This window comes from Camellia sinensis, chromosome 1 (assembly GCF_055761805.1).
Source record: "Camellia sinensis isolate YWXY chromosome 1, ASM5576180v1, whole genome shotgun sequence".
NCBI lineage: Eukaryota > Viridiplantae > Streptophyta > Magnoliopsida > Ericales > Theaceae > Camellia > Camellia sinensis.
Genome location: NC_138961.1, coordinates 103,622,464 through 103,766,642, shown reverse-complemented (window position 1 = coordinate 103,766,642; position 144,179 = coordinate 103,622,464). Strand labels below are relative to the sequence as shown.

At 35.6% G+C, this 144,179-nt stretch overlaps 5 protein-coding genes, 1 long non-coding RNA gene and 1 other non-coding gene across 13 annotated transcripts; 4 read left to right on the top strand and 3 right to left on the bottom strand.

Annotated features, from left to right (window-relative positions):
• Nucleotides 1-7,749: 7,749 nt before the first annotated feature.
• LOC114265972 (F-box/LRR-repeat protein At3g48880) lies at nt 7,750-18,500 on the bottom strand. Of its 4 annotated transcripts, none has more exons than XM_028206851.2 (5): nt 18,202-18,500; nt 17,188-17,245; nt 12,522-12,565; nt 9,597-10,004; nt 7,750-8,776 (listed from the first exon to the last, which is right to left on the bottom strand). In XM_028206851.2, the coding sequence occupies exons 4-5, from the start codon at nt 9,953-9,955 to the stop codon at nt 8,218-8,220; spliced, it is 918 nt and encodes a 305-aa protein (XP_028062652.2). In that variant the 5' UTR covers nt 9,956-10,004; nt 12,522-12,565; nt 17,188-17,245; nt 18,202-18,500; the 3' UTR covers nt 7,750-8,217. The 4 variants fall into 4 exon arrangements, with proteins under 4 accessions (XP_028062652.2, XP_082737586.1, XP_028062650.2 ...); XM_082881460.1 differs by having other exon boundaries at nt 9,597-11,473; nt 11,826-12,603; nt 18,202-18,489; XM_028206849.2 differs by having other exon boundaries at nt 12,522-12,603; nt 18,202-18,489.
• A 13,247-nt stretch (nt 18,501-31,747) lies between these two features.
• Nucleotides 31,748-40,546, top strand: LOC114323980 (uncharacterized). 3 transcript variants are annotated; one of them, XR_014336850.1, is made up of 6 exons: nt 31,748-32,020; nt 35,773-35,817; nt 36,275-36,384; nt 37,156-37,193; nt 38,777-38,904; nt 40,278-40,546. It is a non-coding gene; the product is annotated as an uncharacterized LOC114323980 (long non-coding RNA). The 3 variants fall into 3 exon arrangements; XR_014336851.1 differs by lacking the exon at nt 37,156-37,193 and having other exon boundaries at nt 31,749-32,020; XR_014336848.1 differs by lacking the exons at nt 37,156-37,193; nt 38,777-38,904; nt 40,278-40,546 and having other exon boundaries at nt 31,757-32,020; nt 36,275-36,546.
• Nucleotides 40,547-56,518: 15,972 nt separating this feature from the next.
• LOC114323982 (single-stranded DNA endonuclease family protein) lies at nt 56,519-85,913 on the top strand. The gene is made up of 14 exons (XM_082881445.1): nt 56,519-56,730; nt 56,958-57,115; nt 72,633-72,694; nt 72,804-72,931; nt 79,409-79,460; nt 79,572-79,644; nt 79,757-79,830; nt 81,065-81,124; nt 81,218-81,386; nt 82,112-82,211; nt 82,458-82,540; nt 83,119-83,219; nt 83,983-84,113; nt 85,288-85,913. The coding sequence occupies exons 1-14, from the start codon at nt 56,663-56,665 to the stop codon at nt 85,799-85,801; spliced, it is 1,773 nt and encodes a 590-aa protein (XP_082737571.1). The 5' UTR covers nt 56,519-56,662; the 3' UTR covers nt 85,802-85,913.
• LOC145796363 (putative WRKY transcription factor 7) lies at nt 67,316-68,356 on the top strand. Its single transcript, XM_082881451.1, has one exon. The coding sequence runs from the start codon at nt 67,449-67,451 to the stop codon at nt 68,217-68,219; it is 771 nt and encodes a 256-aa protein (XP_082737577.1). The 5' UTR covers nt 67,316-67,448; the 3' UTR covers nt 68,220-68,356.
• Nucleotides 70,227-70,332, top strand: LOC114323997 (small nucleolar RNA R71). The gene has a single exon (XR_003651451.1). It is a non-coding gene; the product is annotated as a small nucleolar RNA R71 (small nucleolar RNA).
• Nucleotides 85,914-86,397: 484 nt separating the features above from the next.
• LOC114323981 (uncharacterized) lies at nt 86,398-91,675 on the bottom strand. Of its 2 annotated transcripts, none has more exons than XM_028271690.2 (2): nt 91,455-91,675; nt 86,398-89,071 (listed from the first exon to the last, which is right to left on the bottom strand). In XM_028271690.2, exon 2 carries the CDS (start codon nt 89,001-89,003, stop codon nt 86,781-86,783), a length of 2,223 nt encoding a protein of 740 aa, XP_028127491.2. In that variant the 5' UTR covers nt 89,004-89,071; nt 91,455-91,675; the 3' UTR covers nt 86,398-86,780. The 2 variants fall into 2 exon arrangements, with proteins under 2 accessions (XP_028127491.2, XP_028127490.2); XM_028271689.2 differs by having other exon boundaries at nt 91,446-91,670.
• Nucleotides 91,676-140,170: 48,495 nt separating this feature from the next.
• LOC145812931 (uncharacterized) lies at nt 140,171-140,727 on the bottom strand. The gene is made up of 2 exons (XM_082908187.1): nt 140,448-140,727; nt 140,171-140,355 (listed from the first exon to the last, which is right to left on the bottom strand). The coding sequence occupies exons 1-2, from the start codon at nt 140,725-140,727 to the stop codon at nt 140,171-140,173; spliced, it is 465 nt and encodes a 154-aa protein (XP_082764313.1).
• Nucleotides 140,728-144,179: the final 3,452 nt, after the last annotated feature.

The following is a 144,179-nucleotide window of genomic DNA, read 5'->3' as shown; positions in this document are numbered from 1 at the left end:
CATTTTCGGGAGGGCCAACTAATCCATCAATCCTTAAAGTTTTAGAAGTCATGTTGTGTAGCTATTTAGAATGGTGCTGATGAAAAGGGGCCCTTGAAGTGTTATAATCACTTGTCTAAGATTCGTTCGTGGCCGTGGTGGGAACAAGGCAACAACGCTACATTTGTAAAAATTGTGGAGTTAAGTTGTCAGGACTTGCACACTTAGCTCGTTACACATACCGCTTTGTCAACAAAATTGTTGTATCCAGTTTTGTTGAGAGATGGCAACTGGAGATAAACAACTCCATTTGACTGTTAGAGAGATGACTATCACAGTGGACGATACAGCCACTATCCTAGGACTTCCCATTGTAGACCAATCTATTAGCGTGCGTAAGTTGTCAAAAAGGCGAGCCATTTCATTAGTAGTTAATACCTTGAAAATTGATAAGCAAGAGGTCAGATATAAGATGTCTAGTACTGGAGGCAATTCAGTGAGGGTTGAGTGGTTGAGGGCATACTTTCATAATGTTACAGACGATGATTCAATGAAAAGAATTGCATGTGCAGGTAGAGCATACTTGTTATTTTTGTTGGGTTGTACACTTTTCAGTGACAAGACTGGTACTAGGGTCCCCGTTGTTTATTTGAGTTTGTTGTCCGATTTGAAGACCGTACCTTTGTATGCTTGGGGTGCTGCTGCATTGGCATACTTATACAGACAGTTGGGTACACTAGCAGGTCTGGTGTGAAATAAATAGTCCGTTACATCACACCCCTTGAAGGATGGATTTATGAGCACTTTCGTGAATTCCGACCACACCTAAATATGAATTACACTCAAGACATGCCACAAGTTTACCATTGGACTTCTCAAAGAGAGTCTGGTGAAGAGACACAATTGCAGGCTTTTCAAGAGGAGCTTGATAGGTTGGTTGTACATGATATAAGTTAAAAAGTCCTTCAAAAATTGAAACTCTATTTCATACAAATTTTACAGTTTGTTATATCTTAGAGTTGTTATTGTTTGTAGATTATTTGGGACGCATATCAGAGTTGCAAAGATGTCCATCTATGTCACCCAGTTACGTTCTACCACAGTTGCTTGAAGTGTTTGGAAGTAGTTGAAAGATATCACCCTGATAGAGTTTTGAAACAGTTTGGCAGAGTGCAGACAATCCCTAATCTACCACTTGGCCCTATGCATACTTCTCGAGGAGCCACAACTCTCCACTAAAATGTTATGTATGCATACTTGGACATCATTTGGAAGGAATGGGACAACCACATGTTATCTGAACGGAGGAGGAGTACACCGGTACGGTAGCCTTGGGATTGTGTTCTTAGTTACATGGATTGGTACCAAACTATTACCCATATGTATGTTCAAAACCCAGCACATCGTTCTCAAGTGTACCCAAATATTCATCATTATCAGTATCATATTTAAGACGCACATGTATCATCTTTTTCATTTACATTACAAATTATGTATGCAAATTATTCAAACAATGTATATAATGTTGTACTTGTTCTCATAATATAGCATATGCCACAGATATATCAGATTACATATCCTTTTATTGAACCTGGCTATGAGGACAATGTTCAAATCCTGATAGGCTTTACTATGCAATTGAACACCTTCTTCAAAATCAGCATATTGGTGAAGTTGCGCTCAATACATCCACTCAGGGTTGGTCTGCACCAAGGTCTTATATTGCACATCGTTTTGGAGCACATTACACTCGCCAGTGGCGTAGTTGATAGTAGTTCATAATGTTATATTAGGTATTTTGTGACGGTGTTGGTGGATGTACAAGAAGACAAATATTATTATTATCTTTGGATTATGTACTTTTTGGATGCTTTGGTGGATTTAGTAGTAGGCATTTATCAGTAGTACTCTTTAATATTATTATTAATCTTTGCATTATGTACAAGGAGACATGTATTTTGTGATGTGGACGGATTGAACTACTAGTTAATATTATTTTTTTTATTGGATACTTGTTGGTTAATATTATTACTCTTTAACAGTAGTTGCACTTGACTAATATTATTTTCATTATGTTTTGTGTTCAGATAATGTAAATAATATGATATCCATTCCATAAATAAGACAATTATAACTCATGATATTCCATCAAAAAATGGCCATTACAAAATCCAATGGTAAAATGATATTCATTTCATAACTCCGTGCTAGTATAAATCATAAAAACTAATGTCTTAAACCTTTTATTTTTACCGAATGACCGGTCTCCAAAAATACCTGCACGAACATCCAATGAGAATTCAACCAAATTATATTTACCAAATACATCAAATTTGCAATTACACAATTATTAAACAACAATGGTAGGTAAGTTTCATAGGTTACACCTGCACAAAATGATTTCTAATAACAAATCCAATGGCAATCTCGCGACAATCAACAGGGGTTACTGGCGGTGATCTCAAAGGTAAGAAAGTGAGACATTGTTACAATGACAAGTGGTACAAGACGACATTATAAAATAATGCAATAAGATGTCCCATGTCAGACATAGTCATCCAACGACCAAAGCTTGGGCTATCTTCAAAGTATAACAGGATGTTTGTTAGCTCTTCAACCCTCTCATGTGACCCGTATAGTACGACATATTCATCTTTGTGATCATTCAACTCATGTAGCAGATCACGCCTAACTTGCACCTAATCATTCTCTAAGACCAAATAAACCTGCAATAACTCTAAAACCACAATTCCCATCACCATCTACATCCTTCATCAACTTTATGAATGGTTTTAACATAGACGGGAAGTCACCAGCATATGCACTCGATAAACTTGTTCTAGTACAACATGTCTTTGTCTTCACATTCCATTTCTTCTCATGCACTTTCGAAGCTCTTTTTCCTTGGATTGACTGGAAGCTAATGTGCTCTGGCTATCATGGTCATCGTCAACCAACTCAAATGCACACGGGTCACGACGGCAAGATATATCAACTTTCTTATGTCCTCGACATGGATTAGGCTTTACATCAGGCTCAATAAGGAAAGTGCTCGCTGGGTTTGCAATTTCCCTCAACTTCTTCAACATATCCAATTGCATGGCAATATCAAACTCATTGAACCGCTTTAAAATCATTCAAGTTCTGGGATACAAGTCACTACCAATTTGTCGACCATCAGATTGTGCACACATATATTAAGTCGCATCCAATGTACATGTATACTACCGAGTGAAATATGGCGGACTTGTCTCATGTAATCTGCAATCTCGTGAGCATAAGGTAAACCATGCATGCACCTAAGAACACACCTACATGTTGCAACATCAATTCCAACTGAATTTGCTCTCTTATTCCCTGCCAACACGTACTCCAACGTATAGATAGACACATTACTCCGAAGCTCTCTGAATTGAGAAGGTTTGAAATAGTTAAACTCTTCTCGGATGATACTTTTACTTGAACATGTTGCAACTCAAGTAGACAATGTATTTTTTTCAAATGATATCTCAAGTGTCGTTTGACTTGAACCTAATTGCCTCTTCAATCTAGCATGAGCACTCTCAACCCTGTTCATATGGATGTAAATAAAAAATAGTCAAGTATAATAATTAAAAACAACAATATTATTTATAAGAAAATGAAAAACAAATATTACCAATTGGTTGTAACATTGCCAAAATGCACCACGTGTCTGTATGTACCGCAACGAATTTTTCTATATACGCATTCAACCAACTCACAATAACATACTTGACTGCCTCATAACAGTTACTGAAATCCTTATGCAGTATAGCAAGGTGATTGTTGTATTTCTTTTCAGTCGATGACAATGCTAAATAGTTTCATGCATTGTTAAACTTTTTCCATTTTTCTTTTGTCTCAAACATTTTTTTGCATTTCGCCAATACATTCTTATTAATATGCCAACGACATAACAAATGTTGGGCATTCAGAAAGATGTTGTCAATGGCATTCAAGGCAAGTTCTCTGTTTGTGACAATGACTTCAATTAAAATATTGTTATCCATAAGATCAAGCAATATTTGTAACGCCCATGCATAATTATCAACCCACTCAGCTTGCAAGTATGTAAAAGCCATAGAGAATGTCATTTGAGTTGATGTCACTCGCACAATTTCAAGAAGAGAAAATTGATATCTATTTGTTTTATATGTGTAGTCCACAATCAACACACAAGAGAATGTACAAAGCAAATCCAAGCTCACTAGATATGCCCAAAACAAGTCTGTGACAGTCATAGAGCCTTCCTCACATCAATGACACTCAATGTACTTATGTTTTGTTAATTCACCCAGTAGTTGTTACATCTGGGATCTACCAGTTTTTTATAGAACCCTACATCGATGTCATACATTGTAAATTGTCTTCATTGTGCTCATATTAAGGGCATCCCTCTGTTTGAGTGTAATGAGTATCTCTTTTGGTCTTACCAGGCTCTTTGACATGTCTACTAATAGTGACTTCTCATTAGCTGACAATCTCCCTACATATGAATGTCCTTACAGATGCTCCGCAACTGGATGATTATGCAATCCACAAACTACATTCAATGTCCATTCATCATTTGTTTTCAACTTGTATGCCCTTAAATCAAATGGACATTTGCGCTTCTTTGTACCAGTTTGTCTCAAAAAAAATTTCGAGCCATCTTTCAACTTGTTACGCGATCTATACTTGCCACTCCACTCACAAGTAAAATAAATTCTTGGTCTCTTGCGATCGCCACCATAATCCGACGACTTTATAATAATAACAAAACCATTGGTCCTTCCAGTATCACGTACCCAAATAAGCAATTCATTTTTATTGTCGAAACCTTGTATATAATGTCATACAACTTTTATAAGAATAAACTAAACAAACTAACTAATAAAAATTATCAACTTACGAAATTCATGTTAAACATTTCCTGATTTGCTGTGAAATGATTAGTACAATCTATCATAATATCAAATCGAACCTCAATTTGTTCAATGCATGCAATCTGAGAATGGGGAAAAAAATTTAAGTTGGCCATACAGAGCCGAATATAACAATACAATTCGGCACTTGATAACCGAAATAAATTAATAAATTCAATTTCCAAATATCGAAAAAAATAATAAAATTGGGTGTTCAAAAAATCGAATTAATATATTATTTTCAGACTTAAAGTGTCGAAATAAATTAAATAATTCAGCAATTGATAACTGAATATAATGAAATAATTCGGCACTAGTTGTCCAAGTGAAAACCGTAAAAAGAAAAAAAAAATCTACACGAAAAATTGATCTTTTCATCACTGATTTTGCTGTCAGCAGACATATTTTTGCTTAAGTTTGAACTTCCATTGGTTTGCAACTCTTCCATAACAAAATCAAGCAAAAATTATGGAACTAATAAGAAAACGATATAAATAATAGAGTATAAATGTAAAGATTAAAGCAATATAAGAGTTGTTATGAGACTATTGCTTTGCAAACAATAGAGGAGTATAGAGTGTGTAACAAGCAAAGTGACAATAATGGAAAAACTAGAGTTTAGTTTTGTTTTGTTTTACTCAAAAGGTGTACATTGAGATTTTTTTTTTTTTTTTTTTTGAAGATGTGTACATAAAATATTTTTATATAACATCATGGGTGTTGGTGGATGTCCATTATAGTTATTTTAGTTTAAGGTATAATTGTCATTAAAATAATATTTCATTAATTGTATGTACTGAAATAATTAGATATGTAAAAATAAAATTTCCCATAAATGTGTTGTGTAAGTACAATTTCATGTGACATTTAAATGTTTATAAAGTATTATCATACTATGTTGGTTTTAGATTTAGTAAGGTAAGAAAATAAAAAAATGAAAAATTCTTTACTTTCATTCGATTAAATTGAAAAGTCAAAAATGAATTGCTATTAATCAAAAAATCAATTCCTAACCAAAAAAAAAAAATAGAAGTGATTTTGAAGACGAGGATGGAGTAATATGATTGAAGGGATGACATGGAGATTTTAGTGTTAATGGGGTAGGTACGCGGTTGGTGCAAAAACCAGACAGACGAGGCGAAGGCAAACAAGGCATATATTACAATTACAGTGCAGTTTGGATCCATAAGTTTGGCTCCATTGTTATGGATATATGATGATCAGCCACTGGGAGTGTTTGGGGAGAAGTTTTTTTAATTTTTTGAACTAAAATAGTATTAAAAGATAAAATAAATTAAAATAGTTAATAAGATAAAATGTTATATCAAACTCATAATTATTTCATTTTTTCTCTCACATCAGCATCCAACTATAAAAAACAGTAATGGTTGAGGGCCACAATTTTGGCAATTTCGAGCCATTTGAGCCACAAAAATTGTAGCCCTCAAACATTTTTCTATAAAAAATTCAACATTTTTTCCAAACACAGTTGTTTTAGCCTACTAAAATAGTCAAAAACTAAAATAATCAACTTTTCAATTGCATTGCTTAGACAATTTCTAGATTTGGAGTACATGTAAAAAAATTATGAAAATTTATGTCTCACATGTACATGTGAATCGATTCGGGTATTAGTATTAGATATAGGTACTTGTTCAAGTCATAAATTTTTATAAATTTAAATCTTAAAATATTAAGATTAGGATACGTATTTAAAATATGACATATATATATATATATATATATATTCATTAGACACACACATAATGTTATAAATCATGTAAAAATATACTTAAATTTGAATAAGATTTATATATATAGTGGGTGTTTGAGAAACGAATTTTTATGTAGGTTTTTTTTGTTGTAAGATATTATTGGAGAAAAAAAAATTTGTGTTTGGAAAGATAGATTTTTTTGTGATTGGATGCGATGTTTGTAAAAGAGAAAGTGAAATGATCATGGACTTAGATGTGATATTTTATTTGGATGTGTTTTTTTTTGTTTTGCCAAAAGTATATCTTTTTGTAAAAAAAAATCAAAAAAAACCCAAGTTCCAAACTTCCCAACCACCACCTACTCTTTCATCTATGTTAGAAGTTACAAGTATTCTTTTTTTAGTAAAAGTGAGTTTTCTTATTCTTTAAACATTGCAAAAAATCAAAAGATCAAGTGATTAAATTGAGTATGTGTCGAAAACGTTGTCCATACCCTTATATCACTGTATACCTGGTAAACAAGATTACTTTGGAGAAATAGTTCATGCCTAACATGTAGTATGTACTAACAGTAGAACCATGCACATTAAAAATTAGGAGTAGAAGTTGCCAGTCTCTCTTCCTTTTCTTACTTCTTACCCACCAAACAAATATAAACTTGAAATTTATTCAAAATTCCCCGGATAACTATGGCAACCATTGTTGTGTGTTAAGTTAGACTACAGTACAGAAAAGCTAAAAGTACTTCTCAAAAGATCAGGGCAATGAAAAACATTTGTTAGAGATTCCAATCAATCATCAGACCTAAACAAATTAGCCAATGTATGTCATTAATTGATCCTTGAAGAGTCAGCCATTCAATGGTTTGTCTTACAAAATCCTCATCCCAGCACGATGAGTTTAAATCTTACCAATTGCCGGAAGAACATAACTTTTTTGGCTCAAATACGGTACAATATTACAGAGTCAAGTGTCATTTTCTTTGTTCACAATTTCTGGTTTACAGCAAACAATGCATAACAAAAACTAACCTAACCTCACTACTATTTAATGTTTAAGTAATAAAAGCAACACAATTAAATAAATAAATAAATAAAACAAAACAAAACAAAATTTTAAAAGAAAAATTATGAAAAGAAAGTACTTCTAAAGCTTATTATAGAAAACAGAGGCAAAACCAATGGCAATGGCAATGGCAATGGCTTGCAATAACAGAAAAGGGACAATTTTATACTATATGTACAGTGTAGACATAAAAACCTCACACTTTAAAAAAGCAACTGGTCGCCCACCCAAACCAACACCCCCCCACCCCGCTCACTCATAAGTAGGATATGTTTAATGACAAGTTGATGAACAGAGAAACAAGTACTACTATTCGGCTACATCCAACCCCCCCCCCCCCCCCAAAACCCACTCACTCATAAGTAGGATATGTTTAATGCCAAGTTGATGAACAGAGAAACAAGCACTACTATTCAGCTACATCCACTCAACCAAAGTTTTATTCTGTTGCTTATGCCTTTGCACATAAGAAGTTACTTGCTAGAAAAGAAAAGGAGGGTCATCTAACCCGCTAAGATGAGGATGCTCCGATATCAAAGGGCAAGTGATCTGACCTCATCTGCTTTCCAGAGCCCTTCTTCGTACTTGTACCACCTCATAAGCCCTTCATCATTTCTAGCCCGCTGACACATAATGCACGAGTCATCCATGCACGTGTAAAACTCACGTAACCTAGAAGCCTTCTCAAGAATTGATTCATCAAGCTCCCTAACAATTCTTCTCGCTGCAGGAGGTGGAGGGACTTCGATAAGGAGGCAATGCGAGATATTTAGCACCTCTAAGTTTGGTAAGCCATCCAAGATAGTGATCAGAGCATCCCTCCAGATTGTTGAGCACCGGAGGCTTAAAACCTTTAAGGTTGGAAGAAAAGTAACTAATGTAGACGCAAAGAAAATGTCACAAGGACCCATGATCTTGAGTTCGGAAAAGTTCTTGCAGTTCTGCGCAATTTCTTCCATCAGGTATGGGGGATTTGCTATGCTCGGCATAGTCAGCGACTCCAAATCTTTCCACATGCGGATCGCCCTGCATATTCCAGTCTTTTTTATTCGGTTCCAAGCTGGCATAACAAGTCGTTTTAGCCTTGGGCACCTGCAACAAAGGGATTTATTTTTAAGGAAAAAGTCACATACAAGGAGTTATTCCTTTGCCATTCCTTATTTTTATTTTTTATTTTCAGCAGATGGTGGGAGCTAAGATCCTCATACACGTCTACTTGTATTAATGCATGCCACTATATTTTGGTAATGACAAAAAGAACCCAATGCTAACTGCAGTCATCCCTATAATGTCATTACAATGGATAACATGTCAAAGCAACCAGGTAGTACATAATAAGATTTACTGTTTATTTAGGATGGATAGAAAAAAAAGTTCAAGGCAATGCTTATGTTGTGTGATTCCATTATATAACAACAAAAGCCATGTTATCCTGCATTTGAGCAGATTATGGCAACTTCAATTTTGACTAAAAATAATGCACGGAATCAATCAAAAGTTGTTCTTATGTTGTACAAATTCTTGGTAATTATTGCCTATACAAAATTTGGAAAACCTTATCAACTACAGCCACATGTATTCCCACTCAAACAAATGACAAATTGAACCCCATCCCAATTTTGAGTATCCATTCCAAAATGCTATTCCTCTAAAATTAATCAATACTCACTACTACTTTAATATGCATATCAAAGACACATTTTATCAAAATGATTTCCAGGTTGCAGGGGACATCATGTTCTCCTGTGGGATATAAACAACATTAATCTCAGCCTCAGAAAAAGGTAGAGATATTTTGGGACCTAAAGTGAAGCAGTTACGTAGTCCAAGATCTAGTATATATATACATATGATGCCATGGAATATAAAATTTGTTATAAAGCCAGACAAGCTACTGATTTCTTTGACATACCTTTCTGCGGTATAAGTCAACTGATCATCGCTGACATAGAGATTGAAATGGAAAATTAGCGTTAGTATGCTTCCCCTGCTTAGATTCAAAGCAATCTTCAAGACTCGCGTTAAAGTTTTATCAGACCGACCGTCCACATAAACATATGGCTCTAACGGGATTTTAATGAAGTTAGACTTCAACATTGATAAGTCAAGAGTTCTCCACAGCAGGGGATCGCAAGCAGCCAAACGCCACGTGCTACAAACTTGACCAATGCCAGCAGTTAACTCAAAGATATCGAAAGACTGGAATATCTTCACGAGTATATCAATGTCCATGTCCTCCCATTTTCTCACAATTAATGCACCGTCTTCCATTTAACAACCTTGCCAAATATTTCTAAAGAGGTCTATTGCATCATATTGCCTACATAAATAAGAAAAAGTAATCAATAAGAAAAGTAATCACTTATTCTTGCAGTCTTAATTATCAATTACTTTTAGTGACATAGAATCTAGGATCCATAATTAACTCATGATTGCATATTTTTAGATGCAGATAATAAACCTTTCAATGCTTTCATATACATCATCTGACAAATCTAAGACCATAGTTTGTGAAATTGGGTATATCGTAGAAAGTTTGTTCTACAGAAAGACCCTGATGGGTAAACAAACATCTAAACAACACATTCTCAGATATTAGGTTCCAACAAGTAGCAGGTCCAACAAGAATGTAACCCGCACTGAAGGAATTTCTGAAATTAGTATCTATAATTTACATGGCCAAAGCTTTTAAAGGCGGAAGCACAAGGCGAAGCATTTTACTCCTGATTAGGTGAGGCGTTGGGGCATAAGCCTTTTGAATTTTTTTTTTTTTATAAAATTTAAAATTAAATATATATAGAATAAAAAGAAAATAAAAAACAATGAATAACCAAACCAAACCAAATCGAACAAAGCCTTGAGTCCATCAAATGGGGTCAGCTACATGAATCTTTCTTCTCCACTCGACTTTATCAAAAGTTAGTCAAATTAAGGAGATTTATATCTCTATTTACTAAACTAGCTCACATCAATCTAGGTCTACCCCTTCTCCTAACATTTCCCTCTACCGTCACACTATCGCATCTCTTCACTACTGTCTATGTTGGTTTCTATTATATATGATCAAACCATCTCAATCTATTCTCTCTCAGCTTATCTTCTATCGGTGCTACTCTTACCCATTCACGAATATAATAATTCCTAACTCTGTCTTTTCTAGTCTTGCCACACATTCACCTTAACATTCTTATCTCAACAACACTCATTTTATCTACATATTATTTCTTATTTGCCCAACATTCCGTCCCATACAACATCGCTGGTTTAATAGTATAGAACTATTCTTTTAATCTAGTGGGTACTTGTTTATCGCACGGTACCCCAAACGCACTCCTCCACTTAAGCCACCCGAACTTAAATCTATGGATTACATCTACTCCAATCTTCCTAGCCGTTATGATAATCGATCCTAAATAACCAAAATGTTCACTCTTAAGTAGCTCTTGGTTCTCAGTCTTCACTTCTCCTCTGTTTTCATTGTGACTATTGCTAAAATTACACTCCATGTACTCTATCTTAGTTCTGCTTATCCTAAATCCTTTATATTCACGTGTGTCTCTTCAAGTCTCCAACTTAGTGTTAACTCATTCTCTATTCTCATCCACTAACACGATGTCACCTGCAAAAAGCATACACCATGGCACGTCATCCTGAACATTTTTCAACTCATCCATAGCTAAAGCAAAAAGATAAGAACTTAAGGTTGATCCTTGGTGCAACTCCACAACAATTAAAAATTCACTTGTCTCTCTAGTCAGCTATCTAATAGTGGTCACTACACCTTCATACCTATCCCCTATGTTACATGGACTCGGGTACGGGTGTCGGGTGCGGGTATGTATCTAGAGGTCGGACTCATCAAATCATAAATTTAAGGATACGCGGACTCGGCAAAAAAATGTCATATTTTTATATTTTTAATCTAATGTGTGAGATAAAATGGTATTATATTTAACTTATAGTGTCAAAATGACATTTATAGCAATTATACAACAATATGTACATATAATAATAGTGTTATATACAATTATATAAGAAATATCCGTTGAAAAGTATCCGACACATATCTCATACCCTTGTCCGAGTGTCAGGTGTCCGACACGGGTATTTGATTTATTTTGAAGAGTCCATGTAACATAGCCTATCCCTAATCACATCAATGTAGCCTTTTGTCACCCCTGTCTTTTCTAACACCCACCAAATTATATCCTGAGGCACTTTATCACATACTTTCTCAAGATCGATAAAAACCATATGAATGTATTTTTTTCTATCTATACTTTCCTATTACTCTCCTCAAAAGATAGATCGCTTCCATTATTGACCTACCAGACATAAATCCAAATTAATTCTCTGACACCTCTGTTATATCTCGCAATCGACGTTCTATCACTTTCTCCTACACTTTCATTATATGACGCATCAGCTTGATTCCTCTATAGTTATTGCAATTTTAGACATCTCCTTTATTTTTATAGATTGACACTTAATTACTCTTCCTCCACTCCTTTGGTATTTCCTAGTCAACAAAATCTTATTACATAACCTAGTCAAACAAAAAACAATGAATAACAAATAAAATTCATAAAAACCATTTCATACATAAAAACGAAAATTAAAAATTAAAAAAATAAAAACATAATGATGACAAGACAATAACACTCAAAAAGAAGAAGAAGGAAGAGTCCTATTACACAACCAATACAAGAGTCCAACACCAAGGTCATTCAAGCAAAACAAATACTCCAACAGATATAAGAACGTAACGTCACAAAAATAGTACAAAGACTATTCAACCAAAACATAGGCACAAAAACATAGAAGAGAAAAAGCTAACCTCTAGAGAAAGTGATTTCCAGATTGCTTCAAATCAATTTAGCACTGAGCACATAGAGATCTTAAATAAGCTTTCACTAACACTGTACACAAAGATTGTCAGGCTCTACATATACAAGCAACTAAGTCTAAAGCAATACCAATATTACTTACACATATACATGTATATATATATTCATATTTTAACAAAAATTATCACAAATGTTCAAAAATTAGAGATAAAGAAATTGAAAATCACTCACGAATTTCATTTTCAGCTTATATTGTGAGCTTGATTGAAAAGCCCTAAATCTCTATTATTAGAATCATACAATTCGCAATTCGAATAGTACAATTCGATTCGACTAAGTAGGTAATCGATTCGAACAAGTTATGTCAATCACAAATAGCTATGAATCGTAGGTGAATCAAATCGGCGAATTGTGAATGATTCGATTCGCTAAAATTGATGTTTGGCTTTCTTTTTTGATTTTTTATTGTTGGAAAATGGTTCACACAACCTTTTTAAGGTCTCTAGGGTTACTATATGTCAACTTTCTCTCTCCCTATTTACTCTCAAATACTCAAACCTTAGCCCAAAAAAAATGAACTTTGTCTCTCTACAATATTCTAAGCTTACATATTCAATTTTATATAAGTACTTGTATTTACAAAATGAATTTTTTGAAGGTATCAAGTAAGATTTTTGAAAAGTTTGAAGATTTTGATTTTTTAACCTTGTAAAAAGTTAAAAACATTGTTATTGAGTTATTGTTACTTGAAAATTGAAAGTCTGTTGTTTGCTTTTTTTTTTTTTATTAAGAACGATTGATCAGAAATAGTATCTAAAAGTGAAAAAGTGAAGTGGTAAACATGGGAGCCAGTGTTAACTTCTTACCTAGACCATATGATCATCATTTAAAATAATATTTTTATTGATTTAAGTTCAAATATTTCATATTTATTAAATATATTTAATATCTAAATGTGTAGAAATATTTTCTATGTAATTAAAAAAATGTGACTAAATCTTTACGATTCACGATTCGATTCGATTTGCAATTCGGTACAATACCATTTTCGATTCAAGATTCAAATTCCGATTTGACAACTATGCCCTAAATCACAAACAATCAAACATGAGATGTTTCACATGGAGCAGTGTTTTGAAAAGTGCGCCTAAGCGCACACCTAAGCTCGAGGCGAGGTAAGGCACAGCTCTGCGCCTCATGCATAGCGAGGCGAGGCGAGGCGGCGCGAGGCGAAGTAGAGGAGGTTCAGTCGAGGCAATGAGGTGAGCGCTTTATGTTGAGGCTCGAGGCGAGCGCCTTATGCGCTTTGCGTTTCTTCCACTCCAATAGCCCATCTGGTTTTCTGTGTGGATACCCACATAGAATAAAATCTCATTTACAGTATAAAATGATCAAAATGTGGGTCAAAAGAGCAAAAACATAAAAAAAAAAACCCTATTGGAGAAGAAGAAGAAGATGCGTCAATGCGATAGGAAGAATACACAACAACTAGGAAGGTTCTTCTCCTCTGGTTCGACTCTTCTTCTCTTCTCTCTCTTCTCTGCCTCTGTTTTACTCTTTTCTTTTTTTTTTGCTTTATTCTTCTCTTTTCTCCTCTTTTTCTCTTCTCTCTCTTCTCTAGTTTTCTTCTCTGCCTCTGTTCTACTCTGTTTTTTTTTTTTTCGCTTTACTTTTCTGGTCGTCGTCTCCTCTCTTCTCCTCTTCTTCTCTTCTCTCTCATTTTTGGTCTTTTTCTCTCTTTTTTTCTACGTTTTTTCTGCCTCTATTTGTTTTCTCCTTTGTTCTGCTTCTCTTCTTCTCTTCTCTAGTGTTCTTCTCTTGCTTTGTTTTTTTCTCCTTTGTTCTACTTAGTTTTCATGTCCTCTTGTTCATGTACTAAGAATGGTTGATGGTGAAGAAAAGCCTCCAATGGGATATATTTACAAGGCTACGGATGGGGCTAAAGAAGCTATTGCAAAGACATTTGATGGAAAGGAAGAGAAGTATAAACAGATCTTTGAAATCATTGATCAAAGGTGGGACATTCAATTGCATCGCCCTTTGAATGCTGTTGGGTTTTATTTAAATCCAAGTTTATTTTACAAAGATCCAAATGCTCCAAAGGACAAAGAAATCATGGCAGGCCTATATCAATGTATATCAAGGTTGATCCCAACGCTAGAGGTCCAAGATAAAGTTTGTGCAAAATTGGCTAAGCATGAGAAGGGCTGACGGACTTTTCAAATTCCTATGGCCATGAAGCACGGGTACTCAAAAAATGGTGCCATACGAGTACCACGTAGTAGGTACGAGTACACGTACAGGTACGGCTGCACGCGTATCGGGTACGGCCAAAGGGGGTCCAGTACGTTTGGTACATTTGGGTACGGCATGGGTACGCCGTGGGTACGAAGGGGTACGCCGTAGGGTACGTTTTGGGTACGCCGGGCAAAAAATCAAATTGCAAAGAGATTCAGGGTACCGAAGCAATTTTTTTATGTTCTTTATTTAAAAAAAAAAAAATAGAGGGTTATTTTGTAATATTAAAAATATATACAAACCTGGTTTATCGGGGCATCATAATCTTCAATCTTAGTTCTTCCTTCGAATTCTCATCCCTGCCAGCGAGTTTCTTGAGAGCAAGACGGAGAGAGCCGACTAAGGGCTTAGGGGTCTCGGAGGGTTTGGAGTGAAAGATTTTGAGGGTGAGGAGGGAGTCGTGGAAAGGGAGAGAAAGGGGGAGGACGAAGTGCTTATTCCAGACGGGGGCGGGTGGAGCCAAAGTCGTCAGACTTGGTGGCGAGACGGCGATCTGAATCCACCTAGAAGATCACGTAGGGCTTCAAATCGTCGGACTTGTTGCCATTTCTGCTGGTGGGTTGGGTTGATTTGCTGTGAGAGAGAGAGAGAGAGAGAGAGAGAGAATGGTCCGGTGCTGCAATTGTCTTCGTTGGAAGGGGAAACTGGTATGGGAATTGGTAAAGGTCTCTTTCTTTTATTTACACCCTCTCTCTCTCTCTCTCTACAATATGATATAATTATACACTGACTTATCCTTTTGAATACACTGACTTATCCTTCTCTCCATACAATATAATATAATTATACACTGACTTATCCTTTTGAATACACTGACTTATCCTTTTGAAGGGAAAAAAAAATTATAAAAAAATAATAATAATTTAGAATTTCATTTTAATGATAAATCAAACTTTTAACTTTTAATTATTTTAATTTTAATTTTTAATTTTTAAAATGATATTAGTTATGACCATTTTTGTAGTTCTCTTTTTAGTTTTGATATTAAATTTTAATTTGTAGGTTAGATCTTTAACCACAATTATAAAAATAAAAATAAAAATTATCGACGTACCGCAACTGTACCCTTATCATACTTTTTTTGAGTTTTGACGTATCGACGTACCCGTACTCGTACCCGCACCCGTGCTCCATAGCCTATGGCAATTAGACAAAGAAGTACAAGGGTACCAAGTAATCATTTAAAATGTTCTATTCTAGTATCCTTCTACTTCAAAATGTTTGCTAAGTGCTAACTAATTATCATGATCAGCTGATTGGTGCTGTTCTTTTGGTCATGAAACTCCTAATATGCAAAAATTTACCATCAAAGTTCTTAGTCTTACTTGTAGTTCATCTGGCTGTGAGAGAAATGGGAGTGTGTTTGAACATGTGAGTACCCGTTGTCAAATCTATTAGTGAATTCCAAAAACAAATTCAGTTATATATGAATTTAAATGCCTTTTTATTTATTGTTGGAGCTTCACAACAAAAAAAGAAATAGGTTGGCTCAAAAACATCTCAATGATTTGGGGTTTGTGAAGTATAACAGAGAATTGAAGCATCGATACATGAAACGTGCCAATATTGATCCCATCTCTTTGAAAGATATTGATGAGAGCAATGAATGGTTGACTAGGAGGATGGAGAATTTGATGATGATTCTTTGGGCTGGGATGATGTTGTTGTAGCTGCTGGAGTTGAGGAGAGTAACCAAAGAACTAGATCAAGCACAACTAGGACAACACACCAACAACTTGCAGATGAAGAAGATGAATGGGAAGATGAAGATGAGGCTGAAGAGGATGATGTGGATGGATACAAATCCAACGAAAATGATGATGATGGAGGAGATGAAGTTCTTCATGATGATGATGATGTCTATTAAGTTTTGAGTATAATTATGCAACTATAAGACTTATATTTTTTAATTTCCTTTTTGAACCACAAGTTAGAAGCTTAGTTGTTTTGAAGTTATGTGGATGTGAATGTAATACTTTATACTTTTTGTTGGATATCATATTTTTAATATACTACATATATTTGTTATTTAAAAAGTTTGCCTACTTTATAATTTTGCTTTGCTTTTACTACGCGTGCCTCGCGCTTAGGCTATAGGTGACCTTGTCGTCTCAGTGCGCTTGGAGCCTTTTAAAACATTGACATGGAGGAAAGCTCAAATAGAAGAGATTAAAATCAACATAATATCGCATTAGGGCATGAACAATTAATAGCCTATATAGATATTTAAAGAATTGGACATTATAAATCACATCACCATTTAATTTCTAATATTTTATCATGTTTTAACTACATGACTTTCTTGAATGAAAAAATGCAAAAACCAAACATGAAAAGAGAGGCAACGGAAACACTTACCTTGACAACTGCAGTAGCAACACCCCAACTGAATCAAAAGAATTGTTTACTCACTTGTCTGTTTTAACAAGAAACAGAGTTAATTATTCTCAAAACTCGAAAGAAAATGAAGAACAATAGAAAAGAAACAATAATAATATCACCAAAGCACCAGTAATTGAAGAATGCAAATTCATTTCCATGTGTTTGGTTAACAAGAAAACAAAAAAAAAATAGCCTAGTTTAGGCTAAAATTCACAAAAAGACAAAAATAGGCTAAAATAGCTAATAAGACAAAATATCACATCAAACCCATAATCATTTCACTTTTTCTCTCACAAACATCACATCCAACCACAAAAAAATCCAATCATCTTCCCAAACACAAAAATTTTAGCCTACTAAAATAGCCAAAAACTAAAATAGCCTACTAAAATAGCCAAAAACTAAAATAGCCTACTAAAATAGCAACTTTCTAAACGAAGCCATAGAACAACAGAAGAATGTGAAGCTATGAGCCTCTCTCACTTTCCCTTGAAAACATAAGTCTCCAAAACAACTAGGCCCAGTACTAAACACAAGATTCAAAACTTTGTTCCTTCACTTTTTTTTTTTTTTTTTTTTATGACCAAACAGAGAGAATAACATAACAGAAAGCAAAAGAAACCAAAAACCTTAGGTGTTCAGGCATGCTAAAATCACATTAATTTCTTGATTAGTTAATATTGATTATCTGTAATCTTGATCAGCCATCAAGATCCAATTTTTCATAATCTTTCATATACTTTTCTTGCATGCTGCAACTGTTGACTCAGATCTATATTCTCCTTCAATATATTAGTGTGTCTATATATCAAACAGAAGTAAGAACGAACAGATCGGAGTTCGTATATACAGATCTAAAAGTTACAGATCTGAACAAAAAACTTGCAAATTTGGCAATCAATTCAATATTTTTTAACTTCGTATACACACATAATCATATCTTTTCAATAAATTAAAAAAAAAAATAGAATCAGAGAGAGTGAGACTCACGAAATCAGCCTTCAAACTCGGCCTGAAGGAGAAACCTAGAGACTTCAAAATAATCTGATGAAAGAGAGCAAAGCCAGAGAGAATTCGATCGAGCGAGAGAGTTGTGAAGGAGGTGAGACCGTGAAATGATCGCTTCGAGATGGGTGAGAGATGGTAGAGTGAGACAGAAACGGAGCTTTGTACAGATGAAGCGTTACCAATTCAACTTCAAAACCGCGCCGTTTTACCTTTTTTTTAGGAGCTTAATTCCCTCTTTGGACAAACCTTGTCATCTTACACTTTGATTTGGATATAGTGATTTTGTAAAAATGGTAAGAAGTAATTAGCAAATATATTTTGTTCTTTTTATGTTCTTTTGTAAAAATGGTAAGAAATAATAAGAAAATATATTTTATTCTTTTTATGTTCTGTAGGTAAGTTGGGTGAAAAAATAATGATAAATGAGAAAAATTATGAGAAATGAAACTCTTTTATTTTATTGATTTTATTTCTGACAAAAAATAATGAGATCAGGTGAGAAATAATTTCAATGGTTGTGTCATTTTCATAATACTAAATCAATATTATCTAAATATGAATAAATAAAAATGAAATTTTGTTGGACAATCTTCACTGTATTTAAAAAGATTAAATTCTGTTGTGTACAAAACAACAACAAGAATAAAAGAAATAAAAAAAATGAGAGAATTTGTTTGATTACAAAAATCAAACTCGAAATAAAAAATAAATAAATAAAACCACAGATTTTATTTTGTTACAAAAACAAAAATAAAATCTGATTAATTAAACAAATAAAAAGCAGAATAAAATTAAACAACTTACTTGGTTAATTTATTTGTATAACTTTTCTGATCAAGTCCAGTGTTTAACACTGTGTCCTTAAGACAGATTCGTCCTCTCTACGGTACTTTCAGAATTTGGACGTCTATCTCCCAGGATGAAATGATCTTACCACGAACAATAGCAGCACTACAAATTGTTTGCCTTACGAACACACTAAGTGTTTACACTCTTTTTTTCGGAAATAAAATGCAGCAAGATGAAGAATATAATTTGCAGATGATGGAATACGAAAATTCTGAATGAATAACATCAAATGAGGGTGGTCCTATTTATAGATGTAAAGGTGACTCTTGGTTTTGAATTGAACAGGTATGATATCTGTTGGTTTTGAATTCAAACAGATTTGAATCTGTTAACAATTTAAACAGATAGCAAAACGGGAAAGGCCCTGTTTGGGTGTGCACTAATTCCAAACTAATTTATTTCTGTTTAAAAACGAGAAGGGCCCTGTTTGGATGTACAGAAAATCCAAATCAGTTTAATTTGAATTCTGGATTTTATTTTACCAAAAAATAAAATTAAATTCAAATGTTTTTTGCCCAAAAAGATTAGAAGCCCAACCCAACCACGCACCCGCGCCCAAGCCCAGGCCCAGGCCCAGCCCAGGCCGCCCGACCGACCGGACGAACGGCGGCGGCGGTGCGCGCATGTGGTGATTTTTGGGTCCAATGGGTCTAGCCCATTTTGTCCATAACCTCTCCCTCTAAAACACTTGGGTACCCCTTGGGGCACACCCCAAGTATCTCACCCTAAGCCTTATAAACCATTTCAAAACTTCCCACCAAAACAATGTGGGACAAGCCAATTTACCACCTTAAAGAATTTCCACCAAAACTCCATTTCCATGGAGCACACTTTGGCTTCAATTTCCCATTCAGTAGGTAATGGTTTTAAGCAACCAAATATACCACGTGAATCACAATGCGGCATAGAACGCGTTACCACTTTGACCCGAGTAAATCGACACTCGGGGCCCACCTAAAAAATAGACCGAACTTAAGAAAAAATTATGGTTTTTACCCAGAATTTATAACCATTTCCAACAATCCCCCACATGAATGAAATTTGATGACAACGGAAATGCAACAATATGCAGATTTATCGAAAGAGTATAAGTCGAAAATATCTTGCATCAGGATAGGTAGTTTTCGGCCTTGAACCTTCCCTAGTGATAACCTATCGGACTTACTGGCTAACCAATGGACGCGATGCCTTGAATTGTTCAGTCGTTTGTGTAAGCCAAGACAATAGATTTCACACAAAATATCTTCTAACACATCGTGGTTCTCACTGTTGTGTTCATTTTGGCCTTGAACGCACCTGGTTTCATGAGTATTTCTAGAGAATGTAGCCTTTTTCATTCTCATAGAACCGGCCCCAGTTCAACACTCATATAGGTGATTCTTATTGTGAGTATCTCCTTATATTCGTCTTGATTTTATACTTTAATCAAGATATAAGTAATCATTAAAAGCAAAGCTTATCCTTATACCCCTGCATACAACATATGTTGCAGATATCACTCTCACCATAGGAATGGGTAGGGAATTTTTAATCCCTTGGTGATTTCTGGTGAGCCATACATAACTTAGTTGTCCCTTTGAACTTAGTTCTTGGGATCTCCAGTCATATAAGTAGGGTTACCATTATGACGACTCTTATGTAATAGGCTTTAATCTCATCCCCTTCGATGAACTATACACTAGCTCTTTTGTCAAACCTTTTGTTAACGGATCCGCAATATTCTCTTTAGATTTTATATAATCTATTGAGATTATTCCGTTTGACAACAATTGCCTTACGGTATTATGTCGACGACGAATATGTCGTGACTTACCATTATACATGTGATTCTGTGCCCTGCCTATTGCAGATTGACTATCACAATGAATGCAAATAGCTGGCACAGGTTTTGGCCACATTGGAATATCTTCTAAGAAGTGACGAAGCCATTCTGCTTCTTCTCCTGCTTTGTCCAAAGCAATGAACTCGGATTCCATTGTGGATCGTGCAATGCATGTTTGTTTGGTGGATTTCCAAGAAACAGCAGTGCCTCCTAAAGTAAAGACATATCCACTAGTGGATTTTGAATCTTTAGTATCCGATATCCAATTTGCATCACAATAACCTTCAAGTACTGCTGGATATCGAGTAAAGTTCAAACCATAATCACGGGTGAATCTTAGATACTAAGAACCCGAATGATCGCTTTCCAATGGTCTTCTCCGGGATTACTAGTGTACCTACTCAATTTATTGATAGCATAAGCTATATCAGGACGAGTACAATTCATTAGGTACATTAGGCTTCCAATGATTTGGGAGTATTTTAACTGAGACACTGCATCACCTTTATTTTTCGATAAATAAAGACTGATGTCTACAGGTGTTCTAGCTAAATTCAAATCATCCTTGATAAATTTATCAAGAATTTTCTCAATATAATGAGATTGAGATAATGCATATCCGTCAGATGTTTTAGTAATTTTCATTCCTAATATAACATCCGCGACCCCCATATCTTTCATATCAAATCTTTTGTTAAGCATCTGCTTAGTTGATTTGATCATGTTTTGATTGCTTCCAATGATAAGCATGTCATCCACATAAAGACAAACTATGACATATCCTTGGTCAGTGTTTTTAACATAGACGCATTTGTCACATTCGTTTATCTTAAACCCATTAGTAAGCATTGCATGATCAAATTTTTCATGCCATTGCTTAGGTGTTTGTTTTAATCCATAAAGGGATTTTACAAGTCAACAAACTTTCTTTTCTTGCCCTGATACTACAAACCCTTGGGGTTGTTCCATATAGATCTCTTCATTTAGATCACCGTTTAAGAAAGCTGTCTTAACATCCATTTGATGTATTTCTAAATTAAACAACGCTGCTATAGCAATAAGCATGCGGATGGATGTTATTCTTGTCACAGGGGAATATGTGTCAAAATAATCCAGACCTTCCTTTTGTCTGTAACCTTTAACTACAAGTCTTGCTTTACACTTATCAATTGAACCATCTGCTTTCATTTTTCTCTTGAATATCCATTTATATCCAAGAGGTTTAGAACCTGGTGGAAGATCCACCAATTCCCAAGTATGATTCTGCATAATGGATTCAATTTCATTATTAACAGCCTCTTTCCACAAAGGTGCTTCAGGACCTATCATTGTTGCCTTAAAGCTTTGAGGTTCATTTTCTAACAAGTATGTCAGAAAATCTAGACCAAAGGATTTTGATGTTCTCGCTCTCTTACTTCGTCTTGGTTCATCATTAGTTAAATCCTGTTGGTCGAGACTATTATTAGTCTCTTTTGTTTGATTGTCATTAGTTTCTTGACTTTGTGTACAATCATAAGTTCTTTCCTGTGAACTTAATTCCTGTCCTTTCTTGTAAGGAAAGACATGTTCAAAAAACACAGCATTCCTTGACTCTATAATAGTGTTCACATTTATATCAGGTATTTCTGATTTATAAGTCAGAAACCGATATGCACTACTATTCTGAGCATAACCAATAAACACACAGTCTATTGTTTTTGGTCTAATCTTAGTCTTTTTAGGAACAGGAACTTCAACTTTTGCCAAACACCCCCACACTTTTAAGTATTTGTAGGAAGGCGATCGACCTTTCCACAATTCATAAGGAGTGCTGTTGGTTTTCTTGTGGGGTATTCTATTAAGAACAAAATTAGCAGACAATATTGCTTCCCCCCACAAGTTCTGTGGTAAGCCTGAACTTAGTAACATGGCATTCATCATTTCTTTTAGGGTTCTATTCTTCCTTTCAGCAATTCCATTTTGCTGTGGAGAATAAGGGGCTGTAGTTTGGTGAATAATGCCATGTTGTGCACAAAATTCATTTAATGGTGCATCATATTCACCACCCCTATCACTTCTAACCATTTTAATGGTTTTACCAAGTTGATTTTCAACTTCTGTTTTGTAGAGTTTAAACATTTCTAAGGCTTCATCTTTACTTCTAAGTAAATAAACATAACAATATCGTGTGCAATCATCGATAAATGTTATGAAATACTTTTTGCCACCTCTAGTTTGAATAAATTTTAAATCACATACATCAGTGTGAATTAATTCTAGAGGTTCGGTTTTTCTTTCAACCGATTTAAATGGAGCCTTAGTTAGTTTTGCTTCTACACAAATTTCACATTTATGATTAGGATTAATTTCAAACTTTGGTATATGATCTAAACCAATTAATCTACGCAAAACATCAAAATTCACATGTCCTAATCTACCATGCCATAAATTTGACTCAAGAATATAAACAAAAGATGTGTTATTCTTATTCATAGCAACTTTCGGTACAACTGTCATTACATTCAACTTAAAGAGACCATCACTCATGTATCCCTTACCAACATACATACCACTCTTTGTTAATACAAATTTATCAGACTCAAAAACAAGCCTAAAACCATTTTTACTTAACAAAGACCCAGAAACTAAATTCTTCCGGATGTTAGGTACATGCAGTACGTTGTTGAGGGTCAGTTCTTTCCCTGATGTCATCTTCAAGATCACTTCCCCTTGTCCAGCCACAGTAGAAGTAGAAGAATTTTCCATGAAAAGTTGTTCACCATTTGCAGCCTCATTGTAGGTAGTGAACATCTTCTTGTCCACACAAATGTGACGAGTTGCTCCAGTGTCAACCCACCACTCTTTGGGATTTCCAACCAAGTTAGCCTCAGACACCACAGCAGAAAGGTTGATGTCATTCACTCCGTCAGAGATGTAATCCAATTCTGTTACATTGGCCTGATTGGTGGTTTTCTTACTTGTACTTCCATGATCCTTTTTAGGGCGGTGGCAGTCAGAAGCTCGATGTCCAGTTTTGCCACAGTTATAGCATTTTCCTTTGAACTTCTTGCTAATATTGCCTTGTTTAGGACCATCTCCAGTAAACTTCCTCTTTTTGTTATGTGGTTTATGAACTTGTTCAACCACATTAGCCTTGGACTCAATGGGATTTTTCTCATTCCTCTTTTAAGCCTTTCGGTTATCTTCCTCAATTCTTAATCTTACAATCAATTCATCCATAGTCATCTCTTTGCGTTTGTGTTTTAAATAATTTTTGAAATCTTTCCAAGCCAGTGGTAACTTTTCCACTAAAGCAGCGACTTGGAATGACTCGCTAAGAGACATACCTTCTGAATGAATATCATGCAAAATTATTTGAAAACTTTGAACTTGAGATATTACCGTTTGGGAGTCTACCATAACAAAGTCCAGAAATTTACCGACGACAAATTTCTTCGTGCCGGCATCTTCTGTCTTGTATTTCTTCTCCAAAGAATCCCACAATTCTTTTGCTGTTTTCAGAGGACTGTATACATTATACAACATATTGTCAAGACCATTTAGGATGTAGTTTCTGCACAGGAAATCTGAATGTTTCCAAGCATCTACAGCGGCAACAATTTGCCGATCACTTTCACCCTCTTTAAGTGCTGGAGCCTCTTCATGGAGAAACCGGGCCAAATTAAGAGTTGTAAGATAGAACAGCATCTTCTGCTGTCATCTCTTAAACTCGGTACCGTTAAATTTTTCCGGTTTTTCTCCATGATTGATTGGTACATGAATATGGTTCTGGATAGGGACCAATGTAGGTGTAACAATAGGAGTACCACTGCCAGATGCAGTTTCAGTTGTAGTAGCCATAATCTCTGGTTACAAAAATCAGAAAAAAATAAAACACAAATTAATTTTCTAGTTACTAAAACCAGGAAATAAATTATAACAACAAAATAATTTTATTTTCCTTGTTACTAAAACTAGAAAAATAAAATATCATAAGAATTTTCTGTAATACCAAATAATATTCTGAATTGTTAATGACACCAGTATCGTATTACTAGTTGTTGTCAAAGAAAAGAGACAGTATATTACTACTATCTGTCAAATAGCATAAATCACTATTTGTTTTTCCAACCAGAATATTAATTTGAAAACACAAAAAATTAAATACAATGAAGATACCCAAAAAAGGAATCTGTCTTAAGATTGTTGGACAATCTTCACTGTATTTAAAAAGATTAAATTCTGTTGTGTACAAAACAACAACAAGAATAAAAGAAATAAAGAAAATGAGAGAATTTGTTTGATTACAAAAATCAAACTCGAAATAAAAAATAAATAAATAAAACCACAGATTTTATTTTGTTACAAAAACAAAAATAAAATCTGATTAATTAAACAAATAAAAATCAGAATAAAATTAAACAACTTAGGCCTCGTTTGGCAACCGAACTTTTTAGTCAAAAAGTCAAAAAGTTACTAAATTAGCCAAAAAGCCAACAACTCATACCAAAAAGTCAAAGATTCTCTTTTCTCTCTACTTTTTGCACATCTTTTCGTAAAAAGCCAAAAAGTCATCCCAAACATACTAGTTTTTTTTAGCTCATATTTTAGCCAAATAGCCAAAAAGTTACTAAATTAGCCTGTTCCCAAACGAGGCCTTACTTGGTTAATTTATTTGTATAACTTTTCTGATCAAGTCCAGTGTTTAACACTGTGTCCTTAAGACAGATTCGTCCTCTCCACGGTGCTTTCAGAATTTGGACGTCTATCTCCCAGGATGAAATGATCTTACCACGAACAATAGCAGCACTACAAATTGTTTGCCTTACGAACACACTAAGTGTTTACACTCTTTCTTTCGGAAATAAAATGCAGCAAGATGAAGAATATAATTTGCAGAGGATGGAATACGAAAATTCTGAATGAATAACATCAAATGAGGGTGGTCCTATTTATAGATGTAAAGGTGACTCTTGGTTTTGAATTGAACAGGTATGATACCTATTGGTTTTGAATTCAAACAGATTTGAATCTGTTAACAATTCAAACAGATAGCAAAACGGGAAGGGCCCTGTTTGGGTGTGCACTAATTCCAAACTAGTTTATTTCTGTTTAAAAACGAAAAGGGCCCTGTTTGGATGTACAGAAAATCCAAATCAGTTTAATTTGAATTCTGGATTTTATTTTACTAAAAAATAAAATTAAATTCAAATGTTTTTTGCCCAAAAAGATTAGAAGCCCAACCCAACCACGCACCCGCGCGACCGATCGAACGGACGGCGGCGCGCGTGTGTGGTGATTTTTGGGTCCAATGGGTCTAGCCCATTTTGTCCATAACCTCTCCCTCTAAAACACTTGGGTACCCCTTGGGGCACACCCCAAGTATCTCACCCTAAGCCTTATAAACCCTTTCAAAACTTCCCACCAAAACAATGTGGGACAAGCCAATTTACCACCTTAAGGAATTTCCACCAAAACTCCATTTCCATGAGCACACTTTGGCTTCAATTTCCCATTCACTCGGTAATGGTTTTAAGCAACCAAATATACCACGTGAATCACAACGCGGCATAGAACGCGTTACCACTTTGACCCGAGTAAATCGACACTCGGGGCCCACCTAAAAAATAGACCGAACTTAAGAAAAAATTCTGGTTTTTACCCAGAATTTATAACCATTTCCAACAAATTTTACTCAGATCTGTATTATATTTTTACTTATCCAAATATAATAATGAAAAAGACAATTTTTTTTTTTATTTTAGATTTATGAACTTAAAATGAAAATATTTAACTACTAACCATTTAAAAGAAAATAACTAAATTTTAGATATGACAGTTTAGATATAAACTTCAAAATTAAATTTGAAAACTTTATTTTGATAGATTAAAAATAATAATATAAAAATAAATGAGATAAAAGGAGATAAGTTATAAGAGATATATTGAGGTGTTGTTTAATAAAACTGAATACTGAAAATTAAGTATTGAAAACTAAATGTTGAATTTTTTAAGATGAAAAGTTGTTTAACAAAAATTTAAGTGTTGAACTAAAAATAAATTATTTGATATGCATAAGATCAAATTTAAAATTTATTATTTTAAAATATATTGTATATTTTAATTTTTTATATTGTGATGGCGGTGATAGTGGTGGTAACGATATAATGGTGGTGGTGGTAGTGGTAACGGCTGCATAATGGTGGTGGTAGCGATAGCGGTAGCGATGGTAATTATAATAAAATGATGATAGTACTTATGGCAACAATGACAATTGTGATAAAAGTAGTAGTAGTAATGGTGGTGGTGGCATGATGGTGGCGACGGCATAATGGTAGTGGTTGTGGTGATAATAATGGTAGTAGTAGTAGCAACAATAGCGGTGGTGGTGGTGGTAGCGATAGTGGTTGTAGTAGTGGTGGTAGCGGTTGTGATGGTGGTGGTTATAGCGATCCTGGTACTTTCTTTTTTGATTGTTGTACCCAGACTTAGGATCCGTGGGGTTGGTTGTTGTATATGTCTTGTTGTCATCATTTAATTCCATAAATTTGAGTTTTGGGATGTATTGGGCGTGTTTCGAACAGGTTGGTTGAGCTTTAATCCCATTCCTTGTTGTCCAGATTTTTAGTGGTCCACTCGAGCCAGTCCTTTTGCGCTTGAGCGGAGTTTACACACTTTCAGCATTTGTGCCTCTGCAAAACTTCTGCAGGTGCGTTTTTCACACTCGAGCGGATTTCTGTATGCTCGAGCGGGCCTCTTGGTGCTCAAGCGGGTGTTCAACGTCTGTGAAAATATTGGAAGAGGGTAATCTATGCTCGAGCGGGTGTTTTTTGATTTTGTGTCTTGGCGCTCGAGCGGGTCTTTTTGCGCTCGAGCGGGTCCAATTTTTGTGTTTGATGCTCGAGCATCCTATTCTCTGCTCGAGCGAGATAGTCGTTTATCAGATGGCAGCTGGGTGATTTTGAATCACTTTTCACATTTCCTTTCTCTCTCTTACTTTTCTAAACCCTCTTTTGAGAGCTCCTCTCTCTAGAATATACCTTCTCTCTAGGGATTGATCTAGCTTGAGTAATCTACTCCCTTAGTGTCTTTGCAAAGAGTGTAGAGCTTGGCTTGGGCTTCCTATCAATCCAAAAATCTTGGGTTTTGGAGCATTTCGAGATTTCTTCATCATCTCCTTTGAGTTTCATCTCTTGAGGGAGGGATAACTACTCATTTTTATGAGCTTTAATCTAAATAACGAGTTTTTGTATAAATGGTTTGATTTGGGAAGTTAAGGTTTGAGATGTATTATATTGGAAAGAGGGGTTTTGTTAATTTGATTCAAACATATGCGTTTTGGGTCTAAAAAAGAGGTTATTTATGTTGTTGATAATATTTGGACCTTTGGGTCAATATTGAGAAAAATGGGGAAAGTGCCATGTTTGGGTATATTTTGGTCATTAGTGTAATTAATGACATTTTGTTATGGGAAAATGAAATTGAGTGGAAATAATGAAATTAGCTCATTATAAGGTAGAATGGTGGAGTTGGATTCAATAATCACTCACCTTTGAAAATGTTGATAAATTATCTGTTGATATAATTATTGTCAGTTTAGAAATAATTGCTTTGGACTATCGGTGGAGGATAGTCTTGATTGTTGTAGACATTGCATGATGATTAGGCGAATTAAAACTAATCGGTTGTATGTCATTGATTATGATGAATGGAATAATACATCAAATTCGTGTATTGATTTGAACACGTGTATGATAGATGCTTATATACATTGTGTTGTGTGGAAGGAGATAGGGGATGTACTCCACAGTTTAGGGGAAGATAAGGGATGGACTCCTAAACCGGATATTATTTGGGAGGAGATAAGGGATGGACTCCATTGATACAGCAAATATGTGTATCTATTGAAGTGTTGATACAACGAATATGTGTATCTATTGTGAAGTACAGAAGTGTTTTACGTGATATTGATACAGCAAATATGTGTATCTATTGAAGTGATGATACAACAAATATGTGTATCTATTGTGTCGTATGGAAGTATTGTTGATATGAGTTATAGTCTCATTAAATTATTGGCCAGGTTCTGAGCCTTATTCATAAATTGAGAACTGGATAAGAAATGGAAAATGGAATGAAAAATGGACATATTTGTCATGTAATTGAAATGAATTATGAATCGATTTATGTGAGTCAAACATTTACCAAATGCTCATGTTTTAGTTATTGCTCATATTATATTTAGCATATCTCTACTGGACGTTGGCTCATCCTATATGGGACATCATTTTCAGGTGCAGGTGCTATGCCACCTCCAATGACGTAGTTTGGGAGGTTTGAGGCTGTTAGACACTTTTTATTGTTTTTGTTGTATTACATGTATATCAAGCCAAGGGCTTACTTTGTGTAGAGTTAGTACTCCCCTTTTGTAACCAAGTGTTGACTTGGAAGGTTGTAAGTCTATAGGGCATTTACTTTTATTGTCAACATGTAATACCTTTTGTAAGACTACTCTGATGATTGTAATATGAAATCCCTTTTCTTTATCGTGAATGTATGATGTTATAGGTTTATTTTGAGGGCGTTACAGTGGTAATGGTAGCAGCGGTGGTGGTAGCAGTAGTGATGGCGAGTTTATAATAGTATATATTGATACTTATGTTTAGCATTTATAAATTCAGTCATAATTAAATAAGTTTCATATAACTTAATTTTTTTAAAAAAATTTAGCATACATTTTAAGAGCTACTTAAATTTTTAAATGATATCAATTATGATTATCAAACGGACTTAATTGATTATCACTTAATACATTCAATTTTAAGTGATAAATCATATTATCAAACACTTCCTATAAGAGGACTTATTAGGTTAAGAAGGACTAATTAGGTTAAAATCTCTTAAGAAAGACCAAATCTCAAATAATTCTATAAAATAGGATTTGATATGCTTCTAGTGATATGATAGTTATAAAAATTAATTTTTTTTATTTTAATGATGTATTGCAACATTATGATGGTTAAGAGTAAGATTTTAAAAAACAACCGCAATTATTACATAACGCCGTTATATAATGGTTGTGTTAGTTACCGCTACCCGTTACGGCTGTTATATCGGTGTGACGAAAATTCGCATGTATAACGGTAGTTTTGGTATTATGTAATGGTCGTAACGGTCCGTTACACACCATTATACACTTTTACAATATTCTAAATGGCTTCCTTTCCAAAAACAAAAAATAAAAACAAAAACAAAAACAAAAGCTTATATAAAAATTAAAAAAAAATGCTCAAGTGATCCAAATCTAAAGAAAAAATCTTATATAGATTTTTTTTCTTTATAATTTATTTTTAAATTTTTATTTCATTACATTAGCATATAAAATAAAAATATATATAAACAGTGGCTGTATTTATTTTTATAAACAGTAGTTATATTTATTTTTATAATCATTTTAATTAATATTTAATTATAAATATTTTTTATTTTGTTACTGTAATATGTTGTCTAAACAATGTCTTTAAAAAAATAAAATAAAATCAGTAGCTCGAAAATAATTTTTGTATATGGCACTATTTTTATTTTTATAATCATTTCATTTAATACTTAATTGTAAATAATTTTATTTAGTTAACTATAAAGTGTTGTCTAAAAAAATGCCTAAAAAATATTTTTGTTTATAGCGTAATTTTATTTTTATAATAATGTCATTTAATAATTGTAAATCTTTTTATTCAGTTAGTTCAAGTATTGGTCAAGAATAATTCGTAAACATTCAAAATCAAATATTCTTAAACTCATTAACTATTGAAATAAAATATTAAAAAACTCATTTTATAGTGATTTAAATATATGAAATATATTGGATCATACTTAAAAATTATCAAAAATTGATCAAAATCAATTTTAAACCCCAATAAATGTGATTCTAAAAAATATTTATATGCGTATTGATAAGTTTTTTTTTCAAATTGTGCGAAAAATTTAAAAAAAAAATTACACTACGGTCTTTACATCCCGCAACCGCAACTGCATCACCACAAGTGTTATGCTACAGTCTTTACATCTCACAACTGCAAACTGCATCACCGCAAGTATTACGGCAACCGCAACCGCAACCACTTTTAGAAACCTTGTTTAAGGGGAAAGCTTGGAGCTTTGAGAACTAGCACACCATTTTCTTCTTCCTCTTCTTTTTGTATTAGAGAACACTAAGTAGAGATTTATTTCTCAATACATGTAAAAACATTTTATTGCGTGGTTAAATGCATGAGAATCTTCTCACTAATGTTGTATTGCTGATAATTATTTGCCCTTAAGGCCATAAATATGTATTGTTGTACGTTTGGTGAGTATCAATGAAAAATAAAAAAATCCTTTACGATTTGAGAATTGCACTTATGACCTAAACAGAGTCAACCAGCCTAATGGTCCAAATGTGAAAAATGTAGCATTTTGGCCTTAATAGATCAATGATTGACCGTGAATCATCTGCCCAACAATCGCTTGGTAAAAGGACTAGTCGACCAGTTTGCACTCAGTTTAACAAGATATTGGTATTGCTAGGTTGATTTGAGCTGGTTTTTAGGCTCTTTTATTCGTACATTGTGATATAATGTTAAAATACATGGTGTATTTGGTAGTATAACAAAATCTCGTTTTGTTCCAAATATGGTTAATGAAAGTGAGAACTAAGTAGGAAATGATGAATTTAATTATCTAACAAGGCGGGTTCGCTAATTTAGTGTGTGGTAGGGGTGTGCAACGGACCAGTCAGCCCGCTACACCCGACCCAACCTGAGGTACAACGGATGGATGCGTGACACCTGGCGGGCGGTTGCGGGTCCAGAAATAGCATTTTCGTGGGTGCGGGTTGGAGGTGATCTGCCATTTCTATTGATGTACTCGACCTGCCCGCCCCACACAAATTTCCCCTCCTTTTCACCCAGTATTTTCCTCCTTTTTTTTCATTTCAGGTTTGAGCCCTAAGTTTTGAGTTCGTCTCTTTCTCAACTCTCTCTCTCTCTCTCTCACTGAATGGAGGAGATGAGAAACGATCGGCGTCGACGACGATTGGCGACTGTGGTCTGTGTCGGCGATGTCGACTGTGTTCTGTGTCTTCTTTTCTTGTCGATGATCGGCTAGCAACAGGTAATCTTCTCTTCTTCTATTCTTTTCTCTTCTCTGCTCTTCTTCTCTTCTATTCTCTTCTTCTCTTCTCTTCTCTTCTCTTCTTGTCTTTGATCGGCGACTGTGTGTTAGGGCTTCGGCTTCTTGTCTTCTCTTCTTGTCTTTGTACAGATCTGCTTATTTTTTTTAGGGCTTCAATTAATTAATTAGGGCTTTGTTTGTGAACTGTGATGATCTCTGGTATTGAACTGTGAAGATTGATTTTAATTTCCTAATGTGATGATTTTTTGTTTATTTGTTTTTGAACTGTGATGATTTCTGGTATTGAAGGAACTTGATTTTGTAACTGTGTGTTGTGTATTAGTGTTTAAATTTTTGATCAACTTCCTCTAAATTAGTCCAAAAATTAATCTGATTTCTTTGCTATGTATGTGTGTATATGTATAAATATGCTTATATAATTTGTGGATTTCGATTGCAGATATTTGGGTTTGAGAATACAGATATTCAAATTCCTCTAAATTAGTCCAAAACAATCTGATTTCTCTGATATGTATGGATATATGTATATATGTACAAATAGGCTTATATAATTTGTGGGTTTGGGGTATAGATTTTTGGGTTTGAGCATATAGAGCCCCAAGCTTGAATTCAATGTGATATCTTCAGCTTCTTCTAAATTCATTACCCTCTTCAATGTGATATGTTGAAAATGTTATTTTTTTTAGAAAGTGTACAATTGAATTATGTTGAAAATTCGTAAAATTTTCAACCGCCAAACCGAATCATATCCATCTGCCAATCCGCCAATCCGCTCAATCTGCATCCGCCGAATTGGCGGACAGATGCGGATTGATTTTCTCCAATCCGCCAATTTGGCAGACGGATGGCGGATTGGGGGTTTCGTAGCCGCAACCGATCCGCGCCCACCCCTCGTGTGTGGTAATCACGTAGTTGATTGGTAGACAACATAGGTCCGTGTGACCACCCCAACATGCATATCATTATTGCATTTATCTAATTATGAGAGATTTAAAGTTTTAAATGTATGTTATGTGTTTAATTTATATGTATCTGTCTGAATCATAGAATATATGTTAGAATGCACGTTTTGAATCATAAATTAAAAAATTAGATGAATTCAGAAACCAGAATTGCTGACTTTAATTAGTTTCATTTAATATTTAGAGCCTTTTGGGAAATTTAATTAAAAGTTGGTTCAAATTAAAAGTAATTAGAAATAATCAATTAAATGTAAGTTAGATTAAGAGTAAACTACCAATAGGTCCTAATAATTAGATTTAATTCCCATCAAGTCCTATTGAAAATAAGTCTTGGTAAAATTGTCGCTAAAAATAATTTTTTGTGACAATTTTTTATACATGTCGCTAAAAATTGACAATTAGTGACTTTTTTTTGTCATCATTTTTATAAATTGTCACTAAAACTTACAATTAGTGACTTTTTTTATGAACAAATTTTCTCATAGGACCTATTAGACAATAAGTCCACTTATTAGGACCTACACGTAAGTACCCCTTAGATTAATTTGCTTTAACTATACTTAATTTACCTAAGCTAATCTTACCTATTTACAAATGACTTAAGAAGAGATTAAGCTCATTTTTTTCTTCTTTTGAGCTGAGATTTTAGAGAGAAAGAGAGAACAACTCTAGAGAGGGAGAGAGAAGAAGAATTTTGGAGAGAAAAGGAAGAATTGAAGGGAATTGTTTTGTATATCATCAAATTTAAGCTTAAGGTAAGAAATTGACCTCTGATTCTTGTACTTCACCTAACTAAGAAGTGTACTCATGATGAGAATTAAGATTAAATGGGGAAATTTGTAGAATTAACTTGAAGATGATGAAAATTGACTTAGAATGAACATACATGCATAATTCCATCATATTTCACTGTCTTCAGCACGAATTCTATCATCTTTGTTGGATTTGAAGTTAAATTGCATCTATATCTTTGATTTTGAGAATTTGAAGGTTTGAGTTTGTGAATTCTAAGAACCAAGCGCATAGTTTGAGAATTATGAAGAAATGAGTTTAAAACTCCTCATGCATGGAGGTTTTGTTTTTCATATTGTCAAATTTATGGAGTTTTGAATCTATGGTTTCAAATTAGTTATATTCCTGTAACGACCCCAAAATACGTATCAGAAATTATCTTTATTTAATTATGGGTTAATGTACTTTAATTTAATGATATATGTTTGAATTGAGGAATTATCTGTTGAGTTACGACTTTAAAATTGAAATTTCCGACCTTCATGGGTTCAGAAACCGAAATTGAATACATGGATATGCTAATGGAAATTTTTAGAACCATTTGGGAAAGTTACTTCAAAATTTATTTTGTCTGATTCGTTAAGGTATGTTCTGGTGGTTAACTTTGCACTGCAAATTGAAGGTCTTAAAGGCTTCAGAAACCAGAATAGAATACATAATTATGATCAGCATAATTTTTAGAGTCATCTATGAAGTTTAATTGAAATTTGATTTTAGCTAATTCGTTAAGTCATGTTTGGCTCTTATCATTGAGATACGCTTTTGGCTATAGGTTTTATGAGACAAAGTAAAGATATAATAGTATATGGGCCTTGTGGAGATAGACTCAACAAAGAAAGGAAAAGAAAAAAATCTGGAGAGAAAGAGAAAGGGAGAGAGGGAGAAAGCTTTTAGAGAGAGAGAGCTAAACGTCCATGAAATTTGAAGATGAAATTGAAGAAGAAGCATGGGAAATTGAGAGACTTGGAGTTGAATTCAAGAAATTGACTCAAGGTAAGTAGAAATCAACTTAACTTCTTGGGAATAACTTATTAATTATTTGAATTCATGACTCAAGATGAAGATTTCACACCTAATTGAGTTAGGATTTTGAAGTACAAGCTAAAATGAGCTCTCTTCATAGAATTGAATCTTGATTTCTTAGATTTACTTGATTTAGGAGTCAATTTCCTTACATATGGTTATCTTGAAGTTGATTATGAGATGTTGAGCCTTAATCTTGAGGTTTTGTATGGTTAATCTTATATGAAATTAAGATCTACATGAGTTTAGAAGAAGAAGTTTTGGAAAAGTTTGATAAAGAATTAAACAAGGATTTTGATTTTCCTTGCTTAAAGATTCATGGTATTTTTGGTGTTTTGATTTAGAAAACAACCATAAGCTCATATTTTCTATTAGTTTTACATGATTTTGAATGATTTAAGTTGAAATCTAGCTTAGAAAATGAAAGAACAAGTGTTAGAACCAACTAGTATTTTCGGATAGCAATTTTTGCCCAGAGCCGCACGTGTAGCGGGGCTTTGCACACGTGTAGGAGCCTTCTCCCAGTAACATTTTTGATTCTGAAATAAAAGCACGTGCCCTCGCATGTGCCCTGGATTTCCTGCACGTGCGGCACTCTCATGTTTCAGCTCAACTTCAAATAAGCATATCTCTCTCATCCGGACTCCGTTTTAAGTGATTATTGAGCCTAAATTCAAGCCCCAAAAGTCTAGTTTCCAATGGTGGTCTCACTCCCAAATTCAAAGTACACAAATAGATATGCTCAAATTAGTGAAGATTGCTCACTTTCTGTCTACCGATTTCATGCGAATTCTTTATCTAACTTAGTTTCCTTTCATTTCCTCCTATTTTTCTAAACACGAATTATGACCTATTGAGGACTAATGAGTTTAGAACCAACATAACTAATTGATTAAAGAGAAAAGAAAGGTATCGGTTAACTTCATATGTTGTGTTATGTAATTGTGATTGTAGGTCAAGACGAGGACATCGCCCAACTACTACCGGAAGCCCGTCACTGTGAGTAATAATATTGTAAAGTTATGTTCATTATATTTATTTTAATATGTAAATGTTGCGATGTTATGGAATTATGTGTATGCGAATGAATGAGTTATAAGATCTATGATATGGAATATGGATATGAAAGGTGAATTATTTATAATATGATATATGATTGGGCCCGAGGCCGTTTTGATGTTTGATTGGGCCCGAGGCCGTTTTCAATTGGGCCCGAGGCCGTTTTGATGTTCGATTGGGCCCGATGCTGTTTTGATACATGTGGGCCCATGGCCGTTTTGTTATATGGTGAGCCTGAGGCCGTTTTGTAAATATGAAAAGGAATAATGTTGTGGATGATGTAAATATGGAAGAGTATGGTGTTATGCTTCTTTTGAATCTAGATTATTTACTTGATTCACTTCACTTTATTATTACTCATTGAGCTTCGCCCACTCCGTATTTTGTCTGTATGTAGGTGATCAATCCGAAGACCATCCTTAGGTCAGCCTCAGGAGTTTTGTTGTGAACCTGCCAAGTCAAGCCACCCAAAGTGCGCTTCTGTGTTGAGACTTTAACCTTGTATTGGTAGAATTTTGTATTTACTTAAGTTTTATGTATATGTGTGTGAGATATATATATATATATATATATATATGTACACTAGTGTGTTTACATTGTTTTAATTATTTCTGTTATCATGTATGCACAAGCTCGATGGACATTACTATTTGATTTGCTTCCGCTTTAGGCCCCGATGTCATTTAAATATTTTGAAATTTTGTCTTTGAGGCCTAAGTATAGGCTTGTCATGGCCTAAACTTTTAGGGATAGGTTCGGGTCGTGACAATTCCCATGTTTTACAAAACATTTCTAAGTGTTTGGACCAGCCATGCAAGTCTTTGAATGGTAGACTTATGTTTTGGAGCTCAAAATCCTGTTTTGGAAACTGAGAAATTTGACCTCATCGCTTGAGCGATGGAGTCTTCGCTCGAGTGCACATTTCGATCATCCAGTAATTTTGTAAAGCTTTGTAGACCGCTCCAGCAACCAAAAGTCCGCTCGAGCGACCATCGAGCCTACTTTAAAACCAACCAGTACTTTTGTAGATCGACCAGACTGCTCGAGCGACCAGAGGTCCGCCCAAGCAAACACACTATTTTCAACAATGAAACACTTTCATGTACATATTTTCATTCTCATGTTCTTTTAAGCATTCTTAGGCATTGTGACAGCTTAATTAAGGAAATAATAAGTTAGAAACCTCTAAAGAATTGAATTGAATTGGGATTGAAATGGATCAAAGATATTTGTTTGAGTGATATGTTTCAATGTATGTTTGTTATGTGTTTTGTATAGGTTGGACACCCGAAATCTAGCGTTTGTACAAGCCCACTGTGAGTAATATCTCTATAAAGATATGTTCGAAATATATTTTGAATTGTTCAAGAATGATGTTTTGGAATCTTATTTTGTATCTACGAATGAATGTCCTTTTTGAATATGTATTTGTGGCATCCTTTAGTGAGGCGCTGTCTGGGGGACATAATACCATAACTCATGGAATAATTGAAACGTTGAGATTGTGACGCCCCAAAAATCGGGAACATCAGATAATATATTAACCATTAAATACAGGGTTTATCTAAGGTTACAAGAGTAGGAAATGTCACTAATAAGTCCTTTGGCTAATAACCAAGCAAGATCCCAGGGAGGTCGGAGGAGTCAAAATAGCCTCCTTTCTAAGTCCAACCACCTTAGATAGCAAAGCTACCTTGTTGACAGATCTTGACAGGGTATTAACACAAGGCCTACATGAGTTAACAGAGTATAAGGATAGGTTACAAATGTTATATATACAAATTACAAAAATCATGTCTTAAATACAATATGGGATCTATCACTTACAATCTCAAAACACGTTTAACATAACTAGTTCCTAACTCTCATAGGATAGCCATACGTCCTAAAATACTTCAGCTTTGCCTTCGACCAGCCTAATAGTCTTTAATGCCTGGCATGAAACGCCGTGAGCTTTAAATGCCCAGTAAACGCACACACACCCCGTCCCTTTTTCCCAATCCAATACACCATCACATTTATGGCAAACAAGTAGTGAATCATGATATTCAAGTCAATAACAGCAATTTCAATAATAGAGAAAATGAGCATGTCATTCAAATAGCTAACAAGGTTATAATGTTAGTGGTTAGTATTCTAGAAATCCCCTAAAGAGATTTCATCCTCCCAACCACAAGAATTGGACACCGGACTATTCGGAACTTCCCATTTTGCTGCTTTGTTACAGAACTAACCTCGGATGCCTACCAACAGTTATATACCGCGTAGCGCCAACCGCAGGGCCTCAAAAGGGACAACGAAAAGAAAAAGATTTTATCTCCTGAATCCAACCTTATCCTTCCAAAAAAGTTTTATCTTCCTGAATGTCCCATCCGGACCCAACCTTATCTTACCAATCAAACCATCGCAAAGAGTCTGAATACGTCCGTTCCATTCCAGGGTTTACGCGACAACCGCTCGCGCAAGACTTAACCTTCAATTGGGGAGCACATTCCATCAATCCATACATAACACATTATCATTGTGATATCCCTGTTCCGTAATATGTTAATTAGTCCTTAATATGAGTATGATTATGTGTTTAATATGATTTTGTGTGCCATTATGTGAAAATATGTAGTTTTGAATTTCTATCTGTTCACCGTAGGAATATCTGTTTGATTGTCTACTTTGGAAATTAAATTGAAGGCCTTATCGGCCACAGAATCCGAAATTGATTGCGCCATTGTGATTAGCGTAATTTTTAGAGACTACGGTGAAATTTAATTAGAAATTGATTCGGATCAAATTAATCAGATTGAATTTGATGAATCAGTGCTCAATTATTTTATATTAAAATAATGTGACCAATGGAGCTCTTATTAAGGCCATTACACTCTCATTTTTATTTCTTTTTTAGTTCAACTTCTGAAATTATGCTCTAGAGAGAGAGAGAGGGGCCGGATTTAGTGAGAGAAGAGGCTCAAAGTAGAGATTTGCTAAGGAACTTGGTAATCTTGAAGCTACACTCAAGAATTAAGCCTCTAGGTAAGTGAATTCATAAATTGTAAGTTACCATCTTGAGAATTCAAGTTTGAATAATGGTCAAGAACATGAATTAAATTGATTATGAGGAAATTGAGTTGATTTTGTTGTATTTGAAGTCATTAGAGGCATGCATGTAGGAAATTGCTATAAATTTCCATGTTTAAGCATAAATTGTGTAATCCATGATGAATCTTGTTTGAAATCCATGTATTTGATCATCTCTTCACCAATTAAATTGAGAATCATGAATATCTCTCACATGCAAGTGTAGATCATGGAGATGGGAGCTTTGCATGTTTGAATTTGATGTGTTGGTGATGAGTTTGGGTTAATTTGAGAATTTGATGTATTTGCATGTGAGAAATTCTTGGAATTATGCTTCATAATGTTGAAATTTAGTGTTTATACCATGCTAGTATATATATATATATATATATATGTGAAGTTTGAGCCAAAATCATGCATTTAGAACCTTTGAACATCAAGTTGAAGCTCAAGAATGTGTTCTGGAAAATCCAGAATTTTTGATGTCCGCTCGAGCGGGAGAAGAGACGCTCATGCGGGAAATTCGTGCTCCTAATATTTTTTCAGACATGGATGTCCGCTCGAGCGTGGAAGTTCACGCTCGAGCGGGGAGGCATGTGGAGAGGCCTTCCGCTCGAGTGTCAGAGTGCACGATCGAACGTAAATTCAACATATCCAATACTTTTGCAGGCCTCAAGGGTCCACTCGAGCGGGGACCCTGTTTTCTGAAATTTTGAAAAGGGCATTCTGTGTTTCATTTTCTATTCTCTTTCACTTCTAAGTACTCTTAGGCATGTATTAAGCATTGTAATTGAGTTAAAGAGATAAGAATGAAGCCTAAAGAGGAATATGTGAATTTAGAACGGATCGAATTGTTTGTGACCCTTTTGTGTTCATGGAATGTGTAGAGTCGAGCTCCAGGGCAAACCAACCAACCGATCACTGTGAGTAATATCGATACCTTGAAGTCGTCATTTGTCCAATTGCTTATTTCCTTATAAGCCTTGTAAGTTTGCTAGTTTGAATTTCGGACAAATGTTTGATATGAATAAACGAATGGGCCAGAGACCAGTTTGACATGAATGAAAGTTGAATGGGCCAAAGGCCAGTTTGACATGAAAATCTGAATGGGCCAAAGGCCATTCTGACAAATGAAAGATAAATGGGCCAAAGGCCAGTATGTTTGGAACCATAGTTACTTGACCTGAATTATGTATATGTATGTTAAATAAAAATATGAATTGGGCCCAAGGCCGTTTGAAGCATGTTGTTCTACATATTGGTTGTATAACTTCTGTATTTGATATTATTCACTGGGCTATCGCTCACGCTCATTCATGTATTTGTAGGTGAGCCAAGAGAAGTCCAGACCCAGCATCAGTGATGTCTGTGTGGAACAACAAAGGTTTTGAAGAGTCAGCCCTCGCGTCTCACGCACGAGACCCGTCTTTGCCTTTTTGTCATTCTGTTTTATTTTGTCATGTGGGCGAAGTCTTTGAATATGGTGTATATAGTTTTGATGGGTTGACTTAGACTATTATGATCCTGTATGTACAGAACCTTGTGTGGTACATATTTTGTTGTGAGTTATTAATGTGCATATGTATGGTTGTTACGATGTGCCATGTAAGCACAGCTCTATGGACAAAGTTTTAAATTGCTTCCATTTGGCCCCCATTAACTCTGTTAAAATACGTTTGGTTTGGTTTGAGGCCGTAGGTAATCTCATGATTACTAGCCGATTATGTCCTTAACCCACAGGGGCGGGTTCGGGTCATGACAATCATCTCTTCATTATTCAAGTGATCGAAAACCCCATATCATCCCAATTAAGTTTTCCGTTTGGATCAATGTTTTAAGTCAAGTTAGAGCAAACTCAACAAGATAGTAATATCCACATAAGCATGACCATTATTAAAATGAAGAAGATAAGGAACATAACCATAACACATGAAATACCATACCAAGACATGATCATAAACTAATAAGCATATTCATGTACACAAGAACATAAAACACTCATGCAAAACTAAATTTCCAAATTCAGTACTATTAAAAGATTAAAATCAAAAGGGCTATTTTAGATTTTTACCGAACTCGGCCTATTTATGGTTCGTATAGAATTTAATCTAGTTTTCAGAACATGTTTTGGAAATGTGATAGCTTTTCTAGATTTTTAGTTATTTAAGAAATGTTTCAGCGCTGTCCAGATTCGTCGACCGTTACAAAAATTGGAGTTTCTCACAAATCGCTCACTCATTTTCAATGAAACCAATTTTATTTGAAAGATAACTCCTTAAGGAAGATTTTGACATAAAATGGAGGTCCAGAATAATTTTCTACATTTTTCTAGAAATTTTGAAAGTTGGCTATGAAAACAGATTCTTAAGGCACAATACCCAAAACAAGAAGATTTGTGAGAAAGGGATCCACTATGGGAAATTTTTCATTTCTTTTGTGATGAAAACATGATAAATAATATATATTAAACTCATAAAATTAGCTTGAAGGTGTGCCTTTGGAAAGTTTGAGAGATTGGTATGAAAAAGATAGTTTTGTATCGAAATGAGGGGAACTACAAGAGAGGTAGAATCATGGCTCAACTCTTATCATTTTTAACACAAGGAAATCATTAATAACACATCTAAAAACAATGGGTAGATCCCTTAAGAACATGTATTTGAAAAAGGAAAATAAAAGAGAGAGTTGTGTTGTGGTTTACTTGCTAGGCTTGAACAAGATTGCTCTCCTCTTCCTTCCTCTCCCTCTCTAGACTTCTCTCTTGCTCTCCTCTAAGCCGAATGTATGTGAGTGTGTGTTGTTTGTGTATGCCATGCTAGAGGGGTGTTTGTATTTATAGGCAATTTTGGTGTAAAAAGACATAAAGGCCCACTAGTTAGAATTGGATTGAAAATTTTGGATTTACTTGGAGTCTACTGGAATAGGGAGTGATTAGGGAACTTAATCATGTGATTAGACAATATTTAGTTGGCCTCTAGTTGGAATGGAAATAGTGTTGGGAACACAACCCTAGATTTAAGGGTACTAGGTACTAGAGCTTCTAGAATGTCATAATTACAAGTCTTGAAAATAGGTCCCTCACATTCTCCTAGGTTGGCCGACCATGGGGAAAGGAAATGGGAAATTTTTTTATTCAATATATAGGTGCTATGGACACATTTCCCAATGTATATATATAGATCTCAAATTGATTTGATGGTACCTATAGTATAAAAAGTACATGTACTATTTTTGGGGTAATTCTTGAAATTAATAAAAGAAGTGAGGGCTTGGAATAAAACTCATGTATTGGAACCTTATTTATGTAGAATTAAATTAAATTAGACTACGGAACCTAATTCGGCTAGCATATTCCAATTTCAATAAAATTTTAAAAAAAGCTAACCAACAATATTCGAAATAATTTAAGAAACTAAGGGGCTTTCAAGGAAATAATTCAAACATAAGGGTTTTTAAAGAGAAGACATTTTTTTCAGGGGCTTCACAACCTATCCCCCTTAAAACAATTTTGTCCCTGAAATTTCAATCATTCTTCATGTCTCAAATTGTTGTGGGCAATTAGCCAGATCATATTCTTCTCTCAAGTTCTTCTTCCTTTGTCCAAGCCACCATTGGTCTTATTCTAATAATAGCGTTTTGAATCGAATTCCTCCCTGATTAATGACTAAGGAGATAAGTTAATCTCCTGCGTTTCTTGAACTGTTCACTATATGGGTAATGATGTTGCTGCTCCAGTGTGAGGGCTTGTATTGCCAAATTCCTGATTTGGTGATTTATGTTCTTGCTAAGAATTGATCCCTTGGTAATTTGCTGATGCCATTGCGTTTGTCAAATTGTTGTGTTGAATCATGGAAACTAATCTATCCCCCTTAAATAATAAAAGCGTTCCATTGGATGGGTAAGTCATCTCCTCCTTTTGGTAACTATCGATAATTGCTAACGTACGAGTAACGAATTTATTTCTAAGATGAGGTCGGAGTCGGGTGCCTCGAAAATTGCACAAATAATTCCTATGTCCTAACACAAATTGCAGATATGAATGAATGCGACGAATAAAATGTGTACCCAAAATTCTAAGACTGGATTAAATAAGGGAAATTTACACCATTTACGTTCAGATTACAAAAAGTCATTCCAAACGAGTTCTAACCGGTTAGTTACATTTTTTTCTAGGTTAACCAAGGCTCATACTTCAGTTCCTTGGGTTCATATGCGCTGTATTTCTCGCTCTCAGGGTACTGCTTAGTGAGGTCTTCGTCTTCTTCTTCTTGTAGTGCAAATATTCTGCCAGTTGGCGTATGATTATTATTGAGCCCAGGCCTCTTGTTGCCTTCTTCCCTCTGGTATTGTTGACTGGCTGGACCTAGTTTGTTCTTCCATGTCTTCTGCTCGTCAATCCCTTGTGCATTTGCTTTCGTACCTTCTCCTTGATTTCCTGACTAGACGAGTTGGGGACACCCATTCTTCTTGTGCCCCTGTTGATGACAATAGTAACACTGGATCGGCCAAGCTGATCTTGTTTGAAAGCTTTCCTTCTGGTACTGCTGTTGCAGTTGTTGTTGTAGTTGTTGTTGTTGTAGTTGTGCCCTAGAGTACGGTTTTGGTACTGCATGTCTTCGGTTGTTTCTTTCTGGTCCCACATGGGATTGACTTTCTTTCTTCAAGCTCCAAATCCGTCTGGTATCTTCCACCCCCCATTCTGCGTCTAGTTTTGTGTCCACTACATCTGCAAAAGTAGGAAGTCACAAGGGCAAAACCCTTCCTCTGATTTTAGGGTCTAAACCCCACTCAAATTTCAGTGCTTTCTCTTCGTCATCGACTACGTATCGAGTCGAATAACGAGCCAATTCCTCAAATTTTGCCACGTATTGGGTCACCGTCATCGTGCCTTGCTCTAGCAATTGAATGTTACACCTCTTCGATTATTACTTCTACCTTTACTTGCCTCGCAATCCTTCATCGCCATCACAAACGTAACCTACAGCCCCTAGTCTCATCTCTACCTCCCTACCACTCTCACCACTTTTCCACTAGCCCTATCACCTTTTCATTACCCTTGCTTTCCTCCCTTCATCTTGTTACCATTCAAACCTTCTCCTGTAATCATGTTGAATAGATGAAAGATTTCAAAAACAAAAAAATCCAAACTGATATAGAAGTGTAGAACTAACTTGGATCATAATGTAAACAAGGTATTAAAGGCTTCAAGGTGGATTATAGCACTTTGAGAATTTTTCCTCTTCGCTCGAGCACAAGTTTGAGCACTCGAGTGCTTGACTTTTGCCTACAGTGTAAGATTCTGAGAGGTGTTGATGTTCTCTTGAACGCAGGTTGGTCTTCTTGAGCAGTCCGTTCTTTGTACGACTTGGGATTTTGGGAGTTTGAGTTCTATGCTTGAGTGCAAGTTTTGCCGCTTCAGCCGTCTTGTGTCTTTGACACCCGTTATTTCACTACTTGAGCGGTTTATTTGGAATCATCACTTTAAAAAGTTACTTTTTGCTCACTTTTGTCTTACTCTTCTCTCTCATTTCTCTCTCTTTCCTCCATTTTCGAAAACCCTAAGCTTTCAAGCTTGGGTTTCATCTGTTGGAAAATTTGGTTTTATAGGCTTATTTTGGGCCAGCTTTGAGCCCAATTTTGAGTAGGTCCCAAACGTCTTTTGGGATGGGTCCAAAAAGGTGACATGTTCCTTGTCGCATGGCAAGTCACATGGTGAAGATGGTTCATCAAAACCATTTATGAATGAATGGGAAGTTGACGTCATTTTCAGGTTCGTGGAATTGGACATTTAAAGAATTTATGTGGGTTTCCTTGTAAGGCTAGTCCCACATTGGAAACTTAAGAGAACTTATGTGTATATATAAGTTCAGGTGACAACACTTGGGTTAGGCCCCAAGGGGTATCCCAAGTTTGTAGAAGGGAGGAGTTATGGACAAAGTGAACCTTGGTTCAAACCATCATACGCGCGCGCACCACCACCGTCCGTCCAGCCGAGCCGTGTCATGCCATGCCGGACGCGGGTGTGGATTATGGGTAGGGTCGATTCAAATATTAATTTTTTGGACAAAATTTATTTGAATTTTTCTAGAAATTCTTAATGAAATTAAATTCCAATTTTGTGCCAAAATTGAATTTAATTTTCTGTTCGAATTTTACCTCATTCAGTCAGAAAATTCCTAATAGATTCAAACTGTTTTTACAGTTTTAAAATTGCCAGAAACTGCCCAGCAGTTACAGATTTAAACCAACAGCAGTTATCTGTTTGAACTTGCCTCCAGATCTGTTTGAATTCAAACTACATCTGTTCAATTCAAAATTACACCTGTTCAGGTTGGTTTCATATCTATTCGGGCAGTTTGTTTGCCTATAAATAGAGGCCATCTCCAGCAGTCTTTGGTATCCGAAAATAGACTGAAAAATTTGATTTTGTTGCCTTCCTTTTGTTCTCTTGCATTAATTATTCTTCGTATTATTTTAAGGGGAAATTCAGAGAGTTTAGAATATAGGTTTTGTTCGCTGAACAAATTATTTGGAGTGCTACTACAATTTGTGAAGATCATTGTATCTTGGCAGATAAACGCCTTTTATCCGTAAGCACCGTAGCAGGGCGAATCTGTCTTAAGGATAGAGTGTCACACACTCGACTTGTTTTTTTAAATATTTATTCGGTTCGGCAAAATAATTTCGGTAAATAATTTATTTTATTTGTTTGATTAAATGAAAGCAGACGGATCAATTGACAAATACAAGGCAAGACTTGTGGTCAAAGGTTTTAGACAAAAAGAAGGTCTTGATTATTTTGACACATACTCACCGGTTACTAGAATAACATCCATTAGAATGCTAATTGCTATTGCATCGTTGTATAATCTAGAAATTCATCAATGGATGTGAAAATCGCTTTCTTAAATGGTGAGTTAGATAAGAAATTTACATGAAACAAACAGAAGGATTTTCTCTTCCAGGAAAAGAAAATAAAGTGTGTAAATTAGTTAAATCATTATATGGTTTAAAACAAATGTCAAAGTAATGGCATGAGAAATTTAACAAAGCAATGATGTCAAATGGATTCAAAATTAATGAATGTGACAAATGTGTTTATATCAAAAACACAAACAAATGATATGTTATATTATGTCTTTATGTGGATGATATGCTTATTATAGGTAGTAATAATGACATGATTAAAACCACCAAGAAAATGTTGAATAAATATTTTGACATAAAGGACATGGGGATTACTGATGTAATTCTTGGTATGAAAATTATCAAAACATCAGAAGGTTATACTTTGTCACAATCTCATTACAATGAGAAAATACTTTACAAATTCAGCAAAGATGATGATCATCTTGCTATAACACCTGTGGATGTTAATTTGTTTCTTTCTAAGAATGTACAGGAAAGTATTTCTTGATTAGAGTATGTCCAAATTATTGGAAGCTTAATGTGCTTGATGAATTGCACTCGCTCGGATATAGCTTATGCAGTAAGTAAATTAAGTAGATATACGAGTAACCCAGGAGTAGAACATTGGAAAGCAATTATAAGGGTTCTAAGATACCTCAGATTTACTCGCAACATTGGGTTGAATTATACTAGATATCCAGCAGTACTTGAAGGATACTATGATGCAAACTAGATATCGGATATTAGAGACTCAAAATCCACCAGTGGGTATGTCTTTACTCTTGGTGGTGCAGCTGTATCTTGGAAATCTTCCAAACAGACTTGCATTGCTAGGTCTACTATGGAATCAAAATTCATAGCTTTAGACAAAGTTGGGGAAGAGGTAGAATGGCTTCGCCACTTTCTTGAAGATATTTCAATGTGGCCAAAACCGGTGTCTGCTATATGCATACATTGTGATAGTCAATCAGCAATTGGTAGAGCACAGAGTTATATGTGTAACGGTAAGTCACGACACATTCGTCGTCGACATAACACCATGAGACAACTACTCTCTAATGGAATTATTTCCATTGAATATGTGAAGTCTAAAGACAACATAGTGGATCCATTAACCAATGGGTTAGCAAGAGAGTTAGTAAAAAATTCATCGAAGGAAATAGGACTTAAGCCTACTAAATAAGAGTTACCACAATGGCAACCCAACCTAGTTAACTGGAGATCCCAAGGTCTAGGTTCAAAGGGAGAACCGAGTTGTGTATAACTCAAAAGGATCACTGGGGAGTCAAACTCCTACCCATTTCTATGATGAAATAGTGATGTCTGCAGCCTTTTAGGTTAAGTAGAATTTCAATGATTCTTATATCTAGGTAAACCTAGTGGAGTATGGCAGTATACTCTTCATAAGAATCACCTATGTGAGTGTGAATTGGGACGATTCTATGAGATTTGTGAAGGGTTACAATTCTCTAGAGTACTCATGAAAGACCAAGTTGTTCAGGGCCAAAATGAACACAATAGTGAGAACTAAACTGTGTCTGGTGATATACTATGTGATTTTTATTGTCTTGATTTACACAACCGGCTAAACAGTTCAAGACATCATGTTCACTGGTTAGCTAGTAAATCCGATAATGTCTTACAAGGGAAGGTTCAAAGCCAAAAGCTACCTATCCTCTGCAGAATACTTCCAATTTCTGTACTTTCTAATTAGATCATGTTGTTGCATTTTTTCTTCGTCAAATTCCATTCATGTGGGGGGATTGCTGGAAAATTTGGTTTTATATGCTTATTTTGGGCCAACTTTGAGCCCAATTTTGAGTGGGTCCGAAATGTCTTTTGGGGTGGGTCCAAAAAGGTGACGTGTTCCGTGCTGCATGACAAGTCACACGGTGAAGACGGTTCGTCAAAACCATTTATGAGTGAATAGAAAGTTGACGTCATTTACAGGTTTATGGAATTGGACATTTAAAGAATTTATGTTGGTTTCCTTATAAGGCTAGTCTCACACTAGAAACTTAAGAGAACTTATGTGTGTATATAAGTTCTAGGTGGCAATACTTGGGTTGGGCCCCAAGGGGCACCCTAAGTTTGTAGAAGGAAGGAGTTATGGACAAAGTGAATCTTGGCTCAAACCACCACACGGGCGCAGCCATCTGTCTGTCCGGGTGTGGGTTGTGGGTCGGGTCGTTTCAAATATTAATTTTTTGGATAAAATTTATTTGAATTTTTCCAAAAATTCTTAATGAAATTAAATTTCAATTTTGTGCCAAAATTGAATTTAATTTTCTGTCCAAATTTTACCTCATTCAGTCCAAAAATTCCTAACAGATTCAAACTGTTTTTACAGTTTTAAAATTGCCAGAAACTGCCCAACAGTTACAGATTTAAACCAACAGCAGTTATCTGTTTGAATCTGCCTCCAGATCTGTTTGAATTTAAACTACATCTGTTCAATTCAAAATTACACCTGTTCAGGTTGGTTTCATACTTGTTCAGGCAGTTTGTTTGCCTATAAATAGAGGCCATTTCCAGCAGTCTTTGGCATCCGAAAATAGACTAAAAAAATTGATTTTGTTGCCTTTCTTTTGCTCTCTTGCATTAATTATTCTTCGTATTATTTTAGGAGAAAATTCAGAGAGTTTAAAACAGAGATTTTGTTTGCCGAACAAATTGTTTGGAGTGCTACCACAATTTGTGAAGATCATTGTATCTTGGGAGGTAGACGCCTTTTATCCGTAAGCACCGTAACGGGGCGAATCTGTCTTAAGGACAGAGTGTCACACACTCAACTTTATCTTTTAAATATTTATTCGGTTCGGTAAAATAAATTCTATAAGTAATTTATTTTATTTGTTTGATTTGTTTCGTTATTTATTTTACACAGAAGCTTAAATTCCAACATCATCTTCTTTCACTTAAAATCTCACCCTAGTTCCATCCAAAACGTAGAGCACGACGAGAGCTTCCTTGTAATCTGAGCGGATCATGTTTTCGTCGAAATTGGATTTTCGGGCTTTTTTCTCTTCTTGCTTGAGGTAGAGATTTCCTTACTTCTCTTCAATACTTTCGTATGGATAAAATTGTGGTATTTTCTATTGCATGAAAACACAACTTTTGAAAGATATTTTTTTGAAATGCATGTGAGAAAAAGTTAGGATTTTGAAATAGAGAGGCTAAACTTATGATTCCTTGTGGGTTTTGAAATTTTTAAGCTATTAGAACATGTTTGAGTCATTTAAAGTAAAAGTTATAATTTTATTAAAACCCTAGTCTTGAATTTTGTTCTAAAGATGAAGTTTTGTTTCAATTGGGTTTTAATTTATGAAATTGAATTCTTGTTTAATAGGAATGGGTATAATGTTGATTATTAGCTATGGTGGGAATGACTAGTTATATCATAGAGACTGGTGAATTGGGATTGGCGTAGTAAACTATGAGAAGCGTATGATATAAAATATGTTGATGTAACTTGAATAAAGGGGGTTGATATTGAAGTATAGAAATGTTGTGAAAAATCATATTCGTTTATCAAGATGAATTTATATTATTATTATTAAACAAATAATCTAAAAAAATTGTAAATTCTCATGCAATGCAATAATATTTTTTTTCTTCTTTTCTAGCAATCTATTTAATAGCAAAATTAACTAAAGAATAAAATGCTAGAGAAGTTACTCAAAAAAAAAAAAAAAAACCTCATAATTCTAAATAATTAAATTAAAATTTAATAGCCAAGAGTTATATCAAATTACTACAAAGTAATAAACATGCAATAATCTTAGAGAACAAAATCATGATTCTAGGAAAGTAGAAGCAATAATCATGTAAATTTTAGAAAACAAAACATACAAATAATTTTAGAAAACTAGAAGCAAGTAACATGCAAACAATTTTAGAAAACTAGAAATAAATAAGCACGCAAATCATGGTAAGAAATTAGAAATCAATCAACCTAGAAATTAAAATAATAAACAACTAGCAATAAGTAGCATAAAAAACTAAAAACTAAAATAAAAAAAACCTAGAAATTGAACTTCAAGTATCAAACAGTGGCTTTTGTCATTCTACAATTTCCTGCGGTGACTTCGGAACATAAACGCAACTTATGTTTTATTTACTTTATTTTATTTTATTTATTACCCACAGAAGCAAAGCAGAGAAATAATGGGGAAATTAATCTAATACAAATTGATATGAATCTGTTTGTCTAAATTAGTGAGAAATATCAAATTTGTTTTAAGATTGTTGCACAAAATGTATGAAAAACTTAAGTAATTCGTGATTAGATCAATATTTAATCGTACCAATCCAACCGAGTAAAACTAAAAATCTAAATCATCTAGCACATACGAAAGTGATTTAGATTGTCGCTTCAATAATTAATAAATCGATACAAATGATTTTTATGTGAAAAAATCACAATTGAAGCATCTCCAATTGTGATTAAAAAACCACGGGCAAAACGTCACAAATCAATCCACTATGAAAGGAAGGTAGAGCACAAATATAGCAAACAAATTAGCCAAATGTTGTCAATTTGTCTTCAATAATTTGTATCTTTTTCACCACAACCTTTGTCTCAGAATTGATTAGACTGATATTGAATCCACAACATCCATTGTCGAATCAACGACTGCGCACAACATCAAACTCCTTCTAATACTCCGCGCTTGAATCTCCAGATTCCATCGAAGAAGAACACTCTTGAAGTCGAATAAACAAACAACTCTTTGATGTATACTCGTCAAACCATGAGTATAATATTCAATCAAACATCAGAGAAACCTAGCAAAATAGCCCCAGAAGAAAATCCTAAAACCTTCAAAGAATATCTGGAAGTCGTACCCTAGATTTGGAGCAAACTGTAGTTTTATAACTTGCGATGTCCGCTCGAGCGTAGGAATGGACACTTGAGCGGAGACGCTAAAACACGTGTTCCAAACTAGGGTTCACGCTCGAGCGCAGGAACTTATGCTCGAGCGTAAATCACACCTCACAGTATTTATTCAGACGAGCCAAAATACTGCAAAGGTGGAAACTCCGCTTGAGCGTAGCTTTTTCCGCTCGAGCAAGAAGACCAAAACAGAGGACAAATTACAACTCAAATAAACAAGTTTGTTTGCAGAATTGGCAATAAGTAGGGACCTAACAATGTATATTGTAATAAAATAAATGATTCATATGTAATTAAATTCATATTACAAAACAATAAATAATAGAACTACTTTATGTTGGAGATTACAATTTGATGCACAAAAATATATAACAAATATTTTGGAATAAAATAGTAAACTGAAACAAGAAATAAGAAGCAAACCGAAATCTGTGTGAAACCACAGTTTTCTTAAAATATATTCGCCGCTTCACCGTGGGTGCTGGAGGTATGCCGGAATCTGTCTCCCAAGATACAACGGTCGGAACTAGTCAAGTCAAAAGTACCTTTTGTTTAATTTCGGTGAATTGACAATGACAACATTCTCTCTTTAACAAGAACTAAAGAAAGGATTAGGAAAAATAAGATAGGAAAAGAATTTCATTGGTGTAAAAACCATGTCCAACTATATTATCTCAAAACACCATTTTCAATTCTATCTCAAAAATCTCTTCAAAATCATCCTACTAAGTTGGAGGGAAAAAGCCTCTATTTATACGAGTAGGAAGTCTCTAGCTATGAAGACTAACATCGATAGGGTTATGAAATGCCATTAACTCTAGCCATTAGGGCTAGAGCTACAAAAGTTAAAAACTCATGGCCACTAATATGATCATCAACTCTATCATCAAAAGATGAGAGTTACAAAAGTTTAAAAAGTTCATGTGCTTAATATATACATATATATATATATATATATAAATATATATAATGATGTTTGCATAATTCAAACAGATAGGTCGCAAAACAGATACGAATGTTGAGTCACAACTCGATCCAAGTCTAATCTCAAACATATGCATAAGCTAAATCCAATACAACATAGTTCAACCCAAACTCAAAATTAAGTCCAAGTTCAAGTCCAAGACCAAAACCAAACCTAGCACATGAAAAGTACAAGCATAGGCCCATTCCAAACCAAGACTAAGTTCAAATCTAAGCCCAACTTTATTAATACCCACTTTATGAGATAATTCTCATTCATAACTCAATAGTTTCATCCCATCATTTTTATATTGTAATCTTTTCACTTAGGAGAATACAAAACCACCTAGACCCACTTCAACCGACAGTTAAGTCCTACTTTAATTTCACATTAAAGTTGTCGAAAAATTATTATTTTCTAACAATTAAAACATTACAAAGTTTTTTAAACTAAACACATCCATAATTTCATTAGTTCAAATTTTTTTAAACCTAACTATTAGTAGTATATCAAACTAAAAAAAAAAAATTAAAAAAATTCCATAGTTTAAACTTCAAATTTCTTTAAATATTTTTTTGTCATTTTCTTTAGCAAAATATTAACTACTTGAACATCTTACAAACCATATGGCCAACAATAAAAAGGAATATATATATTTTCAATATATTATATAAATTAATTAATTAATTAAATTAAATATGTAGCAGGCCAGGTCGGATTAGATCGGACCAGGCCAGCTAAAAGTATAATTCCTAAACCCAACCCATTGGGTTGAATATAAAACCTAGTCTTGCATTATGGATTAAAATAATGAATAATGCTTGGGACCCCATTTTGGGGATCACCCCCTCACTCCCTTTGCCACGTGACAGGGGATGATTGGAGGAGCAGGAAAAAAAAGAAAAAAAAAAAGAAAAGATAACCAATGAGAAAGAGAAGGGGTCAAAAGGTGTAGGGAAAAAAGGGAGATGAATCATTACTCTAAAATAATATCCCCACGCTCTAAAAAAAATAGGCTGGGCTAGACAGGCCCGCAGACCCATGCCCACTCCTAATTGGCAGTGGAGAACTTACACAGGGACGAGATGTGGCAATGACCCTCCCAAGTTTTTCAAAATTACAATATCACCCCTATATTTTAAGAATATTTGTAGAATGCATAAATAGTTTCTAATTTGATGAAAATTACTTTACTAGCTATTTATTTTATCAGTATTTCATAATGTATGATGAAATGATCTCAAATTTTTTCACACATCATTTAATTGCATCAATTTGATGGAGTTGATTTTATTATACTAGAGGTGCATATTATATATATTTTTGTTTTAATTTTAAAAAATTAAAGAGGTATATAAACTTTTTGTTTATTAGATTATGTCAATTAACAAAATAACTTAAAAGCATGATATAATTGATTATGTATTGAGATCTAATTAATAATTTAAAATTTTAAAAAATAATAAAAAATAACTTGTTAAATTTATTTAATTTTCTCATTAAATACGTATTTCAGACCGTTTTAATAAAAAATAATCTGTAGCCAATGATGTACTAAAGTTAACTGAATTTTTTTATGCACATCTTGACCGCCCTTATAAAATTTCTGGTTCTGGTTTTGGTTCTGCCCTTATGTATTGGTGTTATTGTTAATGATTTCACTGGCGAATTTATAGCCGTTGTTGCTCATCTTTTTTCTTTGGAAAATGCTATACAAACAAAAAAAAAATTTACAAATTTTTCTTACAAATTGATGTGGCATGAAGTGATACAACTTTAGAATGTGAAATGAGACCCAACTTGTTAATATTCTAGGTGAAACATCAATTTATAAGAAAAATTTATTTGTATAGCACTACTCTTTTTCTTTTATTGCTTCAGCAAAGACTAAGTGTTGTTCTTCGTATGGTCTATTGTTTTTTTTTTTATTGTTTTTTTTTTATGCAAGGGTACTGCTACAAACTGTACAAACTGCTATGTATCTTCCTAGTTTCAAAAAAAAAAAAAAAAAAAAAAAACTATGTATCTTCGGATCCAAAAATATATATATACACATGTATATATATATATATATATAAATAAAAAAATACAGTTAAAATTTATTGTGTGCACAAGATGATTTAACTGTTACTAACGGTGTGTTATTATCCATTTTAATTTTTATTTTCACGTTAATTGTTCATTAATCCTCAAAGTGAAGTCTAATTGTGTTAAAATTTTTATTTAATTGAGAAACTTTTAGTTGAATAGATTTCGAAAAGACAAATTCAAAATATTAATTTGATTAAAAATAAATTTATAAGATTAAAATTTTGAGAATTATATTTTTTTAATACAAAAAACACATAAAGCCAAAAGCTGTAAACTAATGTAAAGATGTAATTTCGGTGGATTCAATCCGAGCCCAGTCTAAATTTTATTAGGGCTTGGGCAACTTGTTTTTAAATTTGGCAAGGGATTGGACATAAATTTTAAAGTCCAAATTAAATTTGATCGGATTTGAGTAGAGAGCTAAATAATTCAAGAAATCCAAAACCCGGATTGTATATATAATTATATAAAAATATTAAATATATATATTAATTATTAGTTGTTGGAGGATATTAAAATAATTTGAACCGTTACATTATATTCAATATATTACATACACAAATAACACACCATAACACAACACTCTACTCTTTTCTTTCATCACTTAGAAATTGCAAAGACCACCACAATAGTGCAACGATTCTTCAATTATTATCTCTCTCCTTTCTATATTTATCGCATTATATAAATTACTTATTTAAAGTTTGTAATGATTTTTTTTTTTTAATAAAAATGTTAATAAAGGCTAATTTTAATAAATTAATCAACCTAGATGCGTGTGCATGTACACACGCAAAAAATATATCTCTATTCTCAAATCATATTTAGAAAATTTTACCAAACATAACCTCAATTTTTTGTGTAATTCAAACTTAACTCAGATTGAACTTGGACCGATAACATTGGATTGCAAGTTAAGCCTAGGTAGCCTAGGAAAATTGTTCGAGGGCTTGAAATCGTTTGGCTTGAATTGGCTCGAAACCCAAAATGACGTCGTTTTGGGTTTCTTTCTTTTTTTTTTTTTTCTTCCTTTTCTTGTTTTTTTTTTTCTTTTTCTTCCTTTTCTTGTTTGAACACAGACAAACAGAGGCAAGAGAGAGAAATGAGAGAAGAGAAGAGAAAGAGAGAAGAAGAAGAAAAGATAGGGAGAAGGAGGAGGAAGAGAAGAAGACGGAGGCGGAGGAGGAAAATCGACGGTGATGACGGTGATCGGAGATTCAGATCTGAATCTCTTTTTTTTTTTTTTTTGCTGATGATGATGTGTTGATGATGATGATGTTGATGAAAATGTTGTTGTTGTTGTTGATGATGATGATGATGTGTTGATGAAGATGTTGTTGATTTTTTATTTTTTTATTTTTTTTTCTAGTGGATCTGATCTGAAGATTAAGGGGGGAAAAAAAATTTGTTGGCTGATCTTGTTCCTCTTCTCTTTCCTTCTTCTTGTTCTTCTTCTTCTCTGCTTCTGCTTCCTCTTTTCTTCTTGTTCTGCTTCTGCTTCTGCTTCTGCTTTCTCTTCTCTTTTCATCTTCAAAACAGAGAGAAAGAAAAAAGGAAAGAAAAAAAAAAAAAAAATCCAAAACGACATCATTTTGGATTCGGGGCAAATTCAAGCTTGAAAATTTCGGACTACATATCACAATTGGTAGCCTAGGCAACTCTTGCCATAACTTAAATTAGGTTCGGCTTGGGCAAGTTTAACATCTACAAAATTACCATCACATATCCTTATGACCAACAAACTTAGCCTAAATGCACCATGCACATTAATGTAAATTTATCACCAAATTTTATTTATTTTAATTACTTTCCCAATGAATCGATTAATCTGGAGAGCAATCTTACCATTCACAATTGATCCCAATAAATTATTTACACCCAAGAAGTTTTGAACTTGAGACCATGGAAAGAGTATATTTCAAAGCGTCAAATTTTGACTACCAAGCCAACTTAAAATTGTGTGTTAAAGAAGTTTTGAACTTGAGACCATGGAAAGAGTACACTTCAAAGCATCAAGTTAAAATTGTGTGTTAAGAAGTTTTGAACTTGAGACAGGGCCGGCCCTGAGATTTAAGAAGCCCAAGGCGAGCTTCAGAAATGAGACCCTTCTTACATTAAAAAAAAAAAAAAAAGAATTCACGGATAAAACGATAAGTTATAACAACTTTTTTATTTATTTGTAGCCATAAAAAAATTATTTGCGCATATAATTATTAAAATTATAAATAAAAATTTATTTTTATATATTAAGATAAGAATCAATCATTACAAATACTCAAAAAAAAAAAAAAAACTGGTCTTGTTACTTTATAGTTTGGCAATATCGTTTACAATTGAGCCACGATCAGTTCAATTGGGTCTATAGTATTTGGGCATTTTTTTTTAATCTAAAACACAAAATTTTATTTGGGGATCCTTATTTTCAGTCCAAATTTGGGGGCCCGAGGTGCAGGCCCCTCTTGCCTGCCCTCAGGGCCGACCCGGACTTGAGACTATGGAAAGAGTACACTTCAAAACGTCAAGTTTTAATTATCAGGTCAACTTAAAATTGTGTGTTGATTTACTGGTTTAATTTTTAGATTTTTTTTGAAAAATAAATAATTTGACAAAATAAATGTCAATTTTTTTTTTCCCCAAAAAAGTTATATGTAAATGATAAATACTTTAATTTATTTTTCATTAAATTAATTTTTAATTTAAAAATTTGTGAAAATCAAAACCATCATAATGTATAATTCAGAATTCGCCTTGCCAAATTTCCCTCTCATCTCTGCAAAACAAGCTTTCCAACGTCACTCTAACCCCATCTCTCTCCCTCTCTCTCGCTCGTTCGTGTGAGAAGTAGGGCAAATATGGGGGTGAAAAACCTGTGGGACATCCTAGAATCCTGCAAGAAAACTCTCCCTCTTCATCATCTCCAGTAAGTTTCTTTTTGTTTTGTTTTTGTACAATCCACTAAGCTTCTTGCACCATTATTCCCCCCCCCCCCCCCCCCCCCCCTTCTCTCTCTCTCTCTGGATTTAATTACTCAAACCACATACCCCCCTTACTCTTTCTGCAAAACCCATAATTTACACATACATAGACATTTATATTTGTATATTTGGATATGCATATGTATAAAGGCTATGTCTTTTTGGCCACTAGGAATAAAAGGGTGTGTATAGATTTATCATGTTGGATGGTTCAACTTCATAATGTCAACAAGTCTCACTGTTCCCTCAAGGACAAGCTTTATCTCAAGGGTCTCTTTCACCGACTCAGAGCCCTCATTGCTTTGAATTGCAGCCTTATCCTTGTTACCGGTATTGTAATTTCACCCTGATTTTCTTTCTCTTCATATTATTAAATAATAAATAAATATCTTGTTTCGATGATAATTTTTTCTTTTTCTTTTTTGGGTTGCAATTGCAAAATGTTAAGTTAAAACATGTCCAAACAGACGAGAAAATAATAATTAAAAATTAACCCACCATGTGGTATGTTAGACACATGGATACAAGTGTCTGCGGCGTGTCGGTGTCTGATATGTGTCCAACACGACACCCATTTTGAAGTGTTTTTTTTTTTTTTTTTTGAACCAACCCATTTTGAAGCGTTTGTGCTTCCTAGATTAGCACTTTAGGTATTAGAATGGATGACATCAGCATAGAAGAAATCTCAAGAGGATGGTAGGTGTTGAGTGAAACATACTATTTGATTATGTTAGAATCAAGAGTCTGTAACAATGTAAAATGAGTACAATGGAAAAGTACGGCATCATATCCTTAGGGGCCAAAAGGTTGAGTTATTTAAAGCTTTGGAACCAATTTTTAATTAATTCACACAAAGAGAATGGTGCTTTTCAATCTAAATCTAAATTAACTAAAAGCAATTGTTGAATGAAAATTAAATTAAGTGGAAATAAAGTAGAGGAGAGCTTAGGGTTAATCCACTATTAGCCTTGTAACATGTGTATTTTTATCAATATCATAAACTAATTAAATGTCACGAGTCATGACTATGATTAGCCACAATGAGATCCTTAAGAGATCATGTATTGAAAATCAGGTATGAACCATCTTCAATTGGCACGAGACATCTACACTAAACTAGGGTTGTAGGACGTCTTGTATTCTTTGGGCATGACTCATTTCAATAATCAAAATGTGTATCAATATAACCATTGTATAAGCATTGTATTTAAGATCACAAAATTTAACTCAACCATTGAATCAAGCATTGAAATGATTTTATAAAACGAATATCAATACTATACAATCATCATTCATGCCTAAATAATCAATCCCAAAATAATGATACAAAACACCCAGTGTTACTTGACTAGGGTTTTATCTAAACCCTAAGGATGAAGATTAGTTGCCTATGGTTGAGGTGGAATCAGCCATCTTTGGTGAGAAGTCAATCGATTTGCCTTGAAAAACTATTGCTCTGCCTCTTGAGCCATTCTCTAATGTCCAGGGCCCTTTTTCTAAAGTCCTAACTTCCTATTTATACTTTCTTTCCAAACTAGGTCTTTTTGTAGGTCAAATTCTATGTAAATTGACCTAAACATGCTGTGCCTCACGTTAGTCTTTGCTAGTGCGGAGCTCAGGCTTTGCTCGAGCAAAATTGTCCAGTAGCTTTGTTAAAATCCACCTACTCTCCACCTACTTCACCCACTTAAACCTACTCCACTAAACCTAACCCACTACACCACTATCACCTCACCTACTCCACTAAACCTAACCCACTACACCACTACCACCTCCACTTCACCTACTCCTTACCTACTACACACTCACCCTCTTCTATATATAGGAATCATGAATCATTGTAATAGACATGAACATAAATCAATCAATAATACAATTCTCTATTTCTCTTTATACATTAAATTTCTACATGGTATCAGAGCAAGGTTAAGCACTTAGTATTTTTCGTTTCACCGGCGGGCGGCAACCTCGCCTTGGCCGCCCGCCGGACCTCAACCTATTCCGCTTATTTTCTACACATACCTTCCCATCACTGCCTAAATCCTCTCTCTTGAGGCCAATGTGAATTCCTCTTCTTCATAATCTGCACTAACTGTGGCATCTTTTCCTGGGGCAAACTCTGCAACCCAACACTCAATCTATGCTTCTCCTCCATGCTCATTTGCCTCTTGTTAGGATCCTTCGCCTTCAGCTTTGGTTTGGGCTTCGCCACAGCCTTGAGCTTCATTGCAGCTTTCAGCTTCACGGCAGCCTTCGGTTTCACAGCAGCTTTTGGCTTCGCAGCTGGCTTGGCCTTTGCCGCTGGCTTGGGCTTCACAGCGGCTTTAGCTTTTGGCGCAGCAGCTTTTGTCTTAGCCAGAGCCTTCTTTTCCTTTTTCGCTTTTACAGCTTTCGGCTTTGCAGCAGCCTTCGGCTTTGCTTCCCTCTGGTGGCTCCCCAGGTTCCACCTGAGCTGCATGATTCATTTATAGCTGCAATTGATAAGGGAAGTATTAGAACAATGCCCAATAGAAGTATGCCAGCTGCTCCTTACCCTACTCCTGGAGCACTATTAATAGGTGATGCTTTCAACATGCGTCATCCTTTAACTGGTGGAGGAATGACTGGAGCCCTGTATAAGGTGTTTTGTGCATCTCCTGATCAAGCAAGGAAGGAAATGCGTGAAGCATGTTTTGATTATTTGAGCCTTGGAGGTGTGTGTTCAACAGGACCAGTGGCTTTACTCTCTGGTCTAAATCCTAGCCCATTGAGCTTGATACTCCATTTCTTTGCTATAGCCATATATGGTGTTGGCCGTCTCTTGCTACCATTTCCTTCCCCTAAGCGCCTGTGGATAGCAGCTAGATTATTTTTGGGTGCATCGGCTATCATTTTTCCCCTCTTTCTCTCACATGGGCTTGTCCCCTCTCTCTCCTCCGTTTGATTTCAAAATCCATTATTTTTATTTATTTTTTCCAAACCACTTTCCTTATTTCCTCCATCTTTCATTTTGATTTCAAATATATTTTTATTATTTCTTTATTTATTTTTCTTTCACATTATTTTTTAATCTTTTTCAAATTCCATTCATACCATATAGCTTTGCACACCAAACCATCTTTTATTCATCTCAGGAATCAACCCCGATCACAATTTTAACCAAAAAAAAAAAAAAAAAAAAAAAAAAAAAAAAAAACACAAACCACAACACCACAAGATTTGTTTTCTTTTCTGCAGACGGCCACCCACCGACCTCACTTTTTCGCCTATTCCGCCGGTCTTTTCTTCTTGCCTCCGTTTTGGGCGGCCCTTGACGGTGTTGCCTCCGAGTTTCCCACTACTCCGGGCACGATCACTACTCCCTGCTCCTCCACAGCAGCATATGGCGGCCCTCCAAATCGGAACATAACGGTGGCCTTCCGCTTCAGCTCCTTGTTTTCCGCCTTTAGCATACTTATCTCTGCTCGCGCATCCTTATACATGCGCTGGAGCAGAGCCAGTTGGCCGTTTAAATGCTGCACCTCATTTGTCCTACTCTGCAGCCGGTGCGACAAGTTTGTGACTGCCGTCATCGTCTCCACACAGGACTTCAATGTATACTGATTGGCCTCCACATCCGACTGCCCTGCCATTCTTTGCTCCACAGACCGCATAGGAAAGTTCAACGGAGCAAACTCCGGGGCGCTTGGTTGAGGTTCCAGTGCCACCGCACCAGTTATCTCTCTTGTTGACTCGTTGAGGTCGGGAAAGAGAGTGAGTAGACCACGGGAAGATGAGGCCATGTTCTGGGTAGCTGAACGGGAAGAAGAGGCCATGTTTTTTGGGTTACTGAGTGTTTCCGAGAAGGGTTGGATACAGAGTATTTACAGATTGTTTCAGAATAACAAGTTCAGAGGTTTCAGTCTGGTTTGGTTTCCTCCGCCTCCGCATTGGTTTATATTGACACTGACGACGCGGCCGACACGCCGCTCTGTCGCTCACGTGCCTCGCCGCGTCCCCGGCTCACCTTTTGATGGCTCGACGCTTTCTGTCGGGCACGACTTTTGATGAAGTGGGCGCGCCTTTTGAGGGCGCAACTTTTGATGGCACGCCTTTTTATGGATTGGGCACGCATTTTGATGGCACGTCTTTTTATGGATTGAGCACGCCTTTTGATGGCACGCCTTTTGAAAGATTGGGCACACCTTTTGAGAGTGCGACTTTTTATGGGTCCGACAAGACTCTATAAACTGTCCCGACATTACTTCCGGTTAGCTCCTTTATGGGTCCGACAAGACTCTGTAAACTGTCCCGACATTGATTCCGGTTAGTTTCTACAAGGGTCCAGCAAGACTCCGTAAACTGTCACAACATTGTCTGCTACAACGGTCCGACATGACCCCATAAACTGTCTTCTACAACGGTCCGACATGACCCCATAAACTGTCTTCTACACCGTTATGACACCACCATACAGTGTCCTCTACATGGTTATGACACCCCCATACAGTGTCCTCTACAACGTTATGACACCACCATCTAGTGTCTTCACCAATGGTCTGACACGACCATACAGTGTCTCTTATCCTCTTTTATTTTTATGTATTTTCTTGTTTTGTTACTCTCTCCAAACTCAAGTTGGTTAGTTCCTATCCCCCTTGAGTTTGCGGGGGGCTGTTAAAATCCACCTACTCTCCACCTACTTCACCCACTTAAACCTACTCCACTAAACCTAACCCACTACACCACTACCACCTCACCTACTCCACTAAACCTAACCCACTACACCACTACCACCTCCACTTCACCTACTCCTTACCTACTACACACTCACCCTCTTCTATATATAGGAATCATGAATCATTGTAATAGACATGAACATAAATCAATCAATAATACAATTCTCTATTTCTCTTTATACATTAAATTTCTACAAGCTTCACCCCCAAAAATGCAGAAATCACACTTTGCTAGGGACCTCTGCTCAAGCGAAGGTCATGGTCTGCTCGAGTGGACCAAGACAGCCTCTTGAACATTTTTCTGATTTCATGTCATTCGGAATCCACTTTGCTCTCCGAATTTTGGTTACTCCAAATTAAGCTTAATTTCATCCAAGCAGCTTATATTCATGCAAACATGTCAAAAACATCAAGTAACCATGGGTCATGGACTTTGCAAGTGTACTTTAGGTGGTCTCAATGTATACATTTCGGCACCTAACACACCCTCCAACTCACCCTCTTCTAGTCCTCGAGCAAAGCAAACATAGCAAAACTAGAATAAATCTAAACTACATCATCTTTCATGGTATACACGATTGCATTTAGCATATGCAACAATCTTTGTGCCACAAGGTTACCCCGAGTGGATGAGTTGTAGTCTCTTGAGGGTTCCAGAGATGCTACCTAAAAACATCATTTTTGATGGTTACTAAGGAATGCCCAACTTTTATCAAGTGATCAATATCGAATACTAAACAACTTTGGTACGCAATTATCACTCATCAACTAATTTAAACAGTCAAACACTTCACTTGTAAGTAATGCTACTCAAGTTCAATTTATTTGTACCTGAATAGAAAATCCTCACATGCTCCATTGGTGTAAAGTGAATGTTCACGTAGATGTGCGACCCCCCAATCCCAACATAGATTTCATTAATATCCCACAACTTATCAGACCTTTCATAGAACAACACAAACTCTTATCCTTTTTCTGTGATTGTTCAATGTTTAAATCCCTTAAGATTTCTAATTAAGCCATGTAACTAGTGTTAAGCCAACGACTCCCAAACCAAACAGCTTCAGGGCACTAGGTGTAAAGATACCCCTATAGGCTTAATAACTCGAGTAAAAAAGGCTATGAACCCAAACTAGCCACTCTTTTCATCCTGCACAAACTCATTTTTTTTTTTTATGTGGACACTCAATGCTTAGTGAGGCAACAGGCCCACTTACTACTTAATATATTCAATCAAGCCAAAAATCACTACTTAATATATTCAATCAAGCCAAAAATCACTCATTCTATGGATCATACAATTCATCACATAATATCAAAGGCATGCATGTTAGTCTCAAGTTTTAGGACACATACACTGTGCTCGTGATTTCAAGGTGAACAAGTGATAAACTCTCTGCTTAACACAAATATAAAAACTGATGTAACATCACTTAACCCATGAAAAGTGTTCAAAAGGTTAACTCAATGAATGAATTTAAACTATAGTCCACGATCATTCAATACTTACGTGGATTAGTCATTCATTTGACTACAACATCAAAAGCAAGGCATCTATCTCAGGGTGAAAAAATAAAAATCTGAACAATTTAAGCACAAACCTTTTCCACCGACTTGAATGTCACTCACAAAATTGACAATGGATTACATAAAGCAAGTAAGAAAGATATCACCTTGAGAAATGGATTGGCACACAAATATAAAGGGGAGAGAGTGAGATTCCCCCCAACTTGAAGCAAAATGTACCTATAAAAGATTAGAAATTGGCATCTGCAAAATAAATAAAATAAATGAGTTAGTTTTTGAAAGAAAAATAGAACTACCAAAGTTAAAGATATATATGTTTTTTTTTTGACTCCGCTCGAGGAAGTGCGAGATTAGACAAAACATAAAAGAAAAGACTAGGTGTTTGCCGCCCAAGTGGGACCATGTCACCACTCGAGTGGTTCAAGGCAAAAATATGGGTTTTGCCTCTCAAGCACTAAGGACCCTCTGCTTAAGCGGAAATGAACAAAAAAGAAAGAAAAGAAAGCAAAGAAAGAAAATAAAGAAAGAGATAAGCGACCTTAAAAATGACACAAAACAATAAAAGCTTGGGTTTCCTCCCATGTAGAGCTAAGTTTATGGTCTATAGCTAGACCTAATGAAGCACAATCAATCATCCAATTCCCGTCACATCGGGGTCCAATATGACATTCATATGTCAAAACATGTTCACCAGACTACTCACACTAGGCCCTAAGAAGGCATGCTTGAGTGGCACCGAAAGTGGTTCCTACTCAAGTTGTTGGAGGGTCCATGAAGAGAAGAATCGGTGCACTAGCAACGATAGGCAATTCCTCAGGTAGTGGAGATGCTTCTTTTACTAAATCATTCATCACACCCACCAAGAACACTCCTCCTTTGGGGGTTGATTTGGAACATGAAATACATTAAGTAACATTCATATTCCGAAAGGATGCATCTATTACCCTAATCCTACAATTGATGCAAGCATTAACTGTAGCTAAGAAATGACGACCTAAGATGACAATAATTTGTTTCATAGGAATATGCACCGGCCCATATCAAGGACAAGAAGCCCACTAAATAGTAAAACTTTTCCCCTTGACTAGAACATCCTCTATCAGCCCACGTGGTATTTTAATGGATCTAGCAGCTAATTGCAAGGATACTATTGTGAGCTTTAACTCTCCCAACTTAAGTTGCTTATACACTAAGGAAAAAATTTAACACTCTCGCTCATAAGTCCAAGAGTGCTTGGTCTATGGAATGATTTCCTATGACGCATTGGATGGTGGGCGCACCAAGATCTTTGAACTTGGGTGGGGTGTTGTGTTTAATAATAAAGCTTACATGATCAATGCGAAATACCTTCTTAGATACACGTGCTCTAGATTTCCACTTTTACGTGCAAAGGTCCTTCATAAACATGGCATACTTTGGAAATTTTTTTATGGCATCTAGGAGTGGGAGGTTGATTTTGTCATGTTTAAAAACCTCAAACATGTCTTTCTTTGTCACTCTTTTTTGTTAAAGGGAGAGGGTGCATCTAAAAACCTAGGAAGCATCGACATGTCTGCCAAGCCCACGTATCAGTGTCGGACACGTATCGGACACGCAGTAGACACATGTCCGACACTCAGCCTGCCGTGGCCCTTTTTTTTTTCCCCTCATCTCAGACACATCTTGGACATGTTTGCTAGAGAGAGAGTTGGACATGTTCGCGAGAAAGAGAGAGAGAGAGAGAGAGAGAAGAAGAAGAAGAAGAAGAAGAAGAAATACCAGAAGATCTGTTCAAGTGACATGTTTGAGACCCATTGAGCACTATTCGAAGTCGCAGCTGCAAGAGAGATGAGAGAGAGAAGACAAACAAGCTTTTCCATTTGCGAGAGGAAGCTTCCTGCTGCAACAAATTTTTGTTCTCTCTCCTTGTATTCCTAAAAGGTATACAACTTTCCACCTACCAGACTAATAAAAGGTTCTACCTAGAAGTCAAATGGTCAAACACAGCTGGCTTCCACCTACCAGTCAAATGGTTAAAATAATTATTTGAATGTATATTTTTGCTGAATGTGTGATACGGTTCATTTTTGGTATTTTAACTTGCACTTATGTGTTGCAACTGAATGTTTAAATTTTTAATTAGTGTTAAATTATTTTTTTATAAAATTAAATAAAATATTTATATATATGAGGTATATTATATAAATAAATAAATACATTTTTAACGTGTCGAGTTCGGCATTTTTTTGAAAATTAACGTGTCGGCGTGTCCATGTCGTGTCCGTGTCCGTGCAACATAGCTAGAAACTGTATGAAGGGGACCTTGGGCACAAAAGTGCCTCCGGAATCGCACTAGATGAAGAATGAGAGGGATGGGAATCCCCCTTCGATGCACTCACTCCCTCGACCCCATGATCCACAGGGTCATCAATGAACTCACATTTTTTAACCCTTGCTCTCCCAACCTTATTATTACCTATTACCCGCCCACTCCTTAAGGTCGTGATGGATTTGGCTTGCTTATAGTGTTGGTCATGCACTTGAGCATTATTTTTGCATTTTAACCTTTTGGATTTCTCATTGGTTGGCTTGGAAGCTTCCCTTCCTCCCTTCTGTGGATAGCATTAGCTAGTTGCCCCAATTGAGATTCACACTTAGATATAGATTTTGTATGGGAGTGTAGCAATTGAGAATAAGATTCAAGGCTTTGAAGGGCTGTCAATACCTTTTCCCTAAAAGTGATATTTCTTTGGGGGGGGGGGGGTGGAGGAGTTGGTGTTGGTATTGCTGTGAAGGCTAGGACGAAGGATGAGGTGGATTGGGGAAATTTTTCCTTGAAGGTTGAGTAGAGGAGTTATCTGGAGCTTGTTGATTCCAAGAAAGATTGAGATGATTCCTTCATCCTAGGTTGTAGGTATTTGAGAACGGATCATTCTTGGTCTAGAGTAGCCCTATGTAGCTTCACCTGCTCCTGGACAATCTCAAGAAAGTTTGGGGCTGATGAACACTGACTTACGTGGTGAGCAGGACTAGAACAAATGGCACATGCCTTGTGTAAAATAGGAGAATGTGGTGGAGTACGCATGTATCCAATTGACATCAGTTGATCTAACTTGCGAGACAATGCGTCCACTTTATCCGAGACATCTACGGAGTGTTCAACCTCATAAGTGCTTCATTGCTTTTGGGAACCAAAAGATGTAAGTTTCTCAGAACGAGTGGCGGAGCATGTTGAATGGAATTTTCACTAAGGTTTTCAAACAACTTCGTGCCTCTTGCTCACTTTTGAGCATAAATGTTCCACCACATGATGCATCAATCATTTGACGATTGTGGTTAGAAAAACCATCGTAAAAACACTGAACTAATTGCAAGTTGAGCAGTGCATTGTGGGGATGATGCAAAGTATAAGAAGCTCAAGGAAGGCTAAATTCAAAGAAGCGATGGTACTTTGACATTGGTATGATTTTAAAGAGAAATTGATAGGAATATTGTCTAATTATGTTTCTAGTATTTAATCTTATTTTATGATTATTTTTTATATTTTTTAGAATTTTTAGGTGAGGGTTATTTTGGTAATTTTTATATTTTCTAGCATGGGCTATAAGGATCTTGTTCATGGGCTGTCTTGTGAGTTCAAGTTATTTAATTGGTTTTTATTTATGTTTCTTATTTGGTTTTAAATGGGTTTTGAAAGTCAAAAATAATTTTAGTAGTTTCCTTTTTTAGTTCTAGTTGGTTTAGGAAGTCACCTAATTCTATCTATATAAAGCAATGTAATACTTCTAATTTATTAGAGTTGATATTTTAAAGAATTTTCAAAACTTTGAAGCCTCTTTTGGGTTTGTGTGATGCAACCCTAACCGTAGTTGTGAAACCTATGAAACCTAGCTTTACACCACCATAAAAACTGTTAAAATCCACCTACTCTCCACCTACTTCACCCACTTAAACCTACTCCACTAAACCTAACCCACTACACCACTACCACCTCACCTACTCCACTAAACCTAACCCACTACACCACTACCACCTCCACTTCACCTACTCCTTACCTACTACACACTCACCCTCTTCTATATATAGGAATCATGAATCATTGTAATAGAAATTAACAAATCAATCAATAATACATACAATTTATTCTCTATCTATCAATTTATTTCTTACATGGTATCAGAGCGAGGTTAAGACCTTAGTATTTCTCGCTTCACCGGCGGGCGGCAACCTCGCCTTGGCCGCCCGCTGGACCTCAACCTAGTCCGCTAGAATTTTCAACACATACCACAAACACATACCTGAAACTCTTCTTTCTTTGTTTCCTCATCTTCATCTTCACTAATTTCTTTCTCTGTGGTCTTCTCTATCCAGAGGTAGATTGGGTAGCTAATGAGCTCAGAGTGCCTCTTCACAAGTTCCTTCAAATTGGACATACTCCCTGCATTGGGGTTGGCGGATGCATGATCATCCCCACCAAAATCATGAGAGAGAGTGTTGAGAAGCTCATTAGACTTCTTTCTCAGTCTCAACAACAACAACAGAGACAAGAGGGTCAATTATCAGCTAATTCAGAGCAGAGATCGACTATGGAGATAGAGATGGACTGTAGAGCAGTTGCTGATGTGGCTGTAACCAAGTTCAAGCAAGTCATTTCTCTTCTGGGTCGGACTAGAACCGGCCATGCCCGGTTCAGAGGAGCCCCTCTGGCGTTACCGGTTCAAAACCAGAAAAGAGACTCCAAAGAAGTCTCTGAATCGACTAGAATCTATTGCCCGAGACCAATCCAACAAGTTCCTCTCGCTGTTCCTCACCTAAATTCTCACCACCACCATCTTCAATCTCAGCACGACCACCTCATGATCATGAAAAATGGGGTTATTGATTGGAAAGACTCGGCGTCGAAATCAATTAATTTCTCCTCATATTCGCCAGCGATTTCCGGCGCCACCACCTCGTTCATGTCGTCTTTGACGGGAGACACCGACAGCAAGCAACTTTCGTCGTCGTCGGCGTTTCAGATTTCGAATCTGTCGCAGGTTTCCTCCGCGGGAAAACCGCCCTTGTTGAAGAGAAAGTGCAGTTTGTCGGAAAACGCAGCCTCCGGCAAGTGCAGTGGCTCTTCCGGCCGCTGCCATTGTTCCAAGAGAAGAAAGCTGAGGCTGAAGAGGGTTTGTGATGTCGGCAGAGGAGCAGACATCATCATACACAAAAAAGAGAGAAATATCTTTTAAAATATTCTCCACTCAAAACCATCATCACATTTTCCACCGCCCAACTTTTCTTTGAACCTCAACTTTTTATCTTTTATTTAAAACAAAAAAAAAAAATAATAAAAAAAAAATTTACAAATTTTCACACCAAACCATATTTTATTCATCTCAGGTATCAACCCTGCTCCCACTTTTACACACACAAAAAAAAAAAAAAAAAAAAAAAAAAAAACAAAAAACAAAAAACAAAAAACAAACAAACAAACAAACACAACCACACCCACAGTGGGATTTTTCTTTTCCCTTCTCTACTCTACTGCAGGTCTCTTCTTCTTACTTTTATCTTGGGTGTCCCGTGCCAGTCCGGTCTCCGTGCTTCCTAGACCACCAAGCAAGTTGCCTCCTCCTTGCTCCTCCACTACAGCATATGGTGGCCCTCTAAATCGGAACATCACGGTGGCCTTCCGCTTCAGCTCCTTGTTTTCTGTCTTTAGCACACTTATCTCTACTCGCGCATCCTTATACATGCGTTGGAGTAGAGCCAGCTGGGAGTTTAACTGTTGCACCTCATTTGTCCTGCTCTGCAGCCGGTGCGACAAGTTTGTGACCGCAGTCATGGTTTCCACACATGACTTCAGAGTATACTGATTGGCCTCAATATCAGTTTGCACCGCCATTTTTTGCTCCACCGACCGCATCGAAAAGTTCAACGGAGCAAAACCAGAGGTGTTTGGTTGAGGTTCACTGGCCACCGCACCAGTTATTTCTCTTGTGGACTCGTTCAGTTCTGGAAAGAGCGTGAGCAGACCACGGGAAGAGGAGGCCATGTTCTGGGTAGCTGGACGGGAAGAAGAGGCCATGTTGCTGAGTGTTTCAGAGACGGGTTGGTTACAGAGTATTACAGAGTTTCTCTCTCAGCAAAGGAAGAGTTTTTTCAGAGGATTTTCAGAAGTTTTTTGTCTGCCTCTGCCTCAGCCTCAGCATCAACCTTGGTTAAATAGCGAGGCAGCCACGCGTATCGCGCGCCACTTGACGCCAGACGACAAACGGGCGCGCCAGCCAAGGCACTCACGTGCCTCGCCATCATGTCCGGCACATCTTTTTATGACTTGGGCTCGCCTTTTGATGGCACGCCTTTTTATGGATTGGGCACGCCTTTTGATGGCACGCCTTTTGAAAGATTAGGCACACCTTTTGAGGGTGCGACTTTTTAAGGGTCCGACAAGACTCTGTAAACTGTCCCGACATTGATTCCGGTTAGCTCCTTCAAGGGTCCGACAAGACTCTGTAAACTGTCCCGACATTGATTCCGGTTAGCTCCTTCATGGGTCCGACAAGACTCTGTAAACTGTCCCGACATTGATTCCGGTTAGTTTCTACAAGGGTCCAGCAAGACTCCGTAAACTGTCACCACAACTGTCACAACATTGTCTGTTACAACGGTCCGACATGACCCCATAAACTGTCTTCTACATCGGTCTGACACCGCCATCCAGTGTCCTCTACACCGTTATGACACCACCATACAGTGTCCTCTACATGGTTATGACATCCCCATACAGTGTCCTCTACAACGTTATGACACCACCATCCAGTGTCTTCACCAATGGTCTGACACGACCATACAGTGTCTCTTATCCTCTTTTATTTTTATGTATTTTCTTGTTTTGTTACTCTCTCCAAACTCAAGTTGGTTAGTTCCTATCCCCCTTGAGTTTGCGGGGGCTGTTAAAATCCACCTACTCTCCACCTACTTCACCCACTTAAACCTACTCCACTAAACCTAACCCACTACACCACTACCACCTCACCTACTCCACTAAACCTAACCCACTACACCACTACCACCTCCACTTCACCTACTCCTTACCTACTACACACTCACCCTCTTCTATATATAGGAATCATGAATCATTGTAATAGAAATTAACAAATCAATCAATAATATATACAATTTATTCTCTATCTATCAATTTATTTCTTACAAAAACTAACAGAATTTCAGTTTTAAAGTCCTCACAGAGCTGTCATACATCAGGGGACATTTGCAAATGTGGTCCTTTAACCTCTCCTATGTTTCATGAAATTTCTTGTCATCAATTTAAGAAAAACTAGTGACGGCTCACCTGATTTGGTTAGTCTTGTCAATGGTGAAGTACTTTTTCAGAAATTCTTGTTGCATCCGAGCCCATGTGGAGATGGTGTTAGCCACCAAGGAATTGAGTCATTGCTTAGCTCTATCCTTAAGCAAAAAGGGTAAAAGACACAATCTTAGATCATCATTGGTGAAGTTTTGAAACTTACCGTCAAATTTCTAGGAATTAGTCTAGTTGCTTGTATTGATCTTCATTGTTAAGTCCAAAGAGGAGTGAAGTACTCCCTCAACTACTTACGGGGGGAGGGGGGGTCTTGCTCGTCTGCCATTTGCCGAATGTAGAGGAGTTTCTAAAGCTCTAGTGGTTCGAGAGGATGCTCACAGAACTCTAAGGGTGCGCTCAATTTAAGGGTCAATAGGGATTAACTTTGGATGACAAGAACGACACCGTATCATGCAAATACGAGACACCGCACTTCTTGTAACTAACTCTAATACACAAAATTCAATTAATTGTAAACAAATAAAACTCACAACACTTGGTTGAAAGAATATATATATATTTTCAATTTACTCCCTTTGAGACTTGAATTCTGCAGTGGCACTGGCAATAGCTGCAAGTCCTTTCCCTACAATCACTTGAATAATTGCAATCACAAAATAGAACAAAATAAAAAAGAGTACACAAAACCTAAACTAAGAATGAAAATAAGAATTTAAGCAACTGACAGTCCCACTTTGCTCTCTTGACTTCGGTTACTCTAAAATAAGCTCAATTTCATCCCAAGATCCCAAGCAACCTTTATTCATGCAAACGCATCAAAGAATCAAGTAACAATGGATTCATGGACTTAACAAGTGTAATTTAGGGGGCCTTATGTGTACATTTCGGCACATATCACTAATTAGTGCTATGACCATGTAATAGTGACATTTGCAATGATTGTTTGAGGCAATAGGTGTTTGACATGGGTGTAAAGATTTTGACATAAAGACCTTGAATCAATTTAGAATTTTGTACAAGGTTTTAAAAAGCGGCCGCAACCGTTACGTAACGCCGTTACATAACGGTTTTGGCGGTTACCGCCACCCGTTACGGCCGCTTTTGCAGTGTGATTGAGATTCACAGGTGTATCGGTCGTAGCAGCTGCCGTAGCGGTCGTAACGGTGCCGTAGCAGTCGTAACGGCCTGTTACATACCGTTACGTAACAGTTCCAAATTGTTTCTTTCGAAAAAAACACAAAAAAAAAGCTGAAAATGGGAGAAGAGGGATAGAGAGAAGAGGGAAGATAAAGAGAGAAAATGGAGGAGCAAAAGATAGAGAGAGAGAAAAGGGAAGATGAAGAACATGTTATTGATTTGTTGAAACTGTAAGACCTATGCTATTCTATTCAGCTGCTATCACTAAACCATTTTGTTTGTGTGTGCCTATCTATATATTGTTTGAAAATAATAATAATAATAATAAGTGTGGTTATTATCTATTTGGCTTGGTTAAAATATGTATATATATATATATATATATATTTAGACTCTTATTTATTCTCTTACTTTTGTCATTGTTTATCTTATATATAATAGTTAGTGATTGATTTTTTGTATAATATAAAGTTATTAATTATTAAAATAAAATATAAAAAACTCAGTTTATAGTGATTTAAAAATATGAAATATATTGGATCATACTTAAAATTTTACAAAAATTGATCAATATTTATTTTTAACCCAATAAATATGATCATGGAAAAAAAATATGCGTATCGGTAAGTTTTTTTCAAATTGTGCAAAAAATAAAAAAATTCACGGTTCCGGTTACCGCAACCGTTACACTACGGCCTTTACACCCCGCAACCGCAACCGCGTCACCGCCACCGTTACGGCGACCGCAACCGCTTTTCAGAACCTTGATTTTGTAGGATGCATTGCGTACTTGCAATGGAATTTGGCAGAAGTAGAACGCTGTCAGACACAATGGTGTGACACAAATTTTCAGAACACAAGGACAATCATGTCATTAGCGTAAAAAGCATCCAGGCCTAGTGTATTGACTGGCAGATCAACTGAAAGAAAACTTAATAGTGACAGTGGAATATATGCTTATATTCAAAAACTGTATTTTTAGGCTAAAGATAGAGAACTTGGCTTTTGCTTTAAACTGTCAAGGTTACACAAGTAGTGAATTCTAGAATTTATTGGATTTCTAATTTTTCTGTTCATTGTTTGGATGGTTCCTAAATAGCAAATGTCTGCGACCTGTATAATCTTTACTTTGAGATTTTTCTTATTTACAAAAGATGACAAACATTCAACAATCTATGTAATCTGTGTTGGTTTATAGATGGATCAATTCCTGCCATCAAATTATCTACTTATAGGCGGCGCTTAAAGTCGGGATCTGAGGTAGGAAACTTATTAGATTAACTTCACATTGTTTTCTTTCTTTTGGATTTTTAAGTTTTTTCACATTAAAATTCTCTATTGTACTAACTGTAGTTGTTAATTAAGGCAGGCTACGCAGGATGAAACAAATTCACTTAAAGTGACTTCACTTCGAAGAAATATGGGATCTGAGTTTTCTTGTATGATAAAAGAGGCCAAACTCCTTGGTGTGGCACTTGGGATTCCTTGCTTAGATGGGTAATCTTGATTTACTTTGAGAATTTTCATCTAACTTGCAAATGAACTCTAGAAGTGGAGATGATGAATAAGAAATGATTTTGGAAGGTTTATGATGATTAATATTTCTTTCTTGAGTGTATTGATTTTTCTGTTTTGGTCTTTGAGGTAACATTCTCCTTTAGAAAGAGAAGACCTAACAGAGAAGATGAAATGAGATGTTGTATATTCAGAAGATACTGACTAGTAGTCACTCACCTTTCACTCTGTTACATTTGACTCAGAACTAGTGAAGTATTTTTGAGTTATTAGGTTGTGCCCCTCCTCATGTGGACCTTTTCAAGGTTGGTATTTTAGGTTATTTGTTGGTCAAGTTTGCTTGTTTTGAGGTCTGGTTTACTTTTCTCATACTGGTGCATTTAGAAGTAGCAAAAGAGGATTTACAAAATTCTTGGCCTGAATTGAAGTTATTTGGAATAATATATTTTCACTGGCTTTACTTATCAAAAGAAATTTCATTGGCTTCAAGGTCAAGTCATATTTCAGAGAAATGACTTTTCCCGAGTTTTCAGATAATCTCGACCTATCACTGCTGAGATTCTTGTGAGTTGGAAGGAAGTACCTGCTGTTTGCATCTTTGGTTTGTGAGAGTGATATTTTCTAATAGGTCTAATGTTAAATTGAAGTTTGTTATAGGAAGAGGCTGCAAAGAGGGCAATCTTAGAGGGTGAGAATTAGCCATCTTAATGTGGTTATAATAATCTTATGCATGTGTTTGGCATATCATTAAGACACATCCTGGACAATTTTTAGACACCACTTCCAGGTTTAGTATATCTCATTTTAAGGGTTTTCAATTTCATAGTTGAAATGAGATGCAAAATTATAAGTATCTTTTCTGATACATCAGCCAATATCTCCTCTCTTTCACTTTGATGCCTAGGGGTAGTCAATAAACCAGAATCCATCTCCACTGGAGCTAAAATTCGTAAATATGAAAGAAGAGAAATTTCGCCCTTAAGTGGGCTATGAAGCACGACACTTCAAAATGGGTGCCATGTCCATGTCGGACACATCTGAAACCGACACGCCAATGTCTGTGTGTCGGACATACCACATGGCGTGTCAATTTTTTTAATTATCTTTATGCAAGACACTTTGGGGACACTTCATGGACATGTGTGTCTTGTGTTTGGTCATGTCTCAAGATTCCTTTGTGAGTTCTTTTTTATTTTTTTCCAAAAAGCTAATTTGGGATCAAAGTCAAATATATGAAAACAAAAAGGGAGGAAAGTGAAAAAAAAGAACCCACATATACAATAATGCCTCTTATATCTATGTGCCCTAAATTTATATTCATTTACATAACATACAAAAAATTGTTGTATCCCCGTTGCGGATACCATGCCTTCTGGCGCACCCACACGTCGGAGTTTTATGTATGTGAATCATCGAGGTCTAAATTGGCAAATATCTTGTATTATTCTCACAAATCGATTTAGCTCACAAATTACCAAATAAAGACTGATTCACAGAGATTGGAGCTGCCATTTAATTTTTAGGAGAAACTAGGAAACCCTAACTCCATGTTAATTTAGGCTACTAATCTGTCACAACCAAAAAATCTCAGTTCGGGAGTTTAGATACAAAAGGGAAAGGTCATTAATATGAGTATCCCTTTCGTCTAATCAATTGATTAGCCTCTGCTAATTCTTTTTTTATGACATTTATTTCTTTAATTAATTTCACATACTCATTTAATTTTGGGGAACTTACGTGTAGGTCCTAATAAGTGGACTTATTATCTAATAGGTCCTATGATAATTAATGACGTTTTTCATCAAACACTATTAAAAAAGTCATTAATTGTTAATTTTCAGCGACAGTTTGAAAATTGTCAAAAAAAAGTCACTATTATAAGTTTTAGCCACAGTTCACAAAAATTGTCGCAAAAAAAGTCACTAATTTTCAAGGAGCAGATTGGGACCGGTCGTATAGTTAGAGACCTCTATGTGGTGAGCTTGCATCTACCTATGACTAAATTTCCAGCTGCATTTTCCTCTTTTCAGTTAGATTCTCTATCGAGCCCTTTTTATTTGTGGCATTCTAGATTAGGGCATTTGTCTGCTAACTGCTTACAATTTTTAGCTCAGTTAGGTTTATTTAGTAAAGTTTCTCCTAGTCAACTTACCAAGTGTCGGGGGTGTAAACTTGCCAAAACGACAACCTTGCCTTTTCATAAAAGTACTTCTATCTCTGATACACCATTTTCTTTAGTTCATACTGATGTCTGGGACTTTTCTCCTGTTCTCACCAAACGGGATTCTGCATACTATTATGTGTCATTTGTTGATGATTGCACCCATTACACTTGGGTTTATCTTATGAATCATAAGTTCGACTTCTACTAGATATACCGTACTTTTCAGTCAATGATCACTACATAGTTTGGCTTGGGTGGGGAATGTTTTAAAACTGAGTTCTGTGAATATTTGGCTAACTTGGGTAACATTCACCAAACTTGTTGTACTAATACACTTGCCCAAAATAGTGGAGCTAAGCGTGAACACTGTCATCTCCTTGAGATAGCTAGGTCTCCTTTTCTCTCTGTCTTTGTTCCGGCTTCGTTTTGGTATGAGACATTGCTTACTGTTGCTTTTCTTCTCAACTATATGCCTACTCCCCTACTCTTTGGTCATTCTCTTTATGAGGCTCTGCTTTTCCAACTTCCCAATTACTTCCTCTTACGTGTTTTTGGGTCTGCTTGTTTTGTCCTTGTTTCCCGTAAAGATAGGACCAAACTTAGTTCCTGTTTTGTGTATCTTTTTAGGCTACAGTCTAACCCAGAAAGGCTATCGCTATTACGACCTTGTTTCTCGTCGCCTTTATGTCTCTTGCCATGTTGCTTTTCTTGAATGTCTAGCTTACTTTCAGTTTCCTCCTATCACTGCTCCGGTTTTCAAAGAAGATTTGGTTTACATTGATCCATTTCCTTCTGAGGTCTCTCTTGATAAGTGCATCTCCACTATTCCCTACGAGCTTGCTCCCTCTTCTTCTCCTACCGCCCTCCTGCTGAGTCCCTCTCCACTGTCGCCCATGAGTTTGTTCCTTCCTCTCCTCCTCTTCCTCTTCCCCCTCTCCCTCCCCTCTCCCTCTCCCTCCTCCTCCTTGTTCTCCTCTGTTGTTAGTCTGTTCTCATTGCAGGGCTCTCCCTCCACCGGTTGTCTCTGCTCCTCCCATTGATCCTATTGCACACTGATATCCTGATCATGAATGTCATTCCCCGGATAGGTTGGGTTTTTCTAGTACATGTTTTTCTGCTTCCTATCTTGCCTTCTTGTCTGTTAGTCATTCCTTTTTAGGACCCCAGTCTTACAAGGAGGCCTGTCAGGATCCTAATTGGGTTTGAGTTACGGAGGATGAGTTGTCTCCCTTGCAGAAACCTACTACTTGGGAGCTGGTTCATTTGCCTCCTGGCAAGAATCTGGTTGATTGCAAATGGGTTTATAAAATCAAGACTTATTCTGATGATTCTCTCGAGCGATACAAAGCTTGCTTGGTTGCTAAAGGTTCTCACAGGAGTATGGTATTGATTATGAGGAGACCTTTAGTGTCGATGGCTTGCTCGTCTTTGGCACCCATATCATGGAATTTTGATCTCATTAGAAACTTGAATGATAGGGAGGTGGGGGAACTGGCTTCTTTGTTGGTTGTGCTTGAGGGGGTTTCTCTTTCTTCGACTCCTAACAGTAGGGTGTGGAATCTTGTTTCCTCTGGGGTCTTTTCATGCAAATCCTTTTTTGATAAGATTATTGATAATCCCTCGGTTCTATTGTTCCCTTTTCACAAGAAACTTTGGAAAGCGGGTGTTCCTCATAAAGTGAAGTTTTTCATGTGGCCTTTGGTTCAAAAGGGTGTTACAACTAATGATGTTTTTTAGAGGAGAAGGCCTAATCATTCTCTTTGCCCCCAATGGTGTGTGATGTGCAAGAATAATTTGGAGGTAGCAGATCATCTTTTTCTTCATTGCCCGGTGGCTACAGCATTATGGCAGCGCATTTTCAGACTATGTGATATGCAGTGGGTTGCTCCAAGGGAGTGTATGCATATGCTTCTTATTCAGTTTGATGGGTTTGGGAGTACCAAGAAAGCCAAATCACTGTGGTTAGGTATTGTTTTTGCTATTTTTTGGGTTATATGGTTGGAGAGAAATGCTCGGATTTTTGACGACAAAGTAGCAAGTGTAGAGACTTTGTGGGATAGGATTGAATATTTGGCTTCTTTTTGGGCTTTTGTATCTCCTCCTTTTAAAGGAGTTCCTTTGTTTTTGATTTCTAGGGATTGGGCAGCTGTTTGTCATTCTTAGTATTTGGAGTCTTGTGATTGGTTTTGCTTTTTCTTCTTCTTTTTTCCCTCCTTGTATGAGGACTTCTTGTCCTCTCTCCTTTCCGTTTTAATAAAATTTTGTTGTTTCTCAAAAAAAAAAAAAAAAGAATGCTTTTCTTAATGGCCATCTTTTTGTGGAGGTTTACATGCGTTCTGCTGGCCTTCTCTATTCCTCTGGCCATGTTTGTCGTCTTCGGCTTGCTCTATATGGTTTGAAGTAATCTTTTCGGCTTGCTCTGACTCTTCTGCTATCTCTGAGGTCAAGCAACATCTCTTTCGCATTTTCGAAATGAAGGATCTGGGCCCCTTGTGGTATTTTCTTAATAATGAGGTAGTTTATTCTCTTAAAGGCTATTTTCTGTCTCAAGCCAAATATGCAAATGAGGTCATTCACCGTGCCGGTCTTATTGATACTAAGATTTTTGAAATCCCCATTGAGCTTAATGTAAAGCTTAGCACTATTGATGGTGTCCTCTGGATAATCGTACTTTATATCAAGAGCTTGTAAGTTGCTTAGTCTATCTGACTGTCACTCGCCCTGATCTTGTCTATGTTGTTCATGTGGTTAGTCAGTTTGTTTCTACTCCTCCTTCTACACATTGGGTTGCTTTGGTTCACATTCTTCTCTATCTCAGGGGTACTATATTTCAGGGCTTACTGTTGTCCTCCACTTCCTTTTTGGACTTGGTAGCCTATGCTGATTTTGATTGGGCTAGTGATGTTACTGATCTCAAATCTACTTGTGGCTTCTGTATGTTTCTTGGTGATTCCTTGATTTCTTAGAAGAGCAAGAACCAAACCTTTGTTTCACGTTCCACTGTCGAGGCTGAGTACCGTGCTATGGCCCATGCCACTGCTGAGATTGTTCGGCTTCGGTGTCTCTTGTTTGATTTGGTGTATTTTAGTCTTCTCCGACCTCTCTTTACTGTGACAACTACAGTGCTATTTAGATTGCCTATAACATTGTCTTCTATGTGTGGACAAAACACATTGAGATTGATTGTCATTTGGTTTGTCAGCATTTGCAGTCTGGCTCTATCTCGTTTCCTTTTGTCGCTTAGCATTGCAACTTGCTTACTTCTTTACCAAGACTCACACTACTACTACTTGTTTTCAGTTTCTTCTTGGCAAACTCTCAGTGTTTTCTATTAAAACATCTTAAGTTTGAGTGGGGGTGTGAGAATATTATGTTAATTATGTAAATATATTAGATTGATTGTAAGAATATAGGGTTTTATTCTTATTTCCTTTTTTAGATTAGGTCTATATAAATCAGTTGTACTCTTTGTATTATAGATTTGGTCTATTGTATACAATTGAATAGATAGAGTTATTCAGAATTCTTACAATAGCAACTCACAACAACCCAAAACATTTCTATAGTCAAAGCTCAACACTTTTCATCATCGGGAATCATTCAAAAGCTTGAGTTTTTATGGTCAGTCAAAATGGGGTGTCTACACCCACCATGTTCATATCCTAATTTTTTAAAAATTGTTGTCCTGTGTTTATACTTGTGTCCGTGTCCATGCTTCTTAGGTTGCAAGAAACTCCTAAATGGGGGGGCTTGCTTTGAAACATCAATCCCTCTCTTGCCCTTGCTCCTGCTCCCAACTTTAAACTATTTATAGGGCCTCGTTCTCCCATTCCCGCTCCCGCTCCTGCTTACCTAATGCACAAGATCATTTATGACTAATGTGGGTAATAAATTTGATTATTTTTGAAAATTTTGCATGTTTCTAAAAGTTTTGAGTGGCAATTGGTTTGCAACATATATATGTACTTCCGTAACTCTGTGGGTTGTAATACTTCTGTGAATTCATTACTTAAAAGTATCCTTATTGTTTTAAACATATAAACATATGCATTAGACTTGAATGCCATTTTCATGTTTTCAATGAAGTAAGAGTAGCTTGTTGATTTCTAATATTTTGGAATGAACTGCATCAAGGAGAAACAAAGGTTTTTAAACTTTGATTCTGTGAAAATCTGATTGCGACATAACATCATAACATCATAATCATCTGTGTCATATAAAAGCTAGGAATGTGCATTTGCTTGAAACAGTTCGACCACTATAATAACCCTTGCATTTTTCCAAACAATATTCAGGGTTGAGGAAGCTGAAGCTCAGTGTGCATTGTTAAATTCTGAATCATTATGTGTAAGTAGAATCTGTTACTTTTATTTTTTTGGATTAAATGATGCTTAATAGGGACTCATGAGGAGGGTGACAATCTCATAATTATTGTTGTTATTATTATCATGTCACCAGGATGGATGCTTCACTTCAGATTCTGATATTTTCCTGTTTGGTGCAAGGACAGTATACAGAGATATTTGCCTTGGTGAGTAATTAGATGGGTTTTTGTTGATTCTGCATTTGTTCTACTCACAACGTCCTTATTTTGATTCAGTCCTTTTGGTGCTAGTAATGCTGACTAGTTGCTAATGATTTAGGGGAAGGTGGCTATGTTGTTTGTTATGAAATGGCTGACATTGAGAAAAAGCTCGGGTTCGGAAGGAACTCCTTGGTAATTTTCTTTCTGGAAAGTTTCTGATAAAATAACCACTAAGAGATTTGAGTTCCATTTTTAGAGTAAGGTTACAGGAAAAGAAGGGAAAAAAAAAGTTGTGGTTGGAGACACAAATTTTGAAACGTGAAGTGTTTCAACACATTTCAAAATTCATGTTACAAATGTCCACTATTTGGTTTTTGGATTAAACAGTGTAGATTATTTGATTAGCAAGTTCCTATTTTCGATCTGTATTCCAGATCGTTAATTACACATTTTATTTAAATGAAGCCTCTTATTAATGAAGAACAAGAAAATTAATAGAAAATAAGATTGGGAAAAGAAATATTTTATTGAAATTGTTGTGGGTTTTAAACCATTGAACACAAAGTACAATTCTTGGGCCTAGAACCCTTTACCTATTCATTGCTATTATGCGTTTGTAGTGTAGGCTCTTTGAGTTCTCTGAATTTCTCTTCTTTCTTGTGAAGACTTCTTTAACTCCTGATTTCATTCTCTCTCTCTCTCTCTAACCTTTGATTGTTTGACTTTTGATTTTCGATCTCCCTTTTTGTGTGATGATCCCTCATAATTATAGAGGGCCATCCAAGTGATAAGAGTGCCTCATCCTCAATTTGAACAAATTGAATGATAACGCCATTTGAATTTGAATGATAGCGCCATTTGAATTTAGGTGTAACCAATGACCATATCTGATTAATCGTATTGATCCTTTGGATTTCATCCTGTGTGGTGTCCTTGCTATAGGCTCTACAGGTGTTATCTTTTGTAGGCTCCACACGTCATTTGAATAACTTGAATAATGTCGCTGAGATATGACATCGTTTTATTTATCCACTTCCACGGATCAAGTTGATCATTTTAGGAATTGATTACCTATGACAACCCTATCATAGGCGCTATATGTGTCATTAACTGATTGACCATATTTGAAATTTGAACATTAATTTGGTTGAAATTTATGTGCCCATAGTGGTACATGCCTTTGGGTGGGAAAAATATGATCAAGATTTGATCCCTTTCATCTGGAAGTGAACAAATGGTGACCGGTCAATGGTTCAGGGTGGAATGTGCGACCCATAAAAAAAGTACATGTATTCTATCAAATGCAGGAGCCTTTTCACATTTAACTGATCTAGTATAATAAAACCAAATTTCCAGTTTATAGCTTATCACATGGGATTTAATTTGTCCTCAAGTATTATTATAACTTTATGACTATGATCTTCAGATTACACTGGCCATTCTTCTTGGCAGTGACTACTCTCCAGGAGTTCGTGGGCTTGGTCCTGTAAGTTGAATAGTCTATTGCTCCTCAGATTGGTTGGATTGCATTTTTTCTCCCTTCTATTGAATGATTTGCAAAGTACCAACCTGCTTACAGGAGTCTGCATGCCGGATTGTTAAGTCAGTGGGTGATAGTGCCATTCTTCAACAAATTGCATCAGAAGGATTGTCATTTGCAAAGAAGTTAAAGGGTTCAAGGAAACAAGGGCACATTATCAGATGCAGTTACAAAGAAAACGAGTCGGATCATGAAATGAAAATTAATGGTAAACCAAACAAAACATACCACCAATGAATTGTGAATATTCTGGCGTAGCCTGCATTTGGATCTTTATGCCAGATAAACTCTGAATTTAGTTAACCCAATTATATCCAAACTGATAGTATTGCTAAGTACTTGCATAAGTGGTTTTGGGAATAAATTTTAATTCCAGAGAAGCAATATCTTTAGCCCAAGCAATTTAATATTCTGTGATATGATTTCTAATCTCTAATGTTGGCGATATTGATGTATCCAATATTTTTTAGTGTGTCCATAATTAAAAGTTCTCCGATGCAAGGTGTATAACACAACAAGCTCTCTGTTCTCCTTTTTCTTTATCTTCATGCTAATATAGAAAATGGAGAAATTGATGATCATATCCTGACTAGAAAAAAATGGCATTATAGTCGGTATATTTTGCTGTGCAACAATTCATTGGTGTATAGCGGTAAGACAAAAAAGCTGTAGTAGTAGTGGAACATTCCTAGAAAGTAACGAAAGGAGAAAGCAAAATGTCCCTAGAAATCATGCTTTATCCTAGTTGTACTTCCCAGGGGTACTCTATTGCATCAAATTGATACAAGGCAGTGAGAAGAGAAGGCTATAATAATAGTTGAATGTCCCCAGAAAAAGCATTAAAAGGATAAAGCTAGACTTTATATATTCTTATGGTCTTCTAGATCTTTGGTTGTCTAACTCTTGCAATGGAATATATCGTTGTTTTGGTAGGAAGTGAACCTGATTTACAAGGGGAAGATCAATTCCTGCAAGTGATTGACGCATATTTAAAGCCAAAGTGCCATTCAGGTGACTCTGAGGCTGTTCATAGGTGGGGGTTTCACTGCTTGCTTATTTGTTTTTTTTTCCCCCACAGTACTACTTGCACCAGTTGCTATCAATAAGAGGATTAAGAAATCGATCTTTTTCTGAAAGTCATTTAGGACCTTGTTTTGGAAACAGGGCTGTGAACTTGCCCAAGTTTAAAAAAAAAAAAAAAAAAAAAAAAAAAAAAAAAGAAAGAAAAAAGAAGAAGAGGTAATGAAACATTCTAACATTAACTACCTAAATCTTGTAGGGTTCTTGCTCTGTATCCGTTTCAACGCACCAATATTCAACAGATATGTACTCAGTTTTTTGATTGGCCTCCTGAGAAAACAGGTTTTGTAATTCACAATCTTAATTATGTATTCTAGAGTAACTTGCAAGCATGCACATGTTCACATCATTTGGATTCATGAGCTTTTTCGAGTTAGGTATCTGTACTTCTATCATCTAGTTGGTTCACTGGTTCATTTACAAGACAATATCAATTACCTCCTTGTTGGGCTGTTCCTCAGCTTATAGATTTTTGTTACAGCATGGGCAACCAGCATTGGAACCTTTCTTTCAGACGTTTAGTAACACTGCAAGCTGATCATAACTATTGTTATCACATTTTTCTGTCGATCACTGATGAGAAGGAATGGCTAGGCTACCAATGAGAATTTTATTTATTATTTTGTGGTTGAAATTTTGGGATTTTTTTTCTTCTCTGATGTTCAAAATTCAGAAAATTGAAATGGTCAGATAGCGTTCAACTACTATTATTCAAAAACCTGAAATTGCGGAGAGGAAGTATGATATTTTTTAATCAGTGAGAATCACAAAGGAAAAAAAAGAGTTGCTCCTCGTGCGATTAAGAGGGAGGCTTGTTCTGTCTATTTTCATATTTATCTTGTTTAGTATTTGTGTTTCAGATGAGTATATCCTGCCTAAGATTGCTGAAAGAGACTTACGGCGGTTTGCTAATTTGCGTTCTACTTCATCAGAACTAGGACTTAGGCTTCCATTGGACAAGGTACTGTTTGATAGTTCTTGCTTTTTTTATCCTAGAATTTTACTCAATTGTATGGCGTGTTGCACTTCAATCTCTTCTGAAGTAATCAATTGACTCACTCCCAGAAGGTGAACTTGTATTGCTGCTATATTTGGGAGTTAATATTACTAGGCTTGCTTGGACATTTTATGAAATTGGAATTTATTTTTTTATTTTCTTTCTCAATAGGGTTTGAGACAAAAGTATATATATATATATATATATTTAATGGAGCCAGTACAACCTTCCTCCCACTATGAAAGCTAGTTGTGCCATCCATCTATGGAGCAATTGATAAACTTTCCGATGTTTGGGGCTTTTGATAGAATACACGATAGATCCTTTCTTGGCCATCAAAATCATTACAATGTGTACCAACTGCTTCCTCGAGTGAGTTTGCTCTAATGGCACTTGTGTAATCCATGGAGCAGCATTCAACCCCATAAACAATAAGGGGCAAAATTAGAGCCATCAACATCATTATTACAGAAAAACCCAAGGATGTCTTTTCATGCTTGGATAAAAATTGAGTTCATAACTAAATAGCTTCATAAAGTGCCCAGCATGTGTAATATGAATAATTGGTAAATTTTGATTTTATATACTTGTATACTTTCATCTTTGTACTCCATGGTATCAAAATCTCGGCAAATAATTCATTTGGGGTTCTATCATGTTACTCTACTGACCAAGATTTTGTTGTTTCAATACTTGGCACCGACTGACAACTCTTTTCTGAGTACAGATGCCTGTCAAGTGTCCTGTATCTGGAATCATCAAGCAGAGAAAAATTCAAGGACAAGATTGCTTGGAGGTTTCCTGGGAAGAAATGCATGGGCTTAACACCTCAATAGTTCCAGCTGATCTAATTGAGAGGTAATGACCATCACTATTGGTACTGTCATTGTTGTTGTACTAGACTACTAGTAAAATAGTAACAATTAATTGATTGCATTTCTTTGAGGTATGCATGGTAGGCATGATGAAATAGGTTTCTAATTTAACTTCATATTTGAGTTGAATGACATGAAGAAAAAAACCCAAGCAAGCCTTTACAATTTTACTTGGCATTTTGAGAACAATGAAAAACATGTGTTACCTCCGATCAAGCCTAGAAGTGAGTGACAATATCCTAAACAATTTTCTCTTGTTTAATCAAATAAAAAAAAGTGTAATAGCAACAAATCTTCCTCATAGAAAGGAAATTCATTTCAAATTAGCCTCAAGTCGTTGCCACTTAGGTTGGGATTCAATTCTTGCTCGGCTTCATTTACGACCACATCCTCAGTAGATTGTATGTAGTATTTCTTTCTGTAATTTCTTGACTTACCACTCAAACATCATAAATTGCTGTTGTTGGGCTTGGAACATTTGGTGATCTAGCAATTATCTCTACCATAAAAGGCATGCCATTTCATGGCTTGTTAGCGTCTGATATTGTAAATTGTAGCTGCTTTAGAATCATACTTCAACTTGGTGGAGATTTAGTGCTCACTCAAAATTTCAGCAGCATTTCTCCACCTGTATTTCAGATGCCAAGAAGATTAGCATTGGTCAATACTCCTATATTTTCCACCCTAAGAGTGGAGCATCTCTTGGAAAGATTTCAAGACATGCTTGGCAAAAGAAAATAAGTTTCTGAGTTGTACTGCATTCATCCATACCATCTAGTTATACTAACCTTCATTTTTATTATATTAAATTAAGGACGATAATATATATACATATATATATATATATATCTGAATTTACAAACTTTACAAACTGATGTGGCAATGAGTTGTTACTATCATTTGAATCCAGTTTGGAATTTGAAATGAGGACCACTGGATTCAAATGATAGTAACAACTCATTGCCACATCGGTTTGTAAAGTTTGTAAATTCCAAAACTTCACTATTACATGGCACATCAGTTTGCATAAAAAAAACTGTAAGAAAAGTAAGCTTGTATACTATGTCTCCTTTAAAGATGTATGGCAGATGATTTCGATAGGATACTCAGTACCTTCCACTAATGGAAAATGTTCATTTTCTCCCTTTTCTCCCCAGAGCTTGTCCTGAAAAGATTCTGGAGTTTGAGGAGAGAAGAGCTCAACGAAACAAACCAAATCATCGTAAACCAAGAACAAAGAAATCAGAGAACAGAGCACCGATGAAAGAAATTGACCTAAAACTTCAAGATCTGCTTCTAGACATTGAACAAGAAAGCAGTGCCAGTCAGAGAGGAAATGAACCAAAGAGCAGAAATGCAGCTGTGATCAAAGGTGATCTGATGAACAAAAACCTGCGTATTTCTACCAAGTCAAAAGGCAACATTGAAAGGAACAATGCCGCAGATTGCTACACAACAGGTTCAAGTGTTGCAACTATGGAGGTCATTGATCTCTTGAGCCCTTCCCCACCCGTGCATGGCCGTATTGTTTCGAGATGTCAACAAGCCAATGTTGAATGTATCGACATGATTGACTTGAGTGAATCAGAAACTGAAGCATCGCCAGAGCACACCAGGAAGGCTAGAGAGTTGAGATTGTTCTTAGATAGCATCAGAAAAGACATTTCTTGAATATGACCATTATGCATATGTATATTGTATTTCTACAGAGTGTGTGAATGTGTGTGCACACTGTACTTTTCGTATTCATATATGATACTCTCCTTTTTCAGTGTCGTTAAAATGAAATGGTTCTTAGCATTGTTACAGATAGGCTAGCTGGGTTAAGGAATGTTCATTTGCTTCTTGTGTTATTACATTGTATAAAAAACTAGCACCTAGTCTTGGAAAAGTAGGCACTTTTAGATTGTTATTGTGATGTTATGAAGCAACTGACATCAGATTAAACAAGGCGGTGTTCACACAAAAATAAAAAAAATAAAAAAAGATTAAACAAAGCCAAAGCAATTCTAGCATGTCAATGAACAGGGTTAGGTCTCGAGTCTGGGAGGAACAAGAACAGGAACAAAAAGGAGAGAATGATATCGATTTTTTTTTTGGTAATTCAGAAATTCTGAATTTTGTGATCCCATTCCATTTTGACTCTAAATTTAGAAGTTCTAGAACCTTCTGCGTTTGACGCAGCTGTAAATCTGCTTGCAAGACTTAACCCGAGTTTATTTGCAATTTCATCCTATTTCTGACTGCAGGTTTCTCACGGGGCCAACTAGGCATAACAACAATTAATTACATTTATCACATAGGCAACAATTGTTCAGACAAGTTGGCACTAGAGAAGTAGGGCTCACTTTGTTTCACTTAGCAGCTCCTTGTATCCTTAATCATTACTTATCTGATGATATGCTGCTACAGTAGTGAGGAGTTTGTTGCCCGGCACTTCAAAATGCTAAATTTGGTTTACAAATGTTTCCTTTCCAAAAAAAGAAAAAAAGAAAAGAAAGACAACTCACCATATGGAAGCAACACTCTTACACTTTCTGCAAGTGCAACAACATTATTGTTCTAGAATTGGGGTTTCACAACTCTATTTTTCATCAAGGAAGCTAAGAGAACGACAAAGAAATGGGGCATCAGATACTCTCAGATGTCTTTACTGAAATGGTAATGAAGATGGTTTCTGTACTGGTGTAGCAAAATATGATGGCAATTGGGACCCAGGAGGATAATCTGGAGCAGCAGGAAATTGTGACATCAATCCAGGGGATGAGAATGGGATTTGGTTAGGATATCCATAAAACGAATCAAACCTGGTAGACAGTTTTGAACCCATGTTGCCTGAGACAACAGACGGAAAGATATTTACGGCCTCACTTGCAGGAAGATGATTACCGTGTCCCAATGAGATAGAGGATGAAGGCAGACCCAAGTCCTCACTATTTGGAAAGGTAGCTTGAGCTTCAGGCAGCATCGATCCAGGTGGGCCAGGCCAAGCTGTCTGGCTTGGGACACTAGCAGAAATAGCTGCAGGTCCAGGGTATATTGGAAGTTGGCTCATGATTGACAATCCTGCAGGTGGTGGCTGGCCAGCCACCCTTACTGCTAGCATCTTCCCTTCCATTTTGTGCCCATTCATATGTGTCACAGCCATGGCAGCATCAATGGGACTTTCAAATGTAACAAAGCCGTAGCCTTTACTGAAACCTGTGCTTCGATCTTTAATTACTTTCACTTCTGTGATTTTACCGAATGAACAAAACAGCTCTCTCAACTGGTTGTCATCAACAGCATGAGGAAGATAGCCAACATAGAGGCTTGCATCATTGATTTCTTTGTTGGGCTTCCTTTTTGTGTTAGGAACTGAACCACTGCCACGCCCAGTACTGCACAAAGTGGTGCCAACCTGAGGTGATGTAATAAAGGGACAACTAGACGTGGGATGGCAAAAGCTTCCACACATTGCACAGGTGATCTCCATTTTAAAAGTAGATTGCCGGAGGGGACAGGCATAGTGTTTGTGTCCTTCCTCCTTGCACACACTGCAGATGTTCTCATTTCTATAAGTTCCTTTCAGTTTTGCAAGCTCCACCAGTTGGGCTTGCTTGTGTCCATTCATTCCTTCATCTATTGGGATTAGCAATTTCTCAACCATTGTTACAGCAGCATCCAGAGACTTCTGGTTATCTGCCTCTATACAAACATGCAAGTCTTCATCATCAGAAGAGGTATCAGGTTTCTGTGGTGCTTTCACAGAGCCTTTACCCCGCAGTAGAATCCTAGCTCCAGTTTCCTTCTCCATTCTCTTTTGTGTGTTTCCCCTTGGGCCAATTATAAGGCCAACAAAATTATATGTAGGATATTCTTTCACTGGTATGTATAGTTTTTTAAAGAGCTTTGGTGGCTTGTAATCAGGAAGAGTTTTGAAGGTTGGATTCTTCTTAACCAACTTTGAAATGATTTTTTGGCGTTGTTTTATTAGTTTCTCACGAACCCTCATCTGCCTTGTATTTATTCTTATACCAAGATTGTTGTACACTGGTTGGGGAGAAGGAGATCTTTCCTCCTCAGGCCTGTCATCATGAAACTCTGAACTAAGCAGCTTACTGTTTAGCTCTGACAGGCTCAATTTCAACTTCTGAATCTTTGGATCTAACCCAGATCCAACAAAGCCTTCCATGAAGTCCGGAAGTTGAATTGGGCCAAGCATTTTTAACTGTGAGACATCACTAGCCCACCTGGTTTTCCTTCTTTTACTAGCCACGTTGCCTTCCCCAGTTTCCCCATCTTGTTCAGGCTGAGGTTCCCATCTACTACGCCTTCGTTTTCCAGAACTTCCACCATGCTCCTGTAGTTTAGCAACACTTTCATCATTCAAAATAGCCTCAGAAACTACAGATTTACCATGGAAATCTGTAACAATGGTCCCAACATCTAATTTTGCTTTAAATGCATCCTCCTGTCTGAACTTCTTTTGTGACTGATAAACTTGCAACGGATCTGAATCAGATGTTGTTGCATTCAATGATCTCTTCTTTTCTTCTGAATAGTTGTGATCAGATCCTGATTGGTGATAAGTTCCACAAGCGTCATTCTGAGAAGACAGCTCAGGAGCAAAATCTTTTGCAGCATTCCCATCTGGATCCTCAACTGGTTGTTTGGACACATCATATTTCCAGTAAGACATTACTGGAGAAACACATTTTGAAGTTTCCTCATCTGACTCTTCATCTGGTCCAACACTTAATTCCTCTTCCGGATCTTCTTCAGGGCCCACTTCTGGATCTTCTTCAGTTTCCTCTTCTGGATCCTCTTCAGGATCCTCTTCAGGATCTTCATCAGGGTCCTCTATTGGTTCTTCCTCCAGTTCCCCAGTCATCCTTTGATTCCTTTGCTTCAAAGCTGTAGTTCTCTTTTGTTTTTGAATTACATGAAGCTTTGCGTCACCTGTCATTTGAAGGCGGTGATTATTATCTAAAATTTGGAATTCAAAATAAGAAAGATTCTAAAAACTAAAAGAAAGAGTACCGACCAGAATTTGGACTGTTGATGATGTCATTATACAACAGATAAAAGTGATTATGTTATTTTGAGACTTGAAAGGACAACAAACTGAGATCATCATAATTGCACAGAAGCTAATAAGGATCTTTAATACAAAGCAAATTATTTTTGTAGAAAGCTACTCTACAAGGCATGCACGTGCCTGTCTAGAAAATAGATCCATGAAGGAGGCTAGAGCATAGACAACTCTTAGAGAGGGTGACAGTGTAGATCTCAAGCTTTGCCAGAGGTGGTGGAGTTGATTAAATGGCTTGATGCTTTATGCATGAGGGAGGTCTCCTTTTAGGGTGGCTATGCATGGTGTCCCATGCTCAAGGATAGGTGGCTCAACTCTCTGGATATGACAAGCTGGAGGTTTCTCAACTACCCACTGTGCCCATGGTCAAACCTTGGTGGTCATATCATAGGATTGCAGTGAGTAAGTATGTTAAGCCTCAGATATTGAGAAGTTGCAGTGTAGGTATGTTTTGTCTTTCGATATGTAACGCCTCGGTTAAATGGCTTGGTGTGTGAAGCTTCCTTTCTAAGACTAGTCGACGTGCAGGTCCCCTCGAGGAGGGGGATGGCAAGACACCTCAACAAACCCTCAACTATAGCCCTCTAGCCTACAAGCCACAAGTCCTTTAGTGATCTCAAGTGGAGTTCCTTGGCTCTACTCCTGACCCAGCTGATATAGAAGTGTCACGGTGCTTCTCTGGAGATAAGTATATACGAGATTGAGGCACCTCTTGGCAGAGGTTGTCTGGACAAGCCAAGGAAGACCAAGCAGTTGTGATGGAAGACGCATTCGATGGAGAGTGTGCATGCTTAATAGTCTAGATATGAGATAGGTGTATGTTTAGGATGGAGCACACTCAGCCAAGCCAATGCAACACCGAGCGTGTTAGTCACAAGCAGGAGAAGACATGCTGTCTAGAGAATGTTTTTCCCTAAATGCCTAAGCCAAGGTTAAGGCACCATGCGTGCTACGCTACCCTTGGCTGTCATCTCCTGCTTGACCTCAGATGGCAGTACGTGGGGATGTCATATTGGCCCACACATCACTTCACAAGGTCAACATCATACTCATGAAGATGCCAATTTGGAGATGCCACATGGCAGAGTTGGAAAGTTATACCTACACTTCCAATCAATGACATACCTATAACAATGAAAGAACATCACAAACCACCTATAATGCCAAAGCGAACACCATTATAAATACAACATATGCCAAGACAACTTTTCTATTGAATAAGTGTGACACAAAATTTGTTTGTGCAACTCCTGAGGAACAACATACAAGAATAATTCTACCACATACGAATACCGAATGGAAGGTGGCATCGCCATAACCACCATTAAAGAACTTATTAAGTGTAAAATTTATCCCCAAAAGACAAAAAATAAAACCATCCAGCACAGGGAACAACAACTCCCTTCTGTCAGAAGAGGTGATAAACACATGTAAAAATGCTTAGAACCAGATTATTTATGTACCCATGTAAAACAAGGCTCCATACGGAAGCCAAATTCTTTCTGAGTCATCTAAGCTATATTTTAAATGCACTTCTAAATGGTAGGTGCAGATGTCCTACAACAAGAATATACAAGTACCACTATCGATCTGCGTCCAAGGCTCCAACAGGCTTACTGTTTTGATAAATAATACCCACTATGCAGCTGGGATCGAGGTTATAAAATCAACAACAATTGTTACACAAAGATTTCGTAATTACCGCCACCTATTACAACCACTATAGTGGGAGTAGTGTGACATAAATTCCAACAGTAATAGCTGCCACCGTACGTAAAGGCCGTAACAGCCATTACAGTTCATTTTCAACAAATTTGGTATACAAGGCCTTTTTTTTCTCATTTTTTTCCCCCTAGCCATTAAAATCAGAGAAAAGACACAGAATTATATGAAAATCTTACATCTACATGCTTGAAGTAGCCGATTTTGAAGTTGTACAATATCGGAGTTGATATCAAGGTTAAACTTTCATTTTCATTACTTTCTCCCTTGATTCATTGATTATTAACTTATATATATATTTGATTTCATGTAAAATTTGTTGGGGAAAAACAAAAAAAAAAAACTTGAATAGCATGTTAACATGTACTTTTACATTATTATATGTTGGTTTGGCATTATGAAAATGTTTTGCGATTTTGAGCTTTAATGGTTGAGGCGTACTACGCCTTCTGTGATGGAAATTTAAAAAGAAAAAGAAAAAAATTGGAAAATGACACGCATCTGAGAAATACAACATACAAGGCAAACCTAGGGTTTTGATTCAAGGATTCATTTTGGCTTCCGATCTGTAAAGACGGTTGATTTCAAGCTTCGATTCTTTTTCTCCAGCTTCGATGATTTGTTACTTCTCCAATCAGATTTGCAACAGCAACTCTGATTCTCTCTCTCTCTCTCTCGTAATACTGTAAGTCGTTTTCTTGAGGGGAAATAACCTGAACGTATCAGCAAAGGGTAATAAATATTAATAATTAAGGCCTCGTTTAGGATGATGTTTTTTTAAGTAATATTTTGGTTTTTTAATTAAAATATGTTGTCAAAAAATTAATATATTTGGGATAATTTTTTAATTTTTTATAAAAGGATGTATAAAAAATAGAGAGAAAATGAAAATTTTGATTTTTTAGTATAAGTTATTGATTTTTTGATTTTTTTAAACAAGACCTAAATATATAATTTGGTTTAGGATAACTTACCGGTAAATCTGATCCATAAAGTTTAAAATTCATTTAATTCAAAAATAAAATATTTGTACCAATTAGAGGGGAAAAAAAAATAAATAAAGAAATTAGAGTGAAAAAATATACCAGCATGTCCTAAATATTGATAAACTGAAAGAAAAAAAAAACCGTAACAACAACAAATAGCAATAATAGGAAAAAAAAACATATGTTATTTTTTAATTTTTGTAAGGTTTAAGTAAATAATTTTCAATATTGATCAAACTGAAAAATAAGTTTTGAACCTGTAAAATGTTACAGTTTCAAAATAAAAATCTATTAAGCATTTATCCTTATTAATTAAACTGAAAAACATGTTATAATTGTAAAATTTTATATTTCTAAAGCATATTATCAAACTGAAAATTTTACAATTGTAAAAAATGTTATGAAACTGTAAAATTTTATAATTTTAAACCATGATTCATTTTAGTATCAAAAAATTGAAACTGTAAAATTTTACAATTTTCATCGCCTATAACTAAAACTCGATAACAACTTGTTTAGCATTTGAAAAATTTCTCCATTAAAACAGGAAAAGAGAAGTGTATAACAGAGAAAAGGTAAAAAAATTAATAGATCGAAGGAGAGAGACATAAAGAGAGAATTGTATTCCGATAACTATTTTTTTGTTTAGATCTAGCTGGATCTGATGTAGATCTGAGTAGATCTACATCAGATTTGAGTAGATCTATTCATTTTCTTCGCCGGATACTCATCTCCTTCGTCGTCGGTGAAGGTGAAGCAAGTAGTCAGTGGTCAGTGGTTGTTGGTAAACCCTAATTGATGGTGGTTGTTAGTAGCTAGTGACTATATATATCAAAAGGAGAAGGAGAAGGAGAAGGAGAAGAAGTAAGACGTGGTCACTAGTCGTCGATCGCCGGAAATCAAGAAGAGAAAGAGACTGAGAAGCTCGAAGATAGAGAAGAAGAAAAAAGCTACATGACTTTTGGGTATAAATAGAAAGGTGTGAGATTAAATAGGTTACACCTTTTTCAAAGAAGACTTATTGGTAATTTGTCATTTCTTTTATTAATATGTAATTATTTTAAAAAATTACCCCTTACTAGTGATTTCCCCAGTAACAAATGAATGGCAAGTTCAAAAATAAATATCTTGAACGTAACATAGTTTTTTTTAATTAATTTGTAAATATTTTTTCATAACTTTCATTGCAATAACAATAAATCAACTCATAACATTACTTACAATTGATCAACAATGTCATATCTTCTATTCCATTCATAACTTTAATCAATACAAAAGATGACATGCAATATACATTCATAAATCTAAAATTCTGAATCTATAGCATATGACATGGATACATAAAATAAAGTAAAAGTAAAACCAAAAAATTATATGCTCAAATGGCTACAACTTTCCAAGTTAATACTTGGGTACAAAAAAATGGGTTTAACTCAATACAGGTAAAGCCCAAGGCTTAAACAAAAATAATTACATCAATAAACAAAAATGAAGCCTTTAGCTCCAAGTCCTCCAAGTTACGTCCTTAGTGGAGGCATATTATCAGCACTTGAAAGTTATTTTTCACATAGGGTGAGCCAAAGTCCAGTAATGATGCTCTAACACAGTATATAAATTTTAGCAAAATTATAAGGTGAATGTACATGCATGCCATTTGTTAATCATTCCTCATTTTCTATCTCAAGACAATGCAATGCTAGATTATAAATCAATTCATGAAAACAATCCTTTTATAATAGAAAACAGGGCAGTGGATACAAAACACTAGGAATCTCTAGGTACACCTCTGCTACAAGCATTACCAAAGCCATTTTACCGGTACTAACTGGAAGGATCGGCAACTAAACGTGCGGGTTTTCTAGACTTTCACCAAGGACACACAGGCCAGCATTATAACCACAACCACACCCCCTAATCAAATTTACTAAGGCATTCACCCATTTTTCTCAAAATCAATATATTTACCATGTTCAATATGAAATGATGCTCAATGCACAATGTATGAAAAATTAGTTTTAATTCAACCTAATCCTCATGCAATGTCTACAACAACCAAGACTATCTGTGCATTCACCTTGTATCGCACAGTGCGATACAAGGTGAATGTACACTTGTGCGATACAAGGTGAATGCACACTATCTTCCATCGATAGCCCAACACAAATATTTTTATACAGCAGATAGTTTTCAATCAAAAGATATAATTCCATTCTTTTTCAATGGGAGTGATATTACTTATCCAACTCCACCATCATCATCAACATTATCATTGTTCTAATCTTATAAAACCCAACATCATTTTCCATTTTCTTTCACAAATCCAAATAACCAAAATTTAGAATAAAATCCCATTTTCTTACAAAATCAATTTTAAGAAAAGATATCCATCATTTTGACACATTTCACCCAATAAACACATCTTCGCAACCATTCTCAAGAATCCATTTAGAAAACCCCTCTTTTGATTTCAAACTAAAATCCTAAGTTTTCCCAAAAATTCCCAAATCATTAAACCTTTCAAAGAACAAATAATTAAGCTAAAAATCATATTAAAGGTCAAAAAAATCCCTACTTCAAAGTAGAAGACAAAAAGGAAACAAGGGGTAGAACTTGACAGAGTCGAAAACAATAATTTCACCGATTAAAACGAAACCCTCGACGTGCTCAACGTTTTTCTCCAAAGGACTAGGGTGAGGAAACCAATGGATTAAGAGCATTTAGAGCTAGAGAGTAAGAACTGAGAGAGAGAGAGAGAGAGAGAGAAAGAGAGAGAGAGTGTGTGTGTGTGAATTTAGGGTTTTGAAATGTTTAGAGAGAGAATGAGATGGAAAAGTGACTCAAAATGGCCTTTTCTCGAATTGATATATGTGCAGCCCGCTCAAACGACCAAAATATCGCTAGAGCGAACAGACACAATAAGTGACACCGCTTGAGTAATCAAAACCACCGTTCAAGTGCGCAATAACCCCCTTACTAGTTTTGCAGACTGTAAAAGACCATCTGTGTCACGACCCAAACCCGCCATTATAGGTTTAGCATCGTAATCGACCAGTAATCCTTAGATTACCAAAGGCCTCTAAACAGATTACCATATAATAAGGGGCTACGGAAGCAAATATAAAATATACATAGTCTATTGAGCCGTGTAGATATATATGGGATAGAAATTTCAAAAACATTATATACATAGGCGTGATGTCATATTTATAGTAATCCATGTCACATTCATCATAGATATAACAAAAGAAAACTTGTTTATAATTTCAAAAGGAAAGAAGGTCTCAAACACAAGCTTTATATAAACTAGATTAGGCCACAAAAGGAAACCTCCTCGGGAGGTACAACGGTTGGCTGACAAAACTGAGACTCCAAGTCATCAACTTTGTGCCTGGTCAGGCGCTTGGTCACCTACATACATATATAATACAGTGAGCTGGAGCTCAGTGAATAATAACAGAGTAAAGTTTTTAATGAATGATGTCTTTAACAGATTCAAATCTCTTATCAGAATAGAATCATAAGCATGTTCGTAACAGAAACAGAGTCATATTCATATTCATATCATGCGTGGTGAATCCATTAGCATTAACATATCTCTTTGGTCAAGCATGCCAAGTTCCATAATGAAACCTTCGGTATCGGGTAACATATCTTATACGTGGGCCATGGTATTGTTTCACCAGGACGAGGGCCTGGGCCACGGTATTGTTTTCCCCGAGCGAGGGCCTCATAACCATAAGCCACAATATTATTTTCCCTAGGCGAGGGCCTTTGCTAAGGATATCACAAAGACATTTCAAAGAATTGGATCATCATTCATGTAATCACAAAATAGCCTTTTGTATCATTTAGAAATAGTTCACATCATATCATAACGTTCAGAAAGTATTGCATATTGAAAATAGTTTTTCTAAGTTATTACTCACAGATAGTTGCACAGATAGCTTTGATAGCAACCAATGGATCAATAGTTCATGGCGCGTGACCTACACTAACATAACAGATACACATATTGAAACACACGCTCGAGTCATATTTAACTTATTTCATTTCATCCTTAATGTGTTTCTAGCCCATATCCTTACTATTATGTCTTAATCTTGGCCTAGGAATGCCTAGGATGCAATGAGGATGCCAAAACATACTGTTCAACACTTAGTCAAATTTGCTGAAAACATGGTCCTCGCTTGAGTGCAGCTTCCTTCGCTCGAGTGGAGGTCCAAAAAATATGAGTAGTCGCTCGAGTGCAACTTCCTTTGCTCAAGCAGTCTGTAAACTCTGCAAAAGTACTGGTTGTGTGATTTTTCTGTTTGACGCACACTCGACGGTCACTTAAGCGTGAGACTGAGGTCTTTGCTCGAGCGCAACTTTGGTCGTTCGAGCGGTCTACAAAATGTGTAAACTTTTGGGAATATGCATTTTACGCTCGAGCCAACTTTTAGTCGCTCGAGCGGAGGTGCAAAGCATAAAGTGGTTGCTTGATTGCAGGATCCGTTGCTTGAGCGAAGGAGCAGAATCTTGAAATTTTTAGATTTGCTCCTAAGCTCAAAACTCCAATTTAAAGCTACAAATCATGATCTTTTGGGCCAAAAACTTAAGGAACCTTGTATAAACTTGGCAAACCTCATGAATTCAAAATCATTTGGCAAAATTAAGGTCCAAAAGCATGCCAATTGTGTGAAATCAAACTCAAAACTTGAAAGTATCACATATATGCAATGGATTGAGTTTAAAGCTTCCAAATCATAATCAAATAAGATCAATTGATGGAAGACATGGTAAACTCTCAAACCTAAGGTACAATTGGCACATGCATGTGAGAATTACTTGAAATTCAAACTCAAAAATGTGATGAAAGTGCATGCATGCATGAATAACTCAATTCTCTTCATTTCTAGCTTCATTATTTCATTACTCAACTTAATTCTCTAGAGTTCACGGCCTAAACATCATAATTGTACAATCTAAGGGTAGAATTCTTACCTAGGCTTTCCAAGGTGAGAGCTAGAGGGTTAATTCTCGAGTCTCTAAAGTCCAGTGCCTTACATTCCTAGCAATTCCTTTAGCTTGAGCTTAATCCCTCTCCAAAATGACTCTAAGTTCTCTCTTCTCACTCTCCCTTACGTTTGGAGCTCAAAGAGAATGAAATGAGAGTGTAAAGTGTATCCTAGGGGTCTCACATGCCTTATATAGGCTCAACTAATGAAATCTAATTAACTTAAGTTAAAGGTACCTAATTGGGATAATTTTATTCTAATTAATTGGTTCCGAATTGAATTTCAATTCAATCTACCATAAATTCCCAAAAAGTCTAAATAACATATGAATCAAGTCAATTTTGTGATCGGATGCCGATAAGGCCTTCAATTCACAAAACAAAGCAGAAATACAAACAAATATTTCAACAGTAGACAGATATAAACATGAATAATGCAACACACATGCAATTAATTTAGAATTTCATCGTAATTACTTATTAGGCCTCTTTAATCGTTGTTTAGTAGTTAATCATAGGTCGGGGTTGTTACAGCCCGAGCGCAAGAAATACCGCTCGAGCGAAGATTCCCAACTCCCAGTAATTTTACAGAATATAAAAGACCACTTGAGGGAAATCTGAGCAACAACTCATTGAAAAACTAACATTCCAACCTATTTCAAACACAACAAAAAATCCCAATAGCCAAACTCAATAAGCAATAAGATGGAAATGAAATGAACAACAATTAAGTACATGGGTTCTCGAATCTAAAAGCAAGAAAATGGGTTGGGTCTAAACTAGAATCATTATAAAAGTTGTAAACATAGTTAGGGAGAGAAGTAGTACTCGTGGTTTTTGCATGGAGATTATACATTTATTGAGCATTTTGGGGTCTTTGAAGTGCTTATTTTTATTTCAAATGCAAAATAAAAGTAGAAGTTGTAATGGGTTATTTTTTCGGTTTGCAATTTTGTTGTTTTTGTCTTAAAAAAAAATAAATTACTTGATCTGCACGTGCGGATTTTCAGTACTGCACAAGCGGTTCATGCCCAGATTTTCGCATGAGCGACGAGTCATTTCCGCAAGTGCGGTATGTCCTTGTTCAAATTGGGTCGTCTATGCTTTGATCTACCCAAGTTCCCTCTTTAATCCGCCCGTGCAAATGTCTTCACCCCCTTCCTAATAAAAAATAAATAAATTAGATTAGTAAAAAAAAACCTAGGGACCACTCACCAACCACCATTGACCTATCTATCTCTCTCTCTCTCCTTACCCTCCGGATTACCAACCGGCGCACCACTACTCAATCTCGCTGACTACCGTCGTCGCAGGTCTGCCGCCATTGCACTACCTTATCTCCTCCACTTTTTCTTCTCCTTCATTCACCACACCACCAACTCACACCCCCTTCCCTCCTGCACCACTACTGCCTTGCCGTCGCCGGCACCTCTTCCTCACCGGCAAACACTTTTTCCCCCCAACTGTCGATCACTCCCTCCTTCAACAGGTTTCCATTTCTTTTAAATTTTTTTATTATATATTTTTATATTCTTTATACATATTTATTTATTTATTTACTCATTATTATTATTATTATTATTATTATTATTATTATTATTATTGTTATTATTATGCTTTCTATTCTTTGTGTATATATTTTTTTTCCCGTTTAGTTTTATTCCTTCTCTTTTATTCCTATTTTTGTTTCTTTTGTTTTTGTTCATTTTGATTTGTTGGCCTATTCTCTTTATTTTAGTTGGGAAAAAAAGAAAAAAACTGTTGGAAAATAATGGTTTTTTGGTGACTTTAATGCAATATTAAAGTGGGTGTCAATCCTCAATTGAGGTGGATTAAAGTGGGTTTAGATTCTTTGTAATGAAATCTTTACACCACAAAAAGAATGACCAGAAATCATTAAGATTTGAATGAGAAATTGACTCATTAAGTTGGCCTCATGAAAAAGGTGTTGGGAAAGGTGTAAAGCCTTTTATCTCACATTGATTGTAGAGGAAATCATTGATGGGTATTTAAATCTCATTTTTTGTCTAAGGGTATGAGCCCTTTGGGGCATCCAAATTTTCCAACGGAAGGGAGTTGTGGATGCTTCATGGATGGACTTGGGCCAAGACTATGGTCCAAGTTGGGTATGCAAAAATCACCATACGTGCGTGCGTTGCCCGTCCGCCTGGGCTAGTCCGGGTCTGTGGTCTATGATCCATGGGTCATGGGTCGTTGATCTTGGATCTTGGATCTTGGGCTTGAGCTTGAGGCTTGTTGGACTGGATTAAGTATGGGGGTTGGGCCGAGTTCTTAGCCTACCTATCTTAATCTTTTTGGGCTAGGCCAGATGTGTGGCTGTAGGATTATACATGTGTATATATAAAATGTGTAACCCCTCTACACATTCATGATGGATTAATCCATCAGTTTTGTAGGTTAATACAAAATTTATTTCTACATTTGGGATGGACCTTGATAGTAGGAGCCTTTTCCTCTCTCCCTCAATGTGTATAAAAGGAGGCCACCTCCTTTAGTTTTGAACACTAGAAATTTTGCTGTCTTTGTGTTCTTCCAAAAATTCCAATTTTTCCATTCTTCCTAGTGTGAGAGAGTGCTGCCTTAGTTCAGTTCATCGAAGCTACTCAGTAGGTGCCCTGTTGTAGCTGGTCCAACCATTATATCCTCGGAGACAGACGTCGAACAACCTCCAACACCTAAATGGTGAGGTGACGAATCTATTTTAAGGACACTCTCTAGTGCAAGCTTCGGTTTGCTTCTTTTTGCCATTTTATTTTATTATGTATTCCTGTCGATCTTGTAATTTTTAGCACGTTGTTTTTCCTCCATGAAATTTAGATTGGTAATTATGAATCTATTTGTTTTATTTTATTACACAATTTATACTACAAAAACAACAACAACAACAACAACAAACTCTATAAACAAAATATAAATATAACATCACCAAACATCCATAATTGTCTCACTGAAACTTAACATAAAAAAAGAAGAAGCTTGGATGCACGTGTTGTTGTTGTTGTTGATATACCTGTAGCCTGATTGGAACCTTCTCTTTGTGTCACTTGCTTATGGGACATGATTCTCAGTGAATTATCTTATCTCCATCTTATGTGGCATATTCATTGACTCCTTGTGTTGGGATTGGTTGTAATATTTTGGCATAATTGTTGGGATTGGTTGAGTATTTTGGCGGCTACAATAGTGTTGTTTATTTGTTCTTGTTTTGAAAACAATTGGGGACAGAGGGACAACATTCATTGTATGCATACACTATTGTTTTTCATGAGTTACGCACATACTATATTGTTTTATTATTTGGTGCTTATGCTTCATCTATCTCATTCTCTTTATGGTTACCTAGTTTTGTAAATATGAAGATCAGTGTTGGCCACTGCGGCAAACCAGTCCACTCCACCATTGATACTACACCTGCTACTCTTACCCGGGACATCCCTACTATTCAATGGGCCCACCAGGACATCGCCCGAAACAACACATTTGATTAGGCCTACTTTACGGCTAATGCCTCCACCAGTTAGGCGGTCACCACCTTAACTACTCGTTAGCTTTTAGGCTTGTGTAGGGTTGATGTCCTTGAGTATGCACTACTTGTTTGGTTATTCTATCAGAATTTGTTCACAGATCCAAATTTTTGTGGTTGTTTGAGGTCCATTATTGATGGTGTCGCCATCACCTTTGGCCCTAACTTAATTAATTCTACACTTGAAATAGATATCATAATTCATAAATTGAGCCCATGCTATCACACTTCATTAAAATTGCACTTTAGCCCCAAAACCATTCTTTATATGTGAAATGGTACCATCCATTATTATAATACAATATATATATCTATATATATATATATATATAAGGTTTTGTACACAAAAATAAATTGAAAAATCTCTTAAAATCACCTCCACATGACCAGCTATATAGATATAGGTGAATTGGTGTGTACTTTTTGGAATAAATTGCTTAAATCATGGAAGAATATTGACTAAATTACCTAGAATTTAGGAGTTTGTCTTATACCCTATATCAATGTATTTCAATCTTGACAAATTCATAACTAAATCATTATTTAACACTTAATTAGACCTTGTAATCATCCTGCATTTCATTGCATTCAAGCCAAATCAAAAACTATTCCATTCCATTGGAACCAAAGGCATTTTGGACTTTTCACCACAATTTTCATATAAATAGATCACCTCCCTCAACACTTTTATACACACACACACACACATGCGTGCGCACACACACACACACACACACATTTTTAGCAAGAGGGAGAGAGAAGGAAAAAAAGTGTGAGCTTTGGGAGGAGGAGGAGGAGGAAATAAAAGAAGGGAAAGCTTGCATACACCATTTCCTAAGCAAACAAGTAAGCCACAACACAACCTATCATTTTCTTTTCTCTACTAAATACATGATAATATGTGCTTAGAATATTGTTTCCATATGTTTATGTATAGGGTCCTTGTGTTTGAATAAGAGAGGTTGAGCTTTGTTGATTACCTTGCGTGTATTCTTTCTTTGTTGAAGCAAAGTCACCAATTTCCATCCAATTCATGTATCATTTTTAAAGTAACACTTTCGAACTAAAAATCTAAGTTATTAGTATATTATCTATCATGTTTTCATCATAAGAGAAGTAGAAAATTACCCATGGTTGCCCCATTTTCTTTTAACTTTTTTTTATTTCAAGTTTTGTGCACCAAAAACTGATATTTTTAGCCAACTTCCAAAAATTCTAGAAAATAATAGAAAACTCCGCTTAAGTTCAATTTTACATCAAAACCTTCCTTAAATTATTAAATTTCAATAAAAATTGGTTTTTATTGAAAATGAATGAGTGGTTGAGAGAAAAACCAATTTTCGTAACAATCGATGAATCTGGACAGAGCTAGAATATTTCATTAATAACTAAAAATCTAGAAAAGCTATCCCACTTTCGTAAATTGATTTTGAAACTAGGCAAAATTGTCTATAGAAGCCAACTTCGGAAATTTTTTAAAAATACCACTTTGATAGTTATCTTTAAGGTAAACCGAATCTGGAAGCTTGTTCTTGTTAATAGTTTCATGTTCTTAGTTGATTGAATACACTTCTTATTATTTGTTCAAGCTTTAGTATGACATCTACATATGTTTGTGGTTGTATTACTTAAAATTTGTGGCTTGAAATGCTTATACTTGTGTAGTAAATGTTTTTTCAATAACTTGTTCTAACCTTAACATAACACACCTAACTCAACGGGAAACTTAATAAGGGTGGTGTTAGGTTTTCAATCGCCAAAGAAATTTTTATGAGATAATCAGATTGATGAGACAAATGGACTAGTTATTTTGGAAATGGAAGGAAAATGATGGATTGTGGGGTTAAGTCTTGCGCAAGTTGTGTTGCATTACTCAAGTTGGCTTAGGTTTAGAATGTGGTCATTTATATCAACTGTGCGGTGGTCTTGCAGAACACAAATGAGAATGCTTGTGGCATAAATGAGAATTCATGTGGAAGATTGGAACATATATGAGTATTCTTGTGGCCGACGGGTTGTGACTATACTATATTCCAAGATGGCACGATCTGGGTACATAGCCCTATGAGTGGGAAATCTGGAAAGGTGAGCAAGAAAGGGTACTAGTTTGGCTTAAGCCAAGCTTGAAGTGTTGGGTAGGAATGGAATTTCGCAAGGAGTTGCGTAGAACTAGCTTGATTGACTAGTATTCTTATGAGCTGAAATTTATTATAAGCTATGCTTGATTATTGTTCCCGTTGTATGATATGATTGTGCTATTATTGTAATTATGTATTGGATTGGGAAAAAGGGACGGGGTGTGTATGAGTTTATTGGGCATTCCAAACTCATGGCATTTCATGCCAGGTGTAGAAGAACTTTATCCAGAAGACGGTACCGCAGAAATGTTCGAAGACGTATGGCTATCTTAGAAGAAACTAGAACTAGTTTTCTTAAGTCTCTCTTCGTAATCTTGTTTTGCGGTTGTAACATAAAAACTCTTGTTGTTACTTAAGACATAACTTTGTAATTTTTATTTGCTTATATATCTATGTGTATCTTTTTTGTAACCTGTCATTTATTTGTCAACTTATGTAGACCTTGCGTTAATACCTTGTTAAGATCTGTATAAAATGTAGCTTTGCTATCTAAGGAGATTGGACTTAGAAAGGAGGCTACTTTGACTCCTTCGATCTTTCCTGGGATTTTACGTGGTTATTCATCAAAGGACTCATTAGTGATGCATCATTATTTATTCTTGAACTTGTAAACTTAGCAGTACCTTGTATTTCAATTTGCTGCCTTGCATCTGGTTGATTGATGTCATCTTCTGGTGGAATGTAATTCCCTCGAGACATAAAAAGGAGCGATGTGGTGCCTTTCTTCATGCACTTCACCATTTTAAGTTTGACTTTTGGGTGGTTGTTTCGAAGCTCATTTGGGAGCAAATGTATAAAATCATGACCGATGTCTAGCTCAAGCAAACTAAGAACTCTCAAACTTGGCCGTTTCCCTTTGCCAACCTGATCACACATCTCATTCGCTGCCACACTACCTACTAGCTCAATCCAGAGGAGGAGGTGATTAATGAGATAATGCCCTACACCGAGCAAACTTGGCTTCATAGTTTGGCTCGGCTACATACTCTTCAGATGCAACCTTTCGTTGCCCATACTAACGTTGAGGGTTTGGGCGATAATGTTCTCATGACCGATTCTACCCTTGGCGTTGTTGCCCACGCCCTTGTTGATCTTCTTGCACTCATCTTTATGATTCGTGCTGACTATGAGGCCCCCTATCATGAGCACATCCGCATTTAACAGTTTATAGATACCCTCAAGACCAATTTCTATGCTTATTGGGACCTCTCTTAGCAGCGCTATGATGCCTTCTAGGTGTATATGCAGCAGTCCCTCGCTGATATGTAGTCCCAGATCTGTCAGAATGCTTTTGAGACCCAATCTCTTATGTGTTCTCTTTTTTGCGAAATATCACCCACCTCTGCCTCTGTGATACCCTACTCATCTCTATTATGTTCTTGTTAGGCTATGATGTTATTACTATTCTCTGTACTTTGGATTTGTTCCTCTTCTTTTAGGGTTTAGTTCACTTCTTCTTTTATTTTTTCATTTGTTTTTTGTTGGATCTGTATATATATTTGTTTTAGGGTACTAATGATGGACCTCTTATCTTCTTGTATATCTCGTTGGGGGTGTTTCTATACCTAGTGCCCTAAATCGATATGGATTGGGAGTCATTGGCCTAACGCTTGCTAGATGGGTTAATTAGAAAGTTTAAGAGAACCATTTATTCATAAATTAAAAAAAAAAAAAAAGAAAAAAAGAAGAAGAAGATTGAGACCCATGTTTGATTTTGAAGGTTCAAAGCACATAGTTTTTGTTGGGAGCAAGTAAATGAGTAGGAGATGTTTGCCTTTCACTTCACACTGAATCTCACTTTACACGTAAGAAACACGTAATGGATTCTATCTGATTGTGATTTGATACAGTGTGTTAGCATATTTATGGGCTCATGAATAGTTGAATATTCATCTAACTTGCTTGCTTGAAAGAGGGGTTGTTTTGATTAAAAAGGGGGTGGTGCTAAGTATTGTGTACAAACCTGTACTAAATTTCAACTCCTTCAATCAAGTATGATGTTTGTGGGTACCATCTTTGAAAACCCTCATGAAACTTCACTCATCCATTTGGTAACCTTATAGTTTAAAAGGCTTTGTAACGCCCCAAAAAAATAATCCCACAAATCTATTGCATCAATTCCGCTTCCAAATATAAAATAATAATAACCATGTTCCTTTACATAATTCCGAATGTTATACGATAGTAATCTCACATGCGATTATACATTCATTAACGAAATAGTACATGAATCTATAACATGTAAAATCATTAAAAACAAAACGAATAAGGCCCTCAATGGCTTACAAGTTCCAAGGCAACAACACGGTTACACAAAATGGTCTCTTGAACCCATACACCTTAGCCCTTGGCTTTACAAAAAAAATTCACAACAAAATAAAGAGCAATCTACTCATCACAAGAACATATCCACACCTTCAATTCGGCAGGATCACAACATCTTTACCTGCACCAAAACCCATAGGGGTGAGCACAAAGCCTAGTAGAGAATTCTCACAAAGTATATACAGTTATGCCAATTCCCTCAACATTAAAAATGCAAATGTAAAGCCATGCAAGTGCCCATAATGAAAGAAAATTTTATTTCAATGCACTGTTTGGAAATCATCATGTTCATCATAATATTTCCAATCTCATCAATTTCACAATTTCCAATAGTTAAATCAGTAGGGACGGTAAATACGACACTGGTAATCCCTAGGCTGGTGTTTGCAAGTAGACTCTACGAGTACTACCAAACTGTCATTTTTATCGGTATTAACCGGAAGGCTCGACACCTATCCGCGCGATTTTCTGGTCTTTCACCATGGACACTCAGGCCAACTTAACAAAATTTATCTACACCCCCTAATCGGACTTATCAGCGTATTTACCCCTTATACATTTCCGTTGTTCTCATTACAATAGATATGTTCTTTTCATGAAACAAATGTTTTCCTTTCAAATTATGCAATGTATGATAGTTAATCAAATGAATATGCAAGATAATAAATTTCCATGTTTCACGGCCTTTCTTCGTTTCCAGAAGGCATAATAACAATAATAACCAAATGCATGTCTCTTTTCCTCCTTTCCACATTATTTCGCAAAATAACCATGTGTCTTCAACACACAACAACAATTTCTCATCAATTTAATCCTTTCGAAGCCACATGTGAGGTTTTCAAATATCAACCTCCACTATTCATAATTCTCACAATCCCTTATGCACAACAATTTGTCATTTCATAGCAATATATATATTCAAGTACTTAATAATAATTTCTCAACAAATTCATCATATCTTTAATCATGGTTTTCTAAAACAAGTTCTCCTTATCTACATGTCAAAAACTTTCCATCTTTTGCAACCATATTATGGAATCTACATACACTCATCCTTTATCACAAGAAAAGAAAGAATTTCATGGACATTCCTATATTTTCCAAAAACCCCCAATTTCTAGGGTTTTCATCATAAATCCAACACATTCTCATTCATCTTCATGACACAAATAATAAATGATTTCACAAGTATTTTCATGTTTTCTCAAAATTCCCAAATTCTAGGGTTTTTCCTTAAGACAATCACTTTTCATTTCTTGGTGAACACCCTTATTAAAACACCTTTCTTAGATCAACAAGATGGAACCCTCAAAGATTGACCAAAATTTTAAAAGCTTAAAGAAAAACCCTCTTTTGAAGAAAATCTCTACATTTTTGAAATCACAAAGTTGGAATCATCAAAACTAGAAGAAAACTCTTAAATCATCATCAAAATAACAAAACTAGTATATATAACTCAAGAATCCCTACCTCAAGGTCTTTGAGAAGATGAAGAAGAGAAACCCTAGTTTCAAAGATAAGAGAAACCCTTGACTTCCACCACACCAAGTGAAGCTCTAGCCCTAGACCTTCAAGATTAGAGGAAGATGTTGATGATCTTGACTCAAGATTTACAAGAATCTAAGTGCTTTAGGTGTTTGAGGGAGTTTTCTAGAGAGAATGTGGAGAAAAATAGGGTTTAGAGTGAGAGAAAGATGAACAAAATGTGAGATATATTAGGACCAAAAAGATACAAAAAACAGAGTTTTGGACTGCCCAGTTGGCCGCTCATGCGGCCTTCCCCACCGCTTGTGCGGCCCACCTCCACCGCTCGTATAGCCTACTTCCCCCGCTCGTGCGTCGATTTTAGAATGCAGAATTCTGGGTGACAGCCTCCACCGCTCGAGCGGCCCAACCCATTGCTCGTGTGGCCCCTCCCTATACATGCGGCCCTGGCCCAGCCACCCAAAATTCCTGCTTTGCTCCCGGCACTCCGGACTCACCCGCGCACCTTCCGGAACAAGCGAAATTCAACACCAAATGAAACAAGAACCAGAAAACAATTTCCGGATGTTTCAAACCCAACGAAGATAAAAGGGAAACGAAGTGAAGAGGGAAAGAAAGAAAAAAAGAAAAGACCCGGTCGTCACAGGCTTGTTGATATGCTAAATGCAATTATGATCTCTACGAAAGTGGAGTAGATACATTTTGGCTTTGTTTTTCTTTACTTGAGGACTAGTAAAGTGTAAGCTAGAGAGTGTGATATGATTCAAAATGTTACACATTGAGGCTCCCTAATGTATGTTTTTAGTCTTTTAGCCTATGATATTTATAACTATTCTAGTTTAGACCCGACCTATTTTCTTGCTTTTGAATATGAGAACCCATGTACTTAACAGTTGTTCATCTCATTTCCATCTTTTTTCTTGTTGAGTTTGGTTATTGTGAGTTTTGGTTGCATTTGAAACAAGTTGGGAAGTTAGTTTTTCAATGAGTTGTTGCCCAAATTTTTGCTTGTTTGCTCGAGCGGTCCTTTTTGCACTCGAGCGGTTTTTTATAGCCTGTAAAACTACTGGGAGGGGGTCATTGTGCGCTCGAGCGGTGGTTTTGGTCACTCAAGCAGTGTCACTTATTGTGTCTGTTCGCTCGAGAGCTGTTTTGATCGCTTTAGCGGTCTATGCGTATATCAATCCGAGAAAAGTCCATCTTGAGTCACTTTTTTATCTCATTCTCTCGCTGAACATTTCGAAACCCTAAATCCACACTCTCTCTCTTTCTAAGTTCGTACCTTCTAGCTCTAAATACTCTCAATCCTTTGATTTCTTCACCGTAGTCTTTTGGAGTAAAAGATTGAGCATGTCGAGGGCTTCGTTCTAATCGGAGAAGTTAGTGTTTTCGGCTCTGTCAAGTTCCTTTGTTTCCTTTGTCTTCTACTTTGAGGTAGGGATTTCTTTGACCTTTAATATGGTTTTTAGCTTAATTATTTGCTCTTTGAAAGGTTTAATGGTTTTGGGGATTTTTAGGAAAAGAGTTTGAAATCAAAAGAGGAGTTTTCTAAATGGATTCTTGAGAATGGTTGTGGGGATGTGTTTATGGATGAGATATGTTAAAATGAAGGATATCTTTTCTTAAAATTGATTTTGTAAGAAAATGGAAATTTTGGATGTTTGGATTTGTGGAAGAAAATGAAAAATGATGTTGGGTTTTGTAAGATTGGAACAATGATTATGTTGATGATGATGGTGGAGTTGGGTATGCAATATCACTTCCATTGAAAAATGATGGAATTATATCTTTTGATTGAAATCTATCTGTTGTATAGAAATATCTGTTTTGGGTTATCGGTGGAGGATAGTCTTGATTGTTGTAGACATTGCATGAGGATTAGGTTGAATTGAAACTAATTTCTCATACATTGTACATTGAGTATCATTTCATATTGAACATTGTAAATGTATTGATTTTGAGAAAAATAAGTGAATACCTTGGTGAATCTGGTTAGGGAGGGTGGTTGTGGTTATGATGTTGGTCTGTATGTCCTTGGTGAAAGTCCAGAAAACCCATGTGGTTAGGGATCTATCCTTTTGGTTAGTACCGGTAAAATGGCTTTGGTAGTGCTTGTAGCAAACACGTACCTAGAGATTCCTAGTGTTTTGTATCCACTGCCCTATTTTCTGTTTATAAAAGGATTATTTTCATGAATTAATTTATAATCTAGCATTGCATTGTTTTGAGATTGGAAAACAAGGAATGTTTGACATATGGCATGCATGTGCATTCACCTTATAATTTTGCTAAGATTTATATACCGTGTTAGAGCGTATTTACTAGGCTTTGGCTCACCCTATGTGGAAAATAACTTTCAGGTGCTGATGATATGCCTCTACCAAGGATGTAGCTTGGGAGGACTTGGAGCTAAAGGCTTCATTTTTGTTTATTGATGTAATTATTTTTTTTAAGCCTCGGGCTTTACCTGTATTGAGTTAAACTTATTTTGTTGTACCCAAGCATTGACTTGAAAAGTTGTAGCCATTAAGTCATAGAATTATTTGGTTTTACTTTTACTTTATTTCATGTATCCATGCCACATGCTATAGATTCATAATCTAAGGTTGTGTTTGGTTTGTGTTTGTAGAGTAGTTTTTGAGATAAAAAGTACGAAAACTTGTTTGGTTTGCCTTTTTTCAAAAATGGTTTTGGAAAATTGTGTTGGGGAGAGAGTTTTAAAAAAAGTGATTGATTTGATGTGTATGAGAGAGAGAGAGAGTGATTTTGGAAAGTAGGTAACCAAACAAAATTTTGAGATTTTTTTTGGAAAAATTTGTTTGGTTTGATTACTCTTGAAAATTTGTTTGTAGAGAATGTTTTCCAAAAATTTTTCTGAAAAACAAACCACACCAAGCCTAAGGTTTTTGAATGTATATTGCATATGCCATCTTTTGTATTGATCCAAGTTATGAATGGAATAGAAGACATGATGTTGTTGATCAGTTGTAAGTAATGTTATGAGTTGATTTATTGTTATTTATTTTGAGGCATTACAATATTTGATAAAATAAAGTGTTTTTCTTCATTTTCAAGCTGTATCATTTCGGAGACAAAAAGTTCGCAAAAGAGACGAAAAGAGCAAAGATTCCTAATTGAGTCAATCCGCTCGAAAGGAATTAAGAAACTGCATGAGTGGATTTCCTAGAGCCTATTTTTGCCCCGACTCAACTCCAGCAAAATATTTAAACCGCACGAGCAGATTTGTCTTGTTTTACGTGTGCACATTTTTTACTTAGATTTGACTGGAGGTGATAAAAAGAGGGTTTGGAGCTCGTTTTAGCGATCTAAAACCCTATAGAAAATGGCTAAAGAAACTTGAGAAGCAAGAACAATCATCAATCCATAGCGTTCTCTTCAACCTTTGAAGTGTTCAACCTTTCCATGAGCGGCTAAGCTCTTCCTATGATCGAGATGAAACTCTAATAAAGTATCATGAAATTTTTTACTTCAATTCTAGTTTGTCTTTGGATTTGGATAATCGTTGTATGATAGTTTTAGATGTTTTATTCAAATAATCTTTTCATTCGATTTTTGTGTTGAGAATGCGTGATCATACAACTGTTTTACTTTCTTATATATACAAACTGTGAGATGAGTCATAGGCGAGATGAGTCGTGCCATAACCCTAGTTTTTACATTTTGAATATACTCATCCTCTTGATGATGTTATCAAAGCTTGTAGCTAAGATACATCATTATTATCCGGGCAATTGGTTTACTAGAATTGGATATTTAAATTATGTGATGTGCGATTAGTAGTGGATTTGAGATCCTAAGTCTCTCTCCAGATTTGGAACAACTCAGTTTGATTCGCGCAATTAATTTAGTTTAATTTAAATTCTCATTAGTTAAAATCAATCATTCTCTCTTCTTCAAATTAGTTTAGAAATTACCAATCAAATTGATACAATTTAGCCCACAGTCCTCATGGTACGATACTTGGACAATTCACTATTCTATAGAATTAGTGTTTAGCTTAGTTCTATATTATTTTTATTGAAAAAGACTGATCGAATTTATTTGGAAATTTATTTCTAAAAAATTTTCATATATTCAGCATTGTGTTTCCGAATTATTTGACATCGTTTAGCATTTCATTAATATTTGAACAAATTGTTATTCACCAAAAAAAAAAATAGAACAAATTGTCTATGTTCAACTCTGTATTTTGGAATATTTAATTTTTTAACTTCTTCATATTCCAATTCCTAACAAAAAGAACTATTAGGTATTATATCTCCAAGAAAATTACATATGTTTGGAAATTAGCTTCCAAGTAAGTTCAATTTTGTTTGGTATTGAGTATCCCAAAAAAATGAAAATATTCGGCTTTGTGTTTCTATACTTTTAAACTTTCTAACTTCACCTATTATGTTTTAGGGTAATGTTTGGCATTGTTTGTGGGCTCCGATGGGAGAAGTTTAATTTGTTGTGTTGCTCTGCATAATAAGTTGCATTGGAGACAATTGTGACCAATTTGATTTGTGGGGGTGTGCTAAGTATCTCTCTAGAGTTTTTGAGGATAAAATAGGTATTATTTGGAGTGTTCAAAATAATAGAATAAATTTTAAATTTTAAATTGGGGTGTCCAAAGTAAGGATGTCATGGTGCGGTTCGGTGTGGTTTTAGAATAAAATTATAAACCAAATTGTGAATGGCGGATTGGCAAATAACAAAACCGTGATTTGGGCAGTTTTAATTTGTTAGTTGATTGAAGAATAATCTAAAACAGTTTTCAAATATTTGCAAAATATTTTTCATATATAACACTAACTAATTTCACATAATATTTTTTTATATACTACTCTAATTTGTAACAAATTTTACATCTTAAATCTCTCTTACACTGATTTATACTTTGATATTTCATAAATATATATATATATATATATATATGTATTAACCATAGCGAAGCAGGGCGGTTTCAAAGGAAAATTGTAAATTTCAAACCGTGGATCAAACAAACCCGTAGTTAACAAATAGATCGATACAAATTGGGCGATATTTTACACAGTCTTAGTTCAATTAAACTTTTGGGACACAAATTGAGCCACCAAAAAACAAATTATGAAAATTGTCTTTTAATGTAGAATCATACCCAGTTTAACATGTAGAATACAATAAATCTCATAGTTTGGGCTTATAATAGGCTCATTTTAGGACCGATTTTGGTGATCCGAACCGTTCATTTTTTTAGAATTTGTTGAGTAGAATATGAATGCAAAAATAAGACGATTGGATATCGATAGCTATATGTTTGAATCATATTTATTTTAAAAAATGGACTACAAATATAATTTCAAGAATAGCCTGTCATTTTTTGTAATACAAATTTGATTCAAACATATAGTTACTAATATCTAATCATTCTAATTTTTTTGCATGAATATTGTACTCAATGATTCTTAAAAAGTGAACGTTTCGGATCACCGAAATTGATCTTCGAAATGGATCTACCAAGCTCAAATGCTCTCTTAAGTTGAGATGACCAATTTGAGAGAAGCCAAACCTCAAATGTCAGGGAGGTCAATGTAATTTACCTTTGTTATTATTATTATTATTATTATTTAATTGTATTAGATATGAATAAGATTATTGATACAATTATTGGCATGGATAGATGGAACTAAAGATTAGATATGTAATAGGTTTATGAATACAATTATTGGGCATAAATTGTACCGTGACATAAATAGATGGGAACAAAAGGATTGAATAGAGAGAGCGTGATAAAAAGAATCAGTAATTTTGTACTTTACTAGGAGCTCAGTGGTTCAAATTTTTTACTTGTTTGTGTCTTATTTCGAGTTTCATTGCAATATCATTTATGAATCAAATAAATAAAAAAAATGAGAATGTGATAAAAAGATTAACAATTATTTTTTATATTAGTAATACCAAAATTCTTATGATATTATAAGTTTGGGAACTTCAAAAATAGTCAAAAAGTCACTAAAAAAGTCAAAAAAAATCAATGATTCATTTTCTTCTCTACTTTTTTGAACTTTTTGTTCATAAAAAGAAAAAAATCATCTCAAATATACTAATTTTTTTAACCTCATATTTTAACTAAAAAGTCAAAAAATGACTAAAATAGTCTGTTTCTAAACCAACCCCCAAATACAGCTTAGATTAGAAAAGAAAAGAAAGTATTGTAGTTTTCATTTGATTACCTAAAAATTTAAGACAAAAATAAAATAAAAATAAAAATAAACATGGTCTTTGAATGTTTGGTACGAAATTTAAAAGGTACCGAATAAGTTCTGGCGCTCCACATTTTCTTGGAAAAGGCTTCGAATTCTAGGAAAGTGGCTACTTCTAAAACTAAAATTATTTTGGCCAAGGCAATATAGTAGTTTTACACTGTGTTTGGTTGGAGGATTTGGAGAGAGATTTAGAAAGAAAAAAGGGAAAAAAGAAAAAAAGTGTGAATTTAAGTGAAATATAGACATATTTTATGCACATTTCATCTGCCTTTTCCTCTTTCCTTTCCAAATTATTTCCCAAATCCGCTAAACCAACACAGTGTTAACGAGCTGTAAGGTACAAGACATTAAAACAATAGGTACTTCCCAAAGCCATTTCAGCATTTGTAAAAGCCATGGCCTCCAAAAAATCTTTGCAAATAATTCTTCAACACAACTATAAATTAGAAGAGGCATCATGAAGTTCATACTCATATGTCATATAGGAGATGGTGAGCAACAACATACTCTCATGATTTTCCTGTTATAATCTTATTGTAAAAATGGCAACAATCTAATCTATCTACTATTATAAAAGTATGAAAAATTATAATGTTTTCCACTTTTTACGTATCCTGAAAATACCCTTCCAAACTTATTAAACATCAACAAAACCACGAACAACCACATAAATCTTTCGAAATTCAAACACCTTCAAACATCATACATCTTAAAACAACCAAACACCGTGAAATATCACAATCTACTTTCAAACACGTTGGATGATTCGGAGAGCTTTTCTTCCAAAATGTTTGACTTTTCTGAATATCTTTACATTACATATTATTAGTATTGGTACTTTGTAAAGTTGTCAAGTTCTCTATTTCAGACTCATGACTCACGTCCAATTATATTATTTGTATTATAAAATGTATCATCATTCAATTATACTATTTGTATTATAATATGCAGTATAGCGATCACGATTTGACCCAACCCATTTATTACTTTTAAATCTAGGAAACCATGTCCGTAGCGGTTATTTTTCTTCCTATTATGTTCGGTTTTGGCTTCAAGAATCGACACCAGCGTTGGTGATGTTGACACTGTCTTTTTTCTTTTGTTTTGTTCAGCTTCTGGGGTCGACACCAGTCTTCTTAGGGTCGACCCTTGTCTGTTGCTTTGCTCTTGGTGTTGCTACTGGTTTTTAGGGTCAACACCCTAAGTTCCTAGGGTCGACCTTCCATTGCATTCTGAAATAAAGGGTCGACACAATTGTCTCCTAGGGTCGACCCCTGTCTGCTGCAAAACATTAGTGTGCCAGCTTTTCTTCCTGAAGGGTCGACACTACTGTCACGAGGGTCGACCCCTATTAGTCTTTTTCCAGATTTTGTTCAGTTTAGGCCCTACTTTTTGGGGATTTTGACTTGTTCTTTTTATTTGACTTTGGAGCTATTATTCTATTAATACCTAGCCACTATAAATAGGTTCCAAACACTTTCCTCTTATCATTTCCTTCTCTTTTTCCCCTCTCACCCGTGACTTTCTCTCTTTCTCTCAGAATTCATTTTTTCTCAGTTAGATATTTAAATCTACTCACTTAGAGGTACCTTCTCATCTTGATCCTCTAAAATAGATTGTAGATTGTCTGAAGGGCTCCCTTTTGATCCGAGTGGCTTGTTATTTCGTCGACATTGAGTTTTTTGAGTTCTTCTCTTCCATCTTCTAAGCTTGAGGTAGGGATTCTCCGCAGTTCCTTATGAGTTTTAACTTAGTTATTTTTTTTTATAAAACCACTTTGTGAAAGAAATGGATTTTTGCACAACCTCGGTTTTGGTTCAAAAACAAAAAAGGAGTTTTCAAATGGTTTATCGGAAATGATTGTGGATAGATGTTTATTGTTAAGGCATGATGAAATGAAGGGTTTTTACCTTGGGAAATGATTTGAAAAAGGAAAGAGAGTTTTTGCCCTAGAAATCTCAAATGTTGATTTAGTATTGATAAATGGAATTGATATTGAAATGGTGACACTGAGTTGTTATGGATGAGGATGGTGGAGTTGGATATGTATTATCACTCGCATCTTGAAATTTGGAAAGTTTATCTTTATTGAAATTATCTATGTGTTTAGAGATATCTATTTTGGGCTATCGGTGGAGGATAGCTATGATTGTTATAGAAATTGCATGGAAATTAGGAGAATTGAAAACTAATTTTTCATCCATTTGCATTGAGCATTGTGGTACATTTGTTTTGTGGAAAATGTGTTGTTTTGAGAAAAATGTGTTGTTGTGCATTAAGCATTGTGGTACATTTGTTTTGTGGAAAATGTGTTGTTTTGAGAAATTGCATTGAGCATCTAGAAAGGAGTTGTTGTTGCATCAAATAAGTTAGCCTGTGTGTCCAGGGTGAAAGTTTCAAAAACCACGCATATACATGGGTGCCAATCCCATGGACGAAATATCTGTAAAATGGCAATAGTAGTGGTTGTATAACCTACATTTATATAGGTGCTAGTTTACGGTTTCCCACAGACGAAATTTTCGTGAAATGTGATACTTGTTTTAGAGATTCCTTGAGATATGATTCATTACCCAGTTTTCCATTCAAAAGAGAATGTTTTACGAACTGTGATATAAACCGGTCATTGCATGGTTTGAAAGAGATATAAAATGTTTTTTCACTAGCATTGCATATGTATCTCACCATTATATCTTTGTTAAGATTCATATGCTGTGTTGGAATATTTTTAATGGACTTTGTCTCATCCTATGTAGGAAAACCATTTTCAGGTGTTGATGATATGCCTCCGCCAAGGCAATAGCTTGGAAGGACTTGGAAGCAAGGGCTTCATTTTGTTTATTTTGTTGTATTTAATTGTACAAGTCTAGGGCTTTAACTGTATTAGATTTAAATCCATTTTGTTGTAACCAAGCACTATCTTGGAAAACTGTAAGCCCTCAGGGCATTTCTTATTTGTTTGATGTTCATTTTATTAAGTAACATATGCTATAGATTCAGGGATAGACTTATGAATGTATATCTTCATATGTTACTCTTTTGTAAACTAAATCGAAAACTAATAGAAGATAATTACTCTATCATTGTTGATATTTGTCAATGTTGTGGATGGGTTACTGTATTTATTTTGGGGCGTTACATGTATAACCATTCATAGTAATATCGTCAATATTGTCAACTAATTGAAAATGCTCTTATACAGCTCAAAGGTATTACCTAAATAGTACAACCCCACAATCAATTTGAGTGGGTGATTTTGTTAAAACCACTAATAGTGGGTTGAGTACCCTTAATTCGTTTCTTTTTTTTTTTTCGATTATTGAGTTGATTCATTATTTTGAATTATCATAACATCTTAATTCTTTGTTACCCACTCTGTTTTAGATTTCAAAACCAAACAGTCAATCGTATTGTCTCTCAATCAACTCTACTTGACAACCCAGTAGTTGTACAAATAGATAAAAACATAACAGCCCACTCTAATTCATAGATAAACTGTCCACTTATTAGGTTAGGCTTTATACAAGTAGCAGCCTTCTTGTTTTTTTTTGTTCTTCGTTCATGTATGTGTAAAGAAAAGCAGACGACTCTTGAGCATATTTGTGACAACCCTACCTTGTATTATACTTTTATTTATTCAATTTTGAATGTTAATTATATGTTTGATATGTATTTGAATGCATATCTGTTCGTCGTCAGAAAATCTGTTATGATTTTTGCTTTGAGTCTAAAATTGAATGTCTTATCGACTTCAGAAACCAAAATTGGTTAGTTTAATAAGAATGGCATAATTTTTAGAGCTTATTAGGAAGTTTGATTAAAATTTGGTCCAGTTTAGAAAAATTAAGTTTCAATTAATTACCTTAAACCTAATTAATCAACTTAAGCCTTAATTAGCACCCTAAGCTAACCTAGCCTATATATATACGTTAAGAGGAGTAATTAGCTCATTTTTGAACTCATATTTATATCAAAATCTACTGGAAAATTTGAGAGAGAGGGAGAGACTTCATTCTAGAGAAGGAAAAGAGCTAGACTTGGAGAATTGGTCTAGAAGATTAAAGAATTGTAAAGTAGAGCTTAAGATTTTGCTTAATTGAGTGTAATTGAAGACTCTAGGTAAGTGATTAATCTCTAATTTATGAATTTAAATCACCAATTATGTGAATTCAAGAGATTATATGATTAAATATTAGAATTGAGCTGAGGATGTTGAAATTAGAGTCAATTCATATATGTATGCATGATTTTGAAGAGTTCTACCATTTTTAAACATGTTTTTGCTATCTAAGCTTGAATTGGAAGTTGTATCATACATGAATTTATAATTCATAAAGTTTTAAAGTTGAATCTCATGTTTTTGAAGTCTTGGAAAAGAATTTGAAGTCTATTGATACATGCATGAGAATTTGGGGTTCATTTCGAAGAATTCTTGAAGTTTTGAGCCAAGGGTTGGAAATTGAGTACATGATTATGTTTTTGAAAGAGTTTCTAAGTGTTCTTTTAAGTTGTGAATGAGCCATGCAAGTTTATGATTTGAAAATTGTGTTTTGAAACTTAATTCTATTTTGGAAAACCTAGAATTCGACCTTATCGCTCGAGCGAAAAAGTTATCGCTCAAGCGCAAAATGAGGGCTTTTGGTATTTTTGTAGCAATATTCCACATAGCTTGAGTGACCAAGTTATCGTTTGAGTGCACTTATCATGCATCCAATAGTTTTGCAGAGTTTTGTTGTCGGTTCGAGCAACTATGTAACCGTTTGAGCAAATCCGTTTATTTTGCATGTTGGCTCTAGTGACAGTCAAGCCTAGTTTCAGACTATCTAGTACTTTTGCAAACCATGTACTCTACTTGAGCGACCAATGTTGCGCTCGAGCAAAGTGCTCTATTTCAGTATATTTTGAAAAGTCATGTTTTATCCATATTGACATTCTCATTCATTTCTAAACATTTTTAGGCATGAATTGAGCCTCCTAAATGAATCAATGAGTTAGAATGGAACTTAAGAGAATTAAATAAGTTAAAGAACGATCTGGTTAAGCAATGTAATCCAATATGTATATGTCATGAATTGTGTAGGTTCATTTGCAAGGACGTGTCGGCAACTAAATCATTATGAGTAATATTTTAGTAAATATATTTTCATATACTTTATTTTCTAAGTGTTACAAATGTGGCAAGTTTTCCAAACTTATGATTTTGTGCTATAAATGAGTATTCTATTTGTTTGATTCGTAAAAAGATCTATAAATGTGATTGACAAGACTTAAAGCATATGATTGGACCTAAGTTTTGTACAATTGAAATAGACCCAAGGTCGTTTTGTATATTGGATAAGATAGACCCAAGGTCCTTCTGAATATTTGATAAGTTTGATTATTTGTTATGAGTTGACCGAATGGTCATTATATAGCTGTAAATGATTGGACCCAAGGTTGTTCCATTAAGTTATGATCAGTTCTGTTTTGTACATCTGTTATACGTTGGACCTGAGATCGTTCTGCTATTTATTGGACCAAAGCTCATTTCGTTTCGAATTGCATATGATATGGAAAAGCTTATGATTATTTAATAGAACTCATTCATATAACCCCTTTACTTTGATGTTATTCACTAGGTGTTAGGTCACTCTGTTATTTATATATATGTAGGTGAGTAGCGAGATGATCAACCCTAGTGATCCGGTTATGTTTACCTAACCTTTGTGAAGTCTGTTTTGGAGCGCCTCATGAGCGAGGCTTTTATTACTTTTGATCTTTTGTTTTTGTTGGTCATGTTGTCCACGTTCTGTACTTTAAACCTTAAGTATGGTAAGATAATGTTTCGTCCTTATGTGGATTGACATATGGATATGTGTAATATTTTGAAAAGTATATATAATCCGATGTAAGTTATTAACGTGCAAAGTGTTTCCGTTTAAGCCATATATGCACAACTTATTGGACAAAAATTTATTAGTTTGCTCCCGCTTCTGGCCCCTTATTATTAAATATGTTTGAATTCTGCCTGAGGCCATATAGTTACTAGCCAGTTATGACCCAAACCTTTAGGGGCGGGTTCGAGTTATGACAATATTTTTATAAGTTCAGGCTTCTCTCCAGTTGGGTTTTCCAATTGAAGCGTATTGTTGAGTCTTTGTTGGCCTAGTATGGAGCTCACATTGATATTCCAAACCATTCAATATGTAGAACTCGTCAAGTATTTTATCCCTATAAAAAATCACGTTGGTCGGATATCGATAGCCACTTGATTAGACCACATTTGTATTAAGAATTTATTTTTAAAATCACAATTACCATTGACACAAATTTGATTTGATTAAGTGGCTATCAATATCTGATTAACATTATTTTTTGCAAGGTAAAAGTAGTCAACAAGGACTACACATTAAACAGTTCAGATTATTAATATTAGTTTTACGGTGGGCCCATAGAGCCCAACAACAAGCTCCAGTCCAATCGAGCTGGAGAGAAGTTATTCCCTATTTTATAGTCCTTTTGTGCACTAATTATAAATTGATTGATTTTTTTAGTAATTTAAAAAAAGGTTATGTCAAAAAAAAAAAAAAAAAAAAGAAGAAGAAAGAAATCACTCTCTATAGTTTGAAATTTCAACATTAATTTTTTGAGTTTTTAATTTTAGATTGACTAATATATATACACTTAAAAAATATATAATTTGTACATTTTTTTTAAAAAAAAAATCATTGAATATAACAAAATACTAAAATGTACTAAATTTTTGTATTATTTGTATTCAATAAATTTTTCGCAATAGTTGGATTATGTAAAAGGAAGGAAATAATATATATGTATATATATATATATATTAGATAATAGGAATAATAGTGTTGGATTCACAAAAATAAAGCACATAAAAGTGTTGGATGGAATTTATTTTAAGTCTAACTCACATCACACTCAAAATGAATTTTAATTACCCAAGACAATTTCTTTATATGTTTTACAGTCTATTTCTTTGCACTTAACATTATTAAAAAAAAAAAAAAAGAAATCGTAGATTTACCAAGTGTCTAAAAAATCAAAAAAAAAAAAAAAAAAAAAAAACTAAACATTAACTTGACTTCTAAAGGATTAGAGATCCATAAATGATCACCTAACCCATTTGAGAATAAGCTATTTTAGTTGACTATTTGATTTTTTATGAAAAGATGTCAAAAAAAAAAAAAAATAGAGAAAGTAATGTGATGTGATATTTTGTTTTATTGACTATTTTAGCCTGGAATGGGCAGCCCTCCCAAACAAGCCAGCATTTTAACTTATTTCCATCTTAGAGTGATTGTGCCAGCAAAATCAACTAGAATTACAGTATTGTAACCTAAACACAAAATCACTATATAAAATAAATCCTCACATTAATACATTTGTCACGACTCCATTCCGCCCCAAATAGAATGATGCTGTGATGGTTAGTAATCCGAGATTACCAAAGACCAACATATAAAGATTCACACTGTAACAATCCTGACCTGTGATTTACCTAAATCTTTGATTAAGAATGTCTAATAAGTAATTAAGAGGAAATTCTGAGTTAATTGCATGTGAATTGTGTTATTTGTGTTTGTATCTGTCTATTGTAGAAGTATATGTTTGTGTTTTTATTCTGTTTTGTGAATTGAAGGCCTTATTGGCATCTAATCACGAAATCGACTTGGTATATGTGTTATTTAGAATTTTATAGTAAGTTTAGTTGAAATTTGATTCGGAATCAAATAATTAGAATAAATTAGAGGCGGATTAATTAACTCTAATCACTATGACTAACTTAACTTAGTCTAGTCCTATAAAAGGGTCCAATTAAGCTTGTATGCTCATACTTACAACCCCTTAGCTGTGAGAGAGAGAGAGAGAGAGAGAGAGAGAGAGAGAGAGAGAGAGAGAGAGAGAGAGGATAAGAGACGACTCATCAATTTGGTGAGAGAAAGAAGAAATTGAAGGAGATTTGGTTACGACTTGAAGAATTGAAGTAAGACAATACTTGAGTTCAACATTAGGTATGAAATTCATCCTAAATTTTTGGAATTAAGTCATGTAGAAACTAAGTTCATGGAGTTCTAGGATCATTGGCATGAATTTGAGTGGGCTGAACATGAATTTCCATGAATATGATCAATTCGAGATGAATTGCATACATGCATGTGCATCACATTGCATTTAGAACATGTTGTCTATGAATTTGTCCCATGCATGTTCATATTTTGGTTTTAGTTTGAGAATTCACCATGTTTTTGAGTAGAACATCTCATTTGATCATGATTTGGAGACTATATCATGCACGTCATGCTCATGTTATGTTTTTAACATTTCGAGTTTGATTTTGTACAATTGATAGTTTTTGGGTTTAATTTTGCGAAATGGCTTTGACTCATGATATATTATGAATTTATAAGTATTTTCTTAAGTTTTGGCCTAAAAGAACATGTTTTGTTGCCTTAGAATTGAGTTTTGAAGCTGGGAATGTAATTTGGAAATTCTAGAATTCTACATCATCGCTCAAGTGACAGAAGTTGCACTCGAGCGACCATCCTTTGTTTTGTACCTCTGCTCGAACGAAGAAGTCTAAGCTAAAGTGTAAATTCATGTTCCCAAAAGTTTTACAGACTTTTACAGACCACTTGAGCGAAGACCCTGTTTACTCAGTCTCTGGCTCGAGCGACAGTCGAGCGTTCATCGAGCGAAAAAATCATGCAACCAGTACTTTTGCAGATTTTGCAGACCGCTCGAGCGATAGAAGTTGTGCTCAAGTGGACTGCCCTGTTTTTGAAAATTTGACTAAATGTTTCAAGTTACATTTTGGCATCCTCAATGCATCTTAGGCATTCCTAAGCCCTAATTAAGACATAATAATGAGGCTAAAGATTAGAAACACACCCAGGCAAGAAATGAATAAATTAAATGAATTCTGAGCATATGTTTCAATGTGTATATGTTCTGAGTTTGTGTAGGTTAAGCACCGTAGGCTATCTGGTTATATGCTTTGTTTGTTTGCTTTATCTGCTCTGTCTGTCTGCTATTGGAGCCAACTGTGAGTAATAATTCTGTAAAGTTATGTTTAACTTTAGTTATTTTTTGATGATATGAAATGATCAGTTTTCTGAAATGCTATGCTTTGTATGAATGAATGAATGATTGTCCAAGTTTTTGAAATGTATTCGTGGCATCCTTAGTTTCAGATGACATTTGTTATCTATTCTGTTATGTCTGAATTATGGGCCAACTATACGTCTCATGAACCAACTGTTATGGATCCTTCTATATACGTCCCATTTATGGGCCAATTGTACGTCTCATGAGCCAATTGTACCGTCTCCGTGCACGTGAGTCAACTGTATGCCTTCATGGCTGTCCTTTTATGGGTCAACTGTTTCTGTTAGTGCTAATAGATGTACCATGTATAATTAACTGTGAATTCTGATTATGAATATAATTCTGATTCCATTTCTGATATGAACTGAATTTAGTTTTTTGTATCTGTTATGGACAACATTCATTAAACCCTTTACTTTGTTATTCATTGAGCTCTAGCTCACTGTATTATTTATGTATGTAGGTGACCAGATGCATGGCCAGGCTCAGCGATGATTGCCTGGAATTCTATTTGTCTATCAACCTCTGTGCCCTTTTGAGATCTGATCAAGTTTATATGAATCAAGTTTTGAGACTTTTGTATTTCTTTTATTTTGACTGAACAAGTTTTTGTAAGTTCTGTATATGTAGGTTTTGGAGGGGGGGGGGTAAGATTAATGTAAATATAATGTCACTTATATGTATATAAGTTTTAACTTTTTCTATCCCATGTATGTCTGCACAGCTTTATGGACATTATTTTTTGTAAGTTGCTTCCTTTAGCCCCTTAATTATATGTTGGTCTGTACAGAGGCCTTTGGTAATCCAAGGATTACTGGCCGGTTATAACGCTAAACCTAGAAGGGCAGGTTTGGGTTGTGACACACACAAACAGAGTATACATATGGGGTATACATGTACGAAAGCAATATATTTAAATCTAATTATTACATAAGAGTTGTGTATAGATTAAATGAAATGACATACATATTAACATGGTTTTACAACTTGAATACAAAATAAAATAACCTTAATACTACATCTTGATCAAAAGGCTTCTTAAGCCTAAACATACAAGACAAATGATCCGCAAAGCTAAGAAGCATAATCTTCAAGATCCTACAAAACATAAACCAAAACAATCTTCCAAATAAAGCTTAGGTGACATCGCCTTCTTGATCATCACCTACATATATAAGGAAGATGAGTGAGTTGAAAACTCAGGGAATGCTATAAGTAATAAAGGTTTAAATGAATGATATCCGAGATATTATCAAAAGAATACATATCATAGCTTGTAACAAAATCAAAGAATGAACCGAGTTCATCAATCAAAGGCTTTCAAAACTTCCAGGGATGTTTACTAACATCTACATAATACAAAGGATGACATTCATTGACAAAACAAAGGAATAACTTACCCAAAATCGATTAGACAAGCCCACCCATCGGTGGCAAAGGAGATATCTCAAATAAAGGTACTAGTTGTATTAAAGTTCTCTAGCACTAAGGACCTTTCAAGAATGTCATCAAAACAAACATAATACTTGATACAAAAACTAAGGGATAACCATTCATGCTTGATCAAATACTTTTCAATACAAAGCAAAGCTTTTATCAAAACATTATAACATATCCTTATTAAAAATACCACTCGCAATAGCTCTTTGGTCGTGGGAATTAAGGCAAGGATCCAAGACCTACAAGTACATAGTAATTCCATTGAGTGCACTTCAAGAAAGTAAGAAGATATGCTTAAAAATGGTTATGAAATGCACTCTCAAAACAAGCTTCAAATGAGTAAAATAAATCTTGGCATTTCTTCTTAAAACCAAGTCAGAACAGAGCAAAACATGTATTGGGAGTTAAATCAATGTTTTTCTTCTTGGACAAGCATGCTGGGTACAAACTAGGTCTTGAAATGGATGCACATAAATGAGTTGAGCCGAAATGGCCTAGCTAGGTGAACTCAAGAGGTCTTGGCCGAGGTGTAATCTCCTTGGCCGAGATGTGGGCTGCCCGCCTGGGATGTTAGAAGGTGTCGACAAAGGTGTACTGTGGTTGGCCTAGGTGCGCATGCAAGGTAGACTAAGGTCCAAGTGATCATGCTAGGTAGGCCAAGGTGAGATGCAATGCTTGGCCTAGGTGTGGAAGCTAAACAAGAGTGGGTCTCGGTGACCACACTTAGGGAAGTGAAGTCTGGAAATCTGGGTTTCCTCTTGAAGAATATGAAGAACATAAATGGGTACCCATACTTGAAGATTTCATGAAAATAAACACAAAAACATGGAACTTAATACAAACTTTTAGATCAAAACAAAGCTTTTCATTAAGAACACAAGAACACCACTTTCTCTCTCTAAACAAAACTTTAAATCAATATATGACTCATGAATCATGCTACATCGTGCAATGTGATCAGATTAACACAAAGAAGAGAAAAAGTAGATCAAGAATCTAACCTCAAAACACAAATCCAATGGTTCAAGGTCTGCAAATCAAACTTGGAAATCTAGTTCCCTCACTCTAAGAACTTCTTCTTCTTTGTCTTCCTCATAGAGCTTCTCTCTCTTCAAGACAAAGATATGGCAAAGATATGGGTTCTCAACTAATAATCTGACTTAAACCCACTACTTGGACACGTGGCATCATCAGATCAATCTCCTTAAAAAGGTGCCAGAATGGAAAGACAAGAGTAGGTCAAAGTGTATATAACAAGTAAGGTGGCATGGGCATTATGACAAGGTAAGGATAATGGATCAAAACATAGGCTTCAAACAAGTGAAGGATAAGTGAGGTCTTCCTGATCTCGCCTAGGAGAAGCAACACTTGGGCTAGGTGTGACACACCTTGGCTTGGGTTATGCAAGTCAAGGAACAAGATTGTTAGGTGTTGGCTATGGTGCACAACAAGGCTGTATGGTTCAAGGATCAAAGATGTCGATGTCTAGGTGATGCACATCCCAACCTAGGTGATGCTCATCTTGGCCTAGGTGATGCTCATCTCGGCCTAGATGATGCACACCTCAGCCAAGGTACAAGGGTGAAGGTAGAGGTCAACCAAGATGGTTCCAAGATAATCCCAAGATGATCCTAGGTGTTGATGCTCAACGGCCTAGGTGTAAGAGGTTCAAAGGTGTGACCTAGGTGTGAGGTAGGAAAGATAGATGGCCTAGGTTCAACACACAAAGCAAGGAACAAGGCATGAATCTTATACTTAGATAGAACACAACAGCACAAAACAAAACTTGCTCCCATACTAAGAGAAAACATTAAAGTTCACGAGATGCAAGCTTAACAAACCAAAATCATGTAAATTCTCATGAATATGACTAAGGCAAAATAAGGGTTGTTACAGTCTACACCCGTTAAAAAAGTTTGGTCCCCAAACTTAAGTTACCTTGCCCTGAAAACTTTTTCGGATATCGGATTTTCATCTACTCTTCCATTTCCCATGTAGCATCTTTGTCATAATGTCCTTTCCATTCAATTTTCTCCATTGGTATTGTGACACTCCGAACGTTTAGTCAAGTCCATATAAATATTTATATTTATATATAATTATGGTTGCACGTAATTATGGTTGCACGTGATGATAGATGAATAAATGTATAAATCTAAAATGGCATTGGGTTATTAATTAGGGATTATTATTTGAGGCTAAATATAAAATTTATAATACAAATTAAATTAAAAAAAGAAAAAGAAAAAAAAAGGGGAATAAATAATAATATAAATAATAATAATGGGTATGGTAATAAAATAAATAAGTAATTTTCTGTTGGTATGTGCTAATATGTAATTTAATTAAAAATTAATTTACTTATATAATTATATTAAAATATTGGGTCAAATGTAATTATCTTAATTATTATCTCAATTAATTCTTAAGATAGATATGAATCTCGGGTGAATCAGAAACAATCTGGGGAGGGATTCGAATCGGCCACGTGTCGGCTAATCGGTGGACTCATCTCACTATAAATAGTGAGAAGTTGCTCAATCTGTGGAAGAGAGAAACAGAAAAGAAGAAAGGAAAAGAAAGAAAGAAGAAAGGAAAAGAAAGAAAGAAGAAAGAAAGAAAAGAGAGTGGGAGAGGTACGTAAATAAGTTGGGTTAGTGGAGTAAGGCTAAGGGTCACTATTAAGGTGAGTTATATTATACCTTAAGTTACCAAAATGTATTTTATTTATGTTTTGACTTACCAAAATCTATTTTATACAAGTTATATTTTATTAGTATATTAATAAAAGTTATGTTTTATAAAGATTTCAGTTACGTGGTTTTATTTCTGAACCCTATTTGCTTAAAAGGAAACTCATGGATATGTTTGTTTTTATTTTAAAGAATATTTGGCTATAACCTTATGTGAAAATATGTTTTGTGAATACCACCACAGGAGTCCCATGCCTTGGGGGACTTAAATAACCATTGGCTTAGTGATTGACCACTTTGTGGCCCAGTGTTTGTCATGGATCTATTGACCAGTGTAGTGCTAGTCACTTAGTGATGTACCGTGGTTATAGTGATTATTTCAGTTTCTGGCACTTAATTAAATTATGTATTCAATTCAACTCAATTTATAATGTTTTTAGCTTAAATAAATATCCATGGCTATTTTGTGCCCTCATAGTATAATATTTCTCACTCTGCTATGTGCTTATAGCTGTTACCCCTTTCAGGTGACGAGGTTTAGCGGGATCAAGATGGAAAGTGAATCGCTATGTTATTTTGTTTTCTTTTTTTTTTTTTTTAGATTTTTGTCTTCTATTATTAAACTCTTGTAATACTATGAAGCTCCAATGACTATGTTTATTACCTTTAAAATAAACAGTTGATACCCAGTTACTTATTCTAATTTATTTAAATTATCCGTTTGCGCTGTAAAATTTTCCGAATTTCCTTATTTTATTTCATTTATCTTGTTACGACATTAAACCCTTGGGGTACCGGGTTTGGGTCGTGACAGGTATCGACTTACTCCTCAACTATTTCACTTGCCTATCAATAATCCGTATCGGCTTCTCCTTGTAACCTAAATCTCCATTAACCACAATCCCAAAATGATCAATCACATGCACTGGATCCCAAATATAATTCCTCAACATCGAAACATGAAACACATTGTGGACTTGACTTAATTCCGATGGCAAAGCAAGTCGGTAGGCAATGGGGTTAACTCTCTCAAGAATTTTAAATCGGCCAATGTAACGAGGTGCTAACTTATCTTTCTTCCCAAACCTTGAAACTCTTCATTGGTGAAACTTTCAAGAATACGTGATCTCCAACTTCAAACTCTATCTCTCTTCTTTTTTGGTCGGCATAACTCTTTTGTTGACTCTGAGCGGTTTTGATCCTTTGTTGAATGAGTTTAATCTTCTTGGTTGTCAGTTGAACTATCTCGGGTCCTATCAATGCTTTATCTCATACCTCGGTCCAACAAATTAGTGATCTACACTTTCTCCCATACAAAGCTTCATACGGCACCATGCTAATGGTAGTTTGGAAACTATTGTTGTAAGCAAATTCTATTAATGACAAATGTAATTCCCAACTTCCCTTGAAGTCCAATGCACATAACCTGAGCAAATCTTCAAGTGTATGAATCGGTCTCTCTATTTGCCCATCGGTTTGAGGATGAAAAGCCATACTAAATCTCAACTCAGTTCCCAAAGCTCTTTGTAAACTCTGCCAAAATCTAGAAAAAAATTTTGGATCTCGATTTGAAACAATAGATATTGGCACCCCATGAAGTCTATAATCTCATTCATATACAATGTAGCAAGTCGGTCGGCATTAAATGTAGTCTTAATCGGTAAAAAGTGTGCTGACTTAGTTAATCTATCAACTATAACCCAAATTGCATCCTACCCTTTTGCGTCCTCGACAAACCCACAACAAAATCCATGGAGATGTGTTTCCATTTTCACTCGGAGAATTGACAAAGGTTGAAAAAGTCCGGCTTGCCTTTGATGTTCTGCTTTCACCTATTGACAATATAAACATTGCGATAACCTAGACTATTTCTCTTTTCATGTTCGGCCACCAAAAAATTTGTTTCATATCTTGGTATATCTTGGTATTTCCTGGATGAACAACAAATCTAGAACTATGAACTTCTTGCAAAATTCTCCTTTTCAACTCTAGGATGTCGGCCACGCACGATCTTCCCTCAAATTTTAGTACTTGGTTATCAATGGTGTATCTTGGTCTCGGCTTCGTGATAATCTCATCAACTACCTTCTTGAAAAATTCATGCTCCATCTGTCTTGTCTTTACTTCCTCAATAATAGTTGGCTCTACTGAAACCATTGCTAAAATTCCATCATCTCGGCAAAGTACAACATTAATATCTAAGTCTTGCGAATCTCGAAGTATGCTCTTTTGCTTAGTTAGTAAACATGCCAAACTCCCAACAGGTTTTTTGCTCAATACGTTAGCCACTGAGTTAGCTTTACCTGGGTGATACTGAATCTGTATGCCGTAGTCGTTCAATAATTCAAGTCACCTTCTCTGCCTTATATTCAATTCCTTCTGAGTGAACAAATACTTCAAACTTTTGTGATCTGTGAAAACCTAACAAGAAGCTTCATACAAGTAATGACGCCAAATTTTTAAAGCAAATACCACAGCTGCAAATTTTAAGTCATAGGTAGGATAATTCTTTTCATGAGGTTTCAATTGACGAGATACATATGCTATGACTCTATCCCCTTGCATCAACACACAACCCAAACTCTTATATGAAGCATCACTATAAATTTGAAATTCCTCATTACCTGATGGTAGTACAAGAATTGGTGCTGTGACTAACCTCGTCTTTAGCTCCCAGAAAATTGATTCCTTATCCTCGGTCCATTCATATGCCACTCCCTTCTGAGTCAACTGTGTCAATGGTACTACAATCTTTGAGAAGTCCTTCACAAACTTCTTGTAATAACCTGCCAAACCCAGAAAATTACGAACCTTAGATACATTAATTGGTCTTGGCTAACTCACAATGGCTTCAATTTTGCTAGGATCAACAGAAATACCCTTTTCATTAATCACATGACCCAAAAATGAAATGCTTGAAATCCAAAACTCACACTTGCTAAGCTTAGCATACAATTTTCCGTCTCTTAAAATTTGTAGGGCAAGTCTCAAATGATTCTTATGCTCATCTTTACTCTTGGAATAGATCAAGAGATCCTCAATGAAAACAACCATAAACTCATCTAAGTATGGTTTAAAGACTCTGTTCATCAAATCCATAAATGCAGCAGGAGCATTGGTTACTTCAAAAGGCATTACCAAAAATTCGTAGTAGCCATGCCTTGTTCAAAAAGTAGTCTTCTCAACATCCTCGGCTTTAACCTTGAGCTGATGGTAGTCCAATCTGAGATCAATTTCAGAAAAGACTTGTGCTTCCTGTAATTGATCAAACAAATCATCAATCCTCGATAATGGATATTTATTCTTAATGGTTATCTTACTCAGTTCTTGGTAATCAATACAAATCTGAAGTGTGCCATCCTTTTTCTTAACAAATAAAACTGGCGCTCCCCAAGGTGAAGTGCTAGGCCTAATAAAACCCTTGTCTAACAACTCTTGTAACTGAATTTTTAACTCCTTAAACTCAGCAAGGGCCATCTTATAGGTGTTTTGGAAATAGGTTGTGTTCCCAGTATAACATCAACAATAAATTCTATCTCCCTATCCACCAAATGGCCAGGCAAATTGTGACAACCCCATTCTGTGTCATCTTGTTAACCTTTAATTATACTTGTGATTATGTGTTGATATGAATTTAAATGCCAATCATGTGATTATATGTGAATTTGAAGTTATATCTGTTCATCGTAGAGAAATCTGTTCTATTTCCTGTTATAAATTGAAATTGAGAGCTGTAAAGGCGACAAAAACCAAAATTGACTGTACCATGGTGATTAGCACAATTTTTAGAGCCTACGGTGAATTTTGATTAAAAATTGATTCGTATCAAATTAATAAGATTAAATTAATTTAATTTAAGTGAAGTTGATTAGTCTTAGTCATGTTTAATTAGCTTAAGCTAATCACTTACTATTTATATGAGGAGTTAGTGCTTAAGCTCATAATTTTTGAACTCTTCTTCAACATTTGGCTGAAATTAAGCATTATAGAGAGAGAGTGTGTGTGATTCCAAGAGAGAGAAGGCTCTAATTTGAAGACTTGAACTAAAAACTTGGTGATTTGAGGGGCTAGGCTCAAGAACTAGTCAATTTGAAAGGGTTAAAGGCTCTAGGTGAGTAATTGAACCATAGATTGCGAATTGAAATCTTATAATTATATGAATTCAAGAAGAATTTGTAATTTAATGCAAGATATGAGCTTAACATGAAGAATTTAGTGTAATATCATACATGCATGCATGGAATTGTGAAGTCTTATGCTTTTGAACATGATTTGTGATGTTTAAGTTTGGGTTCAAAGCCATATTGCACATGCATGCATGGATTGTCATGTTTTGAGGTTCAATTTGAAGTCTTGAAGCTTGTAAATGCAAGATATAAAACATGGCTTTTACATACATGAAATTTGTGGTTTGTATTTTGATGAATTCATGGAATTTTGAACAATGGGTTGAAACTACCTGAAAATATATGTATTTGGGAGTGTTCTTGCATATTTGAGTGAGTCATGCATGAGTGCAAGTTGGAAGCTCAAACAGAATTCTAGAAAACCCAGAATTCGTACAGGTCGATTGAGCAAAAAAAGTGTCGCTCGAGCATAAAATTCAAGCTCCTAGTATTTTTGCAGACAATTGCATGGTGGCTCGAGTGGCAAAACTTGCGCTCAAGCGAACCCTGTTTTAAACTACTCATGGCTCGAGTGACCAGTTCTTGTGTCGAGCCTAAAATTCAAGCAACCAATAATTTTGCAGAGCTTTGTAGACCACTCGAGCGACCAAAGTTGCGCTCGAGCGGAGTGCCCTATTTCAGGAACTTTTGAAAAGTTGTTTTATGTTCCAATTTCTGTTCTCCTTCATTTCTAAGAATTTCTAGGCATACATTGAGTATTCCAAATGAATTAAAGAACACGAAACAAGCCTAAAAAAGTTAAGCAAACTGAAGAACGAATTGAATTGTATTATAACCCAACGTGTTGTGAATTATGTAGGGTCAAGTGCAAGGACGAATCAAGCATCGGAACACTGTGAGGAATATCTTAGTAAAGATATTTTGTGTATGTATTATTTTCTAAATGTTACCTAGGTGGTAAGTTTCTGAACTTATGAATTTGTATTATGAACGAGTATTCTATCTGTTTGATTCGTAATAGAATCTGTAAAGTGATTGATGTATGAACATGAAATGGGTCTAAGGCCATTTGATGTAATTGACAAAGACACAAAATGGGCCTAAGGCCGTTTTGAGTGTTTCACAATACAGACCTAAGGTCGTCTTATATATGAATTGGACTGAAGGTCGCTTTGGTATGTTTGTTAAATGAATCGAAGGTCGTTTTGAATACGAATACGAATGTGAACATGATCATGGATCCGAACGTGCGCACAAATGTGAATATGGAATGTTGGACCCAAGGTCGTTTTGTATTTGGATATGATATACTGGACCTGGGGTCGTTTTGGTTTATTATGAATTCTAAATCTGGCATCAAATGAGAAGAGTATTTCAAGTGTTTAAATTAGTAGTATGATATATTTAATGAATCTCATTCATCAACCCCTTTACTCTGATATTACCCACTAGGCGTTAGCTCACTCTTTATTTATATGTATGTAGGTGAGTAGTAGGATGTCCAGCCCCAGCCCCAGTGATCTGTGAGAAAACCAAGTTTTGAGAGGTCAACCCGAGATGCCACACGGAAGAGGCTTTATTTTTACACTTTTGTTTTGTCCTTGGGTTGCTTTTGTTGGTCACGTGTGACCGCTTATGTATATAAGTTTGACTTGACAGAGTATGTGATGAATGATCCTAGACACGTTTAATACTGTTTCATATGAATGTGTGAGTTATTATTATGAATGATGAAAAAGTCTTTATTTCAAGTCATATATGCACAAGCTCATTGGACAGTCTTTGAGATTTTGCTTCCACCATTGGCCCCCTATTATTAAATATGATTTGATATCTGTCTGAAGCCGTAGGTAATCTCATGATTACTGGCCAATTATGGTCCTAACCCATAGGAGTGGGTTCGGGTCATGACACAAATCATTCGAAAAAACATCGGGAAATTCATTAACAACTGGGATATCATGCAATTCAACATTTCTATTCAGATTACTTAGTATACTACACAAATAACCTTGACATCCTTTTTGGATCAACTTATAAGCTTTCATGAGTGAAATCAAGTAAGGTGGGGATACTACTCCTTTACCCTGAAATGTAATCTCAGTTTGGTGCAGGGGTTTAAAAGTGACACTTTTAGAAACATAATTAATGGATGCATGATTTGCTACTAACCAATCCATTGCCAATATAACAACGAAATGAGTTATGTTCAACGGCATCAAATCAACTAATGATTCAACATTCTCAATCATAACAACACATGCTCTATAAATGGATGCAACAATCATAGTTCTTCCAGATGGAGTAGCGACAAATAATAAATAACCAAGGGGTTCTAGTTCTCTATTAAACTTCTCGGCAAACTTAGCAGATACAAATGAATGTCTAGAACTCGAATCAATCAATATATATGCATCCTGAGTGCAAATAGAAAGTATACTTGACATTACTGTCTTGGCACTTTGAGTGTCCCATGGCACTAATGCAAAGACTCTACCCTGCCTTATTTGTCCTTTCCCGACATTGTTTTTCTGTGAAGAACTTGAGGTGCTCTCATTTTTCTTACCATCCTTAGCCTTTGTCTTGGGACCGTCTTTAACATGATAACCCATCTCACCGCATTCAAAGCATGCTCTAGATGTCCGATGACAAACTCCCCAATGTTGCTTTCCGTAACTTGTACACGTCGGCTTAGTACCACTTTTCTGACTTGAGTTGCTTGGACTGCCCACATTCACTTTCTTCTTGGCATCAAACGGTGCTCAACGATTGTCATAATTCTACCTCTTTCTCTGATTCTCTCATGAACTCTGATATCTGTTCAAGTTAGCTTCTACCAGGATGGCTTTGTCTAATACCTCGGCGTAAGTCGACATGTTAAGTATATTAATCTGATCTTCTGTTGGTCCACAAAGCCCACTCTCAAACTTTCTAGCTTTTCTGTATTCGGTATTGACAGTTTAAGGTGCATACCTAGACAACTCGATGAAAATACGATCATATTCAGCTACTATTCTGTTACCCTGTGTCAGAGTCTGGAATTATGTGGTCTCGCGATCTCGGACACTAAGGTGAAAGTGCTTGTCATAAACTAATTCCAAAAATCTAGCCCATGTCAAACCCAAATTACCTTCTTGGATCATCATCCACCACCTACGAGCATCGTCATCTAGTGTGAATGCTGCCAATGACACCTTCTGGGTGTCAGTACTAGGAAATATTTCAAATAGCTTCTCAATTTCAAGAACCCATGCTTCTTCCTTCAATGGCTCTATACCCCTTTGAAACCTCAGCGGAATCATTTTCTTAAACTCTTTGATCAAAGTTAACGTGTTGTCCCCATATAAAGCTGGCTATGGAGGCACCTGCAGTATTAGAGGAGGTGGATGTGGAGGTGGAACTACATTTTGGCTGTTTGTCTACTCGACTTGAGTAGAGGTGGTACCAGTATTCTGTTCCCTTGCTTGCCTCAACTCACGAGTCAAACCTTCTACCATCCTTTCTATTCTATCCAACCTATCCTTAGAATGATGTCGTCTAATTGGAGGTCTTCCTCTTCTCATGATGCTAAGGGTATGCGAAATGTGACTTTAAAACAAGATGAACAAAAAGACAAGTAGGCAAGTAGCAAATAACCATGCCAAAATAATGTACACCTTGTCAAATAGCGAGCAATATGATGCAATCCTAATATCATTCTAAGGAAAATCTTATACTCTTTAGGACCAAGAGTGTGTGAATAAATGTATTATAAGAAACTTGTGCTCTGATACCAATCTATCACAACCCCATTCCGCCCCTAATAGGATGATGCTATGATGGCCAGTAATCCAAGATTATCGAATGCCAACTTACAAAGATTCATATAAACAGAGTATACATATGGGGCATACATGTGCAGAAGCAATAAATTTAAATATAATTAGTCCATAATAGTTGTACATAGATTAAATGAAACGACATATATATTAACACAGTTTTACAACTTGAATACAAAATAAAATAAATTTAATATTACATCTTGATCAAAAGGCTTCTCAAGCCTAAACATACAAGACAAATGATCTACAAAGCTAAGAAACATAATCTTCAAGATGCTATGGGCCATAAACCAAAACAATCTTCCAAATAAAGCTTAGGTGACATCGCCTTCCTAATCATCACCTACATATATACAAGGGAGATGGGTGAGCTGAAAACTCAATGAATGATATAAGTAATAAATATTTGAATGAATGATATTTGAGATTTTATCAAAACAATACATATCATAGCTTGTAACAAAATCAAAGAATGAACCAAGTTCATCAATCAAAGGCTTTCAAAACTTTAAGGGATGTTTACTAATATCTACATAATACAAAGGATAACATTTATTGACCAAACAAAGGAATAACCGACCCAGAATCAATTAGACAAGTCCACCCATCGGTGGCAAAGGAGATATCTCAAACAAAGGTACTAGTTGCATAAAAGTCCCCTAGCACTAAGGACCTTTCAAGAATGTTATCAAAACAAACATAATATTGATACAAAAACTATGGGATAATTATTCATGCTTGATTAAATATGTTATACAGGAAAGCAACCCAAGAGGAGGGGTGAATTGGGTAATTAAAAAATTGGCAAGAAAATAGATTTCAAAGACTAAGTGATTAAATGCAGTAGACAATTAATAAGTACACAGAAAATAAAAGGAAAGGAAAGAAGAGCTGAACATAAAGATTTATAGTGGTTCGGCTCACCGGCCTACGTCCACTCCTCAAGAGACTTCCTTAAGAATTTCTTAAGAATCAATGCTTTACCTTGCTTGTGGATTTTTACAAAGGATTTAAACTTCAATCTGTTGAGGACCTCTCAACTAAATGCCTTACTTTACAAGTGTTTCACTTAGAAAATAAGGAGCATGAGAAAGAGGTACAACTGTCATCTTTTACAAATATTCTCTCTCAAAAAATGGATATGAAAGTGTAAGCTCACAGGTAATTTAAGATTCACTTAGATGTAAAAATGGAAGTACAATGGAGTATATTAAAAGGTATTGATTACTCTTGAATGCTCTAGGTTTGTTGTATTGAAGAAGTGTATTGATTGAACAAGGAGAGCTTCATCTTTATAGCATTAATGGCTTCTAGTTGTTGGAGAGAGGAGATTTGAATCTTCTAGCCATTTGAGAGAATCATGGAAGATATCTTCTAGCTGTGTTTGCTCAGAGTATGGAGAAGGCAGACTGTAGGTAGGTCTTGGGAAGAAAAGGTTCATTAAACGCACAAGCTTTTATTTAATGCTCATTCTCATAAGTTAACTTCATGGAAGAAGATATGGTGGCAGAAGATCTACTTTGGGGTCAGAAAAAATGACATATTCTGCACATAAATCTGAAAAAGTGGCTGAGAAAAGGGGCGTGTCAGTCCAGATCTGATTTGGTAGCTGGATTTTTGAAATCCAGATTTTACGGGTGTCGACCCCTGCAAATTGGGTGTCGACCCTTTGCTCTTCTTCTCTTCTCTGAGTTTAGTTCCAGGTATTTCTGGTGTTGACCCTTATCATTCTTGGTGTCGACCCTTGTTGTTGGATCGCATTCTGAAATTTAGTGTCGACCCTTACTGTTTTTGGTGTCGACCCTTTGCTCTTCTTCTCTTCTCTGAGTTTAGTTCCAGGTGTTCCTGGTGTCAACCCTTATCATTCTTGGTGTTGACCTTTGTTGTTGGATTGCATTATGAAACTTAGTGTCGACCCTTGTTGTTCTCAGTGTCGACCCTTGCTTTTGGAACATTCATTTTGAGCTTCACTCTAGTGTCGACCCTTGAACCTGTTTCAAGCATAAATACAATTTTGGAAACAAGTGCTATTCTCATGTTTTAAGGGGCTAAAAACCATTGAAAAGAAACACTCTAGAATCATATATCTTTTAGAACTATTGAAGCACAATTTGTATACTGTTATTTTGAAAACTTGAATAATAAAATGAATTCTTAATATTTGTCAATAATCAAAATCAATAAGAATTTAAATTTGAATAACCTTGGGGCTAACAATCTCCCCCTTTTTGATGATGACAAATATATTAAAAGTTTTCACAGAACGAGTTTAAAAGTGAAAACCTTGAGAAGTGTTTTTGAAGGAGTTTTGTAAATCAAGGTTTTGAAAAAAATGAGATTGAAAACTCCCCCTAGAAAAAGGACTTTGAGGCCGTAACAAAGATAACTGAAATTATAATGAGGAATATGTATGCCAAGGAGATTTTCAATTGATACAACATAGAGTAAGCTCCCCCTGTCAATATGCACTAAACCATTCATTAGTAAAACTAAATTCTTCAGTTTATTTTCATTGAATGAAATCACAAGCTCTTTAAAACAAATTCCATAATGCTCCAAGTAAGTGTAAAAAAAAATCACAACTCATCATAAGCATTCATAACCAATTGCAATTAACACTTAAGTAGCCTCAAGTTTTCATACCATTAAAGAGATTAGCACAAAGTATCTATGTGCCCAAAAATATCCATATACATCAATTTCTCAACTTGTGTTTCCCAAATTTTGTACCCAAAAAGTGTTTTGACCCAGGCATTCATATATATCTATGTTTCTTAATAGTTAACATCCAAAGACTTAATTGTACTTAATAGTTAACAACCAACCAACTACAGTTAGAATAACTACAACATCTACAACTTCTCCCCCTTTGTCATTATCAAAAAGTGGGGATGGAGCATCAGCGAAACGAAAGAGGAGAGCGAGGCCAATGTGGTGCAGCTGTGCGCCAACCTTAGGCAAACCATAGCATAAACTTTCGGATTTGTTCACCCAAATAATCGTCCCAGCGCTGTTGGAAGATTTGATGGAATTTTTCGTTGGAGTTCTTGATCCCATAGACTGCAATCACCATACTTTCTATACTTTGTTTAGCAGAGGCAATGACTTGAGCTTGTTGCAGCTTCATACGATCAATGTCATTTTGCATTTCAGTTTGTTGAGAGATAAGTTGTAGAACCAAAGAACTCATCCACCTTTTGTTCCAAAGTAGAGGATGATGAAGCAGGGATAGAGTGAGAGGATGATGGAATGTCTGAGGCAGGGATAGGTTGGGAATCTAGGTTTAGATTGTTAAGCCTAGAATTGATTGAAGCAATCCCATTGAACAGGGGACCCTAAACCATGAAGTCAAGATGCTCAATTTTTTTTGAGAGAGAGGAGAGGTCAGAAGGAGATGGTAGAGTAAAAGGACCAGGGGTGGAGAAAAGATGGGTAGAGGGACTGAGAAGGAAAGAACCAGGGGTAGAGAGACTAGGGGAAGACCCAGTTTTCCTGGTCTTGGTCTAGATGCGGTTGATTAGAGAGTAGCCCATATTTCTCAGAGTTTCAGCCCCATAACAAGAGGGGTCTCTAGGGACTTTTTCTTTCCCCTTAAGATCAATTTTGAAATGCTTGAAAAATTTTGTGAAAATCATTCCATAGGGAAAAGTTTGATTATTTTGCTTATGAGCATTGATAATACAGTGAATCACCAAAAAACCGAAATCAGTGAGAAAGCCAGTGGATAGGGCCCAAATGAGATAAGCTTGACCATAGGTCACAGCATCAAAGCGACTGGACCGAGGGATAATGTTGTGGGTGATGATGTGATGTAACAGTCTCAGTTCTAGGGAAAGATCTTTCCCAGAGACAGTGACATGGTGATTTAGGTCAGGGTTGTTTGTGAGGAGATGGAGACCAGTGAGTTGAGAGTATTGGGGTGGTTTAAGAGTTACAGATGGATTGACCTTGTGTCCATCATAGGAGGTTTTCAGAATGGAGTTAATGATAGAGGGTGTCAAAGTGAAAGAAACACCCTTAACAAAGCAGTCTAGGGTATGAGGAGAAGAATCCTCATCAAAGGACAGATTTGCAAAAAACTCTTTAATGAGACTAGGGTAGATGTTACAGTTGAGTTTCAAAAGAGATGACCATTTCTGGTTATCAAACCAAGTTTTTACGAGAATAGAATGTTTTTCAAAGAATGAGATGTCTATTGTGCGACCAGAGATTACCTTTCGTAGATTGAAGTCCTTATTGAAGGCAGATCTGCACTCAAGGTTCTTGAATTGAAGCACGGGAGGAGAAGCAGTGACGACGGTGGAAGTGGAGTAGGTTCGTGGTCGCTTACGTGTTGGAGCAGGAGGAGGGGCTTGAGAATCCATGAAGAGTAAGAATAGAGATCGCGAGAGAGATGAAAGAGGATCAAAATGTGAATCATCGGAATAGGAAAATGAGCTAGGGCTAGGTTTTGGGAGGTGTCGCTGGAGAGAATGGAAGGGTTGCACCCTTGAAAGGGTGTCGACCCTCATGAAGAGAGGGGTCAACCCTTCAAATTTGAAAAGATCGCACAGAAAAACCTTGGCCAAACACAGGTGTCGACCCTTAGGGGAAGGGGGTCGACACTAAAAAGCAGTGTTCTCAAATACATCAGGTGTCAATACCTTCGAAGAGAGGCGTCGACCCTAAAACGTATTAGAAATCAACTGGTGTTGACACCAGAGAAGATGGGTGTTAACCCTTATCAATAGAAAGCACAAAACTTATTCATAGGGTGTCGACCCTATAGAGCAGGGGGTCGACTCTTAGGGGTCCTGAAAGACAAAAACTAGTGTTTTTCACAGCAAATAACACAATGAAGCATAATAGCACATAGTTTAACATCACATAGGAATATTTAGCATGCCAAGCTCAGTTTGTATAAAGTAGAATTGTTCCTCATCGGTAAAGATATCGGCCGATTGTTGGCTTGTAGGCACAAATTCGAGTTCAATGTCTCCTTTAAGTACATGATCTCGTAGAAAGTGATGCCTTATTTCAATTTGTTTAGTGCGTGAGTGTTGTATGGGATTTTTTGAAAGATTAATGGCACTGGTGTTATGGCATTTAATAGGAATGTGATCATAGTGAAGTCCAAAATCAAGAAGTTGTTATTTCATCCAAAGCATTTGAACACAACAACTAGCGGCGGCAATATTTTCCGCTTCAGCTGTAGATAAAGCCACAGAATTTTGTTTCTTAAGAAACCATGATGTGAGTGAATTTCCAAGAAAATGACAAGTGCCACTAGCGCTTTTTCGGTTAAGTCTATATCCCACAAAGTCGGCATCCGAGTAATCAAAAAGGTCAAAAAGATTTGTTTTACCAAAGACCCAAAAGTGGAGTGCCAACAAGATATCTAAAAATGCGTTTTACTGCAGTGACGTGTGATTCTTTTGGAGCCGATTGAAAACGTGCACATACACACACACTAAACATGGTGTCAGGTTTACTAGTTGTTAGATAGAGTAAGGAACCAATCATACCTCGGTATTTCTTTTCGTCTACTAGTTTACCTTGCTCATCTTTGTTGATTTTAATCGATGTGTTCCTGGGAGTTGTTGCGGGTTCGGATAAGTCCATTTCAAATCTTTTGAGGAGATCCTTGACGTATTTGGCTTGAGATAAATGGATTCCACTTGGGTTTGTTTTATTTGTAATCCGAGAAAGTATGTCAACTCTCCTATCATACTCATTTCAAATTTGCCCTGCATATCCTTGTCAAATTCCTCACACAAGGATTCATTAGTAGCTGCGAATATGATATCATCAACATAAATTTGAACAATAAGCATATCATCATTCTTGGTTTTTATAAAAAGAGTAGTATCAATTTTCCCATGAGAAAAACCTTTTTCAATAAGAAAATTTCTTAAGCATTCATACCAAGCTCTAGGGGCTTGTTTCAAACCATACAAAGCTTTTGAAAGTTTATAAACATGGTTTGGGTGTTTGTGATTTTCAAAACCAGGAGGTTGTTCAACATACACTTCCTCCGAAATATACCCATTTAGAAAAGCACTTTTCACATCCATTTGGTAAAGTTTAAAATTTCTAAAACAAGCAAATGCGAGCAGCATGCGAATGGTTTCAAGACATGCAACGGGTGCAACAGTTTCATCAAAATCAATGACGCCTTCTTGGTTATAACCTTGGGCTACAAGTCTAGCTTTGCTTCGAATAACAACCGAATTCATCCATTTTGTTTCGAAAAAGCCATTTTCTTCCAATGACTGAATGATCCTTAGGACGAGGAGTTAAAAACCAAACTTCATTTCTTTTAAACTGATTTAACTTTTCTTGCATAGCAAAAATCTAGTTTTCATCGTGTTCAGCCTCAGAAAAAGTTTTTTGCTCAATTTGAGAAACAAAAGCTAAATTGCCACAAACATTATGAATAGAAGAACGAGTTCTTACACCTTGTGTGGCATCTCCTATGATGAGATCTTTGGGATGTCCATGAGTATACTTCCATTCTTTGGGTAGATCGTTTTCCTTTGCTAGATGAGCAAACTCTTTTTGAAGATCTTACATAGAGACTTCAACATTGGTTCCGAAGAATGAAGTTCATCATTTTTTGATAAGTAATTGCCTTCAATTCTTGGATTTGAATCACTAACAATTTTATTGGAAGCAAAGGAGTTGGATTCATCAAAAACAACATGTGTAGATTCTTCAATGAGTAAAGTTCTTTTATTAAAGACAAGATAAGCTTTACAAGCATTTGCATAGCCAAGAAACACGACTTCATCGGATTTTGCATCAAATTTTTTAAGATTTTCTTTATTGTTATTAAGTACAAAACATTTACAACCAAATGCACGAAAATGACCAATGTTGGGTTTTCTTCCTTTCAACAATTCATATGGCATTTTCTTAAGTATGGGTCTAATCAGGGCACGATTAATAACATAACAAGCAGTGTTGATGGCTTTCGCCCAAAAATATCTTGGCAAATTATTTTCACAAAGCATAGTCCGAGCCATTTCCTCAAGAACTCTATTTTTTCTTTCTACCACACCATTTTGTTGAGGAGTTCGAGGAGTAGAAAAATTATGATCAATGCCATGCTCATTACAAAATAGAATAAACTCATCATTATCAAATTTTCTACCATGATCACTTCTAATGCTACAAATAGCAAGACTAATCAGTGTGTTTAGTTTGAGTTTTTTGGATTAAGTTTTTTGAAAATTGAGTTTTTTGTTGTGTTTTTTTGTTTTTAGTGAATATTTTTAAAATTTTAAACATTTTTTTTTACTTTTTTAGATGCACCTTACTTAGATGTATCCAAGAAGTAAAAAATTTGTGAAAAAATATTTTAAAAAATTAATAAATACATAAAAATATAAAAAATGTACTGAATTCTCATTTTTTTTTTGTGTTTTTGGTATTTAGTGAATTTTTAAAAGGTTTTTTTCAAATTTTTTTTTTTACTTTTTAGGTATATTTATGTTAAGTATGTCTAAAAATTAAAAAAATTGCTTAAAATATTTTAAAAAATCAGTAAAAACAAAAAAACACAGAAAATAAGAAAGTAGAATTTTCTGAAAAGTGTTTTTGAAAAATGATAACCAAGCAAGGTATATTTTGAATATGTTTACAAAGAGCTGAAAATGCAGAAAAAGTATCACTTTTGTGTGCCAAGAAAATCACCCAAGTGAATCTAGTATAATCATCCACACAAACAAGACAATAAGATTTACCTCCAAGACTTAAAGTTCTAGAAGGTCCAAACAAGTCAATATGCAACAATTGAAGAGGCCTAGAAGTGGAAATAATATTTTTGGATTTGAAAGAAACTCTTGTTTGTTTTCCTTGTTGACAAGCATCACAAAGTCTATCTTTTTCAAAATCGATTTTTGGTAAACCAACAACCAAGTCAAGTTTTGAAAGTTTTGAAAGCAAGTCCATATGATCATGTCCTAGCCTTCTATGCATAGCCAGCTAGATTCATTTATAGCAGATAAGCACTTAATATCATGATTAGGAGATAAACTATGCAAATCAAATATATACACATTTTCATAACAAAAAGCACTTTGTTATCAGCAGAATTTTTAATGGTGCAATGGGATCTTTCAAAAGTAACATGATTGCCTTTATCACACATTTGACTAATACTAAGCAAGTTATGTTTCAATCCTTCAACAAGCAACAAATTTTTGATGATGGGTGAAGAAGTTTTATTAATATTACTTTCGCCGATGATCTTTTCCTTACAATTGTCTCTGAAGGTTATGTGACCTCCTTCTTTGGATTTAAGGGTTGAGAACGTTGCTCTATCGCCGGTCATGTGCCTTGAGCACGCACTATCAAGGTACCATCGGTTGTTGCTGGATTTTGACCTAAAGCACACCTGCAAAAATCATATTTTTGTTGGCCTTTTGGTACCCATTCTTTCTTGGGTCCATGAGAGTTAGGAGTTGAAGTATTTTTGGGAACCCACTTCTTTTTCATTCTAACAAATGAGTTTCTCTTAGCAGGACATGAAGGAGAGATGTGGCCTTTTCTTCCACAATAATGACATGTGAGATGAGAATGATTAGATGATGCATGAACAAAAGTCTTTTTAGAATTTTTTGCTTTTGAAAAAGGTTTATATCTAATTCCCATTCTTCCAAAGGTTTGATTTTGACTTTTGAGAATTTTATCTAAGGTACCTCTACCTTGAGTAAATTTTGAAAGAATATTTTTTAAATCTTCTATATTTTCATTTAAAACAATTTTCTCCTTTTCCAAAGTTTCATTTTTTTTTTGCAAATCATCTACTTTCTTTTCAAAAATGAAAGATTCTTTTTCATTTGAAAATTCTTTCTTCTTGTCCATTGTCAAGACTTCATTTTCTAAAGTATTGATCTTAGAAGTCAAGGATTCCTTTTCTTGAGATAAACTTGAGATCATTTTCATTTTCTAAAGTATTGATCTTAGAAGTCAAGACTTCATTTTCATACTTAATTTTTTTAAATTCAACATGTAATTCATCAAAAGCAATTTGTAATTCATCAAAGGTAAAAGAGCCATCATTTACCTCATTTTTATCTTCAAGTGCCATCAAGCATAGATTTGCAAATTCATTTTTGCAAATATTAGTCTTTGAGTCGTTGTCATCACTGTCTTTTCCCCATGCTGAGATCGTGGCTTTCTTTTTGTCCTTCTTGAATTGTTTCTTGAGCTTTGGACATTTCGATTTGTAGTGTCCCGACTTGTTGCATTCGTAGCAAGTAACTTCAGATTTTTTTGGCTTTCTCCTTTTTGAAAATATTTGTTGAAGTCTTTTCTGAAGAACTTCCTTACACCTTGTTTCTTCTTCACAATTTTTTTGAACCTTTTGGTAATGAAAGCCATTTCTTTATCTTCCTCTGAAGCATCTTCTTCTTCCTCTTGAGATTTTGAGGTAGACTTGAAGGCTATCCCTTTCTTCTTATTCTTGTCTTCTTCTTCTTTTCTTTCTTGCATAATGATCTTGTGGGTTAGGAGAGATCCCATTAACTCATCAAGACTTAATGTCAACAAGTCTCTTGCTTCTATCACTGTAATAACTTTGTTCTCCTAGCTTTTTGGCAATGAACGGAGGGCTTTTCTGACAATTTCTGCATTAGTATAGGTCTTTCCCAGAGATTTAAGACTGTTTATAATATCTGTAAAGCGAGTGAACATTTGGGATATGTTCTCATCAAGTTTCATCTTGAAGAGCTCATAGTTATGAACAAGCAAACTCATTCTAGACTCTTTGACTTGAGTGGTTCCCTCACGAGTTACAATAAGTTTATCCCAAATTTCTTTCACCATTGTACAAGTGCATATTATGTTGAACTTAGTAGCATCAAGTGCACAATACAACATATTAACAGCTTCGACATTGGATTGAATATCTTTATAATCAGCACTAGTCCACTTACTCTCAAGTTTGGGAACTAATAGGCCATCTATGGTTTTGTGGGGACTTTAGGACCATCACATATGATTTTTTGAACTTCATAGTTGATAGATTGGATATGCATAATGATCCGAGTTTTTCAATAGTTGAAATTTGTGCCATTGAAGAAGGGTGGTCGGTTTGAGGCTTAACCTTCAAGAAGAGAGGAGCTAGGGTTTTCCATGGATCACTCTAAGACGGTTAAGTCACAATACTAGAGACTTGGCTTTGACACCAATTGTTATACAGGAAAGCAACCTAAGAGGGGGGTGAATTAGGTAATTAAAAAATTAGCAAGAAAATAGATTTCAAAGACTAAGTGATTAAATGCAGTAGACAATTAATAAGTACACAAAAAATAAAAGGAAATGAAAGAAGAGCCTAACACAAAGATATATAGTGGTT

Coding starts and splice junctions, on each gene's coding strand:
- LOC114265972 (XM_028206851.2), bottom strand. CDS start 9,955: ATGGAAGACGGTGCATTAATTGTGAGAAAATGGGAGGACATGGACATT. Junction 8,777..9,596: donor TTGACTTATACCGCAGAAAG/GTATGTCAAAGA, acceptor CCTTTGTTGCAG/GTGCCCAAGGCTAAAACGAC.
- LOC114323982 (XM_082881445.1), top strand. CDS start 56,663: ATGGGGGTGAAAAACCTGTGGGACATCCTAGAATCCTGCAAGAAAACT. Junction 82,212..82,457: donor GACTCTGAGGCTGTTCATAG/GTGGGGGTTTCA, acceptor TAAATCTTGTAG/GGTTCTTGCTCTGTATCCGT. Junction 83,220..83,982: donor TTAGGCTTCCATTGGACAAG/GTACTGTTTGAT, acceptor TTCTGAGTACAG/ATGCCTGTCAAGTGTCCTGT.
- LOC145796363 (XM_082881451.1), top strand. CDS start 67,449: ATGATCATCCCCACCAAAATCATGAGAGAGAGTGTTGAGAAGCTCATT.
- LOC114323981 (XM_028271690.2), bottom strand. CDS start 89,003: ATGACTGGGGAACTGGAGGAAGAACCAATAGAGGACCCTGATGAAGAT.
- LOC145812931 (XM_082908187.1), bottom strand. CDS start 140,727: ATGCCATATGAATTGTTGAAAGGAAGAAAACCCAACATTGGTCATTTT. Junction 140,356..140,447: donor TTCAAATCCAAGAATTGAAG/GCAATTACTTAT, acceptor TTGCTCATCTAG/CAAAGGAAAACGATCTACCC.